Source organism: Pyrus communis, chromosome 5 (genome assembly GCF_041283825.1).
Source record: "Pyrus communis isolate YQ-2024b chromosome 5, ASM4128382v1, whole genome shotgun sequence".
In the NCBI taxonomy this organism is placed as follows: domain Eukaryota; kingdom Viridiplantae; phylum Streptophyta; class Magnoliopsida; order Rosales; family Rosaceae; genus Pyrus; species Pyrus communis.
Window position 1 is genome coordinate 4,078,519 of NC_142569.1, and position 116,394 is coordinate 4,194,912.

Here is a 116,394-nt window from a genome sequence, read left to right on the forward strand (position 1 = left end):
GAGCTACTCAATAATCATTCATCATTAAGCCAAAATTCCTTCAATAACCTAAGGAGGTGGATTGTGTGCCTTCCCATTTCCATACTCTTCTCATGTCCTCCTGTGATGTGTGGTCACGATTAAGCCACGTCAACATTTTATATTAATTTTTTATAAAAATAATAAAACAAAAAATGATAAAAATATAAAATATTGACGTGATTTAATCGTAACCATACAAACAAGAGGGAATGAAGAGAATTTGAAAATGAGAAAGCAGACAATTCACCTCTATAACCTACTATCCCTCACGATCCCCCAAAAAAGAGGAGGAAAAATTGATATTCCCGTGTGGCACACTCGGCAGGTGACAGTTCACACTTCACCGTCGACGCCAACTGTCCCCAGGACTAGTTCGTTGGTGAGGCGCACATCAGAAAAATATAAAAACGGAAATCGCGAACGTAGAACTAAAAGCACTTTTCCTACAAATCCGTCGCGTATATAGCAAATTGCTGTAAAGAAAAGCACTTCTGCTGATACTCAAGCCAAGAAAATTCCAACTTGTCTTAGAAGCTGGCAATGGATTTGAAAACGCAGCCGTTGAGGTTCACACTGGGGAAGCAGTCATCGCTGGCGCCGGAGCGTGACCTGGAGAAGCGCGTGGGGGAGGAGGATGATCCAGAGGGGATCGATCCCCGAGTGAAGCTAATGTATTTGGCCAATGAAGCTGATTTGGATGGGATTAAGGAGCTTCTGGATTCGGGACTGGATGTGAATTTCAGGGACATCGACGATCGGACGGCGCTCCATGTCGCCGCGTGCCAGGGGCTCACCAACGTCGTTTCGCTGCTGCTCGACCGCGGTGCTGACATTGACCCCAAAGACCGATGGGGGAGCACCGTAAGTGAAATTTTGAAATAATAATTACCCATTTCCAATGTAAAAATTTGAAAAATGGGAAATTAATATGTTTAATTAGTGATTAGTGATAATCTAATGTTGATTAAACAGCCTCTTTCAGATGCTATTTACTATAAAAACCATGACGTGATCAAGCTTCTGGAAAAGCGTGGGGCAAAGCCTCTGGTACTTTTTGATTAATTTAGCTGATTTGAATTTTTAAATTTTGACAAATTAAACAAACCCAATTCAGCTAAATGTGTTTTATGATTTGGGTTTGTATTAATTTTGTATATTATGCTGGTTTTGTATTCTAATTTGTATGAGTTCAACATTCAGATGGCTCCCATGCACGTTAGGCATGCCAGAGAAGTCCCAGAGTATGAAATTGATCCCAAAGAACTGGACTTTACCAACAGTGGTGAAATTACCAAGGTAAAGTTCTCGTTTTCCAATTACTTCGGTATACAGATTTGCGGTTTCTTGTTTCCCCTGTTATGAATTACACCTCTCGGAGTTGGAACCATCTTATCTTTGTGTGTTTTATAAGCATTTTGATTAGTTGTTCAATTGGGTGTTGTGCCTCTTTTAGTATTGTCACTCGCCTTATTTGATTCTGTTCAACCGTTTGTTGTTTAACAGGGAACATACCGTACTGCATCCTGGCGGGGAATACAGGTTGCTGTTAAATTGCTCGCGGAGGAAGTGCTTGTTGATGAGGATAAAGTGTGCGTTCTTTGTAAACTGTTCGTTGCTTTTTCAATTCGTGATTTCCTTGCTTTATGATCTTTGAATTTATAGGTCAATTTGGTCTTTCTTCAGGAAGGCATTCAGGGATGAGCTTGCATTGCTTCAAAAGATACGACATCCAAATGTAGTCCAATTTTTGGGTGCAGTGACTCAAAGCAGTCCAATGATGATTGTAACAGAATATTTGCCTAAGGTATTTTCCCATTCCGTTGGTCTTCTTAACATGGAATAGTAATGCCATGGTTTATAGTTTCCTGAGTTCTTACCATTCCCGTGTTTTGTTTATTCTGTGCTTATATTTGGCCTTCTTATTCTTCATTTTGTATTTGTGACCATTGCATCTCTCTGTATTTTGAAATAGTGAGAAGAGTCTATTTCATAATGTTTACTAGTAAAAGTTGAAGTTCCTATGTTATAGTGTGGAGTGGAATATGATACTCTTTAGAATGCCACCCTTTTTTGCATATGTTAATCGTCAAATATAGTTTTAGGGTTTCATTGAAAATTCCAGAATCAAATAGGCATGACATTGTTAGTGTTCATAGAGCATTTTTCTCTGTTCAGTTCCATTGAAAATTGAGAGGAAAATAGTTAGTTTATAGCTTAAAAACCGGTGCAATTTAGATTTTTCTTTAGATCTTAAATCTTTATTCTTCTGTCTTTTGATTGCAGGGAGACCTTCGTGCATTTTTGAAAACAAGAGGAGCACTAAAACCAATTACAGCTGTAAAATTTGCACTCGATATTGCAAGGTATGGTACTACTTTGAATTGGCCTTGCTTATCTTGTTCCGAATTTCTTTAGCTAACAAATGAAGAGAGACTATGTACTAATCAATGCTTGACTAATAGTAGCTATAAAACAAGAAAAGTTAGTTGGTTGATTCTTGTTGTGAGAGTAAGATTATGTATTGTACTTGGATATTTTTCCTCACCACCTATCTTTTGTTATCTTGCAGGGGAATGAGTTATTTGCATGAGAATAAGCCAGAAGCTATAATTCATCGGGATCTTGAGCCTTCGTAAGTTTCTTCTTCTTCTTCGTTGGCCTTTTCTTTTTCTTGGCAAGAATTGAACCCATGTCAAAGTCCCATTCCACTTTGCACTTACGTGATCTAAAAGACCGAATGGTCTACCCCTCTTCTTTTTCCCTATTTTGCTGAGCAAAGCATATGTTGATATTGGCATTGAACTACCAAAAAGATGAATCCTTGTTTCTCATAAAAAGATGAATCCTTGTTTCTCATAATAGCGTGGAACAGTTGGCATCTTATTTTTATGTTGCTCACGAGTAAGATAACAGGAACATATTGCGGGACGATTCCGGGCACCTGAAAGTTGCAGATTTTGGAGTTAGCAAGTTGCTGACAGTTAAAGAGGATAGGCCTTTGATTTGTCAAGACACTTCATGTGAGTATTTTCTTCTGGGAATAAACCGTTGTAGCTAATACGTTTTATAGATCCTAGCCAAGAAAAGTTCGTAGTTTTCCTTTGCTTAGTAGCCCTGGATAAATCTACAAGCGAGCATATGTGTTTGTAGTCTTGAGTGGAATGTGTTAATTTGATTGACAGGTCGATACATAGCTCCTGAGGTTTTCAAGAACGAAGAATATGATACCAAAGTGGATGTATTCTCTTTTGCTCTAATTCTACAAGAGGTAAATATGACTCATTTCTAAATACTGGACCAACTGTATTTATAAAGTTATTGGTAAGCCATCTTAGTGTGTACCCTCATCTAAGTAAACGTTTGTTTTTAGTAATAAGTTATTGTCAGAAGAACATAATATCAATGCCAAGTAGTTCATACCAATCAGTTGATGTATCAGGCTTCATTTGTGACTTTGTAAGATACTGTTTGTAGATGATAGAAAACTGCCTACCATTTGCTGCCCAGCAAGATAATGAAGTTCCAAAAGCATATGTTGCAAAAGAGCGCCCACCTTTTAGAGCTCCAGAAAAGCTTTATAGACATGGTCTTAGAGAGTAAGTCAACTTTCTCCAACTTATCCATTAAAATTAATGTTCAACTAGTGAGATTTTGTCATGACTTTTGACTGTCGCTTATTTGTCAACTTCTTTACCGTTCTGTTTTGTGTAGTTCTTTCAGAGAGAGAGAGAGAGAGAGAGCTATGATTTTGGGATGCAAATCAAATTCACTTTTCTTCATAAAAACTTCTATGTTTACCTCTGTGTGTTTTAGGGTCATAAAAACTAGGCTAATCTTGTTAATGTGATACCTGCTCACAGGTTGATTGAGGAGTGCTGGAACGAGAATCCAGCTAAAAGACCTGCATTTAGGCAAATAATATTAAGGCTGGAATTTATGTATAACAATCTTGGTCAGAAAAGTCAATGGAAGGTGACCTCTCTACCTGTGGTGGTTTGCTGTTGCTTTGTTTACCTTTATGTTCCTGCATTACTACTTGCATAGCTGAATATTCCTTCCCCTTTTGCCCCACCCCTACACATATAACATGTACAGGTTAGACCGTTGCAATGCTTTCAAAACTTTGAAGCCATGTTTCGGAAAAATCGTTCTGGTCAAGGCAGCAGAAGTCGTTCATCACGTTCTACCAGCAGCATATAAAACAGGAACCGTTTCTGCATTTGTGTTAACAGCCTGCCAGCCGTAGTTACTCATTCCAACTTGGTGACAAAAAAAGCTTATTGTCAAGACAGCAGAGAATCGCCTTCTGACAACATTTTTCGCATGTAACTACATTTTTATGTATCATATATATATATATATATATATATATTCATATATATATATATTCATATATGTTTCCATGAATTTTTTTGCGTTCCATCACCATGGGTCGTGGCAATGATAATCCAGTCATCTTATATATATATATATATATATATATATATATATATATATTCATATATATATATATTCATATATGTTTCCATGAATTTTTTTGCGTTCCATCACCATGGGTCGTGGCAATGATAATCCAGTCATCTTCGTGCTCATGCCGAGCTTTTGAGTTTGTAAGATAGATAGGTTGCTTGTAACTTTGTAAGCATTAAGTAAACTTTTGACGATGAAAGATATTATTTGAATTGATTTTGGCCAAATTTTACTTGATTCATGCTGCAGCCATTGTGAACATGAGCTATGAGCAGAAATTTTCTGACGTGATATTCTAAATTATCTAATCTATAGGAGGGCATTGCCCAAAAAAAAAAAAAAAAAAAAAAAAATCTATAAGAGGGCGAAATCAAGATACAGAAGAGTGAGCATACTGTCCTGACAAACAAGCCAAAACCTGGAAAAAAAAAAAAAAAAAAAAAAAAAAAAAAAAAAAAAAAAAAAAAAAAAGAATACTTCATAAAGTAATTAGTTAGCTTATTGAAGCTTTCTTTCCCCAAGTGCCCCAACATAAGTTGGGTGCCTCTTTTGTCTTTGCATGCATTCTGGTCACAAGTTAATTAGCTTATACAACAAACTCTCTTCTTTTTGTGGCTTGGTCGGGTTAGTTTTTGTGGTTGGTCATATAACTTTGTGAGCAAAATCCATTGAGAAGGGCCTTACTAGTCGTGGAACTAGCCGTTGCACCTAATTATTAGGGCTCAATAACGCAAAAAGAAATAGCCTAACAATTTGTGTTAGAGCCAATTACTTTTGAATGACTAATTGGACCAACTTAATTACGTATACAAGATCTTTTGGAAGGTCAAAATTGAGAAAATTTGAGGCCCTAAATTGTCCAATTTGATTTTCTAACAAGATCTTTTGAATGATGAATGGTATTCCAAAAAATTTTGTGCTTATGATCGAAATCGTTCATATTATAAATTACTTTATAACATATGTACAAAAAAAAAAAAAAATCAATTAACGATCTCAATTTTAATCATTTTTTTTTTTTTTGTAAAGATGATCTTTACAAAATGACTTATAATATAAACGGTTTAGATTATAAACATGAAGTTTCATAAATCGGTCACGCGGTGAATTGAGGAGGAACTCCTCCTCATCCATTCGAGCCAAGGTAATTCCTTATGTGAAATGCATCTTGTCTTGTAACTGCATCAATTGGGTAAGAAGATAATTCATTTTTAACAACGTTTGACAATAAGTTCACCCTAGAAACTTAAGTTTGTTTTTTAAAAAAAAAAAAATAAGAACAATTTATATGTATATGAAGCTAACAATTCCAACTTAAAACTTCGTATTTCTTATAAATTGACAAAGAAAAACTTGTTCGCATTCTTTACTGTGCAACGTGGGTACTAGAAAATTCCACTGTTGCAACTCAATAATTTAGAAAGAAAGTGAGCATGGAATTGGAAAAGAAAACAATAATTGTATTCCAGACCACCCAAAAGAAGAAAAAAAATGCTATCATGATTGTCCTTCGGACGGTGGATTCTTAAAGCAAAAGGATAATGTTCAGGACAAACTTTTTAGATTATATTTTGTAAAATCTGTGATGTAGTAGTTGATGGTTGGACTACTTTAAAAAAAATGAGGCAAACCATCAACCGTCACATCATATAATTTACGAAAAACGGTTTAAAATTTTGGTCTCCCGAACATTTTTCTAAAGAAAAAATATGAATACTGATTACCTGTCTCCCTTCATTGAAACAGGGCTAGTGTCATGTTTGCAATCTTATGAGAGGATTACAATTTGTAGGAATAATCCTGGCCATCCATGAGTTTATTAAATGTCAACCTTCATTTGAACATGGGTAGTGTCATGTTCTTTGATAAAGAACGAAAGTTGTACGCACATAATTTATGCATATGTTAATTACATTAACGTCAACTAAGTATATTCGAACAACTTGAGGTGGGAATTCAAAGAGCTGCCCATGACAGAGGAATTAATGTTGGAGTGGTTGTGCTAAGGAGTGAAACCTTTAGTGACAAGGGGGACTATATGCCTTTTCAGAAGGACCACCAGCTTTAATCCAACATAACCTCTCACTTTCTCTCATCTCTTTTCAATTACATTCTTGTTTTGGAGATGAAAGGCTTTTGCTTTCAATATTTTCAAGAAAAAACAAACAAAAAAGAAAAGCAATTCTTTTCAAATAAGTACTCTAAATTCTACCTACGACACTGGCTAATTCTTTGCTATATAGCAAGCGGTATTTCTCTTTTTAACGGTAAAAATAATGTTCAAAGTTCAAACTTTTTCCATGTCATGAAATGTTTAACCAAATTGAATATGACGCCGAAAATTTTTTGGTGGTGAGTGATGACAGTTACAAGTTAAGGATTAGAATTAAAGGGTTTTTTTCATCAAAAGGTAATTGCATTCATAATTTGGCATCAAAGGGCCACTAGCCACAACGATAATACAAATACAAGAGATGGTACATTAACAATATTTAGACAAATATATAAAGTATTCCTCCGGTCACAACCATAAGATCAAGAACTCACTTGTTGTCTTGAGTTGCCACCGTTGTCGATGACGGGGTAAACACCGCCATGGAGGCAGAGATCGCAGCCAAGCTAAAATCAAATCCCTAACATATGAGAGATAACCTCTAAGGCTTAATTGTAACAATGGCCGCTGAACTTTAATTTAATTTTAATCTTTGAACTCTCATATTAGCTTTTTTAGTCATCAAACTTAACAATGTATTGTACCATTGGTCATTTTCACTAACACTGTCTATTTTTCCGTTAATGTAGGAGTATATTAGGAACTTTATTCCACATCACTACAAATTAATTTAAAAGTGAGAAATGAGAGGAAAAAAAAAAACCCTTAAAAAAATTAGATTTTTTTTTTTTTTTTTTTTTTTTTGTGTAAGAAAATTGAATATAGAGAAATTTTTTTCATAGTTTCAACCATTTTCATTTTGTACTTTGATAGTTCAATTTTCATCTTATTTTAAGTTTTAGATATTAATTTATAAATTTTTATTCTCTTTTTTAGCTTCTTTTATTATTTATTGAAGTTTTATGTTGAAGTTCCTAATACACCCCTAGATTTAACAAACAAAAAAAAAAGATGGTGTTAGTGAAAATGACCAATGGTGCAACACATTGTTAAGTTCGAGGACAAAAGAAACTGATATGAGAATTCAGGAGCGAAAATTAAACTAGAATTAAAGTTCTGGAACCATTACTACAATTAACCCAACCTCTAATGAGGAAGTTTTGTAGAACATCTATAATTGAATTTAATAACTTAATGTGTGTACAAGCCTTGCAACACTAGCAAGCATAAAAAGATCAATGATAAGGTCTATAGTTCATAATACATTGTACATATATCATTGCTAGCTGCCATGTAGCAAGGCTTAGACTTCGGCAGACCGTTTAGCTAAATTTAGTAAGCTATTGAAAGAGCGACCCATTGGTTACTATAAGTGTATCACTTAAAGTTATCCAAGGCAACCGTTTTAGGTGGATATTCATTGGACAAATGTTTAATTTTTATATGTCGATGTCCTTTTCTTTGTTAATAACCACATTAAGGGTTGGGAGGAAATTTGATTTCGAACTCATCATTCACTAGATTTGAATCTAAAATCTCTTATATACTTACACATAAAGAAAAATACTACAAGACTGTAGTTTAAGTGGCTAGGGTTCTTCAACTTTAAGATGAGGACATGAGGTGCTTATTTTTATTTTTCTAAACATGAGATATTGGGGGAGGGGGCACTAAACGCAGGACCTTTGTGCAACTGAATGATATTGATCACCTGAGTTACATATCATCATCTTGTACAAGACCCTTAATTACCTCATAAGATTTTTAAGAAACTTATAATTACTAGTAGTTAGTTCATAAATTAATAAAAACCATGAATAAAAAAAATAGAAGAACCCTTCAAAGAAGTGAAAAAGATGGTGAACTGCAATGGACTATGAAATTATGTCCATGATGCATTTATGGTATTAGGTCTTGCATTGAAGACATGAACCTCTCAACATCATTTGAAAGAAATGTTTTGTTGCTTTTGTGGTCCCTTTGCCTTTGGAGATAATATAATTAGTTTCATTAGACTTGGACTTGGACTTGGACTTGGACTTGGACTTGGATTTACTTATCAATAATTAACTTAATTACAACGTTATTACATATATGCATAGATCCGTGACACCATTCTTTTTACATAACTTTTGACACATGTTGTTGGTGGACAAACTTCGTAATATTTCAACAATTCGAACAATCTATCTATTAAGTCTTCCCCCAAAGATCATGTATATATACCAAAAATCACTCAAATCTGACAAGACCGTTGGATTAAGGGTTTAGAGTTTCTTTGTATAATTGGTCCATTTTCTTCACTACAAATTAATGGATGTCTTAATGATTTTGGATTTGTCTAATTTTTTGCAGTTTGATCTGTGAATGATGTGACAATCTATGAATAATTTTCTAAAAGAAAGACTGTTAAGATCGTTAAAAATACATTGTGTAGTGGCCCCTGCAAAAATGTGTATCAAAAGTTGTGTAAAAAATGGTGCCACAGACTTGCCCTCATTACACACACACACACACATATATGTTAAGCAAAACTTACACCTAAAGTGGTATTGTAGAGGTAATCATCTATAAACTAAACTACTTTCTTTTCCCTTCTTAGCTAAACAATTCAAAGCTTTCTCGTTTTTGGTTTTACAAAGGGTTGAACATTTCGTGAAAACATTACTAGTATATATACAATGAATCGTAAGATCAATTTGAACCGCTAGGAAATTCCCTGGAGTCCTATCAACTAAATTGGGCAATTGAACAAAACCAAATTCACTTTAATTTTCCTTTCTGTTGAATCACATTACAAGATGTTCATAGCTAGGGTTCCCTTTCTCAGGACAAAGTCAACAAAGGGCTATACATAGTACCATTTTTACCAAAAGTCTCTTAGGTTTTTTTCCATTTGTTTTCGACTGTACCGTTCACTCTACGACAGGTCGGGAATTCAATCGCATCCAACGTACCGATAAAGAAATTCATAGAAGTCGAAATCACACCAGAGAGTCGAGTCTAGCGACCGATAACACTATTTAACATTTACCATGTATGGTGTGGATGGATATGTATGACAGTATGAGTAGTAGGGTTTTATGATATATTAAGTTGCTCTCAATGTGGTCCTCTTCTAGATATGGGGGATATTTTCTTGTTGTGAACCATAAAGAGTACTTAGGACCTGTGAGAACATGGAGAATTACCATGGCCTTCCTATTTTAGAACTAAGAAACCTCAGACATGATGCAATGCGATAAAAAGGTGTATTGGAACGTTTTGAGAAAGCTTATGCACACATATATTCACAGAGGAAAGAAAAAAGAAGAAGATAATAATCAAATCATGGCAAATGATTGAGGGTGATGTTTCACTAAAGATTGATCATACAATATTTATGGAGTCACCACAGAAACATACAGAGGCGGATCCACCTTGGGTTAAGGTGGGTCAGCTGACTCCCTAAACTCAGAAATTCTTCATAGAAGAGTGCTATTCTTTGAAAATTTGAGATTTCGTTGAAAGCTGTTGTCCAATTGTTCGACAAATTGCCTCTATGGGCATTGGGGAAAGTAGTTGCTAGCCTCATGCATTTGTATGCTTTGCCATGAACATCTTTCGATAGGCCACTTGGCATATGTTGGCATCTATAGTCATGCTTGCTCAAAAGTTATTGATATCAGTCGACATGCTCGTTCGGAAGCTATTGGCATCTATCAACAAGCGTGCAATATGACTTGGTAAATGACCTCGGGCCTCTAAAGCTCAATAAAATGCCAATTTTCATGCTATACCAACTAAAAAATTTTGTGCGCTTCGTGCACTATTCTTACTGACCCCCAATAAATTTTTTTGGATCCGTCACTGGTAACATATGTACAAGAGACAATGAGAGCATATATTTGCATTGAACAATACACATATATACATATACTGTTGTGTGGCATCTAGGATCTAGCGTCAGTGATGTGTTATATATGTATGGACTCATATGGTGAAAGAAATTTATGGGCAGTGGAAGCTTAGATGAAGGTGCATTGATGATCACATGAACAACAAGAAACGAGAGATGAGGAAATCGACAATATTCAAGACAACGCTAGGAATAGAGTATGTGTCATAACCTCATAGCTAGAGAAGACAACGGTGGTGCCAATTCTCTATGTATAGACTCAGACATTTTGAATAGAACTTTCCTGTTACAACATGAGGTTAATTAATTAAGTCAATAAAGTTAGTACCAAGGAAAACATTGGGATGTTTTATTAATCTTGGTTAAACCCTAATTAGTTGGCTAAAATTCATCTTGGCGCGCATGTGTTTTTACTTGGAATGGGATCAAGTAAACCCTAAATATATTTTGATCTTGGATATTAGTTCGCTAAAATTCATGCTAACACATTTTCAAGCCAAACACATTGACAACATAAGAATTGGGTGGCGTGAAGCATGTGTGGGTGTTAGGCTTCACACGTAGGCAAACTTGCTCTGATATCATGAAGAAAGTTAAGGTTACACCGTAAAATCAATTGGTAATTTGGGGAGTGACCCAATCTCTTATAAGCCCTTGCAAAGTTTTTTCGTTCACCAATATGGAACTCTTTTACGGTTTAACCTTCACATCCTCACAATTTACTCACACCCCTTTTTAGCTTCTCTCACACTCTTTTTTTTTTACCATACTAAATTGAATAAGTCAAACAAAATCAACGGTCGTGATCAAACATGAGTTTATAAAAGGCTAAAAATGATGTGTTTATCTTTCCCCTTGAATTATTCTGTTTCGTGACTTTTCATGTATCAACACACATTTGAATTTTTGAAAAATGTTGCGGTTATAGTAAAATTGTAATCCAATTATTGAAAAATCATAAATCATAGCAACTAAGGGGAAACTCATTCATTCTTCCCCTTATTTGATTCATGACTTTCTCCATTCTAAATATGTAAACATGTTAAGATGAACTCAGGACATTCGTTACATGCATGTACATACCAAACATGCAATCCATCTTATTATAAAATAGATGTTAAATACATTCTTTTTCATGCTTTCAACATTCTTTTCCAACTTACTTTGGTATCATATTAAAATTATTAGCATCTACCGTAAAATTAATTGATAATGAATGAAAATGCTCAAGATCTTTTGATGCGGGATAATACTCTCAACAATGGATGGTGGCCAAATGTACTACTCTATGTAAAAGCACCTACGATGATTAAATGGGTAGTGTATATACAGTAGGTCGAATTATATGTATGTGGTAAAAACAAGAGAAAGATGGATGATATATGTTTTTCCAATGTCGATCGAGCATGGCCAACATTACACATCTCCTCTCAAACTTGTTATCATCCCTGTGTTTGCAATTAGGTGGGTAAGGAAAAGTGACATGTCTTCTACAAACCACGAGTGAAATGGTACGTATAACAAACAAACATATGATCAACCAGGAGTACTACGTACACAGGTGGGCGCTACCTCTCTTCCTAGGTCAAATCAGATCGAATGGACATGCGGTTAAAAGTCAGAAATTCGAATTTATTTTTGAAAAAAAAAAAAAAAATTAGAAACGTCACCGAATTATACGTCTTGTTTCACTTTGCCCTATAAATTTTAAATTTAGTTTCATGTCAATATTCTCCTCGCTGTTTGTTCCATTGTTCCTTCAAATTGAGGATTGGTTTTTGTCCATTTAGTATGGGGGATGCCTTTGAATTTGCTTCCGATCTGCAAGCTTGTAAAATTTCTTACACTTGAATTATCAAAACTTTTCTTTTTCCAGGTATATTAATACGAATTGAAAGTTTAAAAGAGCTCAAACTATATTGAAAGTTTGGACGGAAAAATCAAACAATGTCCAAATATCAAGATAAGTCCCCGCTAAAATTTTCTCTTTTCTTAATTTAACAATTGTTTTTCATGAGATTTGGGCTGAAAGTAGTTTTCATCAAAATTGAGACTGAGTATCACTACACCCAATGGTCATCGACAGCTCAACGTTTTCGTTTTTGATTCGACGAGAAATTGGATTAGTTATGGAAAATATCAAATACAAGCTAGCCATGGCCAGGCCATCACAACAACAAAGTATTGGTCTCTTCTCTACAACGCCAAGAACTCCTTGCTGTATTATAAGTCAGCATATTAAAGAGCTGCATATATGCATGGCTGGACATATGGCGGACAAAGTGATATACTTCTATGCAATATTTTCTTAGGAAATAAATTGACATCATGTTTCATATTTGTGGGAAATTGGGATACACACGCGCACACATGTATATGTGTTTTCTCATTCCACCAAGACCGACTACTTTTTCTATTTCCTAAACCTCTTGACCTAGGTAGGGGATAGAAAAGCCATATCTTACGGATTCCAAATTAAGAAACTAAATTCAAATAGATTAGAAACTAAAATTAAATGAGGTCTGAGTAACCTACTTTAAAAAAAATTAATTTCACTACAATAAATAAAAAATTTAGAGAAACATATAAATAAAATATTCTGAAAGTAGAAGTACACAAAAAAGCAGGTGGTGAATTGTTTAGTAAATTGAACCTTCAGTACTCTCCTCCTTTGTAGTAAGATACACAAAAAATCGATGAAAAACTCCCTTAAGTTTTTGTTCATCTATTTTTTACATGGATATTATTTTATAAATATTTTAACCTAAAGGTGTATAAGTAGTATATATCCAAGCAATAAACAATATGTATGATGGAGCAAGGACTACAATAAGAACTCACGAAAGACAAACTAAAAGCTTTCCCATAACTATAGGGTCACATCAAGGCTCAGTTTTAAGTCCTTACGTTTTGTGCATTAGTAATGGATGAGTTAACGTGACATATTCAAGAAGTATCCATTTGAGTATCTTTTTTGCAGACAATATAGTGTTAATAAATGAAATTCAAGAGAGATTAAATGTGAAGCTTAACCTTTAGTGAGAAGTGTTGGAATCTAAAAGTCTTCACCCAAGTAGGTTAAAGACAGAGTAGATGAAGTGCAAGTTTAATAGGAACATGGGTTCAAATGATAAGGGGTGAGAATTGGAGATCATGACGTATTAAGGAGCAAACACTTTCGCTATCTTGGATCTACCTTGCAAAAGAACATAGAATTGGATGCAGATCTCAACCATAGAATACAAGTTGGATGGATGGAGTGGAAGAGCGCATCCGGTGTGTTGTGCGATCGTCGTAAGTCACTAAAACTGAAGATAAAATTTTATAGGACAACAATAAGGTCATCAATACTTTACGGCATGGAAAGTTGGGTGGTCAAGCATCAACACATGAAAAAAAATGAGTGTCACGGAGATGAGAGTGCTTCGTTAAATATGTGAGGACACGAGAAAGAACAAGATTAAGAACGAAGATATTTGAGGTAAGATGAGAGAAAATCGGTTAAGGTGATTTGGATACATAAACCGAAGACCTACAGATGCTCTGGTTAGAAGATGCGATTATGAGATAGAGACTCAGGGTAAAAGGAGTAGATGAAGACTTAGGAAAACGTGTAAGAAGACTCTAAGAAAAGACACAAAATACTTGAAGTTAACAGAATATTTGACACAAAATAAACGCAGTGCCGTTCTTGAATTCACACAGTCGATCCCGCTTAATGAAATAAAGTTTTGATGTGGTCGTCGTTTAACCTAAGGAGGTGTGCTAGCTAGCTAGCCGCGCGCTTAGCCAAACGTCACGTTCACACCATTAGTAATCGCTTTCAGAAAGTACCTTTCCTTTCTCTTTCTCCCCTATTACCTTTCATGTTTCACAGGCAAGAAAAATATATTTGATAATTAAATAAATAAGTAATGAACAATAAATAAAATGAATGGTTGATGGAGTCTGAATCAAATGAGTGATCCCCATTTCCCATGTTTTCTCTTTTGCTTCATCTCCAATACATAAAAACCTCATGCGCTTAGCTAGTGAAAATATAAAGTTTGCAGATTAAAGATTGAAAGTAAATAATTTAGAAAATAACTAAAAATTTGAAGTAATTGTGGAAATGTCGTTTTTTCCCTTATAAATACACACCCCTCATGCCACCTCACTTCCATTTTCTGCTTATCTCCTCGTTTGGATTTGTGGAGAAAGAAAGATAGAAAAAGACCTGAGAAAAATCCCGAAAGGTAGAAAGAAAGAAACCTCTGTTTCTGTCCTTAATTATCATCATCTTATGATCTTTTCTTTGTGTGTTCTTGCCATGCTTCATTGATCAAAATACTCAAACACTGTCTCCTAAATTTTGTTCATTTGCCTCACTTCTTTTAGCCCCATGAATCTTTTTCACCAAGATCATCCAAAACAAATATGAAAATTCAAACTTTAGTTCCATCAAATCTGTTCAGCTCACAATTTCTTGAACTAACTTGGGATTGCTAGCTTAATTAGCTACTCAATTATTTTTTAAGCTACCTAGTTGTTGTAGGTGAATTGCACCAAGTTTTCAATTTTCATTTGTTTCTGCAAGATAATTTCAAACTTTTTGTTGGTGATCAAGAATATAGTAATTGAAGTTCTGGGGTTTTTGTTTTATTTAAAAAAGGTGCTTAATTGATAGATCTCTTTGTTCTTATTGATTCAGCTTGCAACCATGGCCAATGAAAACAAATCCTTGTCAATCGACTCTCCCCAGAGAAAATTGGGTAGGGGAAAGATCGAGATCAAGCGGATCGAAAACACGACCAATCGTCAAGTGACCTTCTGCAAGAGGCGCAATGGGTTGCTCAAGAAGGCCTATGAACTCTCTGTACTCTGTGATGCAGAGGTTGCTCTCATAGTCTTCTCTAACCGTGGCCGCCTCTATGAGTATGCCAACAACAGGTAATAATATTGTTGCTTCAATTTTCTTGCTTAATTTTCTCTTCTTATTCTTTTAATTTTTCTAATGGAAGGCTTTTAGGATTTTTTTCAGACCCAAGTTTCATTTTCAATTTACCTTTTAATAAGATTTCTTTGTTCTTGTTAAAGTTCTTTTCTTTTTCTTTCTTTTTCTGTGCAAATTTTTGTCACAATTTAGCATTTCAAGAAGTTATTGGTGCTTCAGTCCTCAAGATTTTTGCTTCTGTGAAATAGATCTTTTGCTGGATTTAATCAGGAAAAACATTATCATTGTTATGGTACTCAGTTGATTTGAGATTGAGTTCTCTCTCTCTCCTCTCTTTCTCTCTCTTTCATCTCTCTATATAACTTATAAGATTCACTTGTCTTTCTTTCTTCTGTTTTGTTTTTTTTCCATGTATGTGCTTACTAATGTTGGGTATTTTTTAATTTAATTTTTCCTTTCTGTTTATGATCATTTTCTTAGCTCTTGGTTTGGTGGAAACATAGATCTGGTGATCATTTTCTTTCTTTTATGTATATATTATCATTAGGATGTATATAGCAACAAGTATTGGTTTTTGGGAATGTATGCAGGCTTCTGAGATCAGCTCCTTACCCTCCCTCCATTGTTGTTAATTTTCTGTTTCCCTTTCTCTTTCTGATTTCTTCCATATTCTCTCTCTCTCTCTCCCTCTCTCCCTCTCACTCATATGCTGCATGACTATATGTCATCTTATGCAGCTAAGCAGGCCTACAACACACAAGCTGTCATGCCCCCATTAACCAAGCCCCCCCCATCTCTTTGACACTTCCTTAATAGCAAGTCAGCTATAGACATCAGGAAAGTTAAAGTACAAATTTAATGAAAAAATAATTAAATAATGTATTGACAGGACCTCTGCAAAATTAGCACAAATTAGGGTTCCAAGGCACCCAAATGTGTTTTGCTTGAAATATGAAACAAACTTCCCTGTAGATCCAAATCTGGCTACAACCTCCAAAACCAAGAAACTAAAATTCTCCAAATCTCAGTTTCACCACGTGGAATTTCCCTCAGAAAATTAAAACCCTAATTTCCCAAATTAGGGTTCATAAGAAACCACTTTGGGTATTCAATTTGTCCAAAGATTTGTGGTGGGTAACCCTTAAATCGAGTAAAGGAGACATATTTTCCACAGCTCAAGTGTCAAAATGTCATCTTTTCTTAAATTTGACATTTTTTGGAAACGGGATGCGGTCTAGTTAGGGTTAGGTTCTGGTTTTTTTGTTTCTTTTTTTTTCTCTTTTGTCTTTGGTTGATAGAATCTTTGGTCACGTCACACAAGATTTTTCAGTTCTTGACTTCTGACAAAAGGTGTTTATGTCATGATTCCTACACTGGCTTCTCTTCCCCTTTTCCCAGTTCTTCAACCCTAAAATTTTAACCTTTCTGGTCAATTTTTTTTCTACTTGGATTGGATCTCATAAATCAATATTCTTTTATAATTTATTTTTCCAAATTATTAGAGAGAGAGAGAGAGTAAGATCATAGCTCAACTGGGTCATCAAAATTATGGCATCATAGAATGGCATTTGCATTTGCAGAGATCTTGCGTAGATATATTTATGCAAGTTTTAAGTGTGAGAGATACAAGTGAAACAGAAGACAACGTACGACAACTGCGAGCCAATGGGAGAGTTCTGAGCGTTTCGTTTGGCTTATATGTCTGCCTTCTCTGCTGCTGGAAACAGACGGCTTTGATGTTCTCATCAGAGTTTCAGTCTTTTAGACAGAAAATAAAAAAAATATCAAATCTTTATAAAACATACAAAATTCATTAAACTGTTTGTGTTTTACTCGAGGTGGGTTAAAAGGTGAACTCCAGGAAAATATCCCTTGTGTAATGAGAGTTATGGCCTCGTATCTAGTTGAACCAATCATATTGGGGAGCTGTGCCACCGTGGCACAGGGAACCAATCACAAGCTCGACGATTTTAAGGAATCAGTATGCATAGTAAAGCGTGAGGTTTTGCTTTTTTTATTAAATTAATGATCTTTTTTTTTTAATTTAATTGTATAATTATGATATTGATATATGGTTTTGTATCACATCCGTCAGTTGAGAGACTGATTGAATTAGGCCAGCCGGTCTAACTCAGTGCACCGAGTTTTCTGGTGTCAAGGAACTGAGATTTGCTTATTAATTAGGCTCAGTTAACTGAAAGAGTTTGTTCATTTGACCGTTAGTAGTCGCCTTATAATTTATAAATTTAAACATAAAATCTCAGATCAAGTCAGTAGAATTAGTCCTTAATGTTATGTGACAGCATGTGTGCCTAAGGAAATGAATAAAACTAGGCAGAAAGGCGCTAGAGCTTGGGGAAAGAAATTCAATTTATAGCACAGACAGAAATCTGACTCAGAAATTCTGCTGAGGATAAGCATGCATTTTGTGGAAACAACTTCAATTACCATTTATATTTCAATCAATCAGTTCCTCTTTTCTCTCTTTCTCCCTCTTCCCAACACTAGAAATTTGGCTGTGGTTGGGAACCCCCTTTACATGTTGCTTTCTTCTGTAAATTGACATGAACATCAGCAGTTTTATATCTAATTAACCAAAGTGCTTATATCTAGTTAATTAAAATCAAATAATTTTTGTACTCATTGTTTTAGAAACTATTTGTGAGGAGATGACAAGAGAGCCTAATAGTAGTTAGATCCATTTAGTTAATAAGTTAAACTAAGACTGGAATCCTACATGTATAAAATGCATAATGCATTACTTTGGATCAGAAAAAGACAGCAAGTTTCTTCTTTATATTTTCCCCAGTTAATTAGTTGAGAAAAATATTAAAATCAATTGTAATTAGTATTCAGAGGGGTAAAGAGAAAAACTTTTAATTTGAAAAAAGAAAATATTGTAAAGCTTTCCATTACTTCAAGCAAGTTACTACTTAAGGCAACAAAAAATGGTAAGATCTTAAGTTTCCACACCTTTTGTTTTCTTTTGTCAAAATAGAAGGGGATTCAAACTTAAGCCTTGGAAAGAAAAGTATCACTAGACTAAGGCTATCCAACTATATTTGGTTGAGGATCTTCTAAGTCTCAAAGGATTAATTAAAGGCAACTTAGTAACATATAGACTACAAAATGCTAGGCGAAGGGAATTAGAAAAGCCCTCGATGCGCATTTCATAGGCATGTAAGAGGGTTTGCAATTTACTACTTGGAAAGAGACATTTATAAATCTCTCTCACACACCTACATTTCCAATCCCTCTATCTCACATTTTATGATCAATTCCTTAGTAACTTGGCCTCAATCCTTTGATAATTGGAAATCCCTCACTCAAATACAGCGTAGGAAGTTAAGGCTTCGACTCCACACCATGTTCTTGAGGTTTACCATCTTATCTCCCTAGATGCTTTAAGAAAAATATCTTCAGTTTCGCAGTTTTTTTATTTAGGTAGAAAATGTTTATAGGAACTTATTTCAAAAACCCTTATGTGGAAAGTTTGATCAAATAAGCCAGATATAGAACCAATCTTTTGCTAGGTAGCTTCCCTCATGGTATGCCTTTCATATTATGTTCAAACTATCACAATGTTTCAGATTATACATTTCTTAGCATTATTAAAAAGTCTAATGCATAAGCAATGCTGTAGTATATAAATGTACATGCTGTCTTATAAATTTGAGAATTTAGTATACATGCATTAATTATAGAACAATACTTGGCTACTCAAAGATGAGTAGGAACTCATACTCAAAATTCTTAGTATTTTAATCATAGAGTTTTGTGCTTATGATCAGAACTGTTCATATTATGACTCACACTGTAAAGATCATCTCTGGAAAAAATAAATTAAAACTAAGGTTGTTTAGTCAATCTATTGTAGCAAATACATAGACGGTTCGTAATGCTTTTACCAATACCATTCATTTGTTTTTAAACAGTTTGATGATTAAACGACCTTAATTTTAATTGATTTTTGCCAAAGGTGATTTTTATAGGGTGATTTATAATATGAACGGTTCTGATTATGAACACAAAGTTCTATAAATTGTCAACGAACAATTTTGAGAAATTTCTAAACACTTGAAAGAAACTTATTCCTTTCAATCTCCTCAAAATGGTAGGATTAAAAGAGATAAATTCCTTTAGGTCTAATATCCTTAAAAATGACAATGATCACTTCTACTTTCAACATTCTTGCATTTATGAGTTGTACAATCCAATCTAATCCAATCATAGTAACCAAACAAGAATGTCTCATATGGGTTATCAATGCATGAGATTCTTTTCTGGAGCTAGAAGTGTTATCCATTAATCATTTTAGTCGTATGTTGGATCCTCCTTAGATTTCAATGGTCCCTACATGTATAGATTCGTATATTAATACTATGAGTGCATACCATGCAGTGTTAAAGAAACAGTTGAAAGGTACAAGAAGGCATGTGCAGATTCTTCAAATACTGGATCAGTCTCTGAAGCTAGTACTCAGGTACACTGACTTACCCTGAATGTAGATATTATTTGACAGAAAAGTTCGTAACTTTGGAGTTTGATTCTAAAAGTTAGATTCAATTCTTTCTGGGATTTCATTGTCATATTTATTTGATATCATCAGGGGGACCATGAAATTTGAAGTCTTGAACTACTCAGACATTTGACTTCAAGACTAGTTATGTAGGTCTTGATTGTTGAACAAAGCCAATAATCCATGACTAAGACAAGTCTTGTTTTCCTTTTTGGATGTCATTATCAAACCTTAGGCTATATTACTTTATAATTTAATTTATACACGCGATATTGTGGGAGGGGAGAGTAAATATTCCTCATCGCTTAAGCTACAAGCCTCTTGCACTTTAGCCTGTATTATTTAATCAATCAATTATTTCCCATATATATAAATCCTGGAATATGGGTGAGCGTTTAAGATCCATTTCAATTTTCTGTTCATTCACACTGCAACCAAAGATACCGGTAAAGCAAAAGCTTTTACAAGAATATGCCTTGGTAAGTAGTTAACCTATTATCTTGATTAATATAATTGCCTTCAAGGAGTGATTTCATACTCTGCAAATTTGATACAAAGATATCAAGTTCTCAGGGAAAAACAGTTAAATGGAACTGTTTCTGGTTTATTTTTCCTAACTTTTAATTCATGAATAGTTACATGGACCTGTAATTATACTAATTGGTTGTGTGAGTGTGTGCGTGAGTGTGTGTATTACATTTATACACATATGTACGTAGTAACATATAAACCCTAATTAAGCAGCAAACATGTGAAGGTGTATCTGTGATTTCTTAAGGCATGTGTCCTGTTAAAGCAGTGTTTCTATGAATTTTGATCATAGTCTTTAATGTTCAAAAGTTTTAACCTATTGCTTTATTGATGTAAATTTCAGTACTACCAGCAAGAAGCAGCGAAATTGCGTGCACAGATCGGGAATTTGCAGAATGCCAACCGGTAATATTCTTAAAGACATCTAACCCTAGCTACCACAAGCTTTCCCAGATCCTATATTCTGAATTGGCAGCCTTTTAACTGACAGTGAATGTTGTTTCCAGGAATATGATGGGTGATGCATTGAGTAGTATGCCTATCAAGGACCTGAAGAGCCTGGAGAGTAAACTAGAGAAAGGAATTAGCAGAATCCGATCCAAAAAGGTGTCTAATGAAGCTATTGATCATTTGTGATGATTTTCGCAATTTGAACTGTCCGTTGTAGTCATATTTCTAGCTTTTGCATAGCCATTAACACGTTTTTCTTTTCTTTCTTTCAAATCTTGAACTCTTTTCAGAATGAGCTCTTGTTTGCCGAAATTGAGTACATGCAGAAAAGGGTACACCTCTTCAAACTTAGCTTGCTCATTTTACGAGATTACTTATGCTTTATTTCTGAACATATTATAAATGTGGTTCATCTGCATTTGGAAAGCTTGGCGGCAATAAATTGTCTTGATCAACTTAATTAGCACATGCATGGTAGAAAACATGATAATATGTGATGAAATTGGGGTTCCACCTTAAAACCAATTAGCTTTACGGTGGAGCTTCAACTTTCTTCATGATATCAAGGCAGGTTGTCCTACGTGTGAAGCCAAACGGTCACACGTGCTCCACGTCACCCCGTTGTGTTGTCCACGTGTTAGACTTGAAAATTCACCACACGTGAGGGGACGTGTTGAGAATGAGTCCCACATTGATGGGAGGAGGGACTTTGCATGGGCTTATAAGAGGTTGGTCTACTCCCTATATTGCCAATTGGTTTTATGGTGAAACCTCAACTTTCTTCAAAGTCATTGTTATAAATCATCATACTTTTGATGATTTGAAACTAATACCTTTCAAATGGTGAAAATTGCTTTACACTTCAAATTTTTGGTTAGGTTTAAGTTTTCTTTCAACTTTTAAAACACGCCCATCGCCATTTGTTCTAATTCACATAGCTTCTATGCTGACTAACAGTATCTTACATGTACCAAACATTAATATTAAGTGATCAATTTCACATCTTACACACACACACATATATATATGTTATATATCTACTTTGGAATCCTCTCTCTTATTTTTGTGCTTCGGTAATTGAGTAAACTAATTAAAGTGAAACGATAAAAAAAAACAAAGGGAGGAGTGCGAACGGTGAATTATCGCAACAAGTTGTATGCTCGCACTTTTGAAATCATCGTATAACAATATGAGTGTTCTACTCATCAAACTGATATTTTTTCGCTTTCATTTTTGTCAAAATTCTCTTGCAGGAACTGGACTTGCACAGCAATAACCAGCTCCTACGAGCAAAGGCGAGTTCTCTCTCTTTTTCTTTAAAAAAATATGTGTTTTTTTGTGTGCTCGCGCGCATAGTCTCTCTGTTTATGTGAGTATGCAGTACGTATTTAGCTAGTATTCACTAGGAATTATAAATTGGATATATAGATAGCTGAGAATGAGAGGGGCCAGCAGAACATAAATGTGATGGCTGGAGGAGGACCTTCAAGCTATGACTTCCTGCAGTCTCAGCCATACGACTCTCGGAACTATTTCCAAGTGAACGCGTTACAACCCAATCATCAGTACAATCCCCGCCACGATCAGATTTCTCTTCAATTAGTGTAAGTTCATAAAAATCCCAAATTATCAAACACATTATCACAAACTACCAGCAATATTTACATTGTTTTGATCATCGTTTATTCGTGTGCAGTTAATATATATGCTTGGACTGTATCGCTTCTGCTGATTTAGTTTTCTATGGTGGGTGTGTATAATGACACCAGATGATTGGTCCAGACTGCTTGGGGAATGAAGACCGTTACCAAGTACGTAGGTATACGTACGTATATTAGTTGATGGAAGGGGATGTCTGTATTTTTATATTTATGCCTCCTGCAACGTGTACTACTAAGACTTCTGTGAGACATTACCCTAACAAGTTCTTCCAACTTTCATGTGACTGAATCTTCATGATGTTGGTTTGAATATCTATTATATATGTCTGATATATAAATATCCAAAGCTACATTGTAGATTATTCATTAATCATCTGTGTATATATGCTTGATTGTGTGATAATTAGTCAGGATTATAGGCTGAGGTTAACCAGGTGACTGATATCCATCGGATAAGTGTCCGACGGGTCGGAGGAATTGTATGTTCTTCTTGCAGAGACTATGTTGGAGGCCTCAGTGGGATGGAATGAGTCCCATAATGCATACTCACTCCTATTCTGGCATGGAATTTGGAAAATAGCACATAGGCCTATTCGATTGACCGGACAGCAGCTAGTGTCAAAATCCTTGAATCCTGAAATCAACATAACAAATTAATCAATGTCACCAATTCAGAAGTTAAATATACACGCTAGGTATTTTAATTTGTGTGAAACCGCAGGCCATGTATGACTCTTTTCGCAACATATACACACTTTGGATCTTGCTTATATGTTACTAGTGGAATGTCACATATAACGGAATTATATGGCATGTAAAACAAGTATTGTAACGAAAGAAATTGCAGATGAAGAGAGTATATCCCACATGTATAACTATATACCAGCAGAAGTTGAACGTGTCACTGAGGAAGAGTTGATATAGATGAACTTTGCATCTCCAAGATCGGCGTTGAGCTTTTCTACCAGAGATACAAGCTTTTGGTTAAAAGCATAGGTCGCATTTGCTATATCTTGCACTCCAACCAAGGCAAACTTCCTCGCTCCATACTTGTACAAAGTCTTTAATTAAAAGCAACATAAAACACAGAATAATTAATATTCTAAAACATAAATAAAACTGATATTTAGTTCTCAAGACATGTGCGTATTTGAGAACTGACTGCTTCTGAAATACCAAAAACACTTTGTTACAATCTAAACTGCTTTTGGCCACATTATTTGATAGGAAAATTAAATTAAAAGTGTTTACGCATCAAAGAAACGCTTTTTCTGCTTTTCCATGAATAAGTACTTCCAAGTGCGTCTCCAAGAATAACTTGGATTTTAATAGAAATTTCGATGTGTTTGTAAGAAAATCACTTTTAGAAAAAACGTATATAAGTACAAGTGCTTTCATAAAGAAGCAGTCCAAACCGGGCCTAATCAATTAGAAAACTAATCACTACTTACTAACCATGATTTGCCTGGAATATTGTCTAACAAGAACTGCAGCATATTGTTCAAGGGTATATATGCGGCTGGTGTTAAAAAACCGCGGCTGTAAGTAATTGTTAAGGTAATCATTGTTACCCATTCCCACATAATATAAGCACTTGTTTAAATACTTCATAGCTGATTCTTTACTTCTCAGTATGGAAGCAATGCGCAAGACTGCAGATTTGTGGTTCTGTATCTGCCGATCAAAGTTGACATTAACACCCTGCAAGGGAGAATTAATCATATATTATAAGATTAATTTATATACTAATTATCTTTGCTAATTAGTATAAATCATGTTTGTATTGTGATTAATTAGTTATTACCAACTGAGAGCCCGTTTCCGCTCGAATTCCTGCTGTGCCAGAGGCGTAATTCAAGCCTCTAAGTGTGGCCAGGCCGAAAGTAGTTGCAAATGGTGGGATATGATTCTCAAAGCCCAAAAGTTCAGCTGTAATGTAAACAATCATGTTCTTATTATAGCTAGCTAGGCCTCCTTTCATTGAAGCCCTTGCAAACAAACTGATTACGATTTATATATGCAAATCCTCACTTGTCAGACTGTCCGGTAACATAAGATACTTGTATTGTCATCAAACTGTAAATATATGAACTCTTTGACGATATCTTCTCTATCCATCGTAAATAATACACTACGGTAAGCAAGTTTCACAACTACAAATTATATTTCTCTATGATTTCTATAGCTCTTAATTTACAGAGTAAGATTATGATATTAACAATATAGCATAAGAAATTTAGAGAGAGAGAGAGAGAGAGAGAGAGAGAGAGAGAGAGAGAGAGAGAGAGAGAGAGAGAGGCAAGACCAAGTACGTCAACTGGAGTTCGACCATTGCAAAATCTTCCGGTTGGTCCGGTGGGATAATCAATCCCGTAGGGGAGGTAGTTCACTCTCAACGTTGGGAGGAAGTTATTGTTGCCATTATCGAGCAATGAATCACCAAAAATGAAAAAACAAGGTACTTCCGGCTTTCCATAAGCACAAGATTGTGATATTGAAACCACCAGAAAACCAATCATCATGAACCATCTTACTGCCTCATTTGTTGCCATTATGAAATGATATAGCTAAAGTGAAATTGAAATTGTATATATAACACTGAAAAAAAAAATTAAGGCAGTAGTGTAAAGAGAAATGGAGGTATTATATATATAGAAAGAGAGAGAGGGAAGATTGGAAATGGTGCGTACTAAGCCACCTAAGGGGAAAATTAGCGTACTCGAAGGAACTGTCTTCAAATTAGACTTATAATTGGGGAATTGTTGTTCAAATTAACGTTTTCTTTAATACATACAATATTATCTACACTAACGGGTGAGGGAGTGGGCTAAATCTCACAATGGACAAACAATAATAATTTGATTTGAATTCGCTTTTAGCAAGAATCTAACCTAAGAGTTTAAGACCTTTTATTTACAAGTGAAGATGAATACCACTAGCTCGTAATACTAAATGGACCTTTCAAATTAAGTTAAGGGTCATTTGATAACTATTTTATTTTATTTTTTTTAATTTTTAAAAAATAAAAATTGAAAATCGAAATGGTTATCAAATGACTTTTACATGGATGTATCTTATATTTTTTATTTATTAAATATTTCGGCTGCAGAATAACTGGTTGAAGCAAGCCTGAGTGCATGAATATGTGTCGTGGGGGCAAAGAATGTGTGCTATGGATCACACAAATACAATGAAGCCTGCCAGAATAACGCTCACCATGAAAAGTAACAGAATTACTATCCCTGCCGGTATCTAATACTACAGCCAAAAAAAAATCCAAGTTTTTAGTCATCAAATGATATGACAAATATCATATTAGCTGTTACAAATCTACTTCAAAGTAAGGCTGCTGTATAAATAATGAAACCCTGAATGGGCTCGTACTCATCTTAGACTTTGTTCATCTATAAGATACAATCTTTTTAAACATTATAATGTTCTCAACATGTTTGAAAACTTTGTTAATTTGATCAAATTTTCAAAGGGTTACCAATTCATTGGCAAGCAATTTACTTGATGTGCTTGTGGCTGATATGTTTCTAAGATTGAGGACAAAAAGATGTGTTCTCATGCACAACTATTCTCGCAACCAAAGAAAATGAGACTAAGAGATGCCATGCGTAAAGGCAAAGGCATACGGGAGTTAGGGTACATACCACATTAACAGGTCTATCAACCTATATCTTATACTTCCATCAATCTCTTCCACGGATATAGTACAAAATACTTGGAATGCTTAGTTCAACTTTACCGAAGAGGGGGACTTGAAATTTAAACGTCTTTCAAACATTAATTAGAAAGAAAAATACATATTGCTAACCAAATAATTAGTTCATAGAAGTGCTTAATCAATGAAAGAAAAAGCTTTGTAGAACTGAATTGGAGTCACAATTGGACTATTACGCTAAGAGCTTGATTTCATGCCAACTTGGCAAAATTGCATATATATTATATATACAATTATAGTATACTCTTCGTAGTTAGGTCTTGTACATGTCACATGGTGATTAATTTGTATCTTTATATATGTACATGGGGAAGACTAATTTCAATGTAAATAATACTTTCAAGAGTACCCATTTTTATAGCCTAAGCTGAACTAGGTGATGAATATTCGCTGGATACGTGTCCGACAAGTTAGAAGAATTGTATGACTTTCTTGCAATGATGAGATTGGAAGCTTCAGTAGGATGAAATAAATCCCAGAACGCATACTCACTTCTGTTCTGGCATGTACCTTTGGAACGAACACATTGGCCAAATTCATCTACTGGACAACAGTTAGCTTTCCTCACCTTGATTCCTAAAATATGAAAAAGAAAAATTATAACACTTTAGCTTGTTCTATCTATGAAAATATGGCTAAGCTAGGATTTTAATTGGCATATATGAGCTCGTCACATATGACTTCCTTTTCATATAATTAATGCATGTAAGTCTCGCAATATAAGAGTTAATAATAATCTTGTAATTAAAGAAATTAGAGCACAAAGAGAGTTTGAAAACCTGCAGCTGTAACCTCTGATGAACTTCCGGAAATTCCAAACATGTCAACATAGATGAATTTTGCATGAGTCAGTTCGGTGTTGAGCTGATCGACGAGTGACTTAAGCTTTTGGTTAAAAAATTGAACAGCATTGTTCATATTTTCTGCGCATGTAGACCCATTTGTAGTTGAAATTGAAGATGGAGTGCAGCCTACCTGTCCTACTCCATTCAGGACCACCTTCCTGGCTCCATACTTGTACAGAGTCTTAAGTGAACCAATAAATGAAATAAGTCAACACTCAAACTTTTCTTATGCAGTTGTTTCGAGTCTCAGAGACATGGAAAATTAATTAAACACAAGAGCATTATGTTAATTAGTTACTAACCTTCATTTGCTTAGAATATTGTTTAATAAGAACTGAAGCATATTGTTCGGGAGTGTATCGCTTACTGGTGGGATAAAACTTGGGCTGGAAGTAATTCATAAGGTAATCGTTGCTACCCAGTCCAACCGAATATAAGCACTTTTGTAAATGCTGCCTAGACAATCGTTTAAGTCCCATTATTGAAGTAATGCGCTTGACTGTGGATTTGTGATTCAGTAATTGCTTATTTAAATTGACATTCTCTCCCTACAAGGAGAAATTATGTATTATGATATATTGCTACTCTGAATTTACATATGTAATTAAGTCATTTTCTAATCACGATTAGCTAATTAATTACCATATGGGAGCCAGTTTCATCTCGAACTCCTGCTGAGGCAGATGCATAATTCAGACCTCTAACCATGTTCTTGAACCCCTTAGTATTTGCATAACAAGGGATGGGAACTTCAAAACCCAGAAATTCAGCTGTAATGTAAAAGATTGAAGTTTAAAATCGCCTTTATGTTCAGCTGTAATGTGAAGCATAGTGCTCGCACACGGCTATAAGTTGCGTATGCATTTTGTTTTCTTTTATGGATAACAAATAAATAGGGGTGTTAAAAAAAAAAAATGTGTGCATAAATCATCTTCCTAAACTAAACCTAATCAAATGCGTACAATTATTTCTAAAAAGCACTCATCATGTAAATTTGGATATTCATCAAGATTCCGCTTACTGAGAACGTCCCGAGTTTACAACTTACTAGCTTTATTCCCGGCCGTTAAAGAAGCGAATGCTTGACAAAAAGAACAGGACAAAAAGAACAGGAAAAAAAGAAGAAGAAGCGAATGCACCTCAAAACTACATGATAAAATAAATCAGACTTAAAGAAAAGGCTATAGTGTGTTAAGAATTTAGAGTGCATGAATGAAATTTAGAATGAGAGAGACAATGTGCAGACCTATAAAATCAACAGTTGTTCGGCCATTGGTAAACCTCCCTGTTGGTCCCTGTGGAAAATCAATCCCGTAAGGCTCGTAGTTCGCTCTCGCCGGGGTCCGGAGGCGGTTATTATTGCCATTATCTGCCAATGAATCACCAAAAATGAAGAAACAAGGTACTTTTGGTTCTCCACGAACGCAGGATTGTGATACTGTAATCACGAAAACAACATTAACCATCATCGACATCCATTTTGCTGTTTCATTTGTCGACATTGTGAAAGAATAAGCTAGAATTTAAAATTCGTATATAACACCGGAAAGAGAAGTAAAAGAAAGGGAAGGTATATATTATCAAAACAGAATATATATATATATGAAAGGTTGGGGTTTTTTTTTTTAACACTTTGAATGTCTTTGGTTTTTTTTTTTTTTGTTTTTTGGTCGAAGTTGGAATGTCTTTGGTTGAATGAAAGCCATTGGGATGTTCGTGGGGGTAAGCATGTTATGCTCTTGATCACACAAATTAAATCCAAAAAAGATTTATACTAATTAAAGACAATAAACTCGTGACCTTATGGCGGGTTAATATCTTAAGTCGCAGTAGTTAGAATCGAAACCACATAAACTAAGGGGAGGGGATTGAGTTTAGCCTCACAATGAACTAGCAATAATATGGTTCCAATTCGTTTTTGGCGAAAATCAAATATAAGACCTCTTACTTACAAATGAAGAGAAATACCATTAGACCATAGTATTAAGTGGCAATGTTATGCTCGTTAAAAAAAAAAAAAAAAAAAACAAAAATAATTGAAATTTTATTTACGAAATGGTGACTGCAATTTTTTTATATATACAAGCTATTGAGAGAGAGATGTCCATTCGGGGACATCCTATAAAAGAGTGAGAAGAGAAATTCAACTCAAGTGCTTAAAGCACGAGGTAAATGTTTTTTGTGAAACACAAGGCAATATTATTTGTTGTTCATGTAAGTCAACCCCGTCGGAGAGTCGGACCAACCATATTTTGGAATATGTTGTAAAATTTGGGAAGGAAGTAGCCGTCAATTATTTCAATTTTTATATAAGCACTGAAAATGAAAATTTACCTTCTTTTAACACGAGGAATAAAAAGCGCCACCTCTTAAACATTTACGCCATTAAAGAGAATTTCACACATGAAAAGAGCCACATTTGATCCTAAATATACTGTTTCGGGATTTCAATTAACTTATCAGAATAAGTGGGGAAGATTAAATTCCGTGTAAAATATTTGCTTGGATTCTACCCCCTCCACGCTCATATAGACTAAGCTTGGACAAGGTGACTGACATCCATTGGATAAGTGTTCGAGTCGTCCAATTCAGTGTATGTTCTTCTTGCAGTGATTTGATTTAAGGCCTCAGTTGGATGAAACGCGTCCCAAAATACATACTCCTTCCTATTCTGGCATGAAGCTTGGGCAGGATTACATTGACCGAACTTATTCACCGGGCAGCTGGGAGCATTCACAACCTTGAATCCTGACATGAATAAAAGAAACGACTAATTAATCAATGTCAGCTTTATCTTTCAAAACCAAAAGATTATGGGAAGTGATTTTCGCCTTCTTTTTTTTTTTTTTTTTTCTTTTTTTTTTTTTTTTTACCACCATCGACACATTCGGTTAATTTTCGACATTTCAACATAATAACTCAAAACCAAATAAAGAGACATAAATAACCGAATAGCAGAAGGAGAAAAGATGTTTTGAGATATCATTTCCCCGTAGATTGTAGTCGCATCGCATATATTTACCAGCAGCTTCATTGGGAATCCCTGAAGTACCCATCCCAAAACTGTTGACATAGACAAATTTTGCATCGGTGAGTTTAGTGTTGAGCTGATCGACCAGAGATACAAGCTTTTGGTTAAAAAGTTGGACCGCACGGTTAATGCGATCGACACATGCGGTACCATTCGTGCCAAACGATGCAACTGCATTTGCAACCTATAGCTCCAACTCCAATCAAGGCCACTTTCCTTGCTCCATTCGCATACAAAGTATATACAGAAATAATATGGAGCAAATTAAACAATCAAATTTTAATCAAAACTATTATATTTTGAAGTCAAAAATTAAAAAGATTGAAGTTATGATAAAAAATTGTTACCAATATTTGGCGAGAATATTGTTCAATAAGAACTTGAGCATATTGTTCAGGGGTAAATGTCACATCCTGGTCCGGGAGGGACCACTTTCCGGACCCGCTCCACCACCATAGCACGATATTGTCCGCTTTGAGCCCCGACCACGTCCTCATGGTTTTGTTTCTGGGAATTCACACGAGAACTTCACGATGGGTCACCCATCCTGGGAATGCTCTCGTGTGCTACTCACTTAACTTCGGAGTTCCACTGGAACCTGAAGCCAGTGAGCTCCCAAAAGGCCTCCTGCTAGGTAAGGATGGGAATATACATATAAGGATCACTCCCCTGGGCGATGTGGGATATCTCAATCCACCCCCCTTAGGGGCCCGACATCCTCGTTGGCACACCACGACCAAGGTTAGGCTCTAATACCAAATTGTCACATCCCGGCCCGGGGCGGATCACTTCCTGGACCCGCTCCACCACCGTAGCATGATATTGTCCGCTGTGGGCTCCAACCACGTCCTCACAGATTTGTTTCTGGGAACTCACGAGCAACTTCCCAGTGGGTCACCCATCCTGGGATTGCTCAAGCCCCCTTTTCGCTTAACTTCAGAGTTCCAATGGAACCTGAAGCCAGTGAGCTCCCAAAAGGCCTCGTGCTAGGTAAGGATGGGAATATATATATAAGGATCATTCCCCTAGGCGATGTGGGATGTCACAGTAAATATTCTACTGGTGGGGTAAAAAACTGAGGCTTCAAGTAATGGAGGAGGATTCTCTTTCCCCTTCCCTCTCCTCCTATTTGAGTGGTTACAGTTAAGTCACGTCAACATTTTATATTGATTTTTTATAAAGACAATAAGACAAAAAGCAAAGTGTGAGAGGAGGAGAGGGAAGAGGACGGGAATAGGAGGGAGAGAATCCTACTCTCGAAGTAATTGTTAATGTAATCATTGTTACCCATTCCAACTGAATATAAGCATTTGTTTAAATACTGGAAAGTTGATTCATTAGCTTTCAGTATAGCAGCAATGGGCAAGACTGTTTCTCCGTGATGTAGTACCTGATGATCTAAGCTTGCAAGCAAAGAGAAATGATATGTTATATGAGTAATGTTATTCATATCATGCTTTTATGCTACATTTTTATACCATCTTAGGTGGCATCTGATGTAGACTGCCACATCATTTGAAAATTTTGCAAAACCCAAGTAAATGAAGGAGAAAGACTCCTCGTATACCACAATCATTATTTAATTAACTAGTTTTTCTTAATTATTAGTTTATCAAATAATGAACTAAATTTAAAAATCTGATTAATTCAAATGATGTGGTTGTCCATACCAAATGTCACCTAAGATAGTGTGAAAATGTGGTACAAAAACATGGTATGAATAACATTTCTCATGTTATATTTTACTTAAATATAGGTTAATATTACATAGAAGTTGAGACGTTTATAGTGACTCAATTAGTTACCAATTGGCAGCCGGTTTCCAGTCGAATTGCTGCTCCTCCAGATGCATAATTCAGACCTTTCAAAATGTATTGGCCATTGGTAGTTGCAATTGGTGGAATGGAGTTCTCAAAACCCAAAAGCTCAGCTGCATTATTGCAATATAAAGCATCTTATATTAGCCTCATTTTCTGCATGTCCGGCAACCAAACTTACATATAGTTACAAAAACGTATACATAATAAAATAAATAGTATTGGATAAAATTATTTTTTATTATTCTCAGGGGAAAGTCCGGATTTACACAAGACAATGAATATTAGGAAAGGTAAACTGGGGATGCAACTTGGGTTAGGCCAATCCAAACCCGTTCATGTTTAATTTGATTTTAAACCCGAACAAGTGGGTTTTTTTTTTAGTTATAACATGCCCAAACCCAACCCAATTTCAACCCATTCATTGATTGGGTTGAGTTGGGTTGATCATTTGCCCATCCATTCCCAACCCAACCTAACCAAACTAACCAAACCCAATCTAACCAAATTGTAACCCATATCAATTAATGCTCATACTACACCCAAGTGTGCCAAGTTCAAAAACCAACGCCCTTTCTAATATTTTTTTTAATAAATTACCCATTATAATTACTTAAGCTTTTAGGAAATAAAAGACTTTGATTAGTCAACCCATATTTGTAGTCTCTAAATCCTAAAACTTTATAGTAGATTGATTTATGAAATTAGAGTAAGTTAGCTTTGATGATACTTGGCTTAATTTTTTTCAGGAATTCTTGGAAACTAAATTGTTACAAGATTAAACTTAACAAAGTTAGGCAACCCAAACCCAAGTCAAGTAAATCTTAACCCAATTAAACCCAAGCCCAAATGAACCCGAATGAAACCCAACCCGATCTCGAGCCCGAATTGTAAAAGTTGGGCTAGGATTGGGTTGACTTTCCAACCTGCCCAACCCACCCGAGCTGCACCCCAAAGGTAAACTAGAAAGCCAAAATTACAATTAAAGAGAAAATTAAAGTTTAAGAAAGTTACGAAACCAGGAAATAGAATTCAAAGCAATAAACAAGGAATGATGAATATTAGTGAGCATGATAAGTGGTAATGGAGATAATTAAGGGTTAACTGAAGGCTTATCCTCTAAACCATATCCTCTAAAGTTCTAAACCAAGTATAAAGAATAAAAAAAATTGGCAGATAGAATTAATAGTGTGTAAATTTAAAATATGTGTCATCATTTGCAAACCGCACCTTTATGCCGCAAAGTGTTAAACCGAGGACGAGCTAGGAAATATAAGGATTCATAAGAATTATTATATAATGAAACAAATAACAACTGGAGCGAGAACACAAACTATAGAGAGAGAGAGAGAGAAGGGGGGGGGGGGGGGAAGAGAAAGTAAGAGAGAGGAAATAGGTAAGACTTAGTATGTCCACTGTGATGCGGCCATTGCAAAATCTTCCAGTTGGTCCTCCGGGAAATCAATCCCGTAGGGCTGGTAATTAACTATCTAGTAGATGTCGCGAGAAGGTTATTATTGCCATTATCGGTCAATGAATCGTTAAAATGAAGAAATAATGTACTTGTTGTTCTCCATAAACTCGTGGAGATTGTGATAACATTGAAACCACAATGACAACAATATTCATCACAAACCATATTCTTGCCTCATTTGCCTTTGTGAGAAAAGGATATTAATTTATAAATTTATAATACCAGAACAAAGTAAGATGTGAAGAAATTGGTGAAGGGTGGGAGAATATATATAGAGAGGCTTGGAGATGTTCCATGCATGTGTAGCCAAAGGGAATAGTAGAGGACCCAATCTATGTACTAGTCAAGAATCAAGATCGATAAGTTTATCAATTAAAAACTTAAAAGGTTTCAATTACACTCCCTCCACATTTGAGGCCTCAATGGCAAGAAATTCAAAACTGAAATAGTTAATACGTTTGACTTGAGGTTAATGAAGGACAATCCACTTAATTCTAATTAGTTAATATTAAAATTGGTAGTTACTTGATACTACAGTTTAGTGATATTCTTCTTTATTTGTAAATGAGATGTTTTATATTCAATTCTTGCCAAAGGCGAATTTGAACCACATTATTGTTAGCCGACTCCCCTACCCTCTTAGACCATCTAAACTGTTTTTCTTCTCCAACCCTTATGACTTAAAACTTTAGTCCGAGATTATTAAATAATGATTTTAGCCTAATTTTTTTTCGGTAACTTGTTTGAAAATAAAATTTATGTAAGAGGGTAAAAGAGTGCGCTAACAACAATGTGGTTCAAATTCATTTTTGGCGAGAATCGAGCCTAAGACCTTTCACATACAAGTAAAGATGAATACCCCTAGTCCGTAGTACTAAGTGGCGGTTTGGGGGGTTTTAAAGCTTATATTTTAAGTTTTATCTCATGAGTTGAAGATGATCTTAATATAGATAATATCGTTTGTTCTAAAATAAAAATATTAAGATAAGTATGCTAGAGAGGCAATGTACTTGATTGATATTATTCACATTCCTATCTCCTTAATTCTAATTTACTCGATTCATGACTTATTTCATTTCAAGCATGTAAATGTGTACTTAATTGCGTTGAATTGCCCTTTTATTTTGCTTTTTCAGAAATAATTTACTGAAAAGAGGAAGGAACGGGACTGACCCCGCTAAGGGTGTATTCTAAAATATTGGGGTTTTCTTCTAAAAAGTATAGTTCTCAAATATTTGATTGTGAAAGGCCCTAGTTAGAATACAACCATAGACGATTAAATAAATAAATAAACCATTGTGCAAACAGTGGTGCCTAATTGTATTTAACTTTTTCTGATTTTTTATTTAAGACTTCACATTCTTTAATGCGCTTTTCACGTCACGTTAGACCATATTAATAGACATACCCAAATGCATTCATATCAAGAAGGGAGCTGACTTCTTTGCCTTCCACTTCTCATACACTTTCATCTTCTCCTATTTGTACGGTCACAGTTAAATTACGTCAACATTTTATATTACTAGAGCTGGCTTCTCTGCCCTCCCACTTCCCATACACTCTCATCCCCTTCTATTTATGCGGTCACGGTTAAGCCACGTCAACATTTTATATTACTGTTGTTTTTTGTCTTATTATTTCTACAAAAAATTCAATATAAAATGTTGATGTGATTTAATCGTGACCTCACAAAATAAAAAGAATGAGAGGGTATGAAAAGTGGAAGAACAGAGAAGCTAGCTCCATCAAGATGTTGGGTAGTCCCCAAAATTATAAACATGTACCAGCTGCTGCAGGGTCTCCAGAGCCCATTCCAAAGCTGTCGACGTGGTAAATTTTGCATCGGTCAGATTTTTGTTGAGCTGATCGACCAGAGATACAAGATTTTGGTTATTAAATTAGGCACCACTGTTCAATTTATCAACACACGCGGTCCCATTTGTACCAAATGTTGAAATTGCATATGGGGTGCATTCAATTAGCCAAGTCCAATCAAGGCTACCTTCCTTGCTCCACTGTTGTACAAACTCTTTGTGACTATGTGAAGTTAAAAGAAGAGACCAACTAGCCTTTTCTCCTCTCCTTTCCTCTGTCGTCGACGTTTCAGATCTCCAGCGACATGCAAGAGGAAGAGGTACACGAAAATCACCGTCTCAACCTCCATCATCTATTGGATTTAGCCGGAAAACATAGTTGCGAAAAAGGATAGGTGGGAAACTGTTAAAAGTTTTGATTCTGAAAATTTGTTCTCGCATATAAGCCTAAGTGAAAATTCATCAACTATTTGAAGCCCCACTTTTTCCGACGCCTCCACTGAGTTGGCTCTAAAGACTTAAATCTTGTAGCAGATTTTCCTTTTTATTGGTCAAGTGTATTAGCTCAATTATGTATATGATGATAACTCCAAGGTAATAATTTATTTTCATATCATAAGAAAAAATAAAATCACAGGATGAGGAAATTCGAAGAATAGATTAGCAGAGCCAAAGTTTTGCAGTTGCGTTCAAGATTGGTAGAGAAATTCGAAGATGGCAAGGTAAATTTAGATTTGTGTTAGAGGTTATTTTAGGATTGGAAACAAGTTTGGAAGCCATTGGAGCCGATTTTTAAGTTTCAATTGCCAATATGTAGATCTTCGCGCGTGAACCACTAAAATGGTGTTCCATGTGCCGGGGTTGTTGGCTATCCCACATCTGGGGGAAAGATGATTGCTCAAAGAAGAAATAAATAGTTTAAAGATGATTGCTCAATTAACTAATACTGAGTCATTTTGTAATAAAATCCTGATGGATTGAACATTTTGTTAATTATTAAGTTAGGGATGGTATCGACGTCGTTAGAATGTGTCACCGTCCCTCGACCTGAAAATTCAACATAATAATAGGTGAAAAAATAGCATTTTAATTTTTTAGGTGGGTGAAATTATAATACTATGCGCTTATTCACCTATTCAACCTGTCTTTTTTTTTCTTTTTCTTTTTTTTTTAAACAGAAATTCAACCTGTCTGTAAAATACTAAAATTGACAACTCATAGAACCTCTAAAGTCTAAAACCAAACAAATTCATTTTCGTATTAATTTAAACCTTTCAGCAGTACACAAGAAGAAGATCAAAGTTTGATGAACATCTAAAGGAAACATAATTAACTGCAACAATTGCAACAAAGAAACCCATGACATAGGAGAATGCAATACGTATTATATATAGCTGCGAGTTGTTTTTTATGATATGGTGTGCAAGCATGATTATATGCCACTGCAGCCATAATCATTGATCACGACGATGATGACGACGATTAAAGAAGGGCAAGCCGCCGTATATCGATAGGGTAAGCGTCCGAGGCCCGAACAGCGCTGTATCCTCTCCTTGCTATAACAGCATTGCCAGCCTCAGTTGGATGAAATGCATCCCAAAATAGATACTCGTTCCTATTTTGGCATGGTGTTTGGAAAGGAAGACATGTAATTTGGCCATTGTTCCTCCCCACCCCACAGCAGCCTGCGTTTGTAACTCTAAATCCTGAAAAAAAACACACCAAAAACACAAAATGTTTGTTCCAACCATGTCACAAATTTATTTTCCTAAAAGTAATAGAAAAAAAAAATTATGAGTGTTAAGTATTATTTAGGGGCAAACTTCATGAACCACACTAAAATTTATCTTGAAAAAACCAGAGAAAGGTTTCATGTAAAATGTGTTGCAACATGTTTACCTTGAGTTTCCTCCTTTATTAGTCGATTATGTTAAAATTAACAGAAAAACAATCACATGACCAAGAGCAAGAATTGTCAATTTTGCGTACTTCATCAATCATTTGTGATTGTGTGATTGCTTATTCGTTAATTTTTACCGAATCAACAAAAAGAAGAAAAACGAAAGGGTTTACGTGTGCAATGGAGAAATATATTTGTGCTTTCAAGATGAATGATAGAGGGTTTTTTAAAATCTCCCTTTGTAATTACCATATTGTGCAGGGCTGCTTATTATGTCCTGGAAAATGCCATAAGTATCTACGAAGATAAATCTTGCATCTGCTAGATTAGTGTTGAATTCATTGGCCAGTGCCTTGAGCTTGCCATTGAAAATTTGGTTTGCGGAGTTTATTTTTTGTACGCATGTGGAACCATCTGGGCTATTTTGTGCCAATTCACTGGGACTGCATCCTACTTGACCAATTCCAAACAGCACAACCTTCCTTGCTCCATAATTGTACAAAATCTATACAGCACACATCAATCAACATTAAACAAATATAATATAATGTTTTTAAAGGAAACCACCTAATTAAGTTTCATAATATAGTTACGCTCGTGTTCGTAAGAAAATTAGCAAAAACTATACATACCTATAATATAATAAGTAACACATAACAATAGCTTAAAGCCCATTCTCTTTTTGTGCGATATTTGGGCTTAATGTTATCATAGTTACTATATAACCTCTATAGATCTATTCAAGGGAGTGTTACGATCTTAATACGAAATGATCTCTTACCAAATCGTCGGACAATATAATATGTTAGATTATTTGACGAAATAACGCTACTTTTGTGTTAACATTAGAAGTTCATTACCATTAAAAATGGTCTTGATGAACCTAAATGCACAAAAAATGAATGGAAGGGGAGAAAAACTAACCCTCAGCTGTTGACTGTAATCGTGAATAAGCGAATCGGCATATTGCTCCGGGGTAAATTGGTTGGCGGTGTTGTAAAATTGGGGCATGAAATAGTTGTTAAGGTAATCGTTGCTGCCTAATCCAACTGAGTGTATGCATTTGCTTAGATAATTTGCAGCTTGGTCCTCACCACCTAGTAAGTTCACCACTTGGGACACAGTGTTTTGGTAATTCTTTACCTGACCACTAAATGTAATACGACCTCCCTGCAACATTTAATTAAGACTTGATTAGATACAATTAAGACATATTAAGCATAATTAATGTTCTAGTGAACATATGTGTCACGGAAAATTGTAATTACCAATTGGCGTCCAGTTTCCTCTCTAATTCCAGCAGCTGCAGATGCAAAGTTTACTCCTTTGAGTACGTCTTGGCCTCTAGCAGTTGCATAGGGAGGGATGAAATCATCAAAACCCAGAAGCTCAGCTGCAAGCAGATAACTTGAAGTCATCAGTAACTTAGTTAAGGTGAATTTCACTGTTTTGGTAAGTGGTTTGTGTCTCCCATGTAACATGGTTTTTACTATGCACACATGCAGTTATTTTTCCCCACTTGAATTATATGATCATGTAACTAAATATATATGGGATTTCCTCACTTCGAGGTCATATATAAGAGAATTCTTGGTCTAAATTTTTTTTTATATCAAATGCAGGTTTTCACAAATAATTGACACGAGATTGATGTAAAAATTAAGTGATCATAATCAGCTATTTAGCAGAACATTATGCATGTCAAATACACACAAAACAGGATTTGTAATTTCACAATTTCAGTTTAAAAATTTTGTTTAGAGAAAAGGTATGTAAAGAGAAATTTGTACAAGAAAGATAGGGTGCAATTTCGTAACTGCGCTAAAACCTTGCCGGACCAAACATTATGATATCACATTATTTTACTTATTTGGACGGGCCTACTAGACTAGCTACAACATGGCATCACATTAATAGCCTTTACGCGTGCAATTTGGCACGAGAGATTCTCTTATGTAATAATTTACCATGTGATAATTGTTTATTGAACGAATGATATATTTTTGTAACACTTTAAAAACAAATATTGGACAACAACATCTAAATATTGGTTGCAAGAAAGAATCTCTTGTAATGATTTTATAGAACAAAGAAAAGTGCAAGCATGCATGGCAAATGTTAGTGGAAATGAGAACGAGAGAGGAATAGAGAGAGAGAAGCTCACCAACAACATCAACGGTGGTTTTTCCGTTGGAAAATCTTCCGGTCGGTCCACCAAAGTCAATCCCGTAAGGCAAGTAGTCAGCTCTGGCCAAGGACTGCAGCTGGTTGTTATTGCCATTATCAACCAAAGAGTCCCCAAAAATGAAGTAGCAGGGCACTTGCGGTTCAGCCCTAGCGCCACCCCACCACATGCTCACGGCCAAAACCACCACAGTCGCCACCCACATTCTCCTCGCCGTTCCCGCCATCGTAGTATCGACCCCAATTTAGCAGTAAATTAAAACTAAAAGCTGGGGGAAGAAGAATGAGATGGACCAAATGGCTAGAAGGTGAGAGAGAAACCCTAAAGAAGGAAGGTGAGTGTGTGAGGAGTAAAAGCAAGACATGATGAGAATATATAATAGCAGGGAAGCAATGGCAGGCAATGCATATCTTTTACAGTTGAGATAGTTGGTTCGAGGCATTAATTACACGCGGATATAATGTAAGAGTCGACTGTTTGGCAAAGCCAGCTCTAACACCCTCTCTCTCTCTCTCCCTCCCCAATACCTCTTCAATAATGAAGTTTTGCATTTGATCAAAGTCTTGTGTATCCGTTGTGCATCTTGGCCCTTGACGTCGGTACTTCGAATTAATAACTCGACCAATGATACATTAACATTAATAATTGTATTAATCAATCATCAGCATGGCATATTGGTAATCTCGCACTAAATTTGTGTAGCTCTCCTAGGACCTTAACATTGTGACACCATTGGCTTCTATTTGTTCAAATCTACTTTTGCCAGGAGTGATATTTTATTATGGTGGCATGTTTAGTTAGTTACTTGGGATGAGTATCGAAATTGTTCTAGTTTGGGTATTCATTGGCGGAGCTGGACTTGGTATAGATTGTGGAGGATCAAATAGCTTAAATGTTTATGAAGAATTGCACATAACTTTGTAAGTTTATGCAGGCTTCAAGGAGGTTTTGGAGAGTGGGGGTCACGTCCAATTTACGCCCTATATTTTGCTCCGTTTTAAATTAGATTGATTCGAACGGAATAGTTGATCACTTACTCATTCCTCCTCTACCATATTCCTGATTAGTCTTGCCCCATTCATGTATTTCTTCGTTCCAAGTAAACATGGCATAAGAAAAGAGATTATAAAGCACCGTGAACAGAAATTGGAGATTTGGACAGTAAAATGGAATTGACACCATGTATTATGGCATCAATCATAATTAACTAAATGGATAATGTTTTATCCTAATCATTGATGTTAATATATGTAACACTGCTATGTCTGTGCTACACTAGTTTTGGACCTGCTATCCATGGTCTTGTGTTTGGTGATGTGCACAACTATTCCAAGTCAACTTTTTTCTAGAGTTCTGTGGTCCCCTAATGCAATCTCTGCGTACGTTTTGCCTTGACTTTGGCTCCTCACCATTTAGTGCATTACAGAACTGATCAAGCAAATAATTAAATAAAAAAGAGCTATATCCTGATCTAGAAAAATGGTCATAGGGAACAGATAAAATCAAGGGCTGAGATTCAAGAATCAAGACATAACATAATTATTGGTGTGCGAAGAATCTGTCTAGCAAAGAAAATAATATGGAGATCAATTTTTTTATCACGTACATTAATGTACCATATAATGTAACAAATAATATATAAATATCACGTCAATTAATAAATTTATCTTGTTAAATCTAAAATGTATGCATCACTTACAACGTCAAATAGTACATTCATGTAGTAAAAACATATAATTTCCCTAGCATTGTTCGGCCTAGCAATGGCATTGGTCTTGAGCATGTTCTACAAAAATGTAGACCAAACCAACCCACATGCAATTTAATGTGGGAGGGTGGCAAATCTTTAATGATTTGGGCCAAATTGCAATTACATTGCATGCCCTGTAAGGATAACCGCCTTTACAACCATCTCCCCAGCTAGCTAGCATGAATGACAAGAAAAATGAATACACAATATGGTAAGAAAGATGTCTCTTTCTGAAGTTTTCATTGACTTACCCGTCGGTGGTCTCCATTTCATGTGGAAGGGGAAGACAAAAAATGCACAATATAGTGAAAGCCAGCTATAAAAAAAGCAAACCCAGCTACCCAAAATGTGATGAGAATTGAGAAGTATGAACCAAAATTTCTTTGGCCAAAACAGTAAGCACCTAACTACAAAAGAAGAAAAATAAACCCCAAAGAAAGTGTGTTAGAGGGGGGAGTTAAACATTAGTAAAATGGAGTTTGACTGCAGCACGAACACTTGAAAATACTATCATTACGGTCCATTGATTGATACATTTGTTCCATTTAGTGGTAGATTCAATCCATAAAATGGCGTAGCACCATTTCAAGGGTCTCATATACACCATCTGATTAGTCTGATGTATCATCATCTGATTGATCCAATGCATCATCTTATGAGTAATTTGTAAGTGTTTTTATACTTAATACGTGTTTATACTTTAAAAACCGAGTGAAAAATGTATTAAGATGCAAAATATTGTGAACCAACTTGACACGTTTTGCTAGTCAATTTGACAGGCTAGAGTCCACCCTTTTTACGTTGACTCAGACGTGAAAGGAAAGTGGCACCTCAATGGAAATCGATTTTTCTCATCTCATCTGTCTCCTTCATCCACGGTGGTCCCTGAGCCGAGAAGTCAAACATTACAATATAGGGCCAAAATATAAATTTATAATGTTTATCTTGTTCACTTTATAGGAGAGGTTTTTGGCTGGTTTGCTTGCTTCTGTGTGAAAGTTTAAAGAGCTTGTATAGCTTTTGTCATTGTAAAAGCTAATCACTGCTGGTGTTTATACGGAAATGCTCCTAGATAGCACTATTATCGTGACAAATTGACAGTATATTGATACTTTATGTGGTTTTCATATCTGAATACTTAAATTCTCATATTTATATCTATCTCAATGAGTGATCAATGGATGATAAGTGTAGTGAGTCAAATTGTTATCTTTAGAGGCAAGTCACTAGTCCAAACCTTTCTTTTTCCTTACTTTTTACAAATTGATATTCTAAATTACTGTAATCTACAAAAAGAGATTTGAACTTGATCAGTGTAAAAGGACTGACATACGCATGTGCTCTGACTAACTAGCCTGACCACGATCTACTTCTCTTTTACAATTTTTGTTTGAGGGGGGAAATGCAAGAGCTTAAAACATTTGATTGTGAATTTGTGTGTGTGAGGGAATAAATGGTCTATAACTTGAAACACATGAAACAAATGGTTCCATTACATGCATGCTCTGCACGAACAATTAAATCTTGTAATATCCAGTAAAGATTTGAAGAGCATGAGTTTCACCAGCAGCACCAAGACCCGTGCCCTCATTTAATATAATCAAATGGAATTTATGGGAAAGGGGATAGGTGAAGGAATGATCGCATTAATAAGAAAGCAGTAATGCTATTCATACCATATTTTTGTATCATATTTTCATATCATCTTAGGTAGTATTTGATGTGGACAACCACTTCATTTGAATTAATCAAATTTTGAAACTTAGTTTGTTATTTAATAAACTAATAATTAAGAAAAACTAGTTAATTAAATGATGATTGTGGTATACGTGGAGTCTTTCTCCTTCCTTTCATTGGGTTTTGCAAATTTTTCAAATGATGTGGCTGTTCACATTAGATGTCACCTAAGGTGGTATAGAAATATGATATAAAAACATAGTATGAATATCATTACTCATAAGAAAGTGATCGCAGTTAAGTGTTTTTTATCGCAAGGAGAGTGACACAATTTAAATAAGTAGCTGAGGTAGAGATACTAGTAGCCTAGTAATACTACTTGAACATATCATATCGAGAGATTTTTTGGTGTGCTTGAAACATGAGACGGAATATCACATGTCATTGTACAACTGGAGAAATTTTTTTTTTCCAAGTGTCTCTCTAATTGTTTAATGACATGTGATATTCTGTCTCGTGTTCCGAGCATACTGAAAACTCTCTCAATCTTATCACCTATCAAATATTTGGTTTCAATTATTTCATCACCCACCACATGCCACTTATTTATGGGAGGCCATGGCCAGCTAGATCTGATTTAAACAAATTCTAAGCTTTGTTCCATCTTTATTAGCAAAAGAGAAGATGGATTTGGAGAAACTGGGTCCACGACACCATTCATATGTTTGGGTGTATGCATGCTAGGCCATGATCGACGAGCATAGTTCGTTATCTAAAAGTGAACTTGCATGAAAAGATTAGTAACTAATACGATTTTGACGTGTTTCGAGCAAAAACGCTTTTAGTAGAAAGGCTTTATTTTATAAGCACTCTCAAACATGTCTCAAGGGACTTACTTTATTTTAAAAGGTAGTCACACTCTATCTTAGTGAAAGAAACCATGAGCTCATTTCATATCTAGAATTAAATTGAAAATTTTACCTCCCTAATTTTAAGGTATGTTAAGGTAAGAAATGAAAAAATTATGTCCAATTAGAGTGAAGAAAATGGATTACTCATGAATAAAACTTATCCATTCCAATCCTTTGAAAACGGCAGAATTAGAAAAAACGTGTTTTCCTCATGTCTTGTCATCTTATGATCCCTTCCTAGTGAAAAATTATTCACTTCTACCTCCAATCCAATTCTAAATACCAAATGAGCCTTATGAAGCAAAAGATTGTATAATGACTATAGTGTACTACCCGTGCTTTATGTGCCCAAAACACATTGATATACCACATATTATAATATAAGTGAACAAAAAAAAAAATTTCCAAGTGTTCCTCTACTTGTAGTATGACATATGATGTATCGACATGTGTTCCAATTATACTAAAAAAAATCTCCTACGAAAGAGTTCCAAACACATGAACAATCTCTAAATTGACATTGGTTTCGATGAACAATAAATAAAGGAGCCCATTGTCCTCTAAGTTGAGGGGCCATAATTATTGGGACTAAAGGACATTAAAAACGTGACAATTATTTCCCAAGTGCATTACTATTCTCCTGAGATTGAAAGTGTTTCAAATTACAAAAACCATTCCTATTCTCTCCATCAAAGATTCAAAATACAAACAAAACCGAGAAAACAAAATTTTGTTATCTATAACGAAAAAAGATGACTTCAAGCCAACAAAGCTCCCTACTTAAAAGAAAATACTAATTACAAGCTACAAACACACACACACACATATATATATAGCTCTTAAGTCATAGTTCTTGGTGGGTGGTGGAACCGTTTTGCGATTCCAAATCCTTGAGGATTTGAATCACACCGTTCAAATCATTGGAGCCCAATTCAAGACAATCCCTTAATAGCTCACCCTCCACCACCTCTCTCTGCACTGTCTTCACCATTTCTCTCAACGTTCCCTGTCACACCACTTCACTGTCACACACTTTAGAACACTTGTACTACACCGTCACACACTTTATAAAACTTGTGTGTGTGTGTGTGTGTTAACACTATATTTAAGGGTCTACTTGAATTTGCTTCGGAAAAGTCAAACAATCAAAATGATTTTAACCACATGCTCGTTTAGAAGTCTTTTTCAATAATTAAAAATATTTAAAAAAAAAAATGTTTTCAGATTTTAAAAGCATTTGAAATGCATTTAACATAACACTTCAAGTGTTTTTTTTTCAGAATTTACTTTTATTTTTATTAAAAATAAGTTCTAAACTTATTTTCACTAAAAATATTTTCATTTATTTTAAAAACATATCTAAACGAATTATATGGTCAACGTAAAAGTTTTAAAATACTTCATAATAAAAAGTACTTCTAGTTAAAGTCTTTTGTAAAATGTGTTTCCGCTTAAGTAACAAGTGAGACGTGCGTACCGAGTGGTAGAACACTTTGAGGAGCCGACGGAGCAGCGAATTGGAAACCTTGAGGATAGTTTGGTAATTCTGCGCGACCCAAACGGCTCGATCGGAATCCGATTGCCTCTGTGTCAAGTCACCCAGCCACCTCAGCAACTCGTTGGCGTCCGCAACGGCGCCGTATACCTCCGAATAGGGAAAGTCCCTCCACGCGTAGTTCCTGAGATAGTCCCAGCCGGCGGACCACGTGAACCCCCACACACCCATCCCGAGCCCCCGCTCCAGCTTCGACGCGATGGCCCTGGCCCCCTGCGATCCCGAAACGTCGCCGCGTGCCTCCCGGAGGTTGGCCACCCGCGTCATGAGCGAGTGGGCGAGGGAGAAGAGGGTTGGGTACTGAGAGTAGGAGAAGGATTGGGAGGGCTGTGCTGTGGTCAGGAGGAGAACGGTGAGGAAGAGAAGCGTCTGGTGCGACGGTGTCGTCTTGGCCATTTTGGAGCTCTGTAAGGGACTGATGATTGATCGACGGTTAAGAATGTTCGAGAAGTTTAGTTTCATAAATCCGGATCTTTAAAATTTGATTCAGCAGTTAAAATTATTATAATTTTTAATAAACCTTTTATTTTTAATCATTGAATCATTTAAGGTCGAATTTGTGGGTCATGAGAATGGACAAGGATTGTCTGCCCTCTTATTTCTGATGCCTTTTGTTTGTGTGATCACGGTTAAATCATGTTAATATTTTATATTACTATTAATTTTTATCTTATTATCTCTATAAAAAAATATAAAATATTAACGTGGCTTAATCATGATCACACAAAATAGAAAAGCACAGGAAAGCACCGGAAGTGGAAAAACAGACAATTCTTGTTCCACCAGAATTAAGAGAGCGAAGGAAGGTTGGTGGGTCCCATGTTGGTGACGTCGGGGACCGAAGTCCAATTCGAAGGGAAGGTTTGTGGGCTGGTGATGAGAACAAAAGAAAACTTTAAGCTATTGGGCTTTGTTTGCATGCCCAATAGTATTACGCGTGGCCTTAACAATACTTGGCATGCAAAGAGACAGTGCAATCAATTTATTCAAATTATTGCCGGTGACGAGTATGTTTTTCAAACGAGACTTGCATGAAATGGATACGCCGTGTTGCCGTGGAGTGTCTCAAAAAATTGAGATCTTATTAGTTTGGTAAATTTCGTATAAAATTGGATTAGATTTTGAAAGTTTTTGAATTTTTAAAATACATTTCAATTTCTATCCGGCTTTTTAAATATTTTGATTGGAGATGTTATGGATTCAAAACCGAATTTTTCCAGTCTGATCGAAATTTCCAATCCAACTTGCATAAAAAAAAATAAATAAATAAACCTTATTTCATGCATTAAATCAAGAAACGAGAAGTCTTTTGGACTCTAAGTATAGTAAACTCACAGAATACCAATTCACTTAGAAATTGTGCAATGTTGGTGGTGGGATCACATACAAACATAGTGCACTGCAAGTCCTAAGTTGTATAACCTCTCAGAAAATAAATATAAGAACCAAAACTTTTGTTTGAATTGGATGCAAATGTTTGGCTCCGTGTCATCGACCTCCTCGGCATTGCCGAACCCAAAACAAAACAAAAACACAAAACAGCAACGTATGTCTCCACTCTGCCTCTTTGTGGATATTCTTCGTCACAATCTGACTGAATTTTGAGATTTTTCTGCATCTTTTGGTGTGACCACAGCCACCCGCCAAAATATCGGTCTCGTTATGCATGTTGGCTGGCTTCCCTTCATTTGTGTTAGGTCTTGGGGGAGGACTGAAGAGTGAATCTTGAAATCTTTGGCTGAAGCCTGAAGGTCCTTGTCAACTTTAGGAAAGATAGCTATATATTGCTCATGCTTAGGAGGGAGGTAGGCTAACTTTATTTTTGCGTTATAGAATGTATCACTCTCCATGATAGTTCTTCCTTGCTTGAGCTCGAGGCTGACAATTTTTACTTCTCTTGTGCTGTTGGAAGAAAGCGAACTGCAAGTGCACGATATATCTCGTTGGATCATCAGACGACGTTGTCGTTCTCTTGAAAGAGATGGCTGAGGGTTCCTGATGAAGTTGATTGTATACAAGCCTAACTTTATATCTGCTGCTCAAGTGATTGAGACTCAGATTGCATGGTATTGTTATTGTTATTTTTCATTGTATATTTATGGTTAATTAGCAATTAGCATAATTAGGGCTATGTTTCTGCTTTCTTATCCAATTTGAATTCATTTTGTTGTATATTAGAGTAAATTAGAAATTATTAAAAATAATTAATGATATAACTCATTGGGTAATTAACTTTAAACGAACTAAGAAAATTCTGATTGATTAGATTAAGGACCACAATCCATAGTAGAGCAGCCCATCATTTGACATTCATGAAATGGACGTACCGTGTCTTTCACATGCATGCACGCATTCTTGCCCACAATCCCTTAAATACTTAAATAATTTCAAGATGAGTGAAATCTTAGAAGTCTTGCACTTGCAGCATATATACATAAAAATCAAAAAGCCCTATATGTGTTGAAAATTTTGGAAAAAAAAAAAGTTCAAAGACAATGTGAGTGGTGGTAAGAAGAAACGGGAGGCATGGGAGAATAAATTTGTAATTGCAAATGGGATATATACAGTTGTAAGCATGGGCCAACAGAAAAGTGGACAATGTTGTGATATAAACGGTTACTTATGGGTTGAACCAAAAACAAGGAAAATTGATGATCAGTTGTGCCCTTTCGTCATGCGTTTGAAATCGGGAACCCTTTTAAGCCCACAAATATTTTAGTACTAATTTAGACTTGTGCACAAAATACAATTGATATCCCAATCAATCCCCACTCTCATCTATATATCCAACCGCACCCTGCCCCTAGGGCCTAAGCACTCTACTTGGTGAGTTGCCATTTCTTACTTTGGTGAAATGAACAATACTTATTTTGCTTGATATTATTTGGACCCACGAAGACAATATTCTTCTCCTTCGATTATGATTGCTATAGTTGGGCATAATAAGCTCAGTACTTACATTATGAACAGTTATATATGTCCATATGTAAAAAGAATAAATCTTCGATTGCAGGTGTTTTTCTTTTGTCTTTTTCATCATTTAATGATTCGCAAGTTTTCCACTTTTCCGTCAAAAGCAATCAAGTTTATGTACTATAGTGCGGGTTTGATTCCCACCAATTATTTTTCTCCCAACAACTAATTATTTAATCCATTAATGCTATCGTTTGTAAAAGAAGAAATCATTTAATAATTGAAATATTCTTCTTTGTTTTTTAACAAATTAATGGCATATTTACTTGGGATGATTTTTTTTTCCATGCAAACACATAAAAGAATGAAGAAATATGTGACCCAATAACTGAAAAACAAAGAATTATAAGTAACATGTCCAATCCTTTTTTTTTTCCATTTCTAGTAAATAAACATGTTACAAGGGAAAGAAATTTGAGACATAATTATTTGCGCTTCACCAGCTTTCACAAATGCAGGAAGTGTGACACATATGACTCTAGAACATATGAAATATTATCTTCAAGTAAAAATTTATTCAGATTGCTGTGATTAATTTTACGAAGGCAGATTGAATCTAATAAACTGGATTGACTTCGGTACTGAAATTAATCTGATGGAGCAGGAGAAGGGTGCGAGCACATTTTGAAAAGAATGGAATTTGAAGTTATATGATTTTGAATTGTGAATCTGTAATAAATCTGAATAGTGAATTTGAATTTCTGGACTAAGGTGAAATGAGTTGTGAAAACTGGGGATGATGAAGGTGAAGGATGGATAAGAAAGGAAGGGAAGGATTCAATCTCAGGAATTTAGATCACGAACATGAAGACAGAGTGGTTCAATTTATGAGAGCGAGATGAAGTAGTAAAAGACAAAGGTAAACACAAAAATGAGTGTGGCTATATATCCTTGCATCTAACGAAGATTTAACGGAAATCTCACTTTCGATTAAATTTGTTAATGGTTTTCACCATGAGGGATTAAATCTTAATTATTTTACCATATGGATAATATTGCGAATAGTCTATTACCACGAGGATCATTAATCTGATTTAGCCATATTTTGTTTATTATTTACGTAGTTAAATACATGGGTAAATTCATTCTTAAATGAGTGATGTGAAAATGAATTAAAACTCTAGGAAGTGTTAGTGTTACTTCTTTTTTCAAAGTGAGAGAGAAGGCAAGTGATGGAGATGAGATTTAGAGAGAGAGAATCCTACTCCATTTCTTAAACATGAGGTGATAAATGTAGAAAATGTTAGTGTAATTATCTTATATTGAATTCAGTAGTTAAATAATTTTTTTTTTTTGTTTCCACGTGATGCTTTTTAATTATCAATGTACTTATGGATATTAACGATCAGATTGGTAAGATATTTGTTATTTTATTTTAAAATAAATCAAGAGGAAAATTTAAGAAAGTATATACATAGAAGAGAGGTGAGAAAGGGAGCAGGATAAATAAGATAATGAGAGCAGTACGTTCAAAAAAACATATCAAGTTAAAGAAAATTAAGGATAATCCGAATACATATTAATAAAATCTTTTTTGTCAATTAAAATGGGGTGAAAATACATTTTTATCTTCTATCACAATAGAGGAGTTAAGGACAATAAGGTAATTTCACAAAATATTTTTTTTTTTAATTGTGAAACAATAGATTTTGTTAGATTAGATGTTAGATTAACTACTAACGAGTTCGAACCCACACCGTTATGCAAGAGCTCAATTCTTTTCCACCACTATAGTAAAAGATCACTTGTTGTTTTTTGTTTAAGTCTCACCTCCAAGTGATTTTATCTTCTCTAATTTTTTTTTTTTTTTTTTTTGAAAAAAAATAAACAAACCTCTCTCCCCACTCCAATGTTATTTCTCATTTTCTTCCTCTCTCCTTCAATTTTAAAAACAAACGTAAAAAATTTTACACACTTTATGCGTGGGCATATACTAGTAAAATCTAAATTAAGCTCTGACGACTTTTTTTATCAGTCAACCAAAATAAGTAAATTAAAAAAAATGAACTGTAAATAAATAAAAAATTCAATGTAACTGAAAAAAAAAATAGCAATTTAATTGTCTAAAAGAGTCCACTGCTAGTAGGAACGTATCCATCTGCACAACAAATTTCATATATCAGATATCATATTTTTACCATGTATTTAGGTCCCTCCTCGATTTTGACATATAAGAAATAAAGAAGAATTTGATTCAATTTATATCTTAAACTTCTATATAAACACTGTTAATCGGGTCCAAATTTGTATCCACTAAACTCCTCAGCACAAAACCAATGGAGAAAATTTTCATCCTCTCTCTCCTTCTCCTTCTTCCTCTCTTAGCCTCATGTGCAGATCAAAAAAAGGTCATTCCCTTTGGCTATGATAAACCTATTTTTTCTTCCATTTCTTGTATCTTTTCTTGTATATACGACACATGTATTTGTACTTATATACATGTTTGTATGTATCTATAGGTCTACATAGTGTATTTTGGAGAACACAGGGGAGAGAACGCACTCCATGAAATTGAGGACATCCATCACTCGTATTTGCTCTCTGTGAAAGAAACAGAAGAAGATGCCAGAGCTTCTTTGCTTTACAGTTACAAGCACAGCATCAATGGCTTTGCAGCAGTCCTCACTCAGGACGAAGCTTCCAAACTATCTGGTAATTAACCAAACCAATCACATCATCTCTCTCTCTCTCTCTCTCTCTCTCTCTCTCTCTCTCTCTCTGTGTAATGCTACAGAAATTAAATGGTAACTGCAGGGTTGGAAGAAGTTGTGTCTGTGTGGGCTAGCCACCCAAAAAAGTACTCTATGCACACCACAAGGTCTTGGGAGTTTTCAGGCATACTAGAAGAGGAACAGAGGCACTGGATGGACAACAAGATGGGAGGAGACTTCTTATCCAAAGCCAGATTTGGCAAGGACATCATAGTTGGGCTCCTTGATAGTGGTAAGAAATTAAGAATACATCAATTTTATCAAACAACTTCATATATTAGTTTGTCTGTCCATTGAACTGTTTCACATGTGATTGCTTGTGTGTCTGGGGTGGTAAAAATCTGATGCATGCATGTATTATTGGTGGTATATTGTATATTATTGTGTCTAGAGCACTTATTCTATGAGAAGATATGTTGTGTCACTGGTATTATTATATCACTCTGTGTTTAATGGAGAAAAATGTTGTGCCAAATAGTCTTTTTTTTTTTGTGTCTTCAACACTATGTGTCAGGATTGAGAGAAAATATATGGTGTTACTGACTCAGGTATATTAATTTGTATCGATAACTCACCACGTTATCAAATTGTTGTGGACGTGAAGAGATATCCCTGTTGTAGGTTAGATTCTCTACTGAGTGGAGGGGATGGGAATGATTGGATGCATGCGATGATGATGTTCGTTGATTTTATGATCAGGTGTCTGGCCAGAATCAAAGAGCTTTAGGGATGAAGGAATGGGGCCCGTACCAAATTCATGGAAGGGAATCTGCCAATCAGGACCTGGTTTTAATTCATCTCACTGTAACAGGTAAGTTTGTTAGTTTAATTGTTGATTTCCTTCCATCAACTTTCTTTGATTATATATGTAGCCATTTTGTGGCATGGGGAACTGTGTTGGTGAGGCAAATTAGAATTTTTAGCAAGACATGTGAAGTGATTTAATACCATTACATAAGGCTAGCTTTGCGCTTTGGACACATTTTAGTCTAAAATATTTTTGTATCTTTATCTCTAGCTAAAACTTATATGAAATGGACTGTGTATATTTTTGTCTATATCTATGATATACGTGACGATAGAGTTACATCTAATTTCATACAAATATCTCCCTTACCCTAGAGGGGACTAGCTAGACCCCACACTAAGGGATATAAAATGAGCCAAGAAGGAACCGTAGTGATGTCAATATCAAAAAAAGCATTAGCAAGTTGCCCTCCAGCATGGCACTGCATGCCTTCCAAATTCCAAATCACAAACTTTAGAAAATTCAACTCCATTTCTTAATTTTATCTATCCTACAATTTATAGGTCATGTTCCATGTGAGGATTGAAAGTGAAAATAACAAATAAAATGTTTCACTAGCTATACCATTGTTAAGGGGAGTGGAGAATTATTAAGATGAGTTGCACACACGATGTGATTCTGACTTTCTTACTTTGTGGATCACGCAAACATGAATAATTATAATCAGTTCAAAGAAACAGTAGATTCATTTGCACTCTTCTTTCCTTTCAATTGAGTTATAAAAGAATTTCTGACCCAGGAAACATGCATGGTCACTAGCTTGTTTGTTTGCAAACAAATAATTGATTTGATTGCTTTTGGATTCTTTTGTTTCGAGTCTTGTGAACTTCCTTATCGTTATCTGGTGGCCCGTCTGTGACCATTGCATTTGGAGTCAGCCTAGCTATTTGCTTTCTGGAAAATGACCTAAACCCAAGTATTCAGTTGCACAGTTCTCAACTTTTTCTTGTTGTCAAAAAGAGAACGACTGCAATTGGGCAGCTCGGTGGTGTGTGTACAGTGCTCACCTTTGCGATTTCAGCTTCACACTGCAAATGTTACTGCATGTACCAGAAATTGAACACTTATATTTCTACAGATAACAAAAAATGTATAAGTTGCTTACTTAAATTATAGGTCATATCTCTGATAAGGGTTAATAAAAGTAGTACAACAAATTATACTGATGTGTTCCAACTAAATTAATAAAGACAGACTACAAATAGACTTTTATATATGCACGAAGTCCAAATTACATGTTTAATCCATGTTTTGGGTTTGATTTCCCAAAGTTCGCAACAGTTATTTTGTTATATCGTCTTCAACTAAAGTACTAGTAAGATTGACATATTGTTTATTTACATTTGTACTCAAATATATGAGTGTATATGTCTTCTTATCTCACTCATCATATTGCATGAAAAGTTTTTATCTTGAAATAGAAAATCCCTACTACTTTTATAGGAGAAATAAGAGACAATACCATACAAGACCCATATATTTCCTATTCAATGATATTATGTACACATAGATCATTAGGTAAATCATAACATGCACATATAGAAAATCCCTACCTTTTACATGAAAAATCCCTACTACCTTTTATATAGCATGCACATGTACATATATACATGCTGTGGAAGCATGTAACATATCATAATTAAAAACTCATTGGTTAACTCATTACTACATGGAGCAAAACCCAATTGGTAGAATTATTTTCTTACTATCTAACTAATATAAATAAAATCTTGTGCGGAACTTGGGTTTTCATTATAGTGAAACTTGCAAAGTAAGAATCAAACATTGTGCTTAAAGTCTTATACTCACAAGTAAATGATCCCAAGTTCACCTTTGATATGGATTGTTGCGCAGGAAGCTGATAGGAGCTCGCTACTACCTCAAAGGTTACGAGCAATACTATGGCCATGTAGTAAATGCCTCGGAGGATTACCGATCACCGCGTGACATGGATGGCCACGGCACACACACAAGTTCAACCGTTGCAGGCCGAGTCGTTCCAAATGCCGCAGCCCTGGGTGGTTTTGCCCTAGGCACCGCCTCTGGTGGTGCCCCATTGGCGCGCCTTGCCATATATAAAGTGTGTTGGGCGATACCAGGCCATTCCAAGGTGGGCGGCAACACATGCTTTGAGGAAGACATGCTTGCAGCCATTGATGATGCAATAGGTGATGGTGTTGATGTACTGAGCATATCAGTTGGGCTAAGCCAACCTGTAAATTACACCAATGATGGCATTGCTATTGGAGCATTGCATGCCACAAAGAAGAACATTGTGGTGGCATGTAGTGCTGGGAACTCTGGCCCTGCCCCATCTACTCTTGTAAATTCAGCTCCATGGATCATCACAGTTGGTGCTAGTAGCCTCGACCGGGCATTCATCGCACCAGTTGTGCTTGGAAATGGGATCACAATTGAGGTAATTTAAAAGATTACATATAATTGGAAAGTACGATTTGTTAGCATTTGAGTTAGGGCACATTTCGGGAATACTTTTGTAGGAAGCACTTCTTCTCATTATCACTGTCGCTGGAAGCAATTTTTTTTTTCCTATAAGGACATGCAGTACAGTTTGGTACTTTCTAAAATGTTTGATTGAATTAACATTCAGGGAGAAACAGTGACACCAAGCAAGCTGGAAGAGAATAAGAAGTACCCTTTAGTATATGCTGCAGATGTTATTAACTCTGGTGTACCCAAAGATATTGCAGGGTAAAGTTTACTCTATGATTTACTTAAAGAAAATATGCACAATCAGAACTGATTTAAGACTTAAATAGAACTGACAGACACTAAACCACATATAAAAGGGCACTTAACCATGGTTTATATACGGCTTATAGTCTGTTTAGAATTTCCTCAGTTTCTGTTTACAATTCAAAGTCTATAATCGGTTCTATTTATGCATATCTCTCTTCACTTAATCTATGTTATAGTAGTTAGATAGTGATTTTAATTAGCTAATGACTTGTAGAAAAAACTCAATATTGTGGCTGCAGACAATGCCTACCAGGCTCTCTTTCACCTGAGAAGGTGAATGGAAAGATAGTTTTGTGCATGAGAGGAAGTGGGATGAGAGTTGTAAAAGGCATGGAAGTGAAAAGGGCAGGAGGAGTTGGATTTATATTAGGAAACAGTGCAGAAAATGGGGTTGAAATTGCATGCGATGCTCATGTTATTCCTGCCACTTCGGTGCTTTATAAAGATGCCAATAGAATTCTTCAATACATCAACTCTACCAAAATTCCAACGGCTACTATTATACCTGCAAGGACTGTGTTGAATAGAAAGCCAGCTCCTTTCATGGCTGCATTTACTAGTAGAGGCCCCAATATCATTGACCCTAATTTTCTCAAGGTAAAGTTCGTGACGTATTTATTTTTGTTACCTAATTAGCGCAATCTCTCCGACAACTGTTAATGTTGGCAAGGAACAGTTTGAAAGAAACTATTACGTACTAAAGTTTAGGTATTTAATGATTTTGAAACTAAACCTCTCTTCCTTCACCTTGGCAGCCGGATATCACAGCTCCAGGGCTGAATATATTGGCAGCGTGGACTGAGGCTGATCCGCCAACCAAGTTGTCGGGTATAGATCGCCGAGTTGTTCAGTATAATATATACTCCGGAACTTCAATGTCTTGCCCTCATGTAGCAGCTGCAGCAGCACTCGTCAAAGCAATCCACCCTACTTGGAGCGGTGCTGCCATAAGATCTGCTATCATGACCACAGGTAAACTAAATACCACAAAATTTCGAGGCAGGGCCCACTTGTTTAAAGCCAGTACATTGTTTGATAGTCTCTAACTTTTTGTTGTTTGCCTTGCAGCTGGAATAAGGAACAACTTGGGTTTGCCATTGAATGATGAATCAGGAAGTGTTGCTACTCCCTTTGCATATGGGGCTGGCCACTTTCGTCCCACGAAGGCAGCAGACCCCGGCCTTGTCTATGATGCTTCATACAAAGACTATCTTCAGTACATTTGCAGCATAGGAGGAGCCAAGGACTTCGACCCAACGTTCAAGTGTCCAACATCACCGCCGGCAGCAATCAACTTGAACTACCCTTCCATTGCAATCCCCAAACTTAAGGACGCAATGATCATCAAGAGGACAGTCACAAACGTCGGCAACAGCAAAAGCATTTACTTCTTTACAGCCAAACCACCTTTAGGAGTCTCCATTAAGGCATCCCCGAGCATATTGTTCTTCGATCATGTCGGGCAGAAGAAGAGCTTCACCATAACAGTTAAAGCAAGAAGAGAGGTGCTTAGTAAGCACAGCAAAGATGAGTACGTCTTTGGGTGGTACACATGGACTGATGGGTTGTATACTGTGAGGAGTCCTATTGCAGTGTCGTTAGCATAAAACTCATCACCATTTTAATTTCTTTTAGATTTCGATGTCATTCCAAACCATAGGAACAAAGAAATAGAGATAGGAGGACTCTTACATTGCAGTACTTGAAGGGGTTGCCGGAGCAAAAGGATTGGGCATAATATTATTCTGTGGAGTCGTAAACCTATTTCATCTTTTTTTTAGATGGAAAAATAAGAAAGTATTACCATCTGCAAACTTTAAAGAATGAAGAACTTCAGTAACAATCGTGATTCTGAGTGTATGATCGAAGCAAACACTGTCAAACTGTAAAGAAAAGTATCAGCTGCATTGGCGGTTTGCACTCATCAGCTACAATGGAAATGACCTATTTGCAAACAATTTACTGCATTTAAAAGAAGATAATCTACTACTATAGAGAACCCAGATCCAAAAAATTTAAGATGATCACTTTAACAAAATGGATGCATATTTGCATACCGAATCCATCAGATTGTACAACTGAGTACCGTCTTTAGCAAGTACGTAGCATTGAATCTTACCCTATATCTGTACATATCTTCATCTATGGGTTAAAAATGGAGAACGGGAAAACAGATGTCAGGATCAGATTCTGCATCCCAGCAAGTCCAATTTTAGTTGCCTAAGTTGTCATCTTCATTCCATGCATTAGTTCTCCTCACTTTAACTCTTTCACCCTTAAAGTGAATGTACTTCCATTTACACTGATATCTTCTTAAGAAAAGTTTTTTGTTCTCTTCTTGCCCTAGTTCCTGAAAAGCGCGTGCCACTCTCCTGACAGTATCTTCATCTGGTCTTACACCCAGCTCCTCCATGTCTGCGAATACCTGAATTTTTAGGAGAGATTTAAATCTTAGCAACAAGATGAAATCTTATTCACCTTTAACGCAGACATCAGATACAGAACACAGTACAATATTGTCGAACTTCTCAGGAAATGCCAAAGTGCTAGAGGCACGGTATTGTCGAATTACCTCTATTATCTTGCTTTGCATGTCATGATGATGATACAAAGAGATCATCCTAGAAAACAGCCGCCTAGAGATGGAGCGCGTATGCGTGTGCAGAATCATGTTCCACAATGATTCAGCCTCATCTACCCTCTGATCCATATCAAATGCCAGCAATAGGGTGTCATACGTTCCCATTGTTGCTCCTTGGCCTTTGCTCAGCATCCACTTTGCCACCTGACCACCACTATGGATTAGCCACTCTTAATACAACCAGCAATTTTCACTGTCACATAGCTAGAGCAGAAGGCATTTTCTGTACTTTAAAAAATGAGGCGATCCAACAACTAACACAGCTGGTTTTGTACGGTTAATTTAGGCTTAAACGGGCAAAATTAATCACGTAAAGCCACCTTGAAGAATATCTCTAAGTCAAATCATTATCTATAGTTTCGTGTCAAGCGGACTTTTGCAGATTTATGCTTTTAAGCATTTAGTTCTCAGAGCGATCCAAGCTAAGGTGTATTCCAAATGGAGCTATCCTATAAAGGAATCATGTAGGTCTCATCTTAAACCAAGCTAACTTGTATGTCACATTCAATGGCATTTGAAAAAAAAATTCAAAAGTGAAATTTCCATTTGTTTATCCATCTAAGCTTTAATTATCTAGAAAGCAATTTGATAATGGCGGTCATTAGGTTCAGGTTGCGCCTAAAGTAATCGGTATAAATTCTTCATAATCTGAAGTACAGTCTGCAAGTGTCATACCTGAATTACGCGCACCCATTGACTCCTCTTCCTTAGGATTATCAAGGCCTTAGCTGCTGCAATCAACGGAAACTCTGTCTCCCAAGCCGTCCATTTATCTAATGCTCCAAAAATGGTCTCTTTCTCATTAGGAAGACTTGAAACCTGTATTCTTAATGTTAATGAAGAAAGTAGAAAGAGGATCCAAATCATAGTTTCAGAAACTTATAAAGCTTGAAAGAGCAAAAGCAAAAACATGACACTCAAGAAACGGAAGAAAAACTTAACAATTCTAACGAGATTGAGTGCCTTTTGCCCAGACCCGGCCGAATCTTTTCTTTGCCATAAGTGGTGCTCTTTCTTTCCCGCCTTCTTGATTATTTTCCTACATTTCATGCAAAGTACATCTTTTTTAAGCACTAAGACAGCCTAAAACCAAATAAATGTTCATAAACAGCTATAGCTAAACATTCATATCGAAATAAAGTGTCATCAAGCACGATGAAACAGTGCTTTGAAGCAATTCAACTGAACAATGAAAACATCAGATGTTTACTACAAGGAAAGATAGCAAACCTACTTCTCAACCGGTTTTGAACTAGTTAGAGGCTTTCTACTTTGCTTGTAGGAGCACTTGATATTGAATGGACTTGGAGCCACCGCGTGAAGTAGCGAATTTCTCTAGAAGAAAAGAAGAGAAAAGTGATGAAACTCTTAAATGAAAACGTCCAAGTTAGCAAGAGGTAAAGTACATGTACGACATTTTTCTAGCTTGCCTTAACAACGAGGACAGCAAGCAACAAACCCAGTTACCTTCCACAAGAGACTAGTTCTGCAATTAGAGAAGCTGAACCCCGATGGTAAAGCTGCTTCACCTGTTTTCATCTACCGAGCCATCCGAGAAGTTAGACTGAACACTCAAGTAGAATAGGGAGCACTCGGAATGGAATTCGAAAAAGGGGTGTGCTATCCACACATCCTATTTTACTTCTCACACACCCCTTGATAATTTATGTCCGTTGATCTTCTTTAATTCATCCGATCCGATGGCCAAAAATTAAAAAGGTGTGTGAGAAGTGAAATAAGGTGTGTGGATATCACATCCCTTCGAAAAATCATTGATAAGGTGATTCATTGTGTACCTGATCAATTCCTAATAAGGGGAACTGACATCGAATACAATATCCGGAATTCAAAAACATTAGTCTTCTCTAATTTCCAATATCTTGAGCAGTTTACATGGACCAGCAATGTCCACAAGGATTATATTGAAGAGCTTCTTATTCGACTTTCACAAGGAAACAAATAGAATGAGACTTCTTATCCAATTTCTGCATAAAAATACAATCTTTTTTCCAGAATTCAGGATTAACAAATACATAAGCATTCAATAAAACAGGTATTTTATTCAAAAGAACAGATTTTTAACCATGTGAGCTTGAAAAGCTCAGTTGGGTAATGAAAAATGAAATCATACGATCAAGTGGGTCACCATACAACAGCAAAACTTTACCAAAACTTGTAATATCTTCCTAATGATTATATTCGTAATGGGTTTTAAGAACGAAGCTCAGAGGAAGTGAAAAATTCAGCAAACTTGAAGATAAAAATGAATAATTAGGTGCATAAGCATAAACATGAACATGGGTTCAATCGAAAGCAAAGAGAAGAACGCACTACATACCTTGCGGATGTGAAGAATCTCCGAGTGGGTTTTAAGCGTTAGGAGCTATGGACGCCATAAGTTGCAGAAGCAAAAGGACAGATAGAGAGGAGGGGGACTTCCATTCCCAAGTGGATTGGATTTTTCATTTTTGTGGGCTAATGTTAGTATGGGCCTGTATATGCATTTGAGCCTGCTAGTCTTAGGAGTCGTCTTAAGAGTGTCATGTGGTCGGGCATTTACGATAATTTAGCGAAGGTTGTCATGTTGACACGAGCGGAGTCGGGAATGTCTTAATGAAGATTCTTAGAGGCACTCTTAATAATAAAAAATTTGATAAAAGTAATACAATGAAATAATTATCAAATGGAAAACATCGAAGATAACAGATAGTCAAAGACGATCAAAGAGTAAGAACTAATTAGTAACGCAAAACATTTTGTATTATCCTATTGCTATAAATAAAAAAATAAAAAAATAAAAAAAAAAAGAATAAAAGGAATACATAAGTTTTAAAAGATTAAAAACAGAAATATATTTATTGTATAGTATAAAGTTACTAATCGATCGTGTAAACAGCTAAATTCTTCCAAGTTTCACAGCTTTCTGAGTCTTATCAATAACATGAATCTAGGTTTTCATAACCAACATGAACTGAATATCTGTTCCTTCTTCTACCTCCGTTGTTCCACCACCACCCTCCGGCCATTGTAACCACCGCGAGATCCTGATTATGCCAATATCTTATATCTTGAATTGTTGTTGTTCCAAGTAGTACTGTTGTTCCATCCTCTTCCTGTGGCTGCAGCTTTACTCTGACCAACACAAGCGGACTCCCAAGGATTTTTTTTTTTTTAACATCGACTACATTCTTTCCACAATTTTCAGGAACGTTATGTTTATGAGGCTTAGTGTATCAAGTTATGTTTCCGGCACGCTGAAATTTTTTTTTTTTTTTTTTTTTTTTTTTTTACCAATAAACAAAGCAAAGAAGTAAAATTTCAATGTTTTTTCATGAATTATTAAAATATAATTCATTGGAGAAAAAAAGTCTTCAAAGTTCCAGATTTTGGGGAACTAATTTCGTGCTCTGTAATTGTTAATGAAAACAAATTATGAAAAACAACTAGTTTCAGATGATCAGTTGAGCCTAGCTTGTGTGTTTTTGTAAACTAGTGACAACTAGCTCCAAATCTTGTTCTTATTTTTTTCGAGATCGGATGATATGATGTGAAAGCATAGTATTACGTATGTTGAACATAACTGCAATAATTGTTATTAATTTAGTCACCACAGGTGGCCTAGTAGTTTGGATGATTTTAGATCCGTATTTCAAACAGCACGTCCTAGTTTGATTCCTAACACTTGTGAATCACACGATGATGGTCAGGGGACGCTAAAGTGCCTATGCAAATCTTTTCGACCTCTGAAAGGGTGCACTGCCGTGGCAAAGCCACCGTTGATTTTTTTTTTTTTTTTTTTTTTTAAAAAAGAAAAAAATTGTACTTAACTTCGAAAATCTGTACATCACATGCACTCTATATCATAAGGTTTCGTAGAATATCGGTGAGACCCAAATATAATTTATGTTCATTATTATACCTCCTCATATCTTTGTGTATCCATCTATATTACCATAACTCTAAGGAAAGAATAATTACAAAGGCCACTGAAAATTTTTTTTCTTTTTATTTTTCAACTTAGCATTTTATACAAGTATACCAACAGGTAAGCACATATAGGGTCTATGGTGGGTTTCAAATCGCTGAATTTTCGTTCTTTTCTGCGAAATGGACCGAAAATTGTGATCTAATCTTTTTTCTATACAAGTGATACCAAAAAAAGGAGAGAATCGAACAAAAGGCATAGAGATAAATGCATACAACTTCAGCAACACACCGCTGTGGAAACTTTATAATTTAATTAATTTTTCAATTGTGGTCTCAAATTAATTTTTATGGCTCATTTAGAAGTGATTTTAAAATGACTAAAATTGCTTTTAAAACAATTAATGTTTGATTCCAAAAGAACTTGAAGTGCTTTCTGAAAGAAACGCCAGTTATATATATGTTTTTTCTAGGAAGCGCTTTAAGTGTTTTTCCAAGATTTACTTGCGTTTTTCATTGAAAGATTGGTTCTAAAATCATTTTCAGTCATTTTAAAAACATTTTCAAATATAATATAAAAAAATTGATTAATTCATAACTGGTCGCCGAGTCTTAATTATGTGATGACACTGACTAAATAAAATCATCAGTAGAGATGAGATCGAAGTCTTATTCATCCAGTATAACAGACATATAAAAATATCTATCTACCAATACCAAACCACCAGAGACTCAAATTCCAGGCCTCGTGCTTCGTCGTTTTCACTAAAAAGAGTTATATGTACGTCTATCCAACTAGGTCAAAGGAAAACCAGCTCTCCCATGGACCATACACTTGCACACTTCTGCATTATATTATTGCTTGTTTGCTAACTTATTCTTCTGGCATTACTCTACTTTCTTCATATAGCATTTTCTCCCTTATCCCCTTTGGAAAATGTTGTACTTGAAGGAGTAGTTAAGACAAACCCTACTTCCAATTTGCGAAAGAAATTACAGTTATTTCTTCTTTTCTATGTTTTGTTAGCATGTAAAATTAAAATAAATGCATTACCACTTGCAAAATCTTACCAATAAGAATTAAACAGAAAAGGAAAAATAAGTTTCGTTCAAATTGTATGAGTAGCTTGATGAATCAACTGGTTCTTGATGTAAATGTTGTTTTCTCGTCCCAATACTGAAAAGGGTCATAAGTCCGAATTTACTCATGACTGGAAGAAAAAAAAATTACAAATTAAATTGGAATGAGCCTAAACGATGTGATTTTACATTTTGTTTATATGAGGGGAAAGGGAAAATTGAACAGACCTCGAGTGCATAATTAACTTAATATTCTTAATTACTTGAAAGCAAAATCACTGTACTGTTTACATATAATGTGATTTTACCTGAAAAAAATAAAAGCTACAGCGCGTGTTAGTTCATTAATCTAACCCTAATTACGATCACCTAGCTACAATAATTTTTCAGCTTTGTGTTCTTACCTTCAAATGAAAATAACTTCATTATTTTCTTAAGGCTTCTTATCGAAAATTGTTTCTAAGATTGGATTACTCTTCACATTAATTCTTGAGATTTAAAATCGATAAAAGTGGTCCCTGAAATTATACACCGTCAATCATTTTGTCATTTTGTAAGAAATTTTCGTTAAATTGAGTGTATTTTTGTCAAAACAAACCTTATTCTTGAACTGATGGTTTCTTCAACTTAATAAAAAAAATTTAAAACTAAAAAATTGACAATAGACAATCTTACAAATCATATTGGCTAAAAATTACTTTCTTAATTTAAAGGATGATAACGTACTCTTCATCGAAGGAAAAGCCCTAAATGTCCATATTCTCTAGTGCTTGATTGATTGGTTTTGTTTGCTTCCTAAACATCAACACCAAAACTTGGCACTTTAGAAGTCCTAAGATTGCTTACTTAATTATTACACGAAAGCAACGGCGTCAACGTGGCATTCAAGCACCAATCATTCATATTCCCGCGCTCGTGTACCCTGTGTTGTCCGGCTGATGCCATCCACCACGTGTCCCTCTTCCAGTGGTTTTTGTCGTATGCCCAAGGCCGCATTTTGCGATAATTGGATAAATTAGGTGGACCGCACCCAAAGCTCTCGTGGGCTGGGCCCCGTTCTGACCCGCAGCATGAGCCGCACGATGCGCCGAGCTGGCTGATCCGTAGCTTTACACCGACGCTTTAACCGCCCAATGATTGCTGAATGTACAGATCTCACAAGTCACCGCAAGCTGATTGATTACTGCAAGCAACTTGGCTCGGCTTGCCAACTAGCTCTCTCAAATTTTGTGTACTTCTTTTTTTGTTTTTTTTCTTATGAATAATATCCTGTAGAATATTTCATTTTTGGTGGAGTTTGAACGTCAACGTTCCTTCGATCTTCATGCAATTATGTTTCACCTACAGTTCTTGCTTCCATGGTTGGTAAATCTTGACGTTTACAGGTTTGGAAGTATTTTTAAGGAATCAATTCTTAGTAAAGATGTAAATGAATTCTAAAAATGCACATCAAGTGTTTTTGAATTAAAAATGTTTTCGGTTATTCTAAAAACATTTTTAATTATTTTAAAAGAACTTCCAGATAAGCCCCACAACCTTATGATGAACCATATATAGTAAAACCCACAACATTACAACCGAGTTTGTTACAATCGAATATCGAATTCATCGCGCACATACATATTCCTCGAATTCATGGAAATGAAACTTAAAAACCAAAACAAGTGGAAACAAAGAGACATTGTCATTTGAATATGATTTGTTATTTCTCGTCATAAAATGCAACGTACTTTGCTACTGATTCAGATACGGGATTAAAGACTTATACATGGGAGTTTATTTTCGCTCTTTTGTATTAATCAATAATCAGATACGAGATTAGTATTCCAAAGATTGTAGTAATATTATGAAATTAATAAGGATGTGACTACATTACACACACACAAAATTTCAACACGTCACAAAGCATTGACATCATTACATACCATGTGAAAGATGCGATGAAGCCAAATGAGAGATATTTTAGTGTGCTCGTAACATTGGCAGAACACCACGTTATAAGGGAGTAGTGTTTTTTTTTTTTTATCAAGTATCACTTCAGTTGTGCAATAATATATGGTGTTCCTTCTTATATTCCCAACACACTAAAAAAATCTTTCAAAGCCAAATAATCATTCTGCATTTACTGTTTTTATTCAACAGAAAGTAAAAAATTAAGCCAGTATTAATAGGTGTGTCTCAAAAGATTTTTTACAGTACCAATTGTCAATTGACCATGCGTGCACTGTTGCCCAAGCACCCTGCATCCGTGTTTGAAACAAATGGGTACAAATTTAAATTCAAAAAACTCAAATTTTGACCAAAAGGGAAGGTAGAAAACGGAACCCACCGCAACCAAAAACACACCAAGTCAATGTGCAGTTAATTAGCTAAGAAAAAGAGAAGAGCCGTGAGGTAATAGAATGAGAGACGAAGTTAGAAAGGCTACAACAATAATTAAACTAAGACTATAATTGAGTGGTACTTCTCATCACTTGTAAATACGAGATTTTAAATTCGAGTTTTGTGAATGACAAGGTCGATACCAGTTTATTTCCCTACCCCTTTGTCTTGTAACAAAAAACAACCACACTATAATATTGGTTTTCGGAATTTGGACGAAGTTCAACTTCAGTTCTTATAATTTTTAGTGTTGCAATTGAAAAACATTACATCTCTAAGAGGCCAATATATCCTCTTCACATATGTTACCATCGTACTATATTTTGTTGAAGATAAACATATAAACTAAACTATTGTTCTTAAATAGAAAAAAATACGTGATATAGGACTTGTTGGATGTCTAGAAGAGGAATGGATTGGGTTACTTGTAATATGCAGGGTAAATTAAAGGTGGATGTGAATATTTTTAAGATTGAGAGGATGACGAGGAGATTTAGAGACACAAAAGAAACTTATTTTTCTTATTTTACTATTTTCTGGTGAATTTTAATGGATACAATGTATTTAATGAGTAATTCATCTTTTATTTTCAAGACACTATTTTTATTTCTATCTTCAACATACTATATCAATTCAATCTTTGATACCCAACAAGGACTAAAACTACAAGGCTTCAATTGCAAAAGGTGAAAATATAGACTTTTTATCCAAAATAATCTCTGAGATTGGCATAACTTCTCACTTTGCTCTCTGAGATTTAAAATTAATATAATTGATCATTGAGTTTGTCCACCTTCAATGGTATTTTTGTCATTGTTCTTAATTAATGAAGATTTTTCACTGAATGACTAAAATAATTGATGGTGGACAAAATCATGATCACTTCTATCGATTTCAAATCTCAAAGACCAAAGTGATGAGTTATGCCAATCTCAAAGATTATTTTAGCTAAAAAACTGAAAATATATGACTCGTCAAATTATAAACGTGGATTACATTGATTGGCCGGGATAATGTATTTGCTCCCGAGCATCAAAGTTCGAATGTATTTTCTCATAAATTAGAGTAGCTTAGAGCATCATCCAGTCAAAAAAAAAAAAAAAAGACTCGAAATCGTCATCCAATCTAAAATCATTATTTGGATTTTTTATTAAATAAAAAAAATTAATGGAGAGGGATTTAATTTGAATGAAAAAAAGGCTGGCGGGGACCGCACTCAATGCCCTTCCCTTAAACAGTGACGCCATCTGACAACACAAATTAACAATCAAAGTGTACTCGCTACGATTAGATTCCCCCATTTCATTTCTTTCTCTTCCTCCTCTTCCTCTCTCTATATAAACCCTGCGAAAATCCAAGCTTCTCATAAACCCAACTTCCATTTATATTTCGTTGCAATCAAATTCTCAAATATTGTTAATCCTCCTTTCAGCTCTAGCTCTATGAATCTAGCCATGGCCGACTACGAGTTTCAAGAATCTGAGGTCATCTTCTCCGTGGATAATCTCGACTTCGAGACCTGCTTGGATTTCCGGCGTCACCATCAAAACGACAAGTCGAATTTCTCGAAGAAGAAGAAAATGGGGAAGATTAACAACAACGACAGCAACAATAATATTATCAAGTCTGTGCCGGTGAAAATCCCCAACAACATGTTCAGCGGCTCCGAGGACGACAGCGACGGAGACTACTACAAGGAGGAGGAGTGGGACGGGGGAGAAATGGTGCCGCCGCATCTGATCGTGCGCCGGCGAATTGCCGGGAAGATGGCGTTCTCCCTGTGCACAGGAAACGGGCGGACGCTTAAAGGAAGGGATTTGAGTCGAGTCCGGAATTCGATTCTCAGAATGACTGGTTTCTTGGAAGCTTAGAATTAACAGTTATTATTTATTTTTACTTTTATTTAGATGGGAAAAATACGAAGGAAAAAAAAAAGAGGGAGAGCAAATTGAAATTGTTTCTTCCCCTGTCAATAAATGTTAATTTATTTGGTCCTTTCAATTTTCATTTTCTTTTGTCCATATTGGTTAGGTCAATTGGTTATATGATTTCGCTCTTTTAAGTTTTTTACACGTTTTTTTATATTTCTAGTTGTCAGATTGATTAAATCAAACGAATAATAAATATTATCAAACAAGAGTGTGTGAAAAGCTAAAACAAGTGTGTGTTTCTCATTTTCTGTAGAGTCTCTGTAAACCAAAAATTCCGTTATTGTTACGATGAGTCCTGGGTTTGTTCTTTCTTAATTAGTTTGTGTTCACCTTCTTTTTTATTTGGCAATGTGATTAAATTTGAGTATTTCTTGGCATTCTAACGAACCAAAGTCTTATAAACTCGTATGACTAACACTGTATGCGACAAATTCCGGCAGCTAAAAGGTATGTGATCATATTCTAAAGCGTGTGCTGATATTCGAAACAGTTAAACAATACTGTGAAATGGTCGAGTTTGTACAATATTCACGAGGAATAATCAACCTTCTTCCTCATGTCGCACTGTAGTCAGAATGGACCCGAACCCCTATGATCTCTTAGTGGCTTCGCCGTGTGTGATTTTCATCTACAATAATCGTTTGTATAAAAAAAATGAAACCTTAACGAAAAAGTCATGGTACTGTTCATTTAAGGAAAAATCACATTTACACACTAAAAAGTCAATTATGGTACTATTCATTTTACCCTTTATTTTGTCTTTATCGTTAAAACTCAAAATTTTCAAGCTATTTTCATTAGTTTTCCTTAAAAAAATGTGAACAGAGTGATTGACTTATTCCCATCCTATAATTTGTTAACACAATTGACTAATTAAAATACACATTATAAAAGCGCGCTACAAAGGTTAAAGTCAGTCATTGCCTTCACAATGAAAGTAACACCATGACTTGAACACGTGTTATCTAGTCACTCAAGTGGATATATGTCTAGATAGAGGGATTTTTCCTACCAATAACAAGAAGTCATAGTCATTGCATTTTAGTAGGAAAAAAAAAAAAAAAAAGTGAAAAACATAGAAAGAGGGATTTTTCATACCAATAACAAGAAATCATAGTCATTGCATTTTAGTAGAGAAAAAAAAAAAAACGAAATTGAAAAACACCCCCTGGGGGGGGGGGGGGATATATCTATCTTTTACTTTTTAGATATTTTGGTTATCTACGTATCTATCTTTTACTCTTTAGATTTTTTTTTTTTTTTTTAACTGTTAGAATGAATAAATTGAAAATTATTAATAGACAAAAATTAATCAGAATGTATAAAAATGAAAAAAAGAATGTGAACGGTACTATCCAAAAACAAAAGACATGGCCCTTAAATCACATTATTATTCACATAATCCATCAAAAAAATTTATCTTCTATTTTTTCCTTCACATTGGTAATTTTGATGGGACCGCCATTCATTATTTAATAATCTCTGCCAATTAATGAAATCCTCTTTGTCAGCTAAAAGATGGTAAAAAAATAAATTAGTCTTCTATCACACAAAAAAAATGATGGGCAATAATGTAATTTCACAAGTCCAAAATTTACTTTTTTTTATTGAAGCCTCACATACAGGTGATGTTAAAATATCTCCAATATTAAAATTCAAAAATTAAAAAAAAAACTAAAAACAAAAACCTCCACTCCCCCCATATTCTCTCTTTCCCTCTCTCCTCATTTTCAAAAAAATGTGTCCATACACATAAAATATGTGACATCCCACATCGTCCAGGGAAGTGATCCTTAAATGTATATTCTCATCCCTACCTAGCACGAGGCTTTTTGGGAACTCACTGGCTTCAGGTTCCGTAGGAACTCCGAAGTTAAGCGAGAAGGGGCTAGAGTAATCCCATGATGGGTGACCCACTGGGAAGTTGCTCGTGAGTTCCCAAAAACAAAACCGTGAGGGAATAGTAAGCCCAAAGCGGACAATATCATGCTACGGTAGTGGAGCGGGCCCGGGAAGTGATCCGCCTCGGGCCAGGTTGGACAAATTGGTATCAAAGCCTAACCCTGGTCGTGGTGTGCCGACGAGGACGTCGGGCCCCTAAGGGAGGTGGATTGTGACATCCCACATCGCCCACGGGAGTGATCCTTAAATGTATATTCCCATCCCTACCTAGCACGAGGCCTTTTGGGAACTCACTGGTTTCGGGTTCCATAGGAACTCCGAAGTTAAGCGAGAAGGGGCTAGAGCAATCCCATGATGGGTGACCCACTGAGAAGTTGTTCGTGAGTTCCCAAAAATAAAACCATGAGGGAATGGTAAGCCCAAAACGGACAATATCGTGCTACGGTGGTGGACCGGGCCCGGAAAGTGATCCACCCCAGATCGGGATGTAACAAAATATGTAGACAAATGCTAGTATATAATTAGAAAAATAAATTATCATGTATAACTGTTAGATGATAAAGCTATTTAGTAAATGTATTAAGTACACAAATTATCTTGTAAATTTATTCTCAACAGGTAATATTTTCAGACCCTTTCACATTTGTTCACATGCATATACCGTAATTCTTTTACTACTTAATAATCCAATTTGTATTTATTTAACTTTTCTCACATAGTGGAGCTTCTGATCATGATCATGTGAGTGAAGCCACTTTTAAGAATCAATTTTAGTACCACATTTTTCATTGGGGGGCAGTGGCCCCCCTGGTTCAGCCAAGTTCCACAAAACCTAAAAAATCTAACATAAAAGTAGAGCAACACCCCCACCATGGTCATCACAGTGTTTGTTCTCAGCTTGTTCCCCACCTATAGGACCCCCCCTGCAGTCCATTACTACGAGTCTCAACGATCTAATATGCATAAAGTAACGATTTTCGCTCTCTCAATTTTAAAACTTCAAATTAATCATCTTATAGCCTTTTATTGAGAATACAATATGTGACATCCCACATCGTCCAGGGGAGTGATCCTTAAATGTATATTTCAATCCTTACCTAGCGCGAGGCCTTTTGGGAGCTCACTGGCTTCGGGTTCCATAGGAACTCCGAAGTTAAGCGAGAAGGGGCTAGAGCAATCCCATTATGGGTGATCCACTGGAAGTTGCTCGTGAGTTCCCAAAAACAAAACCGTGAGGGAATGGTAAGCCCAAAGCGGACAATATCGTGCTACGGTGGTGATGCGGGCCCGGGAAGTGGTCCCGCCCTGGAGGGATGTGACACAATAAGAGTACATATATCCAATAATATTTGTGTGATGTTATTTCTCTATGAAAAAAAAGGGAAGCGTTAAGATGTCGTGTAAACTGATCCTAAAGTCTCTGTTATATGGATTGCAAAAACATGAATGAACGTTATCAATTCACGTCTCCTGCTCGACTTGTGTTAATTAGCAATATCTAACTAACAGCGTGACGATTGCTATATAATATTGAATAGTACTATTTGTGTAGTTTTATTTTTTTTTTTTTTTAAATCTAAATAAGAAGAGGGTTAAGATAAGTCGCTTGAATTGATTCTAAGCTCTCTAGCATGTGGATTGCAAAAACATGAATAATCCAATTATAGTTAGAGTCTCAAAGACTTGAGATAGAGTAACGATTTTCGCACTTTCAATTTAGTTTCTAACATCTCAAATTAACTATTTTTATGCTCATAATAAGAGTAACATAAGGGAGTGTGACAAATTACTATATATATCGAATAGTATTTGTATATTGTTACTTTTCAATAGATAAAAATGATCGTTAAGATGTCGCGTAAACTAATATTTTACTCTTTTTTATATGGATTCCAAAAACATAAATTATCGTTATCAACTTGATTCTCATTCGCGATTTAGGTTATTATCGTTGCCAAATAAACTAAAAATAGCATATGTTATTGACAAGTGGAATGCGCTTTACAATTGTGTGATCTCATTTAAAAAGAAACAGGTATTATTGATGATGAGAACCCGATCAACAATACTGAAAGAAGAAATCTAAACAGAAACAGAGGAACGACCCCGTGGCCAAGCGTGCATCTTTAAAATCAGAGACACGTGTATGGTTGTGATCCTCATGTCAGAAAAAACCAGACAGTGTCAACTCATGAACCAATGACGTAGATCACAACAGAGTCACCAATTCTGAAAACTAAATTAAAAAACCAGATACCGTAAATATTTAAAATAAGATACGCCTCGTTGTATTTAACTATTACTCGTATGGCTGTCGGAGCTTGCTTTTCCAATGAAGAAAACTATATTATGTGTGGAGTTCGTTGCGTGTGGATTTTGTTCCTTCAAGCGTCATGGCTTCCAAACTTCGAAAACCGACAAATTTCATAAGAGTCCAGAACAAGGAATTTTAGATTTAAAAATAGGGAGATGCTATTCGAACATGTCATTTATCTTTTCCACATTTTTTAAAATTTTTATCACCAAATCATACTAACGAAGAATATCAAATAACAAAAATTAATGAGAAATATATAAAAAACAATAAAGTATGTAGATAATCCAGGACCACCCCGAGTTTAAAAAATATACACTTGAAGGTCTTTCGATGATCATCTGAATATTTTTTACGGTCCCTTTGTACCTACCAAGTGTTTGATGTAATATGTGCCAGACATATCTTGATAGGTTGCATGAGCAACACTCAACAAATTATCTCAAAATCACTCCTCAAGTGTTCAACATAATATCTCAATAAATAGGTCATGAGCATGGTGAAATTCCTCATAACTTCTCTAGGCCCGAAATAGGTGAATAACCGTGACTCGTCACCAATTGTCTCTTTTTTTTAGAAAGAAAAATATCTCAATAAATAAACTGAATTTTTTGTGAGCTTCTTGCATATGCCTCTGTATATATAAATTTTACACCGTTAACATTGAGACCATCCAATATTCAAATCTTGAATCCTCTAATGCAGGTAGCAATAACACCACCTGTGATAAAAATAGTAGGCAGAAAAGGTTAAGCAAATTCGGCAGATGCTCGCATCTTTCATGTGGAAAAAAAAATAAGTCAAAAATTTGAAGTTTCTCGATGACTTGAATACTTAATCAAATCCTGCAAGTATCAATCTATTTATTATTATTATCTACGTATAAAGGCAGAGGCAGTGAACAGTGGAATTTGGTGTCACCGGCTTCGACAAAATTAACTGGACCAATGACACACCCGACCGAGACCAGGGCATGATGGTCGTCACGTGGAAGTGACGTAACCATGTGCACAGTGCGGAAGCTAATAAAATAATAATAAAAGTACGAATAAATAAAAACCAGTTATACACAACGTGAGAACATACATGTGCAAGCGTAAGTGTGAAAACAAGTTCAGAGCACGAAGACCTAATGCAGTCCGGGAGAACAATACTACATAAACACACCTCAAAGGTGGTCCTACACTGGTGATAATCTGTCAGATATGCCGAGAAAATCCTCCGGGGAGCCACCAAGAGTACTAGCCAACTAGAACCTGGAGGGGCGCAAAACAAAAAGTGTGAGTAGGCAAAAATAAAGCTTTTCAAAAACCATTTCATAAATAAGTTATAACCCCTCGCCGTAAAACTTGTATACTTCCCAGAAAAATAGAATATACATATATATATATATAAATAAGTCATGCTCAGAAATATGTCATGCCAAATGCCTCGAATAAATGCAAGTGCTCAGGAAAATGTCAAAATCAATGTCATGAATCTGTCAGCCGGAGTCACCTAACGTAACCTGTACGGCTGAATCTAGAGCTCAGATCTTCACCTCACTAACTGTACCTGCACACGAGTCGGAACCACCTAAAGTGGTCTGTACGACAGGACTGGGTGTAATATAAGTACGCTCAAGTGCTACGATCACGTGAAGGCTGAGCGAATAATCGCGGGTCACCTACGAGTCGGAACCACCTAAAGTGGTCTGTACGACAGGACTATGCACCTAACTTGGATCCAAGATGAGCGTGTGGTGCATGAGGTGAACATCATGTGAAGGACTGTGCCCAACTCTGGACGGAAACACTAACATCGGGGGTGCAGGTTATGAGCTCTCTATGCATCTCAAACCACTACTGAATATAAGCATAAACCATACTCACCTGACACTTACCTGTGCGTCCGCAGCACCAAACATATATATATATATATATATATATATATATATATATAGGCTACTAACAATGCATAAACAAACGGCAACATAATGCATGACATAAAAACGTATAAATGTTTCAATTCATTTTCTGGGAAAAACATAAGTATATAGGTATATATGGAAAACCAAAAGCCCACTCACTGGTATGTAGAAGGGTCGTAACCCCCTTGCCTCGAGTGACCGCACTCGTCCTCGGGATAGGTCTCACCTATATGCGAAACAACTATAAAAACGTTAATTTTAAAACACATAACCAACATCACGAAATAACTTCTCATACAATGCTTAAATAGGGTGTATGAATACACCAACGTGATCTACTCAACCTCAGGAACATCCCCATATTTTCAGAAAAATTTTCCACCACCGCACACGCCAGCCAAGGCACGACCACATGCGCCGCCCACGTGCAGGCACGTGCCTGGCACACTGACGGCGTCAATTAACGCCGTCAGGAATATTCCGTTAAGTCTGACAGATTCCGTTAACGCCGTTAGGAATATTCCGTCCAAACTGACGGAATATTCCGTCGCCGGCGCCGGAAAATCGGGAAAACTTTAAAACCTTATATCTTCTTCGTTTTTCAACCAAATTTCACGAAATTGGTACCAAAATGAAGCTTACAACAAGAGGAACAAATCCATACTACTTTCAAGCACTAAAACACACGGAATATCGACGGGAAAACATCACCAACTCCGGCCAAGCTTGAAACTCATGATCCCAACGTTCAAAACCTTCAAACGAACCACCCCGAGCCTCCTAAAGACCTCACCAAGCTTCCTACAAGCTTGAAATTCCAAAAAACACAAGAATTAACGTGTGCATGAACAGTGACCAAATCGGGGTATCCCGAGTTTGACGTGAAAACGAAGGTATCCTTACCTGAAATGGGTATGGTTGAACTCCTACGGACCTCACGAGCATGAATATGTAATTTGTTTCCTCGATCTGTGAAGGTTTGGATGGTTTTGATTGTCGTTTGTACAAGAATGATAGAAATGGGAGGGAGAAAGGGCTCGGGACAGGGATGCAGGACAGGGAAAAGGGTGAGGGGGTGTGAGAGAGTGTGTGTGGTCCAAAACAAGCCAAGCAACACCCAAAAACAACCACACAACGAAACAACCATGCTAGGGGCAAAATCGTTATTTCACCCCTACGGTACGAAAAGTCCGGGACGGGCTATCACAACCAAAGTGTCCCTTAACCAAAAAAATTCAAAACAAGCCTAAAATAATATATCAAATCATCTAAGGGTAATTTGGTAATTTGATCATCATAAAATATAATACAAATATAAGTAGGAAGAGAGAAAAGAATAAAAAGATGAAAGGGAAGAGAGCAAAAAATAAACAAATAACAAAGTTGATGAAGCCCACGTGATGGGGGAAGAAAAATATAATAAAAAATAAAAAAAATCATGAATAATGTGATAAAAAAAAAGAGGCACATAGCGTTGTTGATAAAAAAAGAAAATAATGAAATAAAAAAATATTGAAGCAATTCACACATGTAGCGCGTTGTGATTCAAAAAATGCTTTTTGCAAGCAGTTGTTTATTAAATATTATTTCTTAATTTTTAAACACTTAAGAAGTGCGTAGTGCTGGTTACAAAAAAGTCTCTCGTATGCGCATAATAATGTGATTCAATTAGTTGTCAATGATCATTTTTTTTAACAAACGATGTTATCTACACTAAGGGGAGGGAGTGGCCTTAGCCTCACAATGGGCTAGCAATCAGTTGTTTATTAAATATTATTTTTCTAATATTAATGTAAATTCAATAAAATGTAGATGAAAATTAAAAAACTGCTTTTATTAATATGGATTCAGCTGTTTTGATTAATTAAAAGATCGCTTTTATTAAATGTATTTATTATTCATTAATATTTTATTATTCATTTCCATCTACATTAATAAATACATTTTAAACATTACAATCACGTGTAGTACGTTGTGATTCAAAACATACCTTATGCACGCGCTCACACACGTGCATGGAGGCTAGTTATATATAAAGAGAGAAGAAAAGGTGAATAATGTTTTTGTGACATCCCACATCGCCGTGATCCTTGTATGTATATTCTCATCCTTACCTAGCACGAGGCCTTTTGGGAGCTCACTGGCTTCGAGTTCCGTAGGAACTCCGAAGTTAAGCGAGAAGGGGGCTAGAGCAATCCCATGATGGGTGACCCACTGGGAAGTTGCTCATGAGTTCCCAGAAACAAAACCGTGAGGGCGTGGTCGGGGCCCAAAGTGAACAATATCGTGCTATGATGATGGAGCGGGCCCGGGAAGTGATCCGCCCCGGACCGGGATGTGACAATTTGGTATCAGAGCCTAACCCTGGTCGCGTGTGTGCCGACGAGGACGTCAGGCCCCTAAGGGGGGGTGGATTGTGACATCCCACATCGCCTAGGGGAGTGATCCTTATATGTATATTCTCATCCCTACATAGCACGAGGCTTTTTGGGAGCTTACTGGCTTCGGGTTCCGTTGGAACTCCGAAGTTAAGCGAGAAGGAGGCTAGAGCAATCTCATGATGTGTGACCCACTGAGAAGTTGCTCGTGAGTTCCCAAAAACAAAACCGTGAGGGAATGGTAAGTCCAAAGCGGACAATATCGTGCTACGGTAGTGGAGTGGGTCCGAGAAGTGATTCGCCCTGAGCCAGGATGTGACAGTTTTGGTGTCACCAAGCTTCAACAAAATAATTGGACAAAAATGCCCCCAAAACAAAAAACTTCGAAGACCTCTCAAAATAATGCATCAAATAAAGTAGGGGTATTTCGTCATTTAAATAGTATTTTTTTAATAATTAAAAAAAAATTGTGCTTGTGTGTATTATATTTATTTATTTATTTTATTTTTATAATTAGTACCTCACAATTGGCTAGCAATAATGTGATTCAATTTCTCTATTTTTAAACACGTTCAAAAAGTCTTAAGATGCGTATAATGCCAGTTATAAAAAAAGTCATTTGCATGCGGATAATAATGAGATTAAATTAGTTGTCAAATGATTGTTGTTTTTTACACGTTCAAAACATCTTATGTGGCGTGTAATGCCGGTTATAAAAAAGGTCATTCGCACGCAGATAATAATGTGATTAAATTAGTTGTCAAATGATTGTTTTGTTTTTAACAAACGATATTATCTACACTAAGGAGGATGGGGTGGGCTTAGCCTCGAAATGAGTTAGCAATAATGTGATTCAATCAGTTGTTTATTAAACATTATTTTTTTTATTTTAAACACGTTCAAAACATCTTAAGAGGCGTGTAATGCCAGTTATAAAAAAAAATATGCGAGGTGAATAGTGTTTTGGTGTCACCAAGCTTCAACAAAATAATTGGATAAAAATGCTCCCAAAACAAAAAACTTCAAAGGCTTCCCAAAATAATGCATCAAATAAGGTAAGGGCATTTTCATCATTTAAATAATTTTTTAATAATTTTTTTTTTTTTTTTGTGCATGTGTGTTTTATTTATTTATTTTTATAATTAGTACCTCATAATAGGCTTGCAATAATGTGATTCAATTTCTCTATTTTTAAACACGTTCAAAAAGTCTTAAGAGGCGTGTAATGCCGGTTATAAAAATGTCATTCGCACGCAGATAATAATGTGATTAAATTAGTTGTCAAATTATTATTTTTTTCTTTTAACAAACGATATTATCTATACTAAGGGGGAGGGGTGGACTTAGCCTCACAATGAACTAGCAATAATGTGATTCAATCAGTTGTTTATTAAATATTATTTTCTCTATTTTAAACACGTTTAAAACATCTTAAGAGGTGTATAATACCGGTTATAAAAAATGTCTTTCGAACATGAATAATAATGTGATTAAATTAGTTGTCAAATGATTTTGATTTTTTATTTTTAAGAAAATGCGTTATCTACACTAAGGGGGTGGGGGTGAGCTTAGCCTCACAATGAGCTAGCAATAATATGATTCAATCAGTTGTTTATTAAATATTATTTTCTCTATTTTTAAACACGTTCAAAACATGTTAAGAGGCGTGTAATGCCGGTTATAAAAAGGTCTTTTGCACGCAGATAATAATGAGATTAAATTAGTTGTCAAATGATTGTTTTTTTTGTTTTTTAATAAACGATATTTTCTACACTAAGGTGGATATGATGGGCTTAACCTCACAATGGGCTAGAAATAATGTGATTAAATCAATTATTTATTAAATCGGTTATAAAAAAAGTCTTTCGCACGCGGATAATAATGTGATTAAATTAGTTGTGAAATGATTTTATTTTTATTTTTAACAAACGATATTATCTACACTAATGAGGAGGGGTTGGCTTAGCCTCACAATGGACTAGCAATAATGTGATTCAATCAATTGTTTATTAAATATTACTTTCTTTATTCTTAATTTAAATTTTATAAAGACCGATTTTATTATGTGAATTCAACTGCTTTAATTGGTTTATAAGGGGTTTATTCTAGCATGATGTAAGATTATTCATTTACTTCAAATATTTGACTTTCCCTTTGTCAATTTACGTATACAAATACATTTAAAACGTGTAAGTCGCGTTTAGCACGCCTTGATTCAAAAAATGTGAATGTGTGCATGAAGGCTAGTTAATTAATTAAAGGAAATGTTTGGATAATTTGAAAAAAAATGAGTGGTTGTTGGGAAGCGAATGAATTTTTGGCATAAAATTGTAGAGATGCATCTTTCTTTTATCTTTTAAAGTTGTCAAACTTTAGTTAGGTAGGAACTCTAAAATTAAATTGAATTAATCAGGAGATTTGATGGCAACATATCATAATTCATAAGCATTATTTTATGAGACCTGAATGTAAAATATAACAGAAGTTGTTTTCGTGCATTTGTCCAAATGGGAGCACAAAGGTGCTAAATGCTAATATAGTAGCTCAACAATGACTGATTCGCACACACAAAAAACAAACCACTAAGATTCTGTTTTTGAAAACGAGAAAATCGTTATGAATCACTCTTAATGTTATCCGTGTAAAATTTTTAGTTAATCTTCGATATATATATAATCACTTACAAACTATATATACGAACCCATTGAATTGGTAGTGGGAAAGTCATGTAGGCGCAAGGAGATGTGGCCACATCTTCAATTGCCAAAAATCGACACTAAAATTGAGGGACCGCGCCCTCTGGTTCTGAGCCTGGGTGGCGCTACTGCTGCAATCTTTTTTTTTTTTTTTTTTTTTTTTTTTTTTTTTTTTAATACCCAAGTCAAACAATGTCGTTTTACATGTGGAATTAAAAAAAAATTAATTTGACCTAATAAAAAATAACAGGAGAATTTTTAACGACCAACGACAAAGGCGAAACAATTCCTCTTTGCTTGTAAGTGAGAGGTCTTAAGTTCGATTATTATCAAAGACAAATTTGAACTATATTGTTGTTGTGAAGCTAAGCCCATAATGTAGATAATATCGTTTTGTTCAAAAAACCTGCAATCACCTTGTGTAGATATTAATATTTAACACAAAACTTTATCTCTTACTTATATGATAATTGTGCTTGTGACCATTTTGATCTTGTCCAAAGGAGTAATAAAATGAAGAACGTACGTATTTAGAGTTTACCTTAAAAATTGGATTAACTACGATTTACACTTTTCAATTTTTAACCATGCAGTTTTAAATTTCTTATATTGCGCCATAAGATATTGAATGTGTAATAATTTTGTCTTCGACCTAATTAATTGTACGATAATTTGTTTAAATTGGTGACATTGTGAGCTTGAGATCCTTAGATGTGCTCACTTGTAAACTATATTTGCACTGCATTGATAAAAAAAATTCTTTAATTTAATGGATTAATAAACCCTTTTAAAATTCAATTATTATGAGGATTTAACCAAAACCGAAGAGTGATTGGTGTCAGAAATGTGTTTTTTTGGACGACTAGTCGGAAAAAAAGTATTTCCATTATAAGAATTTCCGATGACCAACGACAAACTTTTTCTCTGGAAAAAAGTTTTTCGATGGCAGAATACTTTTCCAACAACATTTGACCCTTACTAATAACATTTCCTTTGTAGTGAATGAGTATATTATCTGATATTTTTATGACAAGAAACCTCGCCAACCACAATTTTACCCTTTAAATTTCACCCCTCCTCAACAATTGGCTTCAGGGCTGGAAACCGATTCAAACTACGGACGTCATAATTTGCAGCTCTTTCACGCTATCATTAATCAATAGTATTTCTTCGTTTAACAGAAAAATCTTACATCCTTATATTTTTCCATTTCCATTAATGCTATGAGTGAAAGTGTGGAAGAAAAAGGCCTAAACCGAACTTCCAGATATAATCAGAAGTCTTTGATTATAGTGATAGCTAGGTGCTGTTTCAGTTGCACAAGGTACTTAATTTGCCTGCCTTAATCTTATCCTTTTGAAATAGGGTTCGTGTTGCTATCAGCTAAAAGAAGAAAAGATAAATCTGCTAATGGTCAACTATATATACACTCAGATATAGGAAAGCGACACTCTAGATACACACACACGCACACAGAGGATTTACGTGCTGTCAACAATTGTAGTCCCCAAGTCTTGAATTTCAAAATAAATGGATCACATGGATGCTCACAGCCTCACTGTTTTGCTTTAAACCGGTCTAAAACAGCGTTTGCGAGATGCTGGGAAAGTTTTTCGATTACTTGGTACATATTCAAATTTGATAAAGTCATCATCAACAGTTGGTCTGCAATACAAAGATCAAGTCCATGTTAGCTGTAGAAAGGCAATGAACTTTAAAATTAAATCGTCCATACACAATACAGGCATTACCTATTGGTACCGGTGTTTTGGACATCTTTCGGAGGAGCACGAAGACCACTTGCATGAGAACCAGACGAGGAAAATCTAAATGATGATATTACTGATACATATCTTTCCATTGATTTCTCCGCTATATCTGAATAACGGCCTAAAGGGGAAAAATATTGGATCCGAATTTTCCTTCTTTATTTGTGTCTGTAATTGTTTTGTTCAGGCTAGATGCACAGGAACCTACATTGAAGAAACAAAAAACATATTTGCTCAAATGAAAGATTCAATACGATATAAGATTAATAAGCTTGGCATTAGCATGGATCAGTAAGTGAACAAGAGTGCTCTACTATTTTTTCTGAGTTTCAAGTAACACTTAACCATCATCTGGAAGGGATGCACTGAAACACAGTTGTTTTAGTTTCACATTTTCCTGAAGTAGTTAACATTAGTGTTATACGAAAAACAATCACAAACACTAACGTTATATGCATAAAATCAAAAGAGAGAAAAACGCCTACCATTTAAACGTTGTCATGTGGGGAGGTTGTCCTTTTCGCAACTTTGCCTTTAAAATAGCTATTCTCAAACCGAGCACTCTCAGGAACTGCATCCTCGTGCATAACAATCGCAAGATCATCCTTCCGCAATTGCTTTCCTTGTTTATCTTCCGGATTGTGTTCATTGATCGACTTATCCTTGAAATAAGAACTTACAATGACCATTCTGTGCTCCATTCTTGTCTTACCACCCTCAACTGTGTCTGCCCCGGGGCATTCTTACATTCACGCTCCCTATGCAGCGTTAGACAAGGCTTATGAATAGAATATGTCTGAATTGTAGCAACAATGTATTTTCTGGACTTCGTCTCATGCAAACCATGTCTTTCAATGTCAGGAACATAAATTCAAGTGAGTTGCAACTATTAGTAACCAGAAAACTAAAACTGGATCCATGAAGTTATCAAGGGGAAACGATATCTTTACCATGATTTTGAGATTCTAATAAATCAGGGACATCAGTGTCGAGGTCATCTTATACCTAGAGAAGACAGAGATAATTTATAAAGTGTAACGACAGTTGATTAATAAGTGATGTTCGATTAAAATTTATCATATCACACACATTTATGAAACTCACTGACCACTAGGAGGTTCATTTCCCATGTTGTCAGAGTTAACAAGGGATGACTTTGAGCAGTTTGTTTTACACGGAACATCATCCGCAGAGGAATTTTCACTGGGACTGAAAGAAGAATCATCAACTGGACTTGGAGAATCAGGTGAGTTCCGTGGAGCCTGAATTTTGTCTTTTGCTTCAAGAGCGGTAAAGCCTTTAGTTGTCAAGGAAAAACTACAGAACTTAATAGCTCAAGCACAATATAAGCTACAAAAATGCAATACTGTGAACATTATTTTATACTGAATTTTTAGCACAATATGTTGAATTAAACCTAGGTAATGTAATCAAGCTTAAGAAAAAGGGGATTCAAAGGACACAAAAATATATTGTCAGGAGGTTATTCTGCACAGGCAAATCTTGCCTTTCATTTGTCCTTCCAAGATTGACATTTTTAGGTTGGTAAGTTCTGGCGGCACTAACGTTCTCTTCCTGTTCATGCCAAGTGGAAAGAAGAAAATTTACTTTAGTCTCGGGCTAAATTAACACACTCCAAGTCTCCAAGACAGATGTAAACAGAATTGAAGAAAATCAATCGGACAAAATTAATCCTTACGGAAATCGCACAGGGGATACCTAGAATTTCATTTTGGTAAATGGATCAATATCACCTTCTGCTATACCTTTAGCTATATGTTGTGGTACTGATGTATCTCAGGTTAAGCCACAATTTATGTACTGAAAATAATAGGAGGAGCAAGGAAGTAACGAAACAAAAAAAAAAAAACGTAATGAGATGGTTAACTGAGATTAAGGATATAGTCCTAAGAAGTCGAAATCATCCACAACATCATTAGACATATCAGACAAGTATACAATATCTTGAGAAACGGAACGATGAACCCGTTGATGCTGGAAGGTCAAAATTGCTTTCTTGAATGATTCTTCAAATAGGGGAGGAACCGAAGCAGTACTGTACTTCGTGTGCTTAATTACCTGAAAATCAGACAGTCATCAGTTACTTTACAACAAAATTATTCAAATGATGTCGGTCTGTTTTCCAAAATTTATAGAATGCATGAATAATAAACTTCACCTTGTCATAACTTGTGAACTTTTTAACAAGGATGTGAGCCCCTTTCAGTCCCATTCCAGGCAACGACTTTAAATAGTCATAACCACTCAGAATACACATCACTAGAAGCATCTGTTTTGTGAATCCTGAAAAAGTCAAGTGCTTGTTCCTATGTAGCATGGAATATTGAAACTCAACACCTTGCCCAAATTTGTCCATTTTAAAGATAATCTGGAATACAGAAAGAATTATAATATCACACAGATAGAAGTTTCTAATAGTAAGAAAGAAGTGGTCTGTGCTATACAGATAACTAACCCTGGGTCAGATGAATGGTATAAGATCTGAATCCTCAGTGATAACTGCTGACCTACCTGCTTGCTGACAGCCAAGAACGTCATTTGAGCATCTGCCTCTTAAGGAGCCACCACATGACATACATTCTCTTGCTTGAACACCTTCAAGGAGCAACAATATCAACAAGAGAGGAGACAAAATTCTTAGAACTAAGGATAAAGTTAAATCCCTATGAAGATTTGATACTCTAAAGAGATAGTGATCTTTAACCCAAAAGTACCTACTTTTTTACCGGGATTAGTTCACGTGCAATTGAAGGTGAAATGTCAACATGCAGCTTTTGTGAAGCCAAGAGTAAGCATCCACTGCCACGCAAGTGCCCTTCAAGTCCTTAATGTGGATTGGCACCGTTATCGATCTCAACAGCGGCTGAAGCCCTTGAATCCCCATCTTCTCCCTTCTCAATGTCGCAGGCTAGCTATGAGTTTTGTTCAAATGACTTCATCTACCAATTGGAGAGAGCGTTAGGAGAACGAACATGGCGGGTATGGGTGGGTTCGAGAAACCGAGAAACCGAAAACTGAAAAAAACTAGATTGAAAATCGAACCCAGGCTGAAAAAACAAATCTGAAGCTGTTAAATCAAACCGAACCGAATCTGGTTGGTTCGGTTCGGTTTCTAGGGTTCGGAAACCAAACCGAACCAAACCAAACCAAAGTGTTGTCAAAACGACGTCGTTTTATAATTAATTATAAATTAATGGTTTTATTAGTAGAAACAACGTCGTTTGTTCTCCTTTCAATCTGAAAGACTTGCGTTTGTATTGGTAACCCAAAACATCGATCCCTCTATAGTCTCTAGACCCTCTCCTTCCCAGTTCCCAGCCTTCACCGCTTCACACATTCTCTCTCAACTCAATCAGTCTTCGTCTTCTTCCTTCCCAGTGACCTACAACCCGTCTCACTTTCAGTTAGTCAGTCTCTCACATCTTGCTGATTTGCAAGTGTCGCCGTCTCACTCTCAGTCTCTCACCTCCGTGACCTGTGACTTCTCTCACCGTTTCGAGTCTCGACCCACAATACTTCCTTTGCAAGGTTAGTCTCATGGTAATTTCTCTCATGTTCTAAAGATTTTCTTTTCAATTTCATGGGTACTGCAGCTTTTCAATTTCATGAGTTATGCGATTTTCTTTTATTTTTAGTGGTTTTTGTTGTTCCTATGATAATAATGCTTACTACTGTTGTTGTCAATTAGAAGAATATGATTGAAATGCTATCATTACCGTTTCGACTTTCAATCATCAATCTTTTGACCACAAAGTGTTTGCTTACAATGCTCTCATTGCTGAAGTTATGATCTAAGATGCATGAATGACACTATAAGTATAAGGAGGCAGATTTTCTACCCTCTTGTTTGGGTGCCCTTCTCATCTCCTTCTATTTGTGTGGTCACGGTTAAGCCACATCAACATTTTATATTCATATTACTTTTTGTCTTATTATCTCTATAAAAAAATCAATATAAAATGTTGACGTGACTTAACCGTGACCGCACAAAATAAGAGAGGATGGAAAGGGCACCCAAACAGGAGGGCAGATAATCTGCCTCCTAAGTATAATATACTGAGGAGGTGTTTGACAGATAATGATTGGTTGTTTATAGTGTCGAGATATGAGGGCTCAAGTGGTACATATTGGATCAAGATCCTCTCCTAATCTAAGGATGAGGATCCTCCTGACCAAGGAGTGTGGGCCGTTGGATGAAAATTTTCATCTAATGGCTACAAACAGGAGGGTCCCTTTAAAGTTATAATAATTATAACAGTTAGATTTTCATCCAACGGCCTACATTCCTTGGTTAGGAGGATCCTCATCCTTAGATCAGGAGAGGATCCTGATCCGTACATATTTGTTTGCTGATCTGTTGGTTGCGTCTAGATGGATTAGTAGCTCATTTAATTGATATTTATCAAAGTGTGGATTTTTCTATCCTTTTTTGTTGCTTCTCTCGTCCCTAAGATCACTTTTGTATCAAAAGAATGCTTGTTACAATCAATTTTGTTCAAATAACTTTTACATATTTGGTTAAAAGTACAATTTGTAGGTTTGATTCTTAAACATAATTTTTAGGGACATTTTCTTGATCACTGACATATTCTTGGTCTTATTGTCATGTACAGTTTTATGTTAGGTAATTGGTGTATGGGAAAGCTTTATGAGTAATGATTTTTTTTGTTCCCTAATTGAATCTTATTATATGTTTTATATCTTAATTAAACTCAATGAAGTGTGGAAGACTTGAAGTGTGATGGTTATTTTAAGTTTGGACTTTTTGAAGACTTAAACTTTGATGTTTATTTTAAGTTTGGACTTTGGAAGACTTGATTGATGATTCTAGTTGAACTTTAAATGTTTATTTTCATTGTCTTTGATTCTAGTTGGAATGCTTATGTTGGAGATGTTAAAATTTTAGATTTCAAATTTTTTTCATTTTTCAAAATAAATAAATAAATAAAACCGAAACCAAACCAAAATCGAATCAGAAAAAATCAAACCGAACCCAAAAAAAAGAACCAAACTGATTTGAATCAAACCCAGCTCTAATGGCGGGAAACATTTTGGAATAGGTAACGATAGATAGAGACGCCATCTATTTAATTCATATTTTTTAAATTATACGAATATGATGTAATTATTAATGTTATAGTTAAATTGTTTTAATATTGATTAACGTGTATATTTTTTTATTGGTGACATATACATGATTTGTAAATTTTGTCTAAAAAACTTAGTCTACCTAGTATTATCCTCTAAAAAACTTAGTTTACCTAGTATTTTTCAATATTATCGGATCACAAAGTAGTATAATACATATCATTATATAAGTGTAAGGTCACTTAAAAATAAAACTCCTCATGCTTGTGTAATGATAAAGAGTACACCACTCATGTTCAGACAGAATAAAAAATTTCTCGTTTGGTACAAGTAAACTGTGGCTTGTTTGGCGGGGAGGAGTTTTGTGTTGGGTCATGGGAGGTTTAATTAATTAAAATAAAATTGGTTTTAAAAAACAAAAAAAAAAAAAATTTAGTATTTCAATGGTAAAGGACAAAAAGGTATGGTCAATCTCTCAGACTTTTGAGAAATTGAATAGCAGCCCAATATTGTAGTCCAGGAAATTAGCCCAATGGTAGCTCAAATCGATACCAGCAGCCTGCTTAGTGCATTATTGATTAAAAAAAGTCATTACACTAGTACATAGTGTATCCAACATTTGTACCCTTCTCTAAATTAGGTTCTCATTCTTTTTTTTTTTTTTCTAACTAATTGAGACTTTATTTTTTTTTTTTCATTTTTTATCAAGGTCCCTTCACTTTTCTCCATGTTATTATTTAAACATTAAATTATTTACAAGTCATCATATGTCAATTTATAATTTTAAAAATAAAAAATTTATTAATCATTTCCAAATATATTTTTTTAGTATATTTTTCATATATTTCGATTTATAATTTGTACCCCATTTTTAAATTTGTATTAATATTCTTTTAAGTTTTGATTTGTACCCATAATTTTTTAATTTAATATGTATAATTTGTACCCATATATATATATTTTTTTTTTGTGAATGTAGCCATGCTAATTATATGTATTTATTTTATTGTTTTAAATATATCAATATTTATTTCTTAAAATATATTAATAATTACGTGGGTTACATTATTTTTTTATATATTAAAACTATGTGAAAAATCATATTACTCTATTATTAATTTTTAAGTAATTGTTATATTGTAAAATATTATTTGAATTCGTTTAAATTTTATAATTTGTGGGACATTGAATGTATAAATGCAGGAGTTAAATTCCTTACATAATGTTAGGGACCTTGATCAAATTATTGAAACAAATAAGGTTTCATTCTAATAATTTAGTTAACTAGGGACTGGAACCAAAATGACCCTATCAAACATGATAGAGTTTTTTTGTTCACGCACTCATTTTCTCATCTGCACATTCTGTTTATTTATATACTCCGTGACTCTCATTTGTTTATCTAATTTACTGACCGATAATAAATAATAATGTGTCGTGTGAGAAAATGTGTTTGTAAAAATTCACTTTTGTGTTTGTTAAAAAAAAAAAAAAAAATATATATATATATATATATATATATATATATATTGAGGGATTCATTAATATTTAATAGCACTGAAAAACATTCATCATGCACACATCTCTTTTCTTTCATCCTTTTTAGTTGGTATAATTATCCCCTTAATTATCAATTCTGTCGTTATTTTTCTGTTAATTTCTCACGTGTGGTACACTTGACCAACTTTTAAGAGCATATGCATCAATAAAACGCTAACTTCAGAAGGAGAACTAGTAAATACTCGAAACTCGGATAATTGAATTATGAGAAACAAGTAAAAGCAGTAATACAAACTTAACATGCAATAAGTTCACAACTCACGAGCATTGCTAAATCTTTGCTTTTATTTTTTATGGAATAAAGTACATGCGACAATTTGAATGGAAATTTTTTGAAATGTTATACGAATATATAGACTTTTATTAATTTTTCATATGAATTAAAATTTTAAGCGATTATCATACTAACTTTCTGAAATCATTACTTTGTCATCTCACCGTAACTCTGTTACGTTTTCCATCCAAGATAAGTCATGTGCCTTGCACATAACTTGTGTTCAAGGTTATTTCAACATAATGAATACCATCCAACTTTACCATAGATTGGAGGGCCAATGAATCTATATTTTGGGTCATCTTCAGTCCGAAACACATTGAAGTGATGGCTCGTTCTCCTTTTTCGAACAACAAACCCTCATATCATCGTATACCAGATCAACCCCTTTTTGTATTTTGTTCTAGAAATCCTAGATTTATTTTTATCGAAGGGGGAGTGAGGTGTTGAAATGACCGAAATAACCTTGGATACAAGTCATGTGCAAGACACATGAACTTTTTGGATGTAAAACTTAACGAAGTTAGGGTGAGATGACAAATTAATGTTCGGAAAGTTGATATGACAAATCACTTAAGATTTTAGTTCATATGACAAATTGAAAAATGTGCATAAGTTCATATGACATTTAAAAAAAATTCTAATTTGAAAAGCTTTTGTATTTTGATGGTATGAAACATGCACATGACCGACAACATTTACACCTTTAATTGTTATTTTATTTAGCAAATCATTAATGAAAATCATATCTCTTGGCTTAAACAAAGAGTGAAATAAGAACATAGGATCCATGCCAACAAGTAAAACATGCCGACCTTGGCCAAATGAAACCTGCATCAGTGCTTTGTTGTGTCCATCTGTATGTTCATGTCCTATGTAATGATTCACCTCGTATGCAAGATTCGTTTAATATAATATGAAATGATAGGTTTTTATAAAAACAAGAGGACTAGCTACGGTTCAAACATTTGTCAGTTGCAAATAATGAGAAGCAATAATTGAAATTATATACATGAAATAATAGATCCTTCTAGTGTATTAAAAATAAGGAAAAAAATCCGGAGATGGTGGATCCTATGAAATGATTTCAAATCAAGACATGGAGAGATTTTTCAGTGTGCAAGAAACATGGCTAGGTACACCAAATGTAATAATACAAGTAGTTGAATACTTAAAAAAATTCAACTATATTTGTACTATGACACTTGATGTACAAGACCGTACTCCCAACACACTAAAAAATTTCTCCAAGATATGATCAATAACGAGTACACTTGTCCTCCTTTGGACCCTTCATTGAGCTTTAGCTTTAAGTGAGAAAGTTTTATGAGCATTTTAAATTCACATGAGAAATTAGTTGAAATAATAGGTGATTTTATGTACGTCATCGGAAAAATTAAAAAATCCTGAATTGATGGATACTATAATGATTTCAAATCAAGCCATGATCAATAACGAGCGAACTTGCACTCATTTGGATCCCTGATCTTATTATCTTTCACTAAGAATATTTTATGAATGAGAAATGATTTTCACTCTTATCTTTTACATCACTTTATTTATTATTTCTGATTTTCTTTTGATTTATTCAATTTTACAATTATAGGAAATGAACGAACAAATGTCATTTTTCAATCTATTTTGATGTATTTTTGTTATAGAAATATGGCTTATTTGTTGAAGATGAAAATGGGCAATACTGGTGAAGTGCCGCTCTTATAGGAAATGGCGACCTTTGCATCGGAGCGGAACCATTGTAGTTCTTTATGAGAGGGGTCGCACAAAAAACCTGGTCGACCGCCTCTTCCAGCTTTTTCTTTCACTAGCTGGCACTTTTTCTCTCATATAAAGTATATATGTTTAGGGACCAACTTCAGGAGGAATGAGGTATGAAATATCCATTTTAAGGACTTGATAAAGTGTACATTTGGAGAAGAAATTTTGAGGGAGATCACATGTAGTAGTTTGTTGTCCCACTCTATAAAGCCGACCACAAATGAACATTTCTGCATATTCCAATATTCTTTCGGATGTTTAATTTAATATGTCAAAGAATGCATGAGGGCACAGTCACTGCAACGCATACATGAACGTGTATGCAAGTGACAAGCAGCCAACAGGCAACGGTACTGGAAGTTTCCATTGGCTCTGAAAAATCTATAAAAATCTCAACCAACGATGATTTTGACCTTTCCTAGTTGTATCACTCCCATTTCAATATTATATGTCAAGACATCACTCCCATCTCAATATTATATGTCGAGAGAATCTTGAGTGAGGTGCCACGTATGTGGTCAGGCTTGTGCTAACACTCAATACAAAGCTGTAAGGCTGCCAGTGCCAGAGGTGGAACAGATGAGTTCTGATGAACCAAAACACATGTGTTGTGTTTGTGTGTGGCTGCAAGGTGGAAGGAACCAATCATTTTAAGTGACGAAAGTTCTACCAATAGGTGGTGAAAGAACTAATAATTAATTGCAAAGTTAGTTATAATTTGCATTGTACTTGGAGAACTATTGGTTTCCAATTTTTATAGGCTCCATTTTATTTTTAGTTTTTATTATTTGATTTAGAGACATAGGAAAAATATAAAGGCGAAAATATGAAAGAATAATGATCACTGATTGAGGGAGGAGGAAGAAATGAAGGAAATTTTTAGGAAAAAAGATTTAAAATTACTTTAAGTTTTTATTTTGTGTATCTTTTCACATAAATCTTTATCACTCTCCTTCCACCATCACTTCTCCACCATTATTTATCCATCCCATCTCTCACACACTTCAATCTCTATCTCTATCTATATCACAAATAATAAAACTCAAAACCTAAAAATGGAATTGAAACCAAACATATGCCCTAATTATATTTTCCATAAATTTTCAAGTTTAGCATGCAAATATATAGTTCGATATCGTTTGCTTCACAAAAGATTTATATGGAAACATATAGGAATGCAAGACAAACAGATATTTGTTATGAGTTTGATTCACAGTTGTGTTTCCAATGTTTAGCGTACCGTCGCTTTTTTTTGGGTGTGCGGTTGCAAAATAGCATATTTATAAACATTTTCTCATTTGTGAAACCACATCACATAAAAATATAAAAAAAGATGGTGGTAAGTTAGACATGCTCGCAATCTATATGTAACAACTAACAAGTATATCTATAAATAGCTTCCCCCTTTGGACCATTAATGTACACAGCCATAATAGAAGAGAAAGACAGAGAGAGCTTCTGCTTGGTGAATACAAGCATTTTCCTGAGCAGTTCTTTTGATAATCGATAGGTCGATATGTTGACAATTGGATTGTCTTCTGTTTATCTATGGTGCAGTACTGCAGCCGGCATTGCCGGTATACCTTCTTCGTTTTTACACTACATCTATTTCTGTGTGCGCGCGCGTATATGTATTTTGTGCATATATATGTATATATATTTGCTTATAACTTCTTCCATGCATTGATAAGCTTTAGATACATGCATGTTTCTGCTTCATGAAGCACAACCATGCATGAAATTTTTTGAATGACTTCATATCATCCTGTTGCGGATCAAGAACTTTACCTTGATTTAATTGTTCATTTAAGGTGAAAATTCACAAGTAGTATGGCCTTGCTTAATATTCTTGAATCTATAAAAAAATATTCAAGTTGTCATATTCACATATATCTTGCACAAAAGAAACGCCTGAGATTTGACATATGTATATTATATGGTTTTTATGACGTCTACTTCTTCAGACGTGGGGATCAAAATTGAGAAAACCTGGTTTTGATAACTTAAGAAACAATGTGAAACTCTTCAAAACAATCTGAGACATTTATTTATTAATTGTGCATGTATGTATTGTGAATATGATACAAGGCCCCATGCCTTGATACAATCATATGCCCTCAATTTTACTGTACAGGACAAGCTTTTTCTATGATCGGTTAATCTTCAGTTGTACATAGACTTGTCAATGCATTTTATTTTTATTCAAACCTGATCCCGATTTGATGATAATCCATTATGATCCGAAGTCAATAACCCATTACCTTAACAAATCAAGTATGAATTAGAGCTAATAGTAATTTGATCCAAGTTAGTATATATAATTTGTCAATTATTTGTTTTATTACTGTATATAAATGTCATTTGAAGGAGGTCTTTTTCTGGTAGAATATAATCATTTTTTCAACTTCTTGTATGAAAAATAAAGTATATTATTGGTAAAAAAAAACCCTTTGCCGATCAAAGGAAATGTGTATAAAAAGTGTGATCGATGGGGTAGATATGCAAATTTGACAAACAAAAAAAAACGATTAGACATGCAAGAAACATTCTAACACTCATCTCTGTCAACTGCAGGCAATATCTGTGCAATTTCATTATATCTGTCCCCAATGTAAGTTGTTTATAAAGTTATGAGAAGAATAGGAATTCATGAAAATTTTCGCTTCCTACTGACTTTTGAATCCTTTATGTTCTTTCAGGCCAACATTTAAGAGAATTATCACAAACAGGTCAACAGAACAATTCTCAGGATTGCCTTACATATACGGCCTTTTGAATTGCTTGATATGCACATGGTATGGCCTGCCAATAGTGAAGAGTGGTATTATAATGGTGGCTACAGTTAATTCAATCGGAGCTGTTTTCCAGTTAGTCTACTTGATCATTTTCATTATGTACGCCGAAAAATCAATTAAGGTAATCATCTCTCCCAAATTCTACCTGCTCTTCTTAAGATCAAGTTCCCTTTTCAACTCTGCATGACTGACCAATTGTCGTTCTTTAAAATGCTTATTGTAGTTGAGGATATCAGGATTGCTCGGAACAGTTTCTGTTCTTTTTGCAGCCGTCGTCCTGGTGAGCTTAAGACTTTCGGGCCACGAGAGGGAACTGTTCGTTGGATATATATGTGCATTTTCAGTAGTTTCAGTGTATGCTTCGCCATTGTTTATCATCGTAAGTTCGCATGGAATCATAATTATATTCTCCCTCAGGTTGCTGTGCAATTTCTTCTCATTGATGTCGTTTCACATATACCTTTTTTCAGAATTTGGTGATCAAAACAAGGAGTGTTGAGTTCATGCCATTTAATCTTTCTCTTGCAACTTTTTTGGTGAGTTTCTCTTTCTGTGCATACGGAGCGTTGCAGGGCGCCCCTTTTGTCTATGTAAGTATTCTTTTTCCTTGAGCGACTTTCAGAAGTTATATTATCACTCTAAGCAGTAACAACATCACAATTGTATAACTCATCAACTTGTGTTTATTATTTTTCATGCAGATCCCAAACGGTCTTGGAACAATTTTAGGGTTTGTCCAGTTGGTTCTGTACTCCTACTACTGCAGAATATCTGGAGATGATGACTCAAGAGAACCATTGCTTGTTTAATTTCGGATGCGTCGTGAACGAACTTACTGGACCAGTTTAAACTCAATGCAGTAAAATCAAAGCCCAAGGTCATAAAATGTTGTAGTGAAGGGTATGGAGTTTCTACGTGATGCAGTATAGCATCTCACTCGTCTATCAACAAAAAAGATCTCAAGAGGGTAATATCAGCCCTAGGTCAACTGTTGGATTATTTCCACAATTAGCACTGTTTATCTTCGCATATCTTCTCTTAATTAGTTGTTGTTATTATTTACTTAATTAGGAAATTATTGTAACAGTCTAGGGTTGTCACCATCGATAAGCATTAGCCTTGTAACTCATTAATCAGTTTTCTTTCTGTGCCCAGCCCGTTCGATCTTGTCAACTTTGTCCCGCTCATTCTTGCATAATTCACGCTCCCCTTGCATTGGTATATAAACTAGTAATAATGTTATTCATACTATGTTTTTTTATCATATTTTCATACTATCTTAGGTAGCACTTAATGTGAACAGCCACATCATTTGAATTAATCAAAATTTTAAATTTATTTCATTATTTAATAAACTAATAATTAAGAAAAACTGGTTAATTAAATGATGATTGTGATATACGAGGTGTCTTTCTACTTCCTTTCCTTGGGTTTTGTAAATTTTTCAAATAATGTGGCTGTCCGCATCAGATGCCACCTAAGATGGTATAGAAATGTGGTATAAAAATATGGTATGAATAGCATTACTCAGGAATTATTGATTAATTATTGAATAACAGTATCAAGTTTGCATGTGAATTCGCTCTTTCAAGCTATTTTTCATCTAATATTATAGTACCATTAAATAAATTACAATTCAAATTTTCAACAATCCTCCACCTGAATTCAAAATTAAGAATGGGTGCTTCTATTAACACCTCATGATCTTATGAATACACCCTTACTTCAAAATTATCTTCTAAAATTCCAATTTTAGCCCTTTTATTTGTTGAAGACATCCCACCTTTTTACAATAGTTAACAAATGGAAAGCTTCCAACCTGCTCACCCGCCGCCACCTTCTTCGTCAGTGTCGTCGACCAATGATAGTCACCTTCTTCCCGCCGTTCTCTCTCTAGAATTATCACTTCTGCTAATTTTGCAAGACATGGAATACCATAAAATCAAAAATTTTAATGCCGAAATCAGCCTAGTCAGGGATACCTATGGGTGGGATAAATCTGGAAAAATGCTACTTGCAGAGAAGCAATCCTTCCGTAGTCAACTAGGAATTGACTTTCGATGAGTTTAATTGTAAGTCGGCATATGTTTTGGTATACTTAAGGTGTCACCATGGTGGGTGGTTGTTGAGGAGTAGTATGGTGAAGAAGGTGGTGCTAATTTTGTTTGTTTACTTTTTATCTAATTTAAATAAGGGTAAAACAGGAAGTCCAAACCAAATAAAAAAGGGGTACTTTGGATGCAGTCCCTTACTACCAATGTTCTTTGATTGAAACCTTGGTGGTTTTTAGTTTTTGATCGAAGTCCCTGACATTAATGTAATAATGTATTTCTATGTAGGTTATTATATTTTTAAATTAAAAATGAATTTTGTAGTTATTTATATTAATGAGATTTTAAATAAAACCCATATTTATGGGATTAAAAATATTAAAGATGAATTATGCTCTCCAATATATTATGTGTGTATATATATACACACACATGGGTACGTTCATCAAAACTAACCAAAAAATTACTGTACCAAAGCATGGGTACATTTTCAAAAGCACCAAAAAAAAAAAAAAAAAAAAATATTAGCCTTAATAACATTATTAAATGTACCCATATAAGTTTAACAAATAATTAGATCTACTAGGTTGACTAAGGGCAATGCCAATTTCTATTGTCACAACTCAAAGTCAATATGTCAATTAGTACTACAGTTTAGTGATATTCTTCTTTACTTGTAAGTGAGAGATCGGTTTGATTTTCGCCAAATGCAAATTTGAACCACATTATTGCTGGCCTATTATGAAGCTAAACACATCTCCTCCCCTTTAGTGTACATAATATTGTTTGTTTCCACAAAAAAAAAAAAAAAAAAAAAATCTCAAAGTCAATATCACCGTCACAACTAAAATGGTTTAGGGGAATAATTACATGTTTTGTTGTTAAAAAAAAAAAAAAAAAAAACAAAGAATATTAAAATAAAAATGGTAAAAGTCAATAAAATTTGCCTTTACGTAAGCAGTTGTCATTTCTTTGACCAATCCATGCAAACACAAAAATTTTGCAAAACATAAAAATGGCTAAAAAAAATGATGTGCTAAAAAGACTTATGATGCACAAATTTTGGTCAACTTTTCTAAGGTCAAACACCCACTCGACTTTAAAGTGGAGAGATATTTTATGTGCTCAGAACACATAACAGTATGTCATATATTTATTATACAAATGAAGAAATTATTTTTTTCAAGTGTTCCTCAGAGCACCAAGAATTCAAAGCTTTTCAGACAATGTACATCGGGAATTTGGTTGCCTTTCTTCTCCGATTAGAAGGAAAAAAAAAAAAAAAAACTGACACAGTGAGAGATGCCAATAGTTTAAAGGGGAAAAAACTAGCGTTATTAATCAATTTTTCCATTTTTTGTGATATATCAAAACTGCCTTCGGACCTAATGAGTCCGGCCCATTAGGTTCCACCAACTAATGCTCAATCATGAAAAATGATCGATTTGATTATGGCCTTGATGGGAAACCAATTTCCAAGATGCTTCTTATCTTGGGGGAGGTCATTTTCATATTTTCATGGGACATATCTTGGGTCAACAATTTAAAATAAATTGACTTTCTCATTATGTATGAGTATCATATTAACTGGTTATTATGCATAAAAAATAACTTCATCAACGATTTCTACATACTCGTTTTTTCTTTTTTATCCTCATCTCTTGTTATGTCACTTGATTGTCTATTGCATTATTAAATGCAAATGCTAGAGAGTGCAACGGTAGAAGCTCACCCCTTCTAATTGTTTGACTGGAGTTGAACCATACTTGAAAAGTAGTCGAATTTCACGGTAACTCTAGAGAAACTTCTGTGACTTAAATAAGTTATTTTATTTCACACCGAATGCAGAGTTATTTTTCCATTGGACCTAGGATCCAAAGCGTGACAGGCAACATGCCTAAGCTCGCATAAGGGGTTGAAGGATAAATTTTTCAATATACCGAGAACACGGTCTAGTACACTTAGTGTCAAAATACAATTAGTCCAAAAAAAAAAAAAATTAAATTTTCAACCAATTATATTATTACATTTGTTGTACTTAAACGTGTCGACACATTGAAAAATCTCCTCACGTTCATATCAAGTTCATTCAAATATGTCTCTCGCAAGAAAGAGGGGTAGTTCAACGTCAAATATGACATCTTCCAATGGCAACGTTTACAGTAAAAAACTGCATTGCTGGTTTTGCGCTGGTCTTGGGTCCCTAAAGAAGCTAACTAGGCTGCTATGAGGAGGAAGCTCGTGGACAATTGGATTCAATGTAATCGCCCTTAGTTTCTGGGCAGACTTTTGCTTTTTCGCTGCTTTTGCCATGAATGGCTCGCGTCGGTAGCTTTTTATGTTCGCTTTGGCTTCATGCCTCTCTTGTTTCTATACGATCTGGTATATCAAATATTATAATATAAATAATTAAATATTTTAAAAAAAATTATAACTATTTGTATTATAATATTTAATTATAACTCACTTAATTCAGTGAGCCGCGATAGGCTTTGCCCCTTTTCGCCATGATGTGATGTTTCTTCCAATATAATATACTTTCTAGTCTGAGTACGAAAATTTTTCACATTCAAATTTTGGATTGTTTCCATCTTCCCATAATGGTTTTATCTTTACTCTTCAGATTGATGGGACAATTATCAACAAATATTAATAACTTCTTATAAAAGAATTTTCACCCACAATATAATAATGAAACATAATGAATTACAAGTGTTTATAAACCAAAGGTAAATAAGAGAATGAAAGAAAGAAAACGCTAACAAAATTAGTGATTGAAGCTTGCAAGATTTATTTAGGTTATCAGGTTAGCTTGTGAAGCAATGCAAACATTTTAACTTAGTTTTCATTCGAACACTAAAATTATATGATAATATTAAATTTTCGAACCCAACTTGCCAATTAACATCGATTATGCATTTAAGGTTACGAGTTCGATTTCTCATATTAATATAAAATTTTCAAACGCAAACTTTATCTGTGTATTCAATGTGATACATCATCAATAATAAGTTACCAACTTCATTTGCTTAGGTCATGTCCGTACGCATGTATAAAACATTTAAAACCGAAGTGAAGTTGGAAGCTTATCACCGATCATGTATCACATCTAGTACCGTAGGTAAAGAAACAATTAGGTCAAGTGAAAACAATTTGATATTCTACGTAATCTCCCAAGGAAAAAAGGAAGAAGTAGGGAAAAAAAGGAATTTTAAGAAGATTTTCTTAAGTAGAACTGGACTCTCTACCACTTAAGTAAGATTGTTTATAAACTTCTTGTTATATTATAATTTAACGTTAATTGAAAAAGAAGAATAAAGAAGTGTCTGGTACCATTCTTTGCAAATTATTAGAGACCAGTAAAGAAAAGCAATTATTGCGAATCATGTCAACGTAGCATGAAATGAGTCAGGCACTTTCAAGCACAGGCTTTTTTTCTATTACATTAAATGTCTTTACAGAAATTTTAAGAATACCGTCTTAAAAGTGAAACTATCTATAACTATTTATCATTTTGTGTTTCTTGCACAACTTTTATAATGTTAACATGAAAATTAACGTTAAACTTTAAAATGGCAGAATCTATAAAAGGTCATACTTTGAAGAATTCCTTTAGCATTTCTTTATCTTTATCGGCCAACTTAGAGAGACCAAGGAGGTTTTGAGAGCTCCATTTTTGCTGGGTATATATATGATATAGTAATATTGGACGAGAAGCTTTGATCAAGACCCCATGTGATGATTGCTTGTCGACCTACTCAATTTACCCGACCACAAAAAAGGCACTCAGCACACCCCAATAATTTATCGAAAGTTTAAATCTTTTGCACTTATTTTGTGTGTAACTCCTCTTGTTGATTGACACGTGTTAATAAATTTAACTCTCTTTAATTTTGTGATCATAAACTAACATGTGTTAATTAATGATAGAGATCACAGAAAGATCATATACACAAAATAGATACAGAAGATTTGATCTCCTCTATCGGATACTCAAATTGTTAGGTCACAGATTCAGACTATATAACACCTGTTAAACCTGATGAAAGTTCTATTAAAGAGTAGTGAAAGGACCAATGGCTGCAAAGTTTGAATTATATTACATAATTTGATGGTTGTAAGTTCTTACTACGACATTAATTACTCATCTGAGTTTTCCTCTCAACGTTATTTTATGATATGAATCAGACAATTTTTAAGAAATTATTTAAAAATCACGGTTGCAAAAAATCAAATCGAAAATCGTTTCATTTTCGTAAAAAGTTTTCATTGTTTGGAGGAAGTATTGTGTTTAGATGACTAGCCTTGGAAGTATTATACAAACTCATTGAAAAATCTCCAAAAGAGTTGGTAGTAAATAAATAACACATGGTCCCACATCTTTTGAGCCTCCCTTATGGACCCTAATGTACAAGGCTACAAAATAGATACAGAGAGAAGAGAGGGAGCTTCTGCTTGCTTGGTGTTTTGAATATATACATACATATTTTCTTATAACCTGGGTTCTGGTAATTGATAGATCAATGTTGTCAACTGAACTGTCTTCTGTTTATCAAAGTTTCTGCGATGGAGCCGGCGTTCTCGGTAACCTTCTTCATTTCTGCACCATATAATCTCTTTCTTTATGCTTCTTCCATTATATGCTTTGGTTAGATGCAGATTTCTGCTTGTCATGAAGCGCAGCTATGAATTCTTTTGAATGACATTATAATATATTGTCACGGATCGATAAGTTTACCTTGATTGAATTCTTAGTTTAAGGTGAAGAATTCATATGCCGTATGGTTTTGCTTAGTAATTTTGGAATCTGAATAGAAAATTCATATACCTTGCAGAACAGAAATGTCTGAGGTTGCAGGATATATTTATATGTTGTTTCAGATGCCTTATATGTAGACGTGTCAATGGATCGGATTTTGATCTGAATCCTATACAGTTAAGAGAGTCTCAACTTTTTATCTCAATTTCATGATCCGAATCAGATAACAAGTTGGCTTAACAAATCAATATGGATTACTGCAACCTGAAAAATTCTGCCAATTCACAAACAAGATGGTAGTTGTGCAAGAAACATTCTAACACCCATCTCTGTCAACTGCAGGGAATATCTTTGCCTTTGGGTTGTATCTGTCACCACTGTAAGTTGCTCAACAAAATTTTGCCAAAAATGAAGATTTATGAAATTTTTTTGCTTCCCACACAGATTGTTAATCTCTGTCATACTTTCCCACTGATTGTTAATCTTTGATGTTCTAATTCCAGGTCAACATTTAACAGAATTATTAGAAACAGGTCAACAGAACAATTTTCTGGAATGCCTTACATATATGGACTTTTGAATTGCTTGATATGTTGCTGGTATGGAATGCCTATAGTGAAGAGTGGTATTATACTGGTGGCTACAGTCAATTCAGTTGGGACTGTTTTCCAGTTAGTCTACTTGAGCATTTTCATTTCTTACGCCGAAAGAGCGGTTAAGGTAACCGTACCTTCATTTTTTCTTATTAAAACACCTTTTACCTTTGCATTACTGACAATGTGTTCTTTAAAATGTTTATTGCAGATGAGGATGTTGGGATTGTTAATTGCAGTTTTCGTTCTATTTGTGTCCATTGTCGTTGTCAGCTTAAGTCTTTTCGACTACAATGGGAGGCAATTATTTGTTGGATACTTGAGTATTGCTTCACTTATTTTCATGTATGGTTCGCCATTGATTGTCATAGTAAGTTTGTGCTGGATGATCCTCAATCAGATTGCTATTAGACTGTTGAATTTGTCCTCACTCATGTGGTTTCACACATACCCTTTTTTCAGAATTTGGTGATCAAAACAAAAAGCGTTGAGTTCATGCCATTTAATCTTTCTTTTGCCACTTTCTTAGTGAGTTTCTCCTTCACTACATATGGAGTGTTCAAGATGGACCCTTTTCTCTATGTAAGTACTGTGTTTCCTTCAATCCAAAATTTCAGCAGCTATATAATCTCAATCATCATAGCACCTATTTGTCAGTCTCATTTCTTGGTCTAAATTGCATCCTAAAACGTAGTTAAATCTCATTCACATCAAGCACCAATCAACCACATCACACTTGCATTACATAACCATTACGTTTATTTCTTGAATATTTTGGATGCAGATGCCAAATGGTATTGGAACAATGTTAGCCCTTGTACAGTTGGTTCTGTACTGCCGCTACAAAAATCCATCTGAAGAAGATGCGGAAGAAGAAGAAGAACCATTGCTAGCTACACATCCGTGACCGAATTTCCTTTGGAGAAATGCTTGGCCTTCAGTACAAAATTTACTTTGGAGAAATTCATCAATTTCTTCAAACTATACGCTGTTTGATATAAATTGTTACATTGAGAGAAGAGTATCAGATTTTGAAGGAATGTTTCTCATAAGGATGCAAATCCTTTTAATTCTTAGTGTGTAATATGTTATTTAAATATTTACCAAAGTTACTGCCTTCTTTTTTCTTGTCAAAGTGACATTTCCTTAGAGCTTAACTGGAAAATGAGGGTTCTCCTTCTGCTTAATAGACAATAGCAAGAATAGGCATCATGTACAGAGATATATATATTTTTTCAAATGGAGAAACATTAGGTGAGATTAGCTTAGCTCTTCAGCAATGGTCCTATGCGAGACACCTATCCTCCTATGAAGGGGTGAAGACCATTACACCTAGGAAGCCCCTACCACGCCCCTCGTACACCAAATTTATTGATAAAAATGAAAGTAAACGAAAAACATGCAGGCGGGGGACCATGCCGAGATCTGCAAGTACAAAAATCGCTAACGAAATGTCACGAGCATGAGCAGAGGCTATGAAATATGAAATTATAGACCACCAGTAATAAGCATAATTATTTGCCTCAAATGAAGCTAAAGCATCTGCAACCTGATTTCTTTCTCTATAAAAGTGTGTATACATATATCTTATTCGACAAAGTCACCAGAGATATACTAGGAAAGTAAATCTTATGTAACACTGGTATGTTAGGTAAGAGAATCTCCAACCGGCTCCGTAAATGAGCTCCCAAATAGAATTTAAGAATTTATTTCGAAAGAAAATCAACTACTTAAATGAATGCATAACGACTATATTGAAGTTTTCTTCGATGAAACATGCACCAGTATGAATTTAGAATGGCCATGTGAACTCATCACCGATCATGGCGGATGGCTCGGAACGTTTTGTGGTTTGGCATATATTCGTTGGCATCTGCAACTGGCAAATGTTTTGACCGGCTTGTTTCAATGAATATATACATTTCCACGTGCTTATTCCATGCCATTCTTAATTCGGTTGATTCCAATTCCTAATCACTCAATAGTTGATGCACACAATAACCTGAAAAGTAGATGAATATATAAATACGCATTATAATATTTTAAGTAATCATGTTTTAAATTATAAGTAAGGCAACCCGATTCTTCACGAGAAAGGAAAGAAAAAAAAGCACATAGATAAACAAATCGAAGACAAGACATCAAATACAAAATATATATTTTTCAATCATTTTCTTTTGTTACATATTTAAAAAGCACGTAATGTGAGAAGCGAAAAAATATGAGGAAGAAAAGAAAAAAGAGTTTATAGAAAAATCTAAACGGCTTAGAATCCAAGACAAGTTTACAAATAATATTCACTCTTAAAGTGTACTTAAGATACATTTAAAGCATCTCCAATAATGTAAATTTCTTGTACTTATAAAATGAAGAAATACATGATCATTTTTTTTAGCGACAATAACAACTATACTTTTAAATACAGAGATTGTGCTTCCTTGGATCGACATATATATATATGAATGGTGTACAATGCCTTTATGGATTTATCAATGTTGATGAGCAAATAATCAAACCAACCACAATGAAAATACCAAAACACCAAGCAAAATCAAGCACAGACAAGGACACAAGTTTCATATATAGTGGTTTGGTCAATGTGCATTCCGTTTAGAGTATGAATCTCATATTGGAAAAAAAAAATGACTTTGCATGTGCTTATAAGTAGTTATTCCTTATATTGTCAATTCGTTTATGGTCATGGTAAACTTAAAAATTCATCAAATATAAGAACGTGTTAAGAGTATGAATCTCATATCCTAACAGTCAATATCGCAACACCTTAAATGAGGGCCAATTTCACAATAAATTGTGAACCATATTTCTTTAACATGAGGTTTTGTGACCATTGTTACTTGTAATTAGTAACAAAAGTACAGCTAGCTCACTCTTTCTCTCTCAAGTAAATTGAGGTACTATGTAAAATGAGGACGAGGAGGTCTTGACAGGTCCATTTTTGTTTTTATATACATATTTTTCATTTGTGAACACTTAATATGATTTGAGTTGTGCATAAAATTATCAAAATAAAGTTTGATCAAGACATCCATTGTATTGTTCGTTGTCCCAATTAAATTAACCTACCCAAAAAACCAAAATTGACAATAAAAAACCGGATGGTGCTATCCATACACTCAATTTTATTTTCCACATACTTCTTGTCAATTTCTGTCATTTGAACTTCATACAATTAATTCGATCGGATAGCTGAAAATTGAGAAAGTGTGAAAAGTAAAAACAAATGTGTGGATAGTACGATCCTAAATAACCTTCTGCGTATTCTAATATATTTATTAATATAAAAGATGAGATGTGAATAAATTTTCTATATATATATATATATATCACACGTGATAATAACCAATATACAACGTACATATAAGTGACTAGCAGGTTCCAAATAATTTGCATGGCCCAAAATCTATAAAAATCTCAACCAATTGATGAGTGAAAGTGAGGGATGAACCCACTTGAAGTCTATCTAAGCCACAAGTCGTATGCGGTCTAGCATTTTCCTGGGCAGCTGTGTCACATATCTATTTAGTTTTATTACGATGATGTAAGAGTTCAACGTTTAAACTTGAATGATATAACTCTATTGTGTGGTTAAAACCGTCATAAAATCATTGTACATAACCTATCGTATGTTTAATATATAAATGTATGGATTATAGTTGCATTTGGCTAACTTGGAGTACTAACGGTTCCCAATTTCTCATCATAATACCATAGTTTTAATAATCTGATATCATCAGTTTAACAAAAACTTTCTGTGGCAAATTAAAGAAGTCTCGAAAAGTTGGTAGTAAATAATAGATGGTGTAAGTTATCTGGGGTCCTCTGTAACAAGTATATATATTAAGAAAAATCCTTCTCGTTTGGACCATTAATATACAAAGTTACAAGAGAGAGGGAGAGAGAGCTTCTGTTTGGTGTGGAGTAGCATTGAGTAAAGTTGAATACTTACATTTGTTGAGCAGTTGTTTTGATAATTGACATAGATCGATGTTGCCGACTGGACTGTTTTCTGTTTATTTAGGTTGGAGTACTGCAGCCGGCATTGCAGGTACCCTTCTTTATCTTAACACCATATCTGCTTCATTACGCTTCTTCCATTTTTTGATCAAAAGCGGGGGAATTGAACTTTGGACCTCCGGTGCAAGGGTAAGTTCATAGTTTTATGTTTTTTTTTTAAGGAAGCAAAACCATGAATTCTGTTGGGTGACTTTATAAGATATTGTTGTGGTGATTGGGGTTTTGGAATGTTGATTTATGAAGAAAAGCATATGTTGTTCAAGATGCATGTGAGGTAAGGCTAACCAGGGCAATATGCTTACTCCTTTTACCCGTGTTTGAATCCCCTTCTCCGTAGACAGAGTTAATTTAGAATACCGCCTTGTCAAAAAGATGCATAAGAATCAGTTGGAAATATATGTCTATGCAGTTTTGGAATCTAGAAAAAGAAAAGAATGTCTCAGATTGCCAGTTTTAACACATATCTTTGTCAATTGCAGGGAATATCTTTGCCTTTGTGTTATTTGTGTCACCAATGTAAGTTACTTAAAAAGTTCACGAAAAAATGGAGATTAATGAAATTTTGCTCTTTATTCTGATCATATAGCCATGTTTTGTTTTCCAGACCAACATTTAAGAGAATTGTCAAAACTAAGTCAACGGAACAATTTTCCGGATTGCCTTACATATATGCACTTTTGAACTGCTTGATATGCTCCTGGTATGGAATGCCTGCTGTGAAAACTGGGATTATACTGGTGGCTACAGTCAATTCAATCGGGGCGGTTTTCCAGTTAGTCTACTTAAGCATTTTCATTAGGCACGCCAAAAGAGCAATCAAGGTGATATTCTTCCCCAAATCTACCCGCTCATGTAGACAGCCAATGCCTATTAAAACACTGCATGACTGCGTTCTTGAAATTTCTTTTTGCAGCTGAGGATGATGGGATTAATAGCGGCAGTTATTGTTGTGTTCGCGTTCGTTGTCTTTGTGAGCTTGGGGCTTTTAGACTACGATAAGAGGCAAACGTTTGTCGGATACCTGAGTGTTGCTTCACTCATCTCAATGTTTGCTTCGCCGCTGTTCATCATAGTAAGTTTGCGTGTTAAATTTTTCGCTCACAGGTTTTGGACAGCGCAATTTATCCTCACACATATGGTTTCGCGTGTACCCTTTTTCAGAAATTGGTGATCAAAACAAGGAGTGTCGAGTTCATGCCATTTAATCTTTCTCTCGCGACGTTTTTGATGAGTCTCTCTTTCTCTGCATATGGAGTGCTCAAGGAAGACCCTTTCCTCTATGTAAGTGTAGTGTTTTCTGCAGCAAGATGCTAACATGCCAAACCCGAATTTCGGAACTTGTGTTGATCCTCTTCAAATTACCTTTTGGATGCAGATCCCAAACGGTATTGGAACAATTTTAGGGCTTGTCCAGTTAGCTCTGTACTCCTACTACAGCAAAATATCCGAAGACGCCTCAAGAGAGCCGTTGATAGTTTCATACGCCTGACGAACATATTGGCATCCTCAATACATTGAGAAGTGAAAGTTTCTTTCAGCTGCCAAGAGGAAAAGATTGCATTCGGGATGTGTAGGATCGCCGGAAAGGCATTGATTTTGTCTGTATCATTAAATCTATATAAGCTTCTTGGCCTGAATAGGATGAGAAGTACTCTAAAGAGTGTCACGGTGAGAGAGCAGTGTATCAGATTTTGTATGAGTTTTACAGGGTGGAAACTAAAGCATATATAAAAAGGTAATCTTCCAACTATTCTTTAGTTGGAAAATTTCTCTTAGTCTTATAAATAGGCAAAAATTAAAGAGATAACATTTACTAGTGACTGAAGCGAAGTAGGTGTAAAATACCACACTGTAACTATAACACAAGGGGATGACAAATAAAAGAGGGAGGGATCGATAGTGATGTTATTGATCTTTTCTTATTTTCAGTGTATTTTGATAGTACACAGAACGCTCTATTTATAAAGCAACTCCAAACAAACGTAATAATTACATCTTAAAATTTACAGTACACACCTTTTGAAAATACGATTCTCATTCATTTCTCAAGTCCACATTACTGTGTGGACATTAATCCACCAATAGTTTCAACATTACTGTGTGGGTATTCATTAACCCACAAATATTTTCAACACTTGGTATCTTTTAACTACTACACTTTTAACTACTACACATTACAAGATCAACACGAAATGTAACGATATTCTGAGTCGTTCACTAGCAAACTCCTAATTAAAATAAACAAAATAGCATCTCAAATTTGCAGAAAGTTTTGTTTATGAAGTCACTCAGACTTTGAAGACTAAGGCGCATGGGGTTTCAACTGTCTGCTAATGATATCAGAATAGATAGTTTGAAAGATCCAAATCATCCGACTACCACTGCGTTAACCGTGAGATGCCATAAACTTCTGGTTTTCCTTCGAAGTCGTGAACATATCCTTGCACGTACTTTGCCAAATATTGGAGGTGTTGGAAAATGTACATTCTCCTAAAAACCCAGCTATCGCAACATCTTTTCCACCAGCTGGTCTATTTTTTTTTATCAAAAAAAAGAAAAAACTATAAAAAAGTAACAAAACTCGAAACCTTTGGGTTCGATTCCATCCAATGTAACAAAAAAAACAACACAAAAACTGAGGCCTCTAAATTTTACGTTCCTTTGTATCATACACCAACAAATATAACTAAAAAAATTATCCAAACCTATGTCGTAGAAAGGTTTAGGGTTCAGGTTTTGCAAAAGCCCAACTTTGATAAAACAATGAAGGCAGCCCAGCCCGTTTCCAAAATAAGAACAGTTGTAGCCGAACAAAAGCCCATCATCCCATCAAAGTATAAAATCCAACGCATACCGCTCCGAAGCCCTCTAGGGTTCTTGTAACAAGCTTCAGCTGCTCGTTTCTGTATCGACGCCGCGGCAAATCCGCCATGGTATCACTCACTCTCTCTCTCTCTCTCTCTCTCTCTTCTTCTCTCCCACAGTATTACGTGCAACTTGGTTCTCTTAGTTTTTTGTTTTGGATCTGTTTATGCAATAATTACTGATAAATTTAATCGTGAATTTGATTCGAAGGGACTGTAGCAATTTCGTGTTATGTAAGATTAAATAATTTATCTTTGGGTTGAAGTTTATGGGTTTAATCTGATTTCGTTGATAGTTTAGGGCTTTGCTGTTGTCTTGCAATTTTGTTCTTATGCTTCATACTTCTATGTCAGATTGCATAAATCCGTTTGGTCAGTAATTCGTTTCTCCTGTTTATTACTGTACCTGGGTCTTCATCCGATTGCTGAATCGTTTTCAATTTTGCTCTGCTGTTTGATTTGTTTGCTTCTATGTCAGATTGCATAAATCGTTTTCTGTTCTGATGGTCTGTTCGATTTCTTTTAGAAGTTTAAAGATTACACATTTTTTTGTTTGATCTGTTTGAAACTTACTGTATCTGGGTTTTGATCAGATTTCATAATCCGTTTTCTGTCTTGCTTTTTGGCTTGATTCGTTTGCATATGGATCGTAACCCATGTTGTAATTTTTCAGGTGAACGTTCCCAAGACGAAGAAGACCTACTGCAAGAGCAAGGAGTGCAAGAAGCACACCCTGCACAAAGTCACACAATACAAGAAGGGCAAGGATAGTCTTGCTGCTCAGGGAAAGCGTCGTTACGATCGCAAGCAGTCTGGTTATGGTGGACAGACAAAACCAGTCTTCCACAAGAAGGTATATGACAGCTTAATTCATCCCTTGTTATTTGATTTCAAATTTGTTGCATCGATAACTTTGACGTTGATAAACAGGCAAAAACTACTAAGAAGATTGTGCTGAGGCTCCAATGCCAGGGTTGCAAGCATGTATCCCAGCACCCAATCAAGGTTACTGTTATGGTGCAAATTGCTCCATTTGGTGTCTACCTTAGATTATCGATAATATCTAACGCGCACTGGTTTTTTCTGCAGAGGTGCAAGCACTTTGAAATCGGTGGAGACAAGAAGGGGAAGGGAACATCTCTGTTTTAAATGCATTGCTTTGGCTGTACTGTTATGTTACGAATGTTGTTGAAGCTTCAAAGCAAATATGGATGAATTGTTTCAAGTTTTTGGTAGTTTTACGTTGAACATCGATGCGTTTGTGACACTAATTTTAACTATCAGTTGAGATTGAGATTAGAGTAACAATGCAGCCTTCGCCTTGATTTCTACTGTTTATGTTTCAATTTGCATTCATTTAGAAGTTGCTCTGCAGTTTTAATTTAATTTGTTAACAGTGAAGGTTTTCTGGTTCGGAATTTTAGATTTTATTGATGTGACGGACTTACATGGATCGTTGTGTTCCAAATCAATCATGTGACGTCATTTAGATAAACTCGAAACATTCGCCTGTCGTGCTAAATGTTTGGAACTCAACAGTGTACTCCCTAGTGTGATGTAAGTCAATATTTGTTTTGAAGGGTTTGTGGGATAAGTGGGGTCTTGAGCTTGAGAGTTGTTTAGCTTTGCTATTTGTTTTTGATCAACGGGAAACGCAACCAATGAAAAGGGGTTTTTGGGTTCGGCTACCTTCTTGTTTTCCCGACCAATATACGTGGGTCGGGAGCATTTTCGCTCACCGTCACAAACTAAGATGTATGCTCATTATACATTTAATTATTTATCACGTGTCTGTTCATCTAATTCAAGTTAACTTTCATATTAAATGTTATTTTTTTAATTTTGAAAAAAAGTTAACCAAACCTAAATGAAATGACACATGACGGATGATTAGGTGTATAATGAGCATACACTATAATTTGTGGCGGTGAACAAAAATGCTCTCGACCTACATATGTTGATCAATTTTATTTCTATTAAAAAGATGATACAATTTGTGATAAATGTCTTTTCTTAACTGAATGCTAATAAATTTAACAAGGAAATATGAACAAATTAAATACCAAATTAGGTTGTCTATTATATGATTTTGTCCAACTTCTCATTTTTTTAGTGTAAAAATATTAATTACTTGTAAAATTAGAAAAAGAAAAAGAAAAAAAAGAAATGAAACTTTGATTCGAACAGAAACAAGGGAAGTCAAAGGGCAAAACGGTAAATTCACAAAAGGGCAAGGGAGAATCTAATAAATATCGCGCATAAAGATCCGATGATTCCCATCCAATCCAAGTCTGCGAGTATTTAAAATTTAAAAAATAAAAATAAAAATCCTAGCTGTATTGGGAATTTGGGAGATCGAGCGAGACGAGAAAAACCCTAACCCCTCACTCTCTCCCTCCCTCCCTTCTCCTTCTTCTCACGCCTCCTCTCACTGTAAAGCCCTAGTCCCGCATCCTATCCCCACATCCGCGAGGGGGCTATTCAGCCCTCTCGCTCTCGCCGCAACGCACGATATCTCGGTTGTTTTGCTCTCTACTTTCGATTCGATTCAGGTGAGTTCTCCTTCGATCCTTGGCGTCTGGTTTCCCAATTTTTTGTTTTGGCGTTTTTAGTCGTTGTTTTGATCTGGGTTTTCTTCCTTGTTACTTTTAGTTTCTTGGGGGTTTTTTTTTTCCGGTCGGTGTGATGATTTTGTATGGGGTTTTTAGGCGTCTTATGTTTTTGGGGTTTCAGTAATTACGTTGTATTTGGGGTCAAATTTCGTTATAATGCCAACAGCGTGATTTTTCGCACTCGGATAGTTCGGAAGTCAACAGATTTGAGTTGGGTTTGATGCTTGGTTAATTTGTGTTGAAATTCTGTAAATTACTTTTATTTAGTAATTTGGTACGACCCTTGATTATAGTTGGTTAATTCCATAAGTTTGAGGACTTCAATTGAAAGTTATGGGAAAAGGTGGAGGGGTTTATCTAAATAGTAAATACCAAGTGTTCCTGTTTTCTTTGAACTTTTACTGTATACTATTAACTGTTATTTAGTGCACTTGTTACATTCGTAAAATATTCGTCGCTTATTTTCTGCAGAGAGCGGTGATTTTCATGCCTTTATTGTGAGAGGGAACTGGTATTCTTAGTGTTATTACGTATTAGGAGGCCATACAAATTTGTCCAAGAACTTGAAGTTCGGGTTTTCTTGAGAGTTCACGTAGTTCCTTACGATGATTGCCACTAAAACCATGCTGTCGAGCAACAAGCTGAAGATTAAATTTGCCTGCAAAAGAATTGAAGCTGATCCTGGAAAAAAATTGGAAGCTGATACTAATTATTCTAGGAGTCACTCGCATGACTATGGGCATCAAACCTCAATCAGGGAGGTCAGCGCAATGGCGAAATCTTCACTTCCAGGTTCTAAGAAACGTGGATCCTCTGGGGATCTTGAGGGTCAGAAAGAGAAGAAGAGGAAGATTGATCGTAGCGTGAAGGTGCAATGCTTGACAATCCTCAAAACACTGATGAGCAAAAAGGAAAGCTGGCCTTTCAATGAACCGGTTGATCCTGTGAAGCTGAGAATCCCAGATTACTTTCGCATCATTTCTCATCCCATGGATTTGGGCACGGTAAAATCAAAGCTGCAGAAAGATTTGTACTTCAGCGCTGAAGAGTTTGCAGCCGATGTCAGGCTGACTTTTTCTAATGCCATGCTCTATAATCCTCCTGGCAATCCTTTTCATCATCTGGCAGAGAACCTGAATAGTTTTTTTGAGATGAGATGGGGTCTTTTAGATGAGAAGTTGAGTCATGGAAGCTCCAAGGTTGAATCAGGGAATCCATCGAGTGGGCAAATTAAGAAAGTAACTTGTGCTAGACAGAATCCAGGCAACTCTCCTCCCTTGCAAAATAGTTTGGTGAGCAAGAGACCTATTTCAGGCGAAGAGAAGGTCAGAGTCCCTGTTGGTGCAACTGATGCTGAGGTAAGAGATAGTCATGAAATTGTGATTTTTTATGTTTACAATAATGTGTACTGGATTGCTTCAAAAACAAATAAAATTTGGAGTTTTAAGCCTGTCAGCTAATAGATGGTGGCTTGTCTTTTGTTCTATTATTTAAAAAGCTGACGCTGTTGAAGAGCATTTTCCTTTTCTACCTGAGTAATGTATGTATATTTTGTTTATAGGCAGAGCTTTCTAAAACAGCTCAGAATTCTAATCCCAAATTGTCACAGAACTTAAATAGAAGCACCGATAGTGCCTGTAAACAAGCTTCAGGCTCTATTAATGCAAAGCAGCCATCAAGCCTGGTTAGCTTAAAATGTGGCTCGTGTGGCAACATTGCATGTCAATGCAGGCGTCCTAGTGACTCAACCCATAAGTCCTTTAATGGTTAGATTGTCTTTTCATTTGCTGCAACTTTCCTGTAATATAGTGTATGGTTGAACAATGGATTTATTTCTCTCTTCTGGTTCAGACAAATCTTCTGAAAGGTCAATGGGCAGAGAACATGGTTTGTCTCATTCTAATGTACCCAGACTGGTATGTATGATGATGCTTCTGTTACCGTTGACATTTCTCATGAGGACTTTTATGTTTCTTAGTGATAATTGGAGCTTTTATTCAATTATAGGATTGTCAAACAAAAAGCTTGTCAACATCCCAGACGAGCAAATCAGATCCAGAATCTGATGGTGAGATGACGCAGCATATTAAGATATTTAGCCACTTAGTTATTTTTAGTGATCTGATCCAGAACGATGTTGCAAATTATGTGAAGGGGCTTTAAGTGCTTTGGATGGAGAAAACATATGTTCCAGTTCTCAGCTTACAACTCCAGTATTGGATGCTGCTTCTGGGGAAGGTCAGTTTATTCACCAGCAATGCCAAACTTAAGTATGACCGCTGGCTATTTAGCTTGGCATATTTAGACTTACTAATTTGGTGGTCTTACTCATTTCTTTCAGGATGGAGCACTTCTCTTTTTGATGTTGAACTGTCACCAAAAAGGGCTCTTCGTGCTGCAATGCTAAAGAGTCGCTTTGCAGACACTATTTGGAAAGCTCAACAGCAGAAACTCCTAGATCATGTAAGCTTCAGTTTTTACTTTTAGCAAGATCATGTAAAGCTTGTTGGATACTGTGTTAGAACATTTTCATGTGATTATTTGATAGCTTTTAGCATTTGGGTTTGCTTATCCAATGTTTCCTCCTTATATCCAGGGTGATAAAAGTGATCCACTTAAGATGCAGCAAGAAAGGGCTAGACTGGAGAGGAAGCATCGTGAAGGTAAATAAATTGTTTTTTGCCGAAAATAATCTAGTTTTGATTTTCTAGCGATGCTACTTTTGTTTCTTCCTTTAGTGTATTTCATCATTTTGGGTTGGGAGATTCTTTATTTTATGCGACTGTAGCCAATGGTTATACCATGTTACGTTAGCCTAATGGTATTTTTCCCTTTCTCGTGACTTGCAATGAGAAAGTGCTCGCTTTCGATATGTTTGTTTACAACCCCCCTGACTTTAGCCTTTTGCATTGATTGCTTTCTTTCACCTACTCCTAAGCCTGTCTCTGCGGAAAACATTTAATATCTCAATTAGTAACATTCTATTATTGTTAATCCTGTTGCCACCTGCCTATAATTGACCAAGATCTCCTTGTTAATCCTGTTGCCACCTGCCTATAATTGACGGTCTTAAGCTTACCTTAATTACAGAGAAAGCACGGATCGAAGCAGAAATAAGAGCTGCTGAAGCTGCCACACGAATGAGGGCTGAGAATGAGTTGAAGCAGCAACGGGAAAGAAAAAGAGAAGAAGCTCGAATGGCAGTTGAGAAGGTTTACCTTTGTTTTAAAGTTTTTACGGGTTCTTGCATGAATGTTGTCTCTTTTTTCACCTTTGTGGTCTGACTTTAATAAAATCCCTTATCCAGATGAGGCAAACAGTTGAGATTGAGACAAGCTTGAAGATCCTAGAGGAACTTGGAAGGTTTACTGGGTTCTCCGTATCCGCTCCTATTCTCAACTTTAATCGTGGGTCTGGGGCTTTCGGGGGGTCACATCCCCAATCTCCTTTGGAGCAGCTAGGTTTATTTCTAAAGCCCGAATATTCAGGAGATGACGACGACGACGACGAGGAGGAGGATGAATCAACGCTGTACGGGGATGGGGAGGAAGGAGAGATTGTTTGATACGCGGTGGTTTCCGTCGGTCTGCTATTATTTGTGTGCGCTCTATTTTTCTAACTCGGGATGTTTCATATTAGTCTGCTGAGAGGGAAGAGAGACCGATGTAAATAGTTTTCCAGTAGTGGACATGTTGACTGAACACACGTATAATATATATATATATATATATATATAGTTCTCTATCTTAAAGAACGAAAATGATATTGTTCTTCATCAGCTCTCTCTCTCTCTCTCTCTCTCTCTCCTGGAATGTTCTTAGGCAGAGTTGTATAATGCTATAATGTATGGTTCGATGAGTAGTGATTCATGAGTTCGAATTTGATTCTACTTTTCATCATTTGGAGAAATTCTTAGGTCCGGATGATATGGGAAGTCCCAACCGCATGCCCATTCGGTCGAAGACACTTCCTTCGGCTCCACTAGATGTGTTTACGGCTCGATGGGCTTTAGTGGTTTGGTAGTCCTGACTCAGAAGAATTTCTCTTTTGACTCAACCCTGTTCATAAATACGAAAATAAGTGATTCTTGTCCTATATTTTATATACATGCGATTATTTTTAATTTTTAAATTGAATAAATTAAAAAATAATTAAAAGCTAAAAATAATTAAGGATTTTTAGTTAAAATGATTTCTGAGTTTGACATAATATTTCACTTTGATTCTGACATTGAAAATCGATACAAGTTGTTATGAGTTTGTTTATCGTAAATCATTTTGGTCATTCTTGTGAAAAATCTCTGTTAAATTGTGGGTCTGTCCAATAAACTGTTCCTTGGTAAAAAAATTTTACGGAAAAACTAAAATGATTAATGATGGATAAATTTAAAAATCAGTTTCATCGATTTTCAGTGTCATATACCAAAATAAGAGTTATACCAGTTTTAATGACTACCGTAAGCGTTTATGGGCCAAGCCCACCACCATTTCTACAATCTGAGCTCTGTAGATTGCCTGATTATCGAAACGCAAGTGTTTCACATTTAGCACAAGAAAAGAAACGCCGAGAGAAAGAAAAGAGAGAGCGCAAGAAACTCCTATGCAAACCGTAACAATGGTGGTCGAAGACGCACCCAAGACTTCAGCTTCCGAAGATCAGGCCAAGACCGAGGCGCACCCTATGCCGAGGGGGGAGGACGACGACGAGACCGAAGAAGGAGAGATCGTTGGCGATCAAGATTCGGCTTCTTCGAAGCCGTCGAAAGGAATAGCGCCGCAGTCACACCCTCTGGAGCACTCCTGGACCTTCTGGTTCGATAACCCCGCCGCCAAGTCCGCCAAGCTCAAGCAGGCGGATTGGGGCAGCACCATCCACCCGATCTACACCTTCTCTACCGTCGAGGAGTTCTGGAGGTTAATTTCTTTCATTTCCTCTGTTTTTGGGTTTAGTTTTGTTTGGTTGGTAGGATAACTGAATCTTTCGCGTTTGTTATGTGCTTGCTGTAGTTTGTGATAAACAAATTTGGCGGTTTTTGGTAAAGGAAATGGATTTGGTTTCGTATCGATGTAAACCTAGAAATTGGAAACTATGGAACTCACGGAACCGCTTGGTGATTTAGAGTGATGATTTGCTTCCCCGCCGTTAAAAGTTCGAGATTTTGGTTTCTATTGTTTTCCTACATTTTCTTAGTGCCCCCAATGTTTTCGTTTCTTTTCGTATGTTTTCTGTAAATTCGTTACTCGGTTCTGTTTGAGATAAATGTTTTGGGGGTGTTTGTGTCGATTTCAGTTGCTTGTGTCTGTTCTGTAGCCTCCTTGATTGATTTAGCAACGATGAATGCTGCCAGAATTAGTGAGATTGTAAAGTAGTTAGCCTTGAAAATCTTGTGTTGAATCTGGTGTCGCATTTGTTTCTTGATTTCCTGTTGTCCAATTAGTCTTTTTCGTGATACTGGGATTTTAGAGGTTCTCCGATTACTCCTGATCTGGATTTATAATCATATTTCATCAGGTTCACTCCTAGTTGATTAGGGAATTGAATGTGTCTATTTCTACATCCACGTGTTGATTTCACACGGCGTTGAAATAATTGCTAGAAGCGGTTTCCTTAGATCTTTGGGGTGCTTCGAAATGTACCAGTGTGGATGTTTGCGATCCAAGTAATGTTATTTAAGCAAGCACGGTAGTATTTCTGTTGTGGGATTTGAGCAAATTAACCGTATGTATAACAAACTCTTTGGTTCTTGTTCATAAAGACACCTAAATCCAAAATGTTATCTAAAAAAACTGTTTGTAATGAGAATTACTTGCATGGAACTGCACAAATTATCCAGCAGTTGCGCTTGCTGTCTGCCTCTGTTCCTATTTCTTTATAGGGACTCAAATTTGCTCATAATATTTGTTTTGCATTCAGCATTTACAACAATATACGTCGTCCGAGCAATTTGAATATGGGGACCGATTTCCATTGTTTCAAATACAAAATTGAGCCAAAGTGGGAGGATCCTGTTTGTGCTAATGGAGGAAAGTGGACTGTCACTTATCCTAAAGGGAAATCTGATACCCCTTGGTTGTATACGGTATTGTCTAAACTGAAAGTGGTATTTGAGGGTGAATTGACATGTGTATATGTGTGTGCGTGTGTGGGCCTCTAATTGTTGTATTTTCTGGTACTAGTTGCTAGCAATGATAGGAGAACAGTTTGATCATGGAGATGAAATCTGTGGAGCAGTTGTCAATGTCAGAACTAGGCAAGACAAAATAGCTCTTTGGACCAAGAATGCAGCAAATGAAGCTGCTCAGGTAATTGCTGATTGACTCCCTGTATGTTGTGTATTGCACGAAGGCACATTACATACATGAAAGTTGAAAATTATAAAACTTTTGTATCATTACATTAGATAGAATTTCACAGCATCACATTTTTGGGTTTGTTGCTTTTGCAGAAGGAAAGATTTCCTTTTTATTTCTAGCATAAGATTTTTTTGTTTTTTTGTTTGTGTTGCTATAGTCCTCCCGGCTGCAAGGAAGAAAGAAAGAATTATTCGTAAAGTTGATTAATTTATGTTTCTCCCCCTAAATCTGTCAAGACCCTCGGCGATTCAACTGCTTTCCCCTTTAGTCAAATATATGGTCTCTTATAAAACCAGAAGGTGGCCACTTCGCTGCTATAGGGCCAAATGGTTTATAGGAATCTATTTTGTACATAACTTATACTTGTTGAGCCGGACTTATTGCCTACTCTAAACACCGAGCGTGGAAACAGGCCCTTTCTTTGAGAATATGGCAGTCAAATTACATGCACTTATTGTATTTATAGCTATGAGTTGCATTCTGGTAAAGAAAGTTGCAATGATGTCTCATAGCCACTTTCTTGCTGCAGCTGAGCATTGGGAAACAATGGAAGGGGTTTCTGGATTGCAATGAAACTATTGGATTCATATTTCATGTAAGGATGTTATTTCTTACGTATATTATTCGTTATTCTATTCAGTTTCATGTCATGTTGGGGGCCTCGTAAATAAGTAATACCCTATATGCTCTGGTTTTTGCAGGAGGATGCGATGAGACAGGAGAGAGCTGCCAAGAATAAATACGTAGCCTGATGTGTATGGTGTTGTTCTTTGGTAGCGCTCAATGCTGTCCAAACTGCAACAGCATTCTATACTAGCATGCAGAGTAACTTCTGACTAATGTTTGCTCTCTTCGGGCCTCGTACGTTTACAATTACAGATTTTAGACGACTTCGTATTTTCGGTTTAAGATGTGAATGTGCTACAACGGATGAGTTGTATGACTGAGTTTGTTGAGTTGTTTACGTCCTACGAAACTGTTCTGCTTGCATCCGAATCTACTAGTTACTTGGAAGACTATAAACGCAAGAAACAGAATCGCATTGAAGACTCTTCAATTATTTCGTTTAACTCGATCTTATTGTTAAGTAACGAACGCAGTCCATACAACCATCACGTAACTAACATCCACGAAGAAGTGGAGGACCAGCCAAGTCTCCATACTGTTATTGTTGGAGGACCACCTGCAAGTGTAAGACGGGAACATCGCAGGAAGCCTCTGTTGCTATAAACCTTACCGTCACACATTAACGGCCTTTCCGATGGTCGGTTCGACGACGTTTTGGGTTTCGATTCTCGTGCCTATGAGGCGGAGATTGACACTGCAAATCGTCCTTGAAAGAACAAGCTCTTCTAGCGAATTTGAGATGCCGTTCACGCAAGTTATAATTGTTCACTTCTTGATGCATGTAGGCGTGGCGCGTGTATTTGCCGGCGCGGATCGATCTTTGATATGATTTTAATCTTGCTTTTCACCAATTGTGCAATATGCATTCCATGTCTTGTGTTATTTATAAGAAAAACAAGTGGCATCATGGAACTGGGGCAATTTTGAAGTTGATAGAATAATTTAATCCCACACATCAACCATTTCAATTTTAAAAGCGAATTATATGTTGTAGGTTGCACGTGCCTTGTAGCTCAATTGGTAACTTAAGAGCATACGCTTATGCATTTGAGGTTTCATGTTTGAATCTCTCTCTCTGTAGTTTAGATGAATTTAATGTAGATTATCTTATCTTTTATAAAAAAAAATTATATGTTATAGGTTACATATAAGAATAATATTTTGTCATATTTAAGCCTAACATGTGCACAACCATATTGAGTGACGTGAGAGCACGTGGATAACATCTGATAATGTACGAGAAGTAGAGGTTTCACCCTCAAACTAATTGGCAATAGGAGAAATAACCCACCCCTTATATGCACATGCAAATTTCTTTATATCTCCGACATGGGATTCACACTACCAACGCAAATCACACACACAACTTGCAAGGAAAATAAATCTGAAAATTAACTGTCTACAAGCTTATGATTCTGTACAACCCAAGTTCAGACATTTGATAAGAAATTTATCCCTGAGAAGATATATACTGCACTAATTACTTGTACCTGTATAGTAGTTGCATCTATATATGTCCAAGTTTA

At 35.5% G+C, this 116,394-nt stretch overlaps 15 protein-coding genes and 2 pseudogenes across 24 annotated transcripts; 10 read left to right on the forward strand and 7 right to left on the reverse strand.

Annotated features, from left to right (window-relative positions):
- Positions 1-278: 278 nt before the first annotated feature.
- LOC137725862 (serine/threonine-protein kinase 12) lies at positions 279-4,730 on the forward strand. 2 transcript variants are annotated; one of them, XM_068464685.2, is made up of 12 exons: positions 281-882; positions 994-1,068; positions 1,222-1,317; positions 1,525-1,610; positions 1,705-1,825; positions 2,305-2,384; positions 2,591-2,653; positions 2,935-3,041; positions 3,204-3,289; positions 3,496-3,617; positions 3,882-3,993; positions 4,117-4,730. In XM_068464685.2, the coding sequence occupies exons 1-12, from the start codon at positions 562-564 to the stop codon at positions 4,219-4,221; spliced, it is 1,374 nt and encodes a 457-aa protein (XP_068320786.1). In that variant the 5' UTR covers positions 281-561; the 3' UTR covers positions 4,222-4,730. The 2 variants fall into 2 exon arrangements, with proteins under 2 accessions (XP_088549972.1, XP_068320786.1); XM_088693846.1 differs by lacking the exons at positions 3,882-3,993; positions 4,117-4,730 and adding an exon at positions 3,733-3,875 and having other exon boundaries at positions 279-882.
- Positions 4,731-14,438: 9,708 nt separating this feature from the next.
- Positions 14,439-22,966, forward strand: LOC137725413 (agamous-like MADS-box protein MADS1). Of its 3 annotated transcripts, none has more exons than XM_088693847.1 (9): positions 14,439-14,737; positions 15,193-15,431; positions 19,837-19,918; positions 20,829-20,890; positions 20,992-21,091; positions 21,226-21,267; positions 22,189-22,230; positions 22,364-22,539; positions 22,632-22,966. In XM_088693847.1, the coding sequence occupies exons 2-9, from the start codon at positions 15,202-15,204 to the stop codon at positions 22,633-22,635; spliced, it is 738 nt and encodes a 245-aa protein (XP_088549973.1). In that variant the 5' UTR covers positions 14,439-14,737; positions 15,193-15,201; the 3' UTR covers positions 22,636-22,966. The 3 variants fall into 3 exon arrangements, with proteins under 3 accessions (XP_088549973.1, XP_088549974.1, XP_068320178.2); XM_088693848.1 differs by having other exon boundaries at positions 14,598-14,737; positions 22,705-22,966; XM_068464077.2 differs by lacking the exon at positions 22,632-22,966 and having other exon boundaries at positions 14,598-14,737; positions 22,364-22,543.
- LOC137725412 (GDSL esterase/lipase At1g29660-like) lies at positions 22,897-25,217 on the reverse strand. Its single transcript, XM_068464076.2, has 5 exons — positions 24,902-25,217; positions 24,401-24,525; positions 24,052-24,297; positions 23,480-23,657; positions 22,897-23,230 (listed from the first exon to the last, which is right to left on the reverse strand). Exons 1-5 carry the CDS (start codon positions 25,146-25,148, stop codon positions 23,010-23,012), a joined length of 1,017 nt encoding a protein of 338 aa, XP_068320177.2. The 5' UTR covers positions 25,149-25,217; the 3' UTR covers positions 22,897-23,009.
- A 1,291-nt stretch (positions 25,218-26,508) lies between these two features.
- LOC137723031 (GDSL esterase/lipase At1g29670-like) lies at positions 26,509-28,766 on the reverse strand. The gene is made up of 5 exons (XM_068462186.2): positions 28,415-28,766; positions 27,811-27,938; positions 27,471-27,716; positions 27,103-27,349; positions 26,509-26,899 (listed from the first exon to the last, which is right to left on the reverse strand). The coding sequence occupies exons 1-5, from the start codon at positions 28,668-28,670 to the stop codon at positions 26,679-26,681; spliced, it is 1,098 nt and encodes a 365-aa protein (XP_068318287.2). The 5' UTR covers positions 28,671-28,766; the 3' UTR covers positions 26,509-26,678.
- A 935-nt stretch (positions 28,767-29,701) lies between these two features.
- On the reverse strand, positions 29,702-33,655 carry LOC137723538 (GDSL esterase/lipase At1g29670-like; annotated as a pseudogene).
- A 2,883-nt stretch (positions 33,656-36,538) lies between these two features.
- Positions 36,539-39,757, reverse strand: LOC137725661 (GDSL esterase/lipase At5g45670). The gene is made up of 5 exons (XM_068464431.2): positions 39,369-39,757; positions 38,473-38,597; positions 38,129-38,374; positions 37,454-37,709; positions 36,539-37,010 (listed from the first exon to the last, which is right to left on the reverse strand). Exons 1-5 carry the CDS (start codon positions 39,613-39,615, stop codon positions 36,787-36,789), a joined length of 1,098 nt encoding a protein of 365 aa, XP_068320532.1. The 5' UTR covers positions 39,616-39,757; the 3' UTR covers positions 36,539-36,786.
- A 4,574-nt stretch (positions 39,758-44,331) lies between these two features.
- LOC137723112 (uncharacterized) lies at positions 44,332-45,767 on the reverse strand. Of its 2 annotated transcripts, none has more exons than XM_068462278.2 (2): positions 45,205-45,767; positions 44,332-44,733 (listed from the first exon to the last, which is right to left on the reverse strand). In XM_068462278.2, the coding sequence occupies exons 1-2, from the start codon at positions 45,742-45,744 to the stop codon at positions 44,572-44,574; spliced, it is 702 nt and encodes a 233-aa protein (XP_068318379.2). In that variant the 5' UTR covers positions 45,745-45,767; the 3' UTR covers positions 44,332-44,571. The 2 variants fall into 2 exon arrangements, 1 of the variants encoding a protein (XP_068318379.2); XR_015961994.1 differs by having other exon boundaries at positions 44,591-44,744; positions 45,205-45,346.
- Positions 45,768-50,304: 4,537 nt separating this feature from the next.
- LOC137725624 (subtilisin-like protease SBT5.6) lies at positions 50,305-56,377 on the forward strand. The gene is made up of 9 exons (XM_068464377.2): positions 50,305-50,603; positions 50,715-50,907; positions 51,010-51,198; positions 51,666-51,777; positions 53,629-54,193; positions 54,386-54,486; positions 54,774-55,131; positions 55,290-55,506; positions 55,603-56,377. Exons 1-9 carry the CDS (start codon positions 50,532-50,534, stop codon positions 56,139-56,141), a joined length of 2,346 nt encoding a protein of 781 aa, XP_068320478.2. The 5' UTR covers positions 50,305-50,531; the 3' UTR covers positions 56,142-56,377.
- Positions 56,378-56,539: 162 nt separating this feature from the next.
- Positions 56,540-59,639, reverse strand: LOC137725625 (pentatricopeptide repeat-containing protein At4g18975, chloroplastic). 4 transcript variants are annotated; one of them, XM_088693849.1, is made up of 8 exons: positions 59,514-59,639; positions 58,972-59,117; positions 58,643-58,714; positions 58,410-58,510; positions 58,118-58,214; positions 57,851-57,994; positions 57,107-57,319; positions 56,540-56,959 (listed from the first exon to the last, which is right to left on the reverse strand). In XM_088693849.1, the coding sequence occupies exons 2-8, from the start codon at positions 59,029-59,031 to the stop codon at positions 56,747-56,749; spliced, it is 900 nt and encodes a 299-aa protein (XP_088549975.1). In that variant the 5' UTR covers positions 59,032-59,117; positions 59,514-59,639; the 3' UTR covers positions 56,540-56,746. The 4 variants fall into 4 exon arrangements, with proteins under 4 accessions (XP_088549975.1, XP_068320479.2, XP_088549976.1 ...); XM_068464378.2 differs by having other exon boundaries at positions 58,972-59,160; positions 59,514-59,632; XM_088693850.1 differs by having other exon boundaries at positions 58,972-59,083; positions 59,514-59,630.
- A 6,239-nt stretch (positions 59,640-65,878) lies between these two features.
- LOC137726939 (protein S40-1-like) lies at positions 65,879-66,562 on the forward strand. The gene has a single exon (XM_068465892.2). It carries the CDS (start codon positions 66,004-66,006, stop codon positions 66,430-66,432), a length of 429 nt encoding a protein of 142 aa, XP_068321993.1. The 5' UTR covers positions 65,879-66,003; the 3' UTR covers positions 66,433-66,562.
- Positions 66,563-79,128: 12,566 nt separating this feature from the next.
- On the reverse strand, positions 79,129-82,365 carry LOC137723576 (exonuclease 1-like; annotated as a pseudogene). Its single transcript, XR_015962018.1, has 12 exons — positions 82,222-82,365; positions 81,937-82,076; positions 81,640-81,849; positions 81,365-81,539; positions 81,180-81,253; positions 80,924-81,035; positions 80,561-80,757; positions 80,411-80,465; positions 79,946-80,308; positions 79,806-79,857; positions 79,443-79,664; positions 79,129-79,356 (listed from the first exon to the last, which is right to left on the reverse strand). The product of XR_015962018.1 is annotated as an exonuclease 1-like (transcript).
- Positions 82,366-89,625: 7,260 nt separating this feature from the next.
- Positions 89,626-92,128, forward strand: LOC137723710 (bidirectional sugar transporter SWEET2a-like). Its single transcript, XM_068462907.2, has 6 exons — positions 89,626-89,756; positions 90,754-90,790; positions 90,879-91,095; positions 91,198-91,353; positions 91,445-91,564; positions 91,676-92,128. The coding sequence occupies exons 1-6, from the start codon at positions 89,696-89,698 to the stop codon at positions 91,781-91,783; spliced, it is 699 nt and encodes a 232-aa protein (XP_068319008.1). The 5' UTR covers positions 89,626-89,695; the 3' UTR covers positions 91,784-92,128.
- Positions 92,129-97,446: 5,318 nt separating this feature from the next.
- LOC137727008 (bidirectional sugar transporter SWEET2a) lies at positions 97,447-99,496 on the forward strand. Its single transcript, XM_068465962.2, has 6 exons — positions 97,447-97,609; positions 98,127-98,163; positions 98,288-98,504; positions 98,589-98,747; positions 98,840-98,959; positions 99,162-99,496. The coding sequence occupies exons 1-6, from the start codon at positions 97,549-97,551 to the stop codon at positions 99,282-99,284; spliced, it is 717 nt and encodes a 238-aa protein (XP_068322063.1). The 5' UTR covers positions 97,447-97,548; the 3' UTR covers positions 99,285-99,496.
- A 2,755-nt stretch (positions 99,497-102,251) lies between these two features.
- LOC137725989 (bidirectional sugar transporter SWEET2a) lies at positions 102,252-104,187 on the forward strand. Its single transcript, XM_068464838.2, has 6 exons — positions 102,252-102,443; positions 102,892-102,928; positions 103,017-103,233; positions 103,326-103,484; positions 103,574-103,693; positions 103,788-104,187. Exons 1-6 carry the CDS (start codon positions 102,383-102,385, stop codon positions 103,899-103,901), a joined length of 708 nt encoding a protein of 235 aa, XP_068320939.2. The 5' UTR covers positions 102,252-102,382; the 3' UTR covers positions 103,902-104,187.
- Positions 104,188-105,217: 1,030 nt separating this feature from the next.
- LOC137725292 (large ribosomal subunit protein eL42) lies at positions 105,218-106,601 on the forward strand. The gene is made up of 4 exons (XM_068463929.2): positions 105,218-105,345; positions 105,950-106,129; positions 106,207-106,281; positions 106,366-106,601. The coding sequence occupies exons 1-4, from the start codon at positions 105,343-105,345 to the stop codon at positions 106,423-106,425; spliced, it is 318 nt and encodes a 105-aa protein (XP_068320030.1). The 5' UTR covers positions 105,218-105,342; the 3' UTR covers positions 106,426-106,601.
- A 962-nt stretch (positions 106,602-107,563) lies between these two features.
- On the forward strand, positions 107,564-111,666 carry LOC137725230 (DNA-binding bromodomain-containing protein). Of its 2 annotated transcripts, none has more exons than XM_068463850.2 (10): positions 107,564-107,828; positions 108,360-109,246; positions 109,450-109,654; positions 109,740-109,804; positions 109,896-109,956; positions 110,043-110,126; positions 110,230-110,351; positions 110,485-110,551; positions 110,979-111,100; positions 111,196-111,666. In XM_068463850.2, the coding sequence occupies exons 2-10, from the start codon at positions 108,494-108,496 to the stop codon at positions 111,451-111,453; spliced, it is 1,737 nt and encodes a 578-aa protein (XP_068319951.2). In that variant the 5' UTR covers positions 107,564-107,828; positions 108,360-108,493; the 3' UTR covers positions 111,454-111,666. The 2 variants fall into 2 exon arrangements, with proteins under 2 accessions (XP_068319951.2, XP_068319952.2); XM_068463851.2 differs by having other exon boundaries at positions 107,588-107,828; positions 109,498-109,654.
- Positions 111,667-112,361: 695 nt separating this feature from the next.
- Positions 112,362-115,311, forward strand: LOC137725562 (eukaryotic translation initiation factor 4E-1). Its single transcript, XM_068464288.2, has 5 exons — positions 112,362-112,801; positions 113,802-113,967; positions 114,065-114,190; positions 114,771-114,836; positions 114,943-115,311. Exons 1-5 carry the CDS (start codon positions 112,488-112,490, stop codon positions 114,991-114,993), a joined length of 723 nt encoding a protein of 240 aa, XP_068320389.2. The 5' UTR covers positions 112,362-112,487; the 3' UTR covers positions 114,994-115,311.
- The last annotated feature ends 1,083 nt before the right edge of the window (positions 115,312-116,394 follow it).

Coding starts and splice junctions, on each gene's coding strand:
- LOC137725862 (XM_068464685.2), top strand. CDS start 562: ATGGATTTGAAAACGCAGCCGTTGAGGTTCACACTGGGGAAGCAGTCA. Junction 1,069..1,221: donor AGCGTGGGGCAAAGCCTCTG/GTACTTTTTGAT, acceptor TTCAACATTCAG/ATGGCTCCCATGCACGTTAG. Junction 3,994..4,116: donor GTCAGAAAAGTCAATGGAAG/GTGACCTCTCTA, acceptor TAACATGTACAG/GTTAGACCGTTGCAATGCTT.
- LOC137725413 (XM_088693847.1), top strand. CDS start 15,202: ATGGCCAATGAAAACAAATCCTTGTCAATCGACTCTCCCCAGAGAAAA. Junction 19,919..20,828: donor TCTCTGAAGCTAGTACTCAG/GTACACTGACTT, acceptor TGTAAATTTCAG/TACTACCAGCAAGAAGCAGC. Junction 22,231..22,363: donor ACCAGCTCCTACGAGCAAAG/GCGAGTTCTCTC, acceptor TTGGATATATAG/ATAGCTGAGAATGAGAGGGG.
- LOC137725412 (XM_068464076.2), bottom strand. CDS start 25,148: ATGGCAACAAATGAGGCAGTAAGATGGTTCATGATGATTGGTTTTCTG. Junction 24,526..24,901: donor AACTCCAGTTGACGTACTTG/GTCTTGCCTCTC, acceptor TTTACATTACAG/CTGAACTTTTGGGCTTTGAG. Junction 23,658..24,051: donor AATATTCCAGGCAAATCATG/GTTAGTAAGTAG, acceptor TTTTAATTAAAG/ACTTTGTACAAGTATGGAGC.
- LOC137723031 (XM_068462186.2), bottom strand. CDS start 28,670: ATGTCGACAAATGAAACAGCAAAATGGATGTCGATGATGGTTAATGTT. Junction 27,939..28,414: donor AACAACTGTTGATTTTATAG/GTCTGCACATTG, acceptor TTTACATTACAG/CTGAATTTCTGGGTTTTGAA. Junction 27,350..27,470: donor AATATTCTAAGCAAATGAAG/GTTAGTAACTAA, acceptor GGTTCACTTAAG/ACTCTGTACAAGTATGGAGC.
- LOC137725661 (XM_068464431.2), bottom strand. CDS start 39,615: ATGGCGGGAACGGCGAGGAGAATGTGGGTGGCGACTGTGGTGGTTTTG. Junction 38,598..39,368: donor AACCACCGTTGATGTTGTTG/GTGAGCTTCTCT, acceptor ATCTGCTTGCAG/CTGAGCTTCTGGGTTTTGAT. Junction 38,375..38,472: donor AGGAAACTGGACGCCAATTG/GTAATTACAATT, acceptor TAAATGTTGCAG/GGAGGTCGTATTACATTTAG.
- LOC137723112 (XM_068462278.2), bottom strand. CDS start 45,744: ATGAAACTAAACTTCTCGAACATTCTTAACCGTCGATCAATCATCAGT. Junction 44,734..45,204: donor TCAAAGTGTTCTACCACTCG/GTACGCACGTCT, acceptor GTGGTGTGACAG/GGAACGTTGAGAGAAATGGT.
- LOC137725624 (XM_068464377.2), top strand. CDS start 50,532: ATGGAGAAAATTTTCATCCTCTCTCTCCTTCTCCTTCTTCCTCTCTTA. Junction 50,908..51,009: donor CGAAGCTTCCAAACTATCTG/GTAATTAACCAA, acceptor TGGTAACTGCAG/GGTTGGAAGAAGTTGTGTCT. Junction 51,778..53,628: donor AATTCATCTCACTGTAACAG/GTAAGTTTGTTA, acceptor ATTGTTGCGCAG/GAAGCTGATAGGAGCTCGCT.
- LOC137725625 (XM_088693849.1), bottom strand. CDS start 59,031: ATGTTTTTGAATTCCGGATATTGTATTCGATGTCAGTTCCCCTTATTA. Junction 58,215..58,409: donor AGTTCAAAACCGGTTGAGAA/GTAGGTTTGCTA, acceptor CATGAAATGTAG/GAAAATAATCAAGAAGGCGG. Junction 57,320..57,850: donor AATGGGTGCGCGTAATTCAG/GTATGACACTTG, acceptor AGTGGTGGTCAG/GTGGCAAAGTGGATGCTGAG.
- LOC137726939 (XM_068465892.2), top strand. CDS start 66,004: ATGAATCTAGCCATGGCCGACTACGAGTTTCAAGAATCTGAGGTCATC.
- LOC137723710 (XM_068462907.2), top strand. CDS start 89,696: ATGTTGACAATTGGATTGTCTTCTGTTTATCTATGGTGCAGTACTGCA. Junction 91,096..91,197: donor ACGCCGAAAAATCAATTAAG/GTAATCATCTCT, acceptor TGCTTATTGTAG/TTGAGGATATCAGGATTGCT. Junction 91,354..91,444: donor CTTCGCCATTGTTTATCATC/GTAAGTTCGCAT, acceptor ACCTTTTTTCAG/AATTTGGTGATCAAAACAAG.
- LOC137727008 (XM_068465962.2), top strand. CDS start 97,549: ATGTTGTCAACTGAACTGTCTTCTGTTTATCAAAGTTTCTGCGATGGA. Junction 97,610..98,126: donor CGATGGAGCCGGCGTTCTCG/GTAACCTTCTTC, acceptor TGTCAACTGCAG/GGAATATCTTTGCCTTTGGG. Junction 98,505..98,588: donor ACGCCGAAAGAGCGGTTAAG/GTAACCGTACCT, acceptor TGTTTATTGCAG/ATGAGGATGTTGGGATTGTT.
- LOC137725989 (XM_068464838.2), top strand. CDS start 102,383: ATGTTGCCGACTGGACTGTTTTCTGTTTATTTAGGTTGGAGTACTGCA. Junction 103,234..103,325: donor ACGCCAAAAGAGCAATCAAG/GTGATATTCTTC, acceptor TTCTTTTTGCAG/CTGAGGATGATGGGATTAAT. Junction 103,485..103,573: donor CTTCGCCGCTGTTCATCATA/GTAAGTTTGCGT, acceptor ACCCTTTTTCAG/AAATTGGTGATCAAAACAAG.
- LOC137725292 (XM_068463929.2), top strand. Junction 106,130..106,206: donor AACCAGTCTTCCACAAGAAG/GTATATGACAGC, acceptor GTTGATAAACAG/GCAAAAACTACTAAGAAGAT. Junction 106,282..106,365: donor TATCCCAGCACCCAATCAAG/GTTACTGTTATG, acceptor TTTTTTCTGCAG/AGGTGCAAGCACTTTGAAAT.
- LOC137725230 (XM_068463850.2), top strand. CDS start 108,494: ATGATTGCCACTAAAACCATGCTGTCGAGCAACAAGCTGAAGATTAAA. Junction 110,127..110,229: donor GGATGCTGCTTCTGGGGAAG/GTCAGTTTATTC, acceptor CATTTCTTTCAG/GATGGAGCACTTCTCTTTTT. Junction 110,552..110,978: donor GGAGAGGAAGCATCGTGAAG/GTAAATAAATTG, acceptor CCTTAATTACAG/AGAAAGCACGGATCGAAGCA.
- LOC137725562 (XM_068464288.2), top strand. CDS start 112,488: ATGCAAACCGTAACAATGGTGGTCGAAGACGCACCCAAGACTTCAGCT. Junction 114,191..114,770: donor CAGCAAATGAAGCTGCTCAG/GTAATTGCTGAT, acceptor TTCTTGCTGCAG/CTGAGCATTGGGAAACAATG. Junction 114,837..114,942: donor CTATTGGATTCATATTTCAT/GTAAGGATGTTA, acceptor TGGTTTTTGCAG/GAGGATGCGATGAGACAGGA.